At 36.2% G+C, this 144,179-nt stretch overlaps 3 protein-coding genes across 4 annotated transcripts; 2 read left to right on the top strand and 1 right to left on the bottom strand.

The window, feature by feature from the left end:
* Positions 1 to 25,201: 25,201 nt before the first annotated feature.
* LOC131163077 (putative DEAD-box ATP-dependent RNA helicase 29) lies at positions 25,202 to 62,974 on the top strand. Of its 2 annotated transcripts, none has more exons than XM_058119781.1 (11): positions 25,202 to 25,694; positions 27,835 to 28,996; positions 29,085 to 29,142; positions 35,872 to 35,976; positions 37,767 to 37,812; positions 41,061 to 41,137; positions 41,354 to 41,406; positions 43,049 to 43,130; positions 43,237 to 43,293; positions 59,731 to 59,863; positions 62,451 to 62,974. In XM_058119781.1, the coding sequence occupies exons 1-11, from the start codon at positions 25,316 to 25,318 to the stop codon at positions 62,666 to 62,668; spliced, it is 2,370 nt and encodes a 789-aa protein (XP_057975764.1). In that variant the 5' UTR covers positions 25,202 to 25,315; the 3' UTR covers positions 62,669 to 62,974. The 2 variants fall into 2 exon arrangements, with proteins under 2 accessions (XP_057975764.1, XP_057975765.1); XM_058119782.1 differs by having other exon boundaries at positions 41,064 to 41,137.
* An 847-nt stretch (positions 62,975 to 63,821) lies between these two features.
* LOC131161941 (chaperone protein dnaJ 10) lies at positions 63,822 to 69,686 on the top strand. Its single transcript, XM_058117978.1, has 9 exons — positions 63,822 to 64,066; positions 64,986 to 65,045; positions 65,288 to 65,370; positions 66,131 to 66,284; positions 66,647 to 66,776; positions 67,618 to 67,776; positions 67,882 to 68,060; positions 68,210 to 68,290; positions 68,662 to 69,686. Exons 1-9 carry the CDS (start codon positions 63,980 to 63,982, stop codon positions 68,815 to 68,817), a joined length of 1,089 nt encoding a protein of 362 aa, XP_057973961.1. The 5' UTR covers positions 63,822 to 63,979; the 3' UTR covers positions 68,818 to 69,686.
* An 8,097-nt stretch (positions 69,687 to 77,783) lies between these two features.
* On the bottom strand, positions 77,784 to 89,615 carry LOC131161744 (F-box protein SKP2A-like). Its single transcript, XM_058117703.1, has 5 exons — positions 89,430 to 89,615; positions 88,666 to 88,973; positions 85,821 to 86,169; positions 85,600 to 85,741; positions 77,784 to 78,360 (listed from the first exon to the last, which is right to left on the bottom strand). The coding sequence occupies exons 2-5, from the start codon at positions 88,908 to 88,910 to the stop codon at positions 77,990 to 77,992; spliced, it is 1,107 nt and encodes a 368-aa protein (XP_057973686.1). The 5' UTR covers positions 88,911 to 88,973; positions 89,430 to 89,615; the 3' UTR covers positions 77,784 to 77,989.
* Positions 89,616 to 144,179: the final 54,564 nt, after the last annotated feature.

Below are 144,179 nucleotides of genomic sequence, written 5' to 3' on the forward strand. Positions count from 1 at the left end.
CAATGCTTGAAGACATATGATGAAATTCAAGACATGCCAAAGAGTCTATATGCCAATGCAGTGGGGTGCTTGATGTATGCTACGGTTTGTACAAAACCATATTTGGCACAAGCTATCAGTGTGGTGAGCAAGTTTCTATCAAATCCAATATGACAACATTGGGATGCAGTCGAGTGGATTTTCAAATACTTAAGGGGTACTATAGACTATGGCATCATGTTTGGTAGACAACAGGGTGATCCTTCAGTTGTGAGATATGTGGATGCAGACTATGCAGGGTACTTGGATAATAGGAGGTCTACCATAGGTTATGTATTCACTCTTGGGGGGGGGGGGGGGCTGTTTGTTGGAGGTCCATGGTTCAGTATCTAGTTGCACTATCTACTAATGAGTCATAGTATGCGATAGTGGCTAAGGCTGCCAAGGAACCTTTGTGGCTTACATGATTGGTCAAGGAGCTGGGTATTTAGTAAGGTGGAGTTCAGTTGCATTGTGATAGTCAAAGTTCCATTTATTTGGCAAAGAACTAGATGTATCATGCGAGAACCAAACACATAGATGTGAGATTTCACAAGATCGGGGAATTGGTTTCTTCTAATAAACTATTTCTTGATAAAGTTCATACTTCTGAGAATGCAGTAGACATATTGACAAATCTTGTTACCACATATAAGTTCGAGCACTGCTTAGACTTGATTAACATTTCTAGATGCTAGATGTCCCAGGTGGAGTTCCAAGTTATGTTTTCTTTTTTCTCCTAAGAGGTGAATATTCGCCAAGGTGGAGATTGTTGTAGTATGTGACTTATATTGAGTGAAACACGCGTACAGAGAAAGTACGGGCTTGTAATTTTTTGTTTTATTGGCTGGGACAATTAATAGGTTGGGAGTGCAGGAGCAACACCCCCGCAATATGGTACATGGGTATTTGAGAAAATTTTCTAATACCTCTGTACGACTAGGGTTAGTATAAATACATATGATGTGACCCTACTTTGAAATAGTGAAATTCAGCCGTCGCTTGCTCTTGTGGATGTAGGCATATGGTCGAACCACATTAAATCCGTGTATTTTAGTTGCTTTATCTCTATGTTTTTCCATACTATTCATCATAATTGTCACATGTTTCACAACACATGGTATGACTCATAAGTTTAATTTCACGATAGTTATTAATACAATTTTGAATATATCTTTTATGTATATAGGTATTAAAGTGTTTTTCCTCTACATAAACTCATAAGTACTCTTAGTATTGCCTATAACCCCTAAAGTATAAAATAATTAGGAATTCAAAAATAATAATATCTATTGATTTCTGATAGCATAAATGAATAAAAATAAGTCAATAAATTCAATTAAGATAAGCGATTAATTTAATTATTATTAGATATTACAAAATTTAAATTACAAATTTATGGAGAGGTTTTAAAATACTAATAATTTATTAACATGTGAATATATTTTAATCCTTAATTGCACATGTTGAATAAGAAGGTGAATATTGACATTATATTGGAGATAAAATGTAATTGTTATTATTTGATTAGATTTTGATCAGATTAAAAAAGTTTTATGCATATAACTAGTGCTCTTATAATTGAATTCTTATATTATAGGGGGACATGGAGAGTCAATCAATGCTAACTTATATTTATTTTAATTTCAAGTAATCATATGATGTTTATACCATGCTATAGTTATGAAATCTTTTACACACACACACATGTATACTTGCACACCCATACACTTGAGCTTTCTCATGAGTTGCTACTATTCTTATTTATCTAATCCTCCTCATCACAAGTTAAAGCTCAAGGGTTCTTAAATGAATATGCAAATAGGAGATATAGCCTTCGCTTTTTGTGAATATGATCCCTTTGACTCCTTAGAGAGATTGATCTAGTGAATGCAGATAGATGATACAATCATTAATAAGATCATGGTGAAGTATAAATTTTGTTAGTATACTTTAGTATAATTGATCTATAAATATTGGTAAATGTATTTTAAGAAAGTATATGTACCTCGTAACAAGATATGTATCTATATTTAAGTAATTGATTCATGAATTTTATTAATTTATAATATTAATTGAGTGAGTCTACCTTAAACTTAGATATGTATCAATTTATTTTAAATTCATCTTATTTATAAAGTGCACGAATAATGAAAGGTCATGCTTGCCTATATATAAATCTTAATGAATTGGTTCTTCACACCATTCTCTCATTCCAACTCAATCATATGTAATTCAAGTTTAAAGAGTTTGACAACCAAAGAAAGGTATTTATTTGTGCAACTTTGAATGCGTTCATTTGTGCAAATTTGAAAAGTGAAACAGGGAGAGACAAGGAATTTTGTTACATTGGTTTGCGAGTTCAGTCAAAAACTACAAAGAACTTGAATCTCCATAACAAGAACAAGATATTCTTGCATCACTTAATTTGTGAATCTTGTTTGAATTTAATTTTTATTTTATTTATTCATTATATTTGTACTAAATTCTCAACAATGTCCACACTTCGGCTTAAGAACATGATAAATGTGTACCTGACTTTAGTCTCCAATATTGATTTGCATTATTAATACCACTACATCAAAATTATAATAGTCATGCCATTAGACTTTCTAATGCCTTTAGCAACTTTATGAGGATTATCACTAGTATTTCACAGCCATTGTAGGAAAATTACTAATAGTCTATTTGAAGGATTGCTAGTCTATAGTAGGATTAGAGGGAGCAATTATTTCATAGTTATCAAGTTTTTATCCCTTTGAAAAAGAAAAGCAAAAAAAAAAAAAAAAACAAGCTATATGCTAATCTCAAGAAGTATAGCTTCTTCTTCTTCTTTTTTTTCTTTTTTTGCAGAGTACTCCATCTTAGTTTTATGGCTTTTGCGTAAGGTATAACAATCGTAAAGCTAATAGGGAAGTGCCCTAATTTTAAGATATTCATAAGATTTATAACTTTCACAACTTAGTTATTTTCTATATGAAATTCATTAGAATTTTGGTAATATTATGGATTCATCTCTTATTACCACGATAAAGAGGAGCTACAAACGTAACAAACATCATCACTTGCTAGATATTTTAGAGAGGTTAAACAAAAAATACAAATGTAGTTATAGTGCATTGTTGTAGGTATAGGTGGATCTTTGAGTTAAGAGGACACTATGCAATACATTTCTTTAGGAACTTCAAGATGCTACATAGAGACAAGCATGTATGAGAATTTTTTTTTTTATATTGTGGTGAAGAGTTCTCTATTAGTCGAGGTATTGTATTGTATTCATATAGTTTGTACTTTATTTTTTACTACCTTGCTTTTGCAAAATTTAAGTTTGTGAAAAAAGGTAGCGGCTAAAAAAGCTAGTTGAGTTAATAATATAACCTTTCATCTCAAATATCGTCATGATGTTGAGAATAAGGTAGTTAATGGTCTTAATCAAATTGTAGCCATTCTTCATGTCATGAATGTCAGAGTATAGGATTTAAGCTCTTAAAATATGAGTATTTTGCTAATCATAATTTTGGGATAATTTCTTTTTGGAGATTTGTGAGGGTAACCTTGTAGTATCTTGTATTTTTCATCTATGAGCATAACTTACTTGGGGGGGGGGGGGGGGCATTAGATTGTGCATTCACCACACTTCTATTAGGTAATTCCCAACTTAGGAGCTGCATGCTAGTACACTAGTTGGTTATTTAGTTGAGATGAGATTACTGGTTCAATCAAAAATGTGTTTCATTAGACTTGTTTAAAGAGGGATATAGTTTGGATAATTTCTTGGTGTCATACTTGTCAAGCTCAATATAGGAAGCATAAGCACTAGCCTTAATACCCTATTTATTTGTTGCCTATATTGTGGGAGCAATATGGATGTGGTTTTTATTAATTCTTACTCCCTAAAATAGAGAAAAGATATGATCTCATCTTTGTTGTAGTTTATCTGTTTTCCAAAATGACACATTTTCTCTTAGGTAGTAAAACCTTACAAGCATTACACATAACCAAGTATTTCTTCAAGGATGTTGTCAAATTGCATGGTTAATCAAATTTTGTGGTGTCTCATAGAGATATCAAAATTATTTGTTCATTTTGAAAGACATCTTGGAAGATGTCTAACACTAAATATTTTCGTCTAATTTTCTTCAAGAGAAACAATTCATTTGGAATATAGTGCCACCTACTATTTAGTTTGCTTATAGTGAATTCATAAATAAGTCAATGGGTGAAAGTCTTTTGCATTTAGTGACAAACTTCATGCATTCATTGACCTTGCCCTTTTGACACAATATATCAATATCTCTACACCTACAATGTCTTTTATTCATCTCATTTATTGGTCAACGTTGAGACAAAAGATAAACGTGCAGGAGTAATATGGATTATAAACTTGTTGATGATGTGCATTACAAGGCAAAGAATTTAACGTGAGTGATAATGTAATGCTTTGAATTAGACGTAATAACTATTTAAATTTTTTTTTCAAGAAACTCTGTCTTGTGCCCTTGGTTCATTCTCTATCATTAGTAAACTTGTACCTTATACTATTTGCTTTACAATGATATAGTCTCTTAGGCACTGTCTAATATCTTTTAAGCCGCTAGATATAACCTTGCCTACTTTAGATGATGAGTTTACATCTTTCTGTGGTAGTTTTTAGTGATATTTGTTTCAGTGGAGAGCTAGAGTTGCTTCAAAACGCTACATGGCAAAATGGGGATGATGTTTGTCAAATTGTTTCAAAGTTGTCAAAGTGCGGCTTATACTCAAATTTCCTTTTAGTCGAGGGAGTACTATGGTGGATGACTACTTCACCCACCTACTCATGATGTATATTTTAAGCATAGGCTCTAGGAAACTAGAATTAATGTGTTAAATTCATCAATTAAGTTTATTTTATATAATTTTAGTTATTTAGGAGTTAGTGTAATTATTTATTTGATTACCTATCTCTTGATCTTGAGTCACCTTACTGGCAAAGGCATAAACAATGTCTATTAAATATCGCAAGTTTGAATCTTGTACCTACTTTCTAAAGGAGGATCAGAATTAAAGACACCTCTACCTTGCGATTTATTGAAACTCTAGAAGTTAGCTTTTGCAATCAGAATTCAATTAGACAGCTTTCCTTTCTATTTTTCCCCCACTCTTATCATCTTTTTTTTTTCTTCCCCTCTCCTATATTTTCATCTCCTCTTTTTCATTTCCTTATCAACCTACATCGCAAAATATTATATAAATAAAACTTATATAAATTCATATTTTAGTGCAATAACCATTATAATAGAATATAACTTGTAAAATAATAATGACACTAAAGTATATAAGTTATGGAAAAAATATTGACATGGAAATGTATTACATCCTAAATGCTAAATTTTGTTTGGATTGATAATTTTATAAGTAGAAAAGAAAGAAAGGAAAACAAGAAATCAAATTTTTAATGTTCTATTTATATTAAATATGATTAAGACTTATTTAAAAAAAATTAAAAATGCTTAAAATGTTATGAAAAATATGAATGTCACCATATCTTCCATCCCTTCGTTTTTCACCCCAATAAATGCTTAGCTATCCTATTGCCTTATAAAAGGGCACCCTCTTCTTCTTATTTGAACACACACATTGCATGCTTGAAGATACATTGCATGCTTGAAAGAAGTAGATATATAATAAGGATAAGAGTAAAAGAGAGATAAAAAGAAGAGAGATATTTTGTACAAGGCCGAAGATATTTTGTACAAAATCGGTTCCAAATCATCTTATAATTCCTCCCAAGATAGTAAAGTTTTTTTATCCCATCTGCTCATAGAGTAGGCATAGGCGAATCACGTAAATTTCTGTCTCATCTCTATTTATTTTTCTACATATTTTATAATATGTTATCAACACGAGACTCTAACTATCTGAAATATTTATTTAAATCATATTTAATTTATTTCTTATACATTTTATTCCATAAGAGAATATTCTCTAGAAGAGAATATGTCTTTTAAAGTTTAAAGAATATCAATCTGCAGAAGAGATGGTAAAATAGTCTTCTTAAAGAGACTATATATTTAAATCTCTCGTTTATATATTTAATCTCTCGAAGAGATAGACCTCCTAAAGAGGTTATGTATCTAATCTCTAGAAAAGATGGTAAATATTTACCTCTTAAAGAGGGTATATTTTTAATCTTCTGAAAAAATATTAAATTCGACCTCCCGAGGAAGTGAAACGTTTATCCTCCAGATGAGGTAGTATATTTAACCTCCTGAAGATGTGGTAAATTATTACCCAATTTAATATTGTAAATTGGAATCATACTCTTGAAAATTAAAAATTGAGAAAAATAATATAATGTTCCTTAAGAAACATAGTTAAGTACCCCGAAAGGGTGGAAATAATATTATATTATTATCTCAGCTTTACTTTAGTTTTTACATTTTGTTTTCTAAATTGTCTTATTATTGTTAATTTATTCAGATGTCGAACCTAAATAAAGTTGAATTTGTCCCCCTTGATATCAAAGACAAGTATTTATCATGGATTCTTGATGTTGATGTCCATTTAAATATAATGAGCTTAGGAAAACACTATTTTAGATGGAAATACCGCATTACTGCAAGATCGCGCAAAAGTTATGATCTTCCTCCGTCATCATTTAGATGAAGAATTAAAGACTGAATACTCATTGTTAAAGACCCACTTATTCTATAGAAAAATCTAAAGGATATATTTGACTACCAAAAAACTATGATTTTACCAAAAGCTTGATATGAATGATTGTATCTAAGGTTGCAATACTTTAAAACAATCTATGAATATAACTCAACTCTGCATAAGATTAGCTCGAAGCTAAAATTATGTGGCGAAAATATTACTGATGAAGATATGTTAGAAAAAAAACTTTTACTATTTTCCATCCCATTAATGTGCTCCTGTAGTACCAATATAAGGAGAGGAAATTCACTAAATTTTCTAAACTTATATCATGTCTTCTTGTCGCTGAGTAAAATAACAAGATTTTGATGAAAAATCATCAAACTTGTCCAACTGGTTCGACCCCATTCCCTGAAGTGAATATGAATACATCTCGTGGTCGAGGATGAGACTGTAGACATGGTCGTAAGTATGATCGTGGCTGTGGTTGAAATAATCACTGGCATCAATGTGAGACTGCAATCCCCCAGAATAGGGATAACCCCTGGAAGAGGGATGACCCCTAAAAGCGGGTTAATGATCAAAATCAGCAACCCAGGCAGCATGAAACTGAATGTTACAAATGCAAAGAAAATGGTCATTGGCCGTGTACCTGTCGTACGCCCAGACACTTAGTAAATCTATATCAAACCTCTATAAAAGAAAAGGAAAATAGTAAAGAAGTTGGAACAAATTTTACTAATAATGTTGTTCCAATAGATCTTAATGTTAGACCATCCAACTTTATTTATCTTGATGTTGTTGATTTCCCTGTAAATCAATATAAAAATAATGATGTAATATTTTAAGATATAAAGTAAGCAATATTGTATTTTGATTTTAATAAATTATTGTATTGTTGCTATGATCAATTATAATAATGGGTTTTTAAAATATGTGTTGTAGTGTGAATTTTTTTAAAGCTTTGATAGATTCTAAGATGTCTTTGGAAGAAGTTTGTTTAGCTGACAGTGGTACAACACACACAATTCTTCGAGATAGGAAATATTTCCATTACTTGAATATATTTTCAAGAAATGTTAATACAATATCTAGTTCTACAGATTTAATTGAAAGTTCCGAAAGAGCTAATATAAAGTTATCCAAAGGTACTTTATTACAAATTGATGAAACTTTATATTCCAGGAGATCCAGAAGAAATCTGTTAAGTTTAAAAGATTTAAGGCAGTAAAGAATTCTTTTATATTACTTCTATTGTTTCTGGGAAGAAACAAATTTTAGAAAAATTGCCAACTTTATCTTGTAGATTGTATTATACAAAGATTAAAACAGTTGGACCATATAATGTCTTACACCAGAAGTGCAATGATCCAAAGTCATTTACACTTTGGCATGACCGTCTTGGACATCTTGGAGATGTAATGATGCGATAAATCATTGAGAATTCACATGGTCATCCACTAAAGAACCAGAAAATTCTTTTAACAAATGATTTCATGTGTACTGCTTTCTCTCAAGAGATATTAATTGTCAAATCATCTGTTTCAAAAGTAAGTCTTGAATCTACCAGTTTCTTACAGATAATTTATATGGTGATATATGCAGACCAATTCATCCGCCATCTGGACCATTTAGATATTTCATGGTCTTAATTGATGCATCTACTAGATGGTCACATGTATTTCTACTTTCTACTCATAACATTGCATTTGCTAAACTTTTTTCTCAACTGACTAGATTACGAGCTCATTTTCTCGTTTATCCAATTAAATCAATTCGTTTGGATAATGCTAGTGAATTTACATCTCAAACTTTTGATAACTATTGCATGTCATATGGAATAGATGTTGAACATCTCATTGCTCATACTCATACACAAAATAGTTTAGCTGAATCTTTTATAAAGAGACTTCAACTCATTGCTAGACCTATGATTATGAGAACCAAATTGTCTTTGTCTATTTGGGGACATGCTATTCTTGATGCTATATGTTTAGTTCGTATAAGACCAACTGCTTACAATAAACATTCACCTATGCAATTGGTTTCTGGGCAACAACCTTATATTTCTTATTTAAGAAGTTTTAGTTGTGCGTTATATGTTGTTGGCCTAAAATGACTTTTCAATCTTATTTTGATGATAACAAATAAAGGATGATTCAATATGTGTTGGTTGAGTGATAATGTCTCAGGACTGCTTATAGACAAAGTTCAAAAGAAAAGGAATGGAAAGCTCAAGGACTCAAAAGCCACATTTATTTGTAAAGTGATCCAAAGAAGCTTAAGCAATACCAAAAAGATCAGAGAACGTGGAAACTTAAAAGCTGACTCAAAGCTCAAGTCAAAGAGGACACAAAGCAAATATATCATGGAAGACTTGAAGACTGAAGACTAGAGTTTTAGGCTTTAAGAACATTGATGTAAGTACTTCATGTTTAAATATTTCATGAAATATGTTGAAGCTCTTTAGGGGTAATTATAGACTTAGATACCTTATTTAAAAATCTGAAAAATGTTTTATAAGAAATCAAAGCAAGAGAGCAAAAAGAATTTTTTGAAAACTAAAATGAAAAACCAGAAAATGGTCTGTCGAGATGACTAAGGTACTGCCAGAAGACTGAAAGTTGCCTCAGAAGACTGAAGTTTTACTTCAGTCTACTGAAGAATTAGTTCACTCTGTTGAAGATTTTTCTTTTGGAATACAGAACAGGTAGTATACCCTCAGAAGACTGAACTGAGCCTGTGTCCAGACTAAAATTTTTTAGTGTTTTAAGGTACTTCAAAAGACTAAACTCGACAGTATAGTCTACTGAACATTGTTAACGGCTAATTTTTTTTTTTTTTTGTTTTAAAATTCAAAGAATGGTTTCTTGTGCCCAAAAATTTATGAAAACTTGGGAAATACTCCAAGAAATCTTGGGCAACACGAAATTATTTTTCAAAGCCTATAAATACATGGTTTTAGCAAATTAAATTCACCAAGCAATTGAAAAATCTGTGTCAAAGCTAAAAGCATACTTGCTCTCTTAAAGTTCTCTCTTGCTCAACTTCTTGCGATACTGATTTGCTGAAAATATGAAGTGCTGAAACATCCTACACTGAGTTCTATTGTTGATTCTCATCTAAAAAAGAAAATTGGTGAATTCATTCTTGAGCTTCAATCTTATTTCCTTTGATGTTTAATATTGAAGTATATAGTGCTTGAAATAGTACTAATATGCTCTTGTAAGAGTGTTATTGTACGCAGAGATTATTTCTTGTATTCTTGTAGTCTATTGACGATTCCAGGTTGTTGGATCGTTGTACCGAGGGTGAGGTATCGCTTGGAGAGGTGTTGCTCTAGCCTATTGAAGGAGTGTCTAAGCGTGGGGTATCGCTTGTAACAGTTTGTTCCGCCCGAAAAGGAACGATATAGTGGAATCCTTAGGTGGTATTGACCGAAGGCGAGGACGTAGGTTAGGGATAATCCAAACCTCGTAAAAAACGTGGTTTCTCTCTCTTTCCTTATTCTTTTTACTTTTCAGCATATATAAATTGTGTGGTGAATGCTAAGTGCAGGTTGCTGAAAGTTGAAAACTGAGATTAAAGAAGACTCTTAATATAAGAAAGTACGTTTTGATTAAACTTCTGTGGAAACCCACAAGGGAGTACGTTGTTTAATCGTTTGCGAAAATCTTAGTTAAGAGAGTGCAAACAATTTTCATTCAATACAAAGCTTGAAACAATTATATATATAAGGCTACAAACAAAGCTAAAATTGACTAAGAATTGTATACTATATCTTGGTTTGGTATTTTGTGATTGATTACTTTAAGTTGTTGATTGGTTGGATGCTTGTTTAAGTTTTGTTTACTTGTTGTGGGTTAGGTATTGGGTTGTGGATTGCTTAAGTAATTAAGTCCTTGCTGTGTATTTGATAAAGTAACAAGTGGTTAAAGAATTCATAAAAAGAATTAAAATTTTTAATAACCCAATTCACCCCCCCCCCCCCTCTTGGGCTAACTCCTTAACTTTCATATGTTCCTATTGCCCCTTCTCAAAGAACTAAAATGTGACCTCAACATAGGCTTGGTATTTATGTTGGTTTTGATTCCTCTTCTATTATTAAATATTTTGAACCTTTAACATGTGATTTGTTTAAAACACAATTTTAAGATTGTCATTTTGATGAAGTAGTATTCCCTACATTCGAGAGAGCAAAATCAGTGCCTGAAGCACAACATGAAATCACATGGAATGTCATGAGTTTATCTCATTTAGATTCTCGCACAAATCAAAGTGAACTTGAAGTTCAAAAGATTATGCATGTGCAAGGGATTGCAAATCAGTTACCAGATTCTTTTGTAGATACCAAGGTCATATTAAAATCTCATATACCTACTGCAAATATTCCAGCATGTATTGATGTCCTTGAAGGACAACAACCGACTAATGAACCTAAACAACGAGTTAAGCATGGAAGACATGTTGGTGCAAAATATAAAACTCCCAAAAAGAGAAAATTGAAATTTGTAAACACTCTAGAAGAGGTTATATAGGTGGATAATCCATTCGACATTCACAAACTCGTTTCTCTTTAAAATGAAATCCCTATTATGAAACCTCCTGAAGAGGAATCTCCTGAAGAGAAAACTCTTAAAGAGACATCCCTTGAAAAAGGGACAAGTACCTAAAAATAATAATGAGATCTCAATTCATTACACAGGAGAAATATGGTATATAAATAAAGTTTTTGTCAACAACATATTTGCATCTGCAATAACTACTGATATTACCAAAAGTAATAAGGATGTTAAGCCAAAATCTATTAATGAATGTCAATATAAAAGTGATTGGTCAAAATTGAAAGAGACTATCACATCAGAATTAAAACTTTCTATCAAAAAGAGAAGTTTTTAGACTTGTAGTTCAGACACTAGAAGATGTCCAACTCGTTGGATACAAATGGGTATTTATGCGCAAGCGAAATGAAAATAATGAAATTACTCGATATAAAGCAAGACTTGTGGCACAAGATTTCTCGCAAAATCTCAAAATTGATTATGAGGAGACATATTCTCCCGTAATGGATGGAATCACTTTCAGATTCTTAATTGGACTAACAATCGCTGAACGACTGAGCATGCGTCTCATGGACGTAGTAACAACATACCTATATGGATCGTTTGATAATGAAATTTATATGAAAATACCTAAAAGATTTAAATTTCCTGAAACAAAACCCATAAATTTATATTCAAATAAACTCTAATGTTCTTTATATGGATTAAAGCAATTTAGACGCATGTAATACAATCGATTCAGTGAGTACCTTGTGAAAGAGGGATTCATAAATGATCTAATTTGTCCATTTGTTTTTATTAAAAGATCAAAATCCGGATTTGCTATAATTGCTATTTATGTTGATGATTTGAATTTAGTTGGGACCCTTGAAGAGTTCACTAAAGCTGCCAATTATTTAATGACGGAATTTGAGATGAAAGATTTAGGAGAGAAAAAATATTGTCTTGACCTACAGATTGAACATGTAAATGGCAAAATTCTTGTTCATCAATCTAAATATACCTAAAGATATTAAGGTAATTCTATACGGATAAAGTTCATCCTTTGGGATCTCCAATGATGGTGCGATTACTTGATGTTAAGAAGGATCCATTTTGACTTATGATGAGGGGGAGGAATTACTTGGTCCTGAAGAACCATATTTAAGTGCTAGCGGCTCTCTAATGTATCTAACCAATTGTACAAGACCCGACATTGCATTTGCTATAAATCTACTAGCAAGATATAACTCTACTCCTACTCGACAACACTAGAATTGAATTAAGCACATTCTGATATCTTGGAAATCAGTAAGCAGACGATCACAACAATATCATCTAATCATTCTGAAATACTAGCTATCCACGAAGATAGTAGAGAATGCATGTGACTTAGATCAATGATTTCTCATATCCAAGCAAATTATGGTCTTCAATTAATCAAGAATATTCCAACAGTTTTATATGAAGATAATGCTATATGTATAACTTAACTAAGAAGATGATACATAAAGGGTGATAGAACAAAGCATATCTCTCCAAAATTCTTCTATACACATGAACTCCAAAAGAATGGTGATATAGATGTTCAGCAGATCCAATCAAGTGATTATCTAACAGATTTGTTCATCAAAATTTTATCTACTACAACATTCAAGAATTGGTTCATTTCATCGGAATGAGACATCTTAAAGATCTTAACAGGAAGAGTTAATGTACGGGTGACATCCAAGGGGAAGTGTTATGAAAAGTATGAATGTCATCTCATCTTTCACCCCTTCGTTTTTTATCCCAATAAATGCTTAGCTATCCTTATTACCCTATAAAAGGGCACCCTCCCCTTCTTATTTGAACACATACATTGCATGCTTGAAGATATATTGCATGCTTGAATGAAGTAGATATATAGTAAGGATAAGAGTAGAAGAGAGATAAAAAGAATATAAATATTTTGTATAAGGCCAAAGATATTTTGTACAAGGCCGGTTCCAAATCATCTTATAATTCCTGTCAAACTAGTGAAATTTTTTATCTCACCGGCCCATGGAATAGGCATAACCAAACTACGTAAATTTTTGTCCCATTTCTATTTATTTCTCTACATATTTTATAACACAAAATACATATTTCTTTTATTGATTTGAGATATATTTAATTATTATTTTAATTAGGTAAACAAGAAAATTTTTTGAGTTTTTTCCCGTTTTATTATTAAATATAAATAAAATATAAAATAACACTCTGATTGGGAAAAATTTTTCCAAAGTAATGCTCACGTAATCTCGTAGCTTCATGCTGCGAGATTTAAACTCATGGGCCGCTCTGCCTTTGACGCGTGGCAATGAGAGAAACAGCGGGCAGGTGACACGTGGCGAGGCTGGAGCAAATCTCGCAACTTGGAGCTGCGAGATTTCAAGAGAGCATCCAGCTAGAATGTGATGCGTGGCGGAAATCTCGCAGGACTAAGCTGCAAGATTTGCCCATGAAATCCATTCGCGTTGTGACAAGTGGTAAATCTCGCAGGACCAAGCTGCGAGATTTGCTCCGTCCGCTCATAATAAAAAATAAAGGCTAAAGTAATATATATAAAAACTCAACCCAAGTTTTGTCAGTAATAATGATACAATTTTTTTAAGGAATACTAATATATATATATATATATATATATATATTAATTTCTCAATATAATATATGAATTAATTTAAGGTATTCTTAAAAAATTAATGGGTGCTTAATCAATTTAAGATTAGGAGTTTAAGTTATTAGACTCTTTTCCTGTTTAAAGTGTAGCAGTCAAATCATTTTTCTTGTTTATTATTTCTATTTAAAATTTTTCAATTTTCAAGGGCATAAAACTTGTGTCATGTGTGAAATGAATAAGCAAGCTCTTCTAGACTATGTTCAAATGGAACAACATTGTACCACTGTTGTACTGATTTATAATTAATTAAAAAATGTTACCTAATTAAGTCAAGTTCAAAAATTATTTTATTAGGGAATTATACTGGGGTTGATAAAAAATAATCAATTATTATATGCATGTGGACTATTGCGTAAAAACAATTTTAATAGAAATTCAATTTACAACCCCCAAGTCATCAAGGATGGGACTGTTAAAAAAAATTTGAAAATCGATTTTAAATATAATTAAAGCGTGATTTAATAATTTTTTGAATGTAGTGGTAAATCAAGTTAGAAATTTTTGAACGATGGAGGGGAAGAGAATATTATTATGAGACCCAACAAAACAAAGTACTAATCTATTGGAATTTAACTGAGAAATGATTAAAATTATACGAAAATTACCTTAGGATACTATCATATGGGTAGGTAGATTATTCTTATTTAATTTATTATTTTGAGATAAGGTATAAAATTGTTTTATTAAAAAGTTATTTATTAAAACTCGATTACAGTTAAATACAATAAATAGTCTTAAACACCTATGACACTACTTTCCATGCACACTTAAATGTCTAATTTGTTTTCATAGTCTTGGAAAATTATACGAAAATTAGCTTAAAAAAAATTAAAGCTTTTTTTTTTTAATACACAAGTAATCTTGCTTTGACTGCCCACGACACTAAATACACCGCGGAGAGTAAAATCCATTAACCAAATACCATACAAATTTTAGCGATACGAATTTTGCAGTAAAAAAGAATTCAATTTAAAGAATTAACTTAACTAGGCATGCAAATTTTAGCGATACGAATTATGTGTCATTTTTTATATTTGGCAGTATTGAATTCTTTAGAGATACGAATTATTAAATGATATATACAAAAGAATAAAAAAAATAATCAATTATATACAAATGAAATCAAAACAATCAATGATATACATACAAATAAAATGCAATTAAAATAATGTTAAACTACTTCGTGCCGCAGCGAGGTCGTCTCCGGGGTCGTGGTGGCTTCCGTCTACGTCTACCCTCTCCTTGCTGGTCAGCATCATCAGGCATCCTGTCCCGTCGTCCTAGATGTGGATCCTCTCCCCCAAGAGGTGCTGCATAATCATCATCATCCATGCGGAGCGCACGTAGTGAGAATTGATACGATGTCTCGAGACGAGAACGATGCGGCATAGGGAGTGCATCGACCTCCATCCCATCAAAAAGATCGTCCAATAAAAATGACATCGATGGGGTAGCAGCAGAGTCGGATGGGGCATCCCTCGGTTTGCTCGACGGTCCGGCAATATCAGTTGCAGTGGAAGGCGCATAAGGCGCTGACATGCCGAACAAGTACTCTGCCTGTACGACCGGTGGGGAGGACATGGGAGTCCCTGGACAACTAGAGGAGGCATGTCGTCCTCCTCGTACTGGAGCTACTCGACCTCCTTGTGCTGGTACATCAGGTCGACCTCCTCGTTCTAGGATCCGTCAACCGTCCTCGTGGACGAGGTCCAGTGCAACACTCATCAATCGATGGATCGCAGGATCCGACGAGATCTGGTCTGCCTCAATGACTATGTCAGCCTGTAGGATATGAACATATTTTATTAACGCATTCAAATCGGAACATATATATCATAAAATGAGTTGTGGCATTAGTCTTCTTACGAGGCTCAAATATACAGCAACGGTCCTGTAACGTCCCTCAATTTCTTAACATAAAATATCACATAATAAAATAAAATGGTCAACCCGAACCCATGGGTAGCGGGGATACCTATCAAACACAGCGGAAAACCTAGCAGTAGTAAACATAAAATCTCAAACATCCAATCATAAAACATAATACCAGAGCATTCTCTACATCCTCACATACATCAAAATATCTCTAGTGTCAAACACAAAATAACTCAACGGCGGCCCTGACCTGCCGGTCTCTTAGGGGCTCCTGAAAAATTAATTATGTTTGGGGGTGAGACACTTCTCAGTAAGGGAAAATAAACTAAATACAGTTGTGTGGCAACATGAATATTTAATGCATTTGTACGTATACAGTACATTTCATAATTCTATAAACATCATCATATCATACTGGGTAAACATATATTTTCACATCTATTAATAAATCATAACATATATATAATCATCTATTATAACTGTAGTACTAAAAACAAACCCAAGATGACTAGCTAGTTGGTGTCATGTATTACCCCCCATGACAGGTTGTGCAGCTCGAAGGCGGGACCCGACAATGGCTAGCCGACCACTGCCGAATCAAATATGTTTGTAAGTACGATGAGGCCGCCACACCCTGGTCTGGACTGTCAGGTGGATGTCCACACTCTACTGAAAGCCACATCGACTATCCATCTCCTATCCCCTCGTGGGATGGTTAGCACTAATCTAACGTAGATATTTGATCTACACATATAGCTACGGTATCGAACCCCTAAACTGAACTAAACTAACATCCTGGTGGTAATAACATATAATACATGATCATATATATAACATCATACGACCTCGTGCCAAAAATATAGTAATTACGGCCTCGTGCCGAAAACAAAAATACATGGCCTCGCACCAATAACATAAATACGGTCTCATGCCGATAACATAAATACCGCCTCGTGCCGATAACATAAATACATAGTCTTGCGCCAATAACATAAATACGGCCTCGTGCCAATAACATAAATATATGGCCTCGCGCCAATAACATAAATACATAGCCTCGCGCCAATAACATAAATACATAGCCTCACGCCAATAACATAAATACGGCCTCGTGCCGATAATATAAATATATGGCCTCGCGCCAAAATTGTTTCAAGTATATATATTTAGAAAATACATCATTTATCACATAATCATCAAAACCATCACAACATAACTCATATTTTCATAATACCTGAAATCATGCTTTGTTGGTAAAATCTTTCACATCATAATACATTTCACATAAAATAATATTCATGCCATACATATGCTGTTAAAAGTCATACTTCATATTCTAAAATCGTGAATTACTTACATCTCATACATACATATACATTTTAATCATCATAGCAGTATTTTCCCAATTGTACATTTCATTCGTAATACACAATATAACATATGTTTTTCTGAAAATAAATTTACTCATAATCAATAATAATTTGTATGGAAAATTACTGCTTTAGTTTATTCCCTTACCTGGCTATTGAGAAATTCCTTAGGACCCAAAATTTCACGCCCTTGGCGCCCGAAATTTAACTCCTGAAATTTACATTTTTTCCTAGATTAATTAATCTATTTCTCCAAAATAATACTCATCTAGCCTTCCTTAGGCTCCATATATCTCAAATTAACATTTAAACTATTATTTAACATCCCCACTTAATTTTCCAAATTTTGCCTGCGGGTCCCAAAATTACACCCGCGGCGCTCACCCGGGGCATAAATTCCAGAAATCCTACTTCAGTCCCAAATGTTTCATATTTTAGCATTTTTAAATTAATACTAATTAATTAAAAATAAGCCCCTTAATAATCGCCGCATCCCAAATTTGGGGTTGGGTTTTGGCCCGACACCCCCACGAGAATTCCGTCCCACTAGACTTGTAGAGAATCATCCCTAGATTCTCGTGGTGGTGTCTGTTCGTCAATTGGGCTTATATTTTGCGAGAAATTAAAGAAAAATGAGAAAATGGCTTACCTTAGGAAATACGCCTACGCCGCTCCTACCACCGATCCGCTCCGGTAGAAATGACGACAGTGGTGAATGGAATCCAGTGGTATTTTCGGATTTTTGATCGGGCGAAAATCCGTCATGAAATCGAGGAGAGAGGGAGAGAGAATGAGAGGAGAGAGAGAGAGAGAGTGTTCAGAGGCCGCACAGGAAAAGTGAAAGAAAAAGAAAAGAAAAGAAAAGAAGATAAAGAAGAAGAAGAAGAAAGCTGGAGAGGGGGCTGAAAGCACCTGAAGCTTCAGGTGAGTGTATATATATATATATATATATATATATATATATAAAATAATAATAATAATAATAATAATATTTAATTAATATTAATAATAATATATTTTATTAATAAAAATAAATAAATTTAATTAATTAATTTTTTTCTTTTTCTTTTTCTTTTTCTTTTAAATCCAATTAATTAATTAGTTAATTAATTAATTAATTAATTATTATTTTTTTTGGAAATCAATCCACTAATCTTTTATATATCTTTTTAGGGTTTTTACAGGTCCTGTCGACAAAGCAGCGTGTGATAGACCTATACCAAGTGAAGTACGCATCGGACCGTGCTCCCCCACTCCTCATACGATGTAGTCTCGCCGATGCTCCTACGCAGTGACAAATATCGCATGCGTACTCGACCAGTCAGTGACCCCTCCACCGCGCCCATCCATGCCGTGGAGATCATCCCCAACAATATCTACCCCCGAAGTCATAAATGGGGCGGGAATGACCTGTCGAAACCCGAATTGTCGCATGACTCGATCAGGGAGATACCACTCAATAATATGAAAGCATATGAGTGGCACTCGAGCTACCCATAGGTCCCTCTCGTCTGCATAGTCAGGTGGCAGGTCGGCTAAAATCTCTTCCGTGTAGGGCATCCATAAAAACTGCACTTAGACAAAACCAAAAGATAAGAAGACTATAAACAACTGAAAGAAAGAAAGAATATCATGTACTATACTTTAACTGATTTATACCTCATGCTCCCGGTGCATGTCCAACTCGAACCTGTACCAGGGCAATGTATGAAGCGCAACCATCGATGCCCTCAAGTCGTCCCTCCATCTGTATAAGATAAAACGTAAGTTCCCAAATGCAAGAGTACTACGTATTACGAATTAGTATTCGTAATTGTTATAGAGTTAATGAGGAGGGATAGATAAAAGTTGTACTAACTGGTATGCGAGTGGGAGAGGATCAACAGGACGACTGTCCTGACCCCTTTTAATCTACAGGAAACCTCGCCGCATAGGCGCGAATGAAGGAAATCTCTCCCAACCCCAAACTTGGAGTAAGCGAAGGGGGCCCGCTATCTGTGTCTTCGAGTGGTGCGCGGCGCGACACATCTCCCTGTACAACCACGCCAAAGTGGCAGACCCCCAACTGTACGAGTGAGACGCTCCGAAGTCCTCAAGGAGTGGAAGGAACATCAGATGCGCATAACTGCTGCAAACATCAGAGAAGATCACCCCACAAATCAAACGGAACAAGTGGGCTCGTGTGTGGCATGATATCGTCTGAAAATTCGCATCTGCCGAGAGCTCACGAAACGCATCCCCCTCGAGGAACCGCATACGGATGCGTGCACCAACCAACTCGCTGTCAGGCGGAACGACGCCTAACAAATGCTCGCACATAGTACGCAGGGCGAGTCGACCCTGACGGTCTGTAGGTCCCTCCAGTGGTCCGGCCGTGCGACCAGTGATGGCTCGCCCATCAATCGGCAACCCGAACAAAAAAGCTACGTCCTATAATGTGACGGTGGCCTCGCCATGAGGTAGCTGGAACGTGTGCGCCTCGGGTCTCCATCGCTCCACCAATGCTGTGACGAGATGTCAATCAAGCTGGAGATGAAAAATCCGATAAATGCCATAAAACCCCACATCGTGTATCAGTTGGACGATGCGGGGGTCTGTCTCTAACCAACGCTCCGCAAACTGTGTGCCCCCTCGGCAGAACAGGGGCTTCGCATGCCCATCAGCCCACACTCAGCTGGCCCTGTGATGATCGTCCATCGTCAAGACGCTTGGATCAGACGGCCCTGGATCAATCCTGTAAAATGCATCGTCGCATCAGAATAGTTATATACAAAAAAAGAAGGGTGTGAATGAGTCTCAAACTGCATACGACATCAACGCGAGGGTCCAGCTGCATCGCCCGAGTGGGTCCTTCTCGGACACCTTGTGCGATTATGTCCTTCTTGATGACATATACTGCACGTGCTCCTCTTCCTACCTTCCCTAGCATCCATCTCATTGTGTATACGGGAGCTCCTAGGACGACCTTTATGTCGAGCATACGCTGGATTTGCCTGTATAGTCGGCAACGACGATGCTGGCTAGTTAGCCTTGTGCATAATCGGCTGAAAATCTGCTGCATATGTCGCATAATGTTCGGCGGTGCTCCAACAAGGCTCAACGTATTGCATGGCGTTCAGTCGTGTCTCCGCACATGCAGCGAGAAGGTGGGAGCATGGAAAGTGCAACGCTTGCCACTTCCCACACGAGCAGACGTGCAAATCCTGAATGCCCAGGGTTTGCACGTTATTTCCTTTATGAGGTCCCAACTGCGCAGTCGTGATGCTAAAAGTACCTCTAGACCGGTTGAACGTCGTCACGCGATGTTCGGTCGCCTTCAACTTCCTTCTTTCCATTGCAAGCAATATATGAGGAGTTAATACATTTCCTCCTAATATTGCATGATGAGCAGCCTCCCGTCGGCTGTTGAAATAATGTACAACGCGATAAAATGTCAGTTGCACAAGGGTAGTGATTAGGAGGCTACGAGCGCCCTTAAGGACGGCGTTGAAACATTCGATGAGATTTGTTGTCATGTTCCCATACCTTTTGCCACCGTCGTGGCACTGAGTCCACATATGAGGAGGGATCTGATCAAAGAATGTCTTCGCGGGTTCCCCACCCTCATCGAAGATCCTCTCCATCCACATGTTAAACTTTCTGACCTGATGCTCCTTTCTCGCTCACTCAGCCATTCGCTTAAGATTGACACTGTGCACTTTCATGCTGAAGTTGTTTACCACGTGTCGAAGGCAGAATCGGTGGTGCGCACGCGGTGGCTGCCAATCGGGATTGTGAGACACTGCAGCGATGATCCCTGGATGCCTATCTGATATAAGGCAAATGTCATCCCTATCGGTAATGAAACGAAGACAACACATAAACCAATTCCATGTGTCCAAACTTTCCTCTTGCATAATAGCGAATGCAAGGGGAAATATTTGCCTGTTCGCATCCGGGCACGTCACAATAAGGAGTTTTCCCTTGTACTTACCGTACAAGTGTGTTCCATCTATACATATCACAGGAGGACAGTGGGGAAAACCCTGAATAGATGCTGCGAATGCCCAAAAGATTGATACAAATGTTACGGTCTGATCGCCGTCTGGTATAGGGTTCAACTTCCACTTGACGACAGTACTAGGATTATAAGCGCACATTGCTTCCATCCACCTAGGCAAAGTCTGATAAGACTTCTCCCAATCGTTGAATACTTGGGCAATTGCCTTCTGTTTGCCCAACCAAATCTTCTTATATGAGATGGAATAGTCGAAACGACGATCTATGAATTCTTTCAATGTAGCAATTGAGGTCGATGCATCACCCCTTATCATATTCACAATCTCCCTAGCAATAAGGGACAACGTGATTTGGCTATGGTCTTGCGAGAGGAGTTCATTCAAGCATGTGTGCAGACCACCATATTGAGTGATTTTGAAAAATCGGTGTTTCTGACTATACATCGCACGTAGTCTTCAACAGCATTCAGAGTTCTTACACCTAACAACCCATAATAATGGAGTCGACTGCAGGACGTGGAAGTCATGGTGCGTTCGAGCGTGGTATATTCGCACAGCAGCTATCAATTGATCTTTCGACCCGAATAGCATCCATTTACTCAGTTCGGATGATTCATCCCAACGAGTTACCCGTATAGGAAGCTTGTCACCATGGGACAAATCTGCAGCATCTACGTCAATTACACTATACATAGGAGGTTCGTCCATGAAATCTGTCGTATATGTTGCATCGTTCGATTCACGGGGGCGTGGGTCGATATCATCAGGGAACTCGTTCGTCCCTTCACCAATTTCCTCCTCGTATGTGTCATCTTGTAAATGAACATCGTTCGTTATGTTCATCCCCTCGTCTAGCGCGTTGTTCACTATTGCGAACAACGATCCTGGTTGTTCTGCTGAAACTTCTTCGCAAACACCGTGATAATTCATATCAATAGTAGGTCTTTCGTACGTCTGCGGCTCGAATGACGATCATGGACATTCATTCATATCCACAATAGGCATCCCACCAACATCTGGATCTTCTTCCTCCGCTTCAACCACGTGCTCAATAGACGTTCCCGGATGCCCATCTGTGGTGACACCCATCTGAGGAATGTTTTCGACATACAGTTGCACAGTCAAATATGTCGTCCCTACGCAATGTGCATCCAACACCATGCGCAAACCGCAATCACTAGTTACGGGAACAACCTCATAGAAGATTGTATCATGATGCCCCTTAATCGGGTATCTTGCAGTTACCCCAATGCATATTGATTTGGATCAATATGATATCTTCGTATACAATTTAGTTAATTTACACCTATGACCAATTCTAATAGGTTGAATTGGCGGAATACTATAACTAACATCGGTTTGTCCGGTTATAATGTTACCCCCCATGTACAACAATACCGAAACCAGGATACTGCTTGAACTTCCTACCATCTAGATTGACACCCGGGAAATATAAAAGACCTACGCAAAACAACAATTTTATGTATAAGTGATATGCTAAGTGAATAGTAAACAATAATTATTTTCACTACGTTCATGTGCATGCAATATTCTCTAAATGTTTCACTTGTCACTTTGAAAATATTTTTGCATGCAATTATGACGTTTCTATGAAAAGTCGTATCGAAATTTCGGCAGCATGCCGGGTGTAATTTGAACATTCACCCATTTTTACAATGACCCTTAAACGTTTGCAGACAATATAATAATATAGTTTAAGCATGTGAGAACTTATGATATCTACCAGCATGCAATTCACATCACTGCATCAGCCATGCAGGAGGCATTTAAATTCGCACTTAGAAAAAAAAAAAAGACTTCCTAGATATAATATATAATATCCAAAATTACTAAAGAAATTATTCATAATTCTTGAGAGTTGCAAAAGATGTGTATTTGTATTCCCCGTTCATGCACAATTTTATTTTGTACTTCAAAATGTAAAAAATATTGAATTTTTAGATAAATATTTGAAAAGTTGAAAGTGAAAATATGTTCTTACAGTGATTTTCTCTAAAACAGTTCTATTTATTTTTTTCTAATCTTGTGTTCGGGAGATTCTTTGAACTTGAATTTAGAATTATACAGATATAATAAATATTATTCAAATTTACATAAATTTAAATTTAATACTTAAAATTTGTGCTTCAAGTGCAAGATAAGAACGAAATCAATCAAATAAAAATATCAATAAATAATGAAAAAGTTGACTTTGTACTCTTTTGTAATCCTAATTATGCACGATACACTTACTATTACATTGACCCTACTATCAAAATGACAAAAAATGATATCATTGGTCATATAATTTTTTCATTTATTTCACTATGAAATCATCCTATTTTCACATTGGAAATAAACCGGGTAAATGATAATATTAAGTGTAAAAGACATTCAACTCATTGAAGATTCAATAAAAAATAAAAATAAAATTTCCTAGATATTTCAAAAGTTTCATCAACCTCTTCTAAAATTTCAAAGATCATCCTAAAATTTGTCAAAAAAAAAAAAAAACACACAATTTTTTTTATTTATATTTTATCAAATTTCAAGGGAGATTTATGATTTAAAAACTCAAGCACATTTCTAAAATTTTTGAAATTTCAAGAAAAATCAATACCTTTTTTACCAAATCTAGACATCAGTGCCCTTTGCCCTAATATTAAATAGTTAAAATAAATGTTATTTTATGTAATTTGCTGCAACATCAAAATTAAACAATTAAATTCAACAAGTAAATATAAATATATTACTTTATTTTATGTATTCATCAGTTTCAGAAGAAGCAAATGAGGATCCCGCACAAACATACAATTAAACAGCAATATCTGCACAAATTATTCAACACATTTAGTTCAGCACCGCCCAGAATTAAATGGAACTTGGGAAATAGAAGACCAACAAAACAGAACTATCCATTTTGTAAAATTACACCGGAACTTTGAGAAGAAGTAAGAACCTGTTCTGTTCCGGAAAATAGTTTTTATTTTTCATTTCTAGTTTTCTAAAAATGGAATCACTAAAATGTCATATTGTTTTCCAGTTTTCCAAAATTTGTAAAGAAAGTTGGAAAACATCTTTTTGTTGTTTTTCCAGCTTTCCTATTAGAGAATTGGAAAACAAGGTGCCATTTCTGTAATTATTTAGAAACCTGGAAATGGAAAAAAAATTTATTTTCAAGAACTAAACAGCCCTAAGTGTACGGCAATACAAAGTTCTACGGTTCATTATGCACACAAAGTATATACACATACTAACAGAGACACAAACATACATAGCATGGGTAACAGATTTGTGAAGAAAACTTAGGTTTATAAATACAGATATATTCATGGATCTTATGATACTTCATTGCTTTCACTAAAACTGCACGTTAATGAAATTGTTAATTAAAAAAACTAACCTTCCTCTAGATGCAGCAACGAACCCAAATAATCGGAACGAAAATATGAAACGAATCCAACTCAAAACATAAAATTTCTCAGTAAGTAAAATAATAAATTCACGTTTTTGATAAATAAATAAAAACCTACCCCTTCTTCTCCCTTAAATAGCCTCGCCTTTGCCCGAACGGTCACTTGCCACCTCGAACGAGAACCTGCCACCTCGAACGGTCCTCTCTGCAACCTTTTCTCCTCTGCGATAGTCTTCTGAGAGCTCGGGAAGGTTTTGAGCAGACGAAGCAAATCTCGCAGGATAGTTCTGCGAGATTTACCACGTGTCACAACGCAAATGGATTTCAGGTGCAAATCTCGCAGCTTCGTCCTGCGAGATTAACCACGTGTCACCTTCCCGCTGGCTGCTCCCTTCAAATCTCGCAGCTCCAAGCTGCGAGATTTGGTCCAGCGTCGCCACGTGTCACTTTCCCGCTGGTTCTCTCGGTGCCATGCGTCGAAGGCAGAGCGACCCATGAGTTTAAATCTTACAGCATGAAGTTGCGAGATTACGTGAGCATTACTTTAGAAAAATTTTTTCCAATGAGAGTATTATTTTATATTTTATTTATATTTAATAATAAAACTGGGAAAAACTAAAAAGTTTTCCTTTTGTATGAAATTTTTTTTTTAACTTTTTCTTTTCGTTTACATAAATTGCAGCCCTTCGTCAACCAGACTACAACCCTTTCAAAGCCCTACCTCGCCTAGTCTCTCTGCAGCTCCAGAACCCTCTCCCATGGCGGACGGGGGAACCACTCTGCAAGTGAGCTCCAAAGCGGAGCTCAAACGAAGAGAGAAGCAGAAGAAGAAGGCCAAGTCTGGAGGGTTTGAGTCCATGGACTTGAGCCCTAATGTCTACAGAGGTATCAAGCGTAAGGGCTACAGAGTGCCCACCCCTATCCAGCGTAAGACCATACCCCTCATACTCAGAGGAAGCGACGTCGTCGCCATGGCCCGTACGGGCTCCGGGAAGACTGCCGCCTTCATTTTGCCAATGCTCCACCGGCTTCAGCAGCACGTGCCCCAAGTCGGAGTTAGGGCTCTCATTTTGTCTCCTACTAGAGACTTGGCTTTGCAGACCTTAAAATTCACCGAAGAGCTCGGGAAATTCACCGGTTAGTCTTAGTGTTTTTTATTTTTCTCTTCACTTCGTTTGGTCGCTGTCTTGAGTCTAATTCAACCAAATTAAGCTTAGCTTGGGTTGATTGTTTTGGGTTTTTGGAGATCAATTAACCGTAAGCGTAAAGGTTTTAATTTACCGTTATTGGGGGTTTAATTACGACTGTTCAGGTTTGTTTACATTATGGTGCTCTTAATTCATTTTTATAGGAAACCGAAAATTAAAGCGCTTATTGTAGCAAAAAATTGTTGTTTATGCGTGTCAGTTTGTTATATATATATATATCTTTGATGTTTACTCATACAATGTGATAATTGAGGCATAAGAAGTGTCCTCAAAACTTGTTTATATAGTTCAAATTTGAGGTGCTGGATTCTTTTGGATTATAGTTCTAGCATCATTTTCCATACTCATGAGAAAATTTGATTTATGATTGAGTTAGATGTGAAACTAAGGGATCCTTTGGTTTCACTGTCAGATATCCTGAAAGCAAATATCAGAAACAAAGATTTAAAATAGGAAACAAGAACTTAAAATTGAAAATGGCCACATCTTTAGTTAATATTTCCAAAACTGAAGCAAATTAAAAACCTAGTTGGACTCATGTTTTTTTTTGTCCATTGATCAAATAACAATAATAAATATGATTAAATAATGAAAATGCAGAAGACCACAGCTCTATGTTAGAATGTGGAACTTTCTGTTTGGAAATAGGATCGCAGTAGGGCACGTGCTCTAAAATGTGGAACATTAGGGGCATACTTAAATAGATACATTGATGAAAAAAGTGTAGAGGCACTTGGATATTTTGGAGTGGAGATTGAGGTATTCCTAATTTTAGAAGTGATTTTGTGCTCTGAAATAGATTAATAATGACAGAGAATAGAAATAAAATGTGATGATTCCCACTTTTAACTAATTGAAAAATATGTTATGCAAAAAACATTGAATTAAAACTTTAGATCGTTAGATTTAGCATTCTGGAACGAAAATGTACCACATTTTGGAACATTCATACTACTACATTGTTTGCCAGGGTTTTAGTGTTTTGTAGTAACCATGCTACAAATTAAAAGATATAACAATAAAAAATAAAGATAAAAATAATTGTTTTACTTACAACAAAAAACAATGGCAAACCAAACCTTAAGTCCTACTAGGTGGGGTTAGCTACATGAATATTTTTCTGCCAGTTATCGAGGAATTATTTTACTTGATTATTGTATTTTTAAATTCACCCTTTATAATATGAAGGTTGAAAGTGGTGACGGTATTTCTCGGATTATTTTTGTTATTTTTTCCAAAATCTAATAAAGTTTAGGTATATTATTATTTAATTAAATTTAAAATTCGTACGGCCATTTATTTTAATTTTTACATAGTGATTTAATTGACAGAGGGAATTCTATATATTAAGGTGATTTGGCAACCTTGTGGTTTGGCAATAGTTTGCGAAAATGGTTTTCATCTTTTTCTACAAAATTGAAAATTGACATGATAAACCAAAAAAACCAGCAACAGAGACAAACCTATTGTGACAAACTGCTTCTTCACTGTAGTGCAACGACAACATAAAACAGAAGGCGAAAATGATAACCAAAACCCTAACTCTTACATCACTTGACACTTCTTTGTGCGATTTCTTTCATGAAGGCAACTAAGGGATACAATCATTGTCACAGAAATAACATAGTTAAATACATCTAAATGACTTGAAACTTGAAGTGTTTGATATACATAAATAGATCAGTAAACCCAACAGCTGGTTTCATGTAATATTAATCTCACAAAAAATTATTGTGTAAATGGTTAATCATGTGATGTAAATGCTCTCTCTCTCTCTCTCTCTCTTTCTCTCTCTCTCTCTGTAGTGCAAAATTGTGTTGACAGAAAGCATTAACTTGTGGGGTTTTCCATGCGTTTTCTGGATATGCTTTTCACAACTATCAAATGCAGTTGTAATTAACTTAAGGTCATCAGTATCCTTTCCAAAGGTAACTGATTAATCACAATTAGTTATCCTCTTGAATCTTGCAAAATAGTAAAAATTTTAGTCTTGATTCCATTGGAATTAAATTAATGAGATAGCTTTCTTGTTAATCCACTGAGAATATTGAAATCTTATTTTTGTGCAGATCTTCGCACCAGTTTGCTAGTTGGAGGTGATAGCATGGAAAGCCAGTTTGAAGAATTAGCGCAGAATCCTGATATTATAATTGCAACCCCTGGTAGACTCATGCATCATTTGTCTGAGGTCGACGACATGTCATTGCGTTCAGTTGAATATGTTGTTTTTGATGAAGCTGATAGCCTATTTGGCATGGGTTTTGCGGATCAGTTGCGTAAAATTCTTTCTCAACTAAGCGAAAACCGTCAAACATTACTTTGTAGTGCAACTTTACCTAGTGCCCTTGCTGAGTTCACCAAGGCTGGATTACGGGATCCCATGGTTGTGCGGCTTGATTTAGAGACAAAGATTAGTCCTGATTTGAAGGTTTCCTTTTTCACCTTGCGTGAAGAAGAGAAACACGCAGCATTGCTATATTTGGTAAGGGAGCATATCAGTTCCGATCAACAGACATTGATATTTGTTTCCACAAAACATCATGTGGAGTTCTTACATATTCTTTTTAGAAAAGAGGGTATAGAACCTTCTGTCTGTTATGGTGATATGGATCAAGATGCTCGTAAGATTCATATATCAAGGTTTAGGGCAAGGAAAACTATGTTGCTGATTGTGACTGATGTTGCAGCTAGAGGCATTGACATTCCGTTGCTTGATAATGTTGTCAATTGGGACTTCCCCCCCAAACCAAAAATTTTTGTCCATCGAGTAGGACGAGCTGCAAGGGCTGGTCGTACAGGCACTGCATTTTCTTTTGTGACTTCTAAGGATATGCCATACCTTCTAGACCTTCATCTTTTTCTCTCCAAGCCAATTAGAGCTGCTCCCACTGAGGAGGTGGTCTTGAAAGATATGGATGGAGTAATGTCCAAAATTGATCAAGCAGTTGCAAATGGAGAAACTGTTTATGGACGTTTTCCCCAGACAGTTATTGATCTTGTTTCAGATAGAGTTCGGGAAATTGTTGATTCATCTACAGAACTGACTTGTTTACGGAAAACCTGTATAAATGCATTTCACTTGTATTCAAAAACAAAACCCTCACCTTCACGGGCATCCATGTGCAGAGCAAAAGATTTACCCCGCGAAGGGTTGCATCCATTTTTTAAAAATGTACTGGGTGGCAGTGAATTAACGGCATTAGCTTTTTCTGAACAATTGAAAGCTTTCAGGTGAGTTCTGAAGCAAGAAGTTTTGCACCTTCTTTGTACAATGTTTGAGTTGCAAATCTTTAACTCTTCATTGACTAATGCATACTAGACCCAAGCAGACCATATTGGAAGCCGAAGGTGATGCTGCTAAATCAAAGCATCTGCAAGTGAGTCTTCATTCTCATGACTTTGTGTTTATAGATATTGTTTAGGATATGTTTTTTTTTTTTAGCTGTTGATGATCAAGATTCAGGGATCTTGGCTTTGGCCTTTTTGTAATGATTTCATCATTATAGTTGGAGCTTCTTTTGTGATGCTAGAACATCTGTTCTCACCTTGTTCAAGTTGAAACATTTGAACTATGTAAATTAGACTTCATACAAATTTTATTTTGGTACTGTATCGATAAAGTGTGCTTGGGAGATAAACCACAGACTCTATACATTTATTAAGAAGATCAATGAAAAAGTTTAGGGAAAAGAAGAGGGCATTGCACATGGTTTTTGTTGACCTAAAGTAAGTGATGCAGGGGCAGTATCAGGATTCTGCAGCCATGGAGAAATTAGAAGAGAGGAAGGAAGAGGAAGGGAGGGGAGAAGAGATACCAGGGGGGAACTTACGTTCGCTCCCAATTCAAATTCATTAACAACTGCCTATAACATGACTTTCACGCACTATTTATAAGAAAGCCTCTTCACATGAAATTACGTAAAAACCCCTAAAACTACAGTACATTACAATCATACCCATACTTTACACAAATATTACAAACAAGCCCTCAAAATACACATAATATTATACTAATTAAACTAAATACATAATAAACTACTAATTAAACACAACAATTATCAATCCAATTCTTCTTAAGTAGTCTCCAACTTGGATCTTCCCAAGGTCTTACTTCTTGTCCTACATCAACTCTTCCCTTGTTAGAAAAAAATTGGCCTCGAATTTTGAAGTGTTGGAGAATCAAAAGGAAGCAGCAAACTTGGACTCTTCAAAAGCCAACGTTTGAATGAGGCAAGAATTCACATTCCATTGGCAGCACAGAATTGACCTGAGAATTAGCATCAATGAACTCATCAGGGATGACAAACTCTATAATAGGAGTGTTTGAAGGACTTTGGATGTCTTCAAGCACTTCCATTGCCTTGCTCGTGTTGTCTTCAATTTGAGTAACTTTGACACGATCACTAACCTTAGATTCTTTGTCCTGGCTGGTTTGTAGAGTAGGCTTCAAAAAGATTTTCCTCCCATTGTAGTGGAAGACATGTGTTCCCATGTCCTTGTGCTGCACCCAAGTCGTCCAACCAAGGAGAACAAGGTAGTACATGGCCAATCTTCATAGGTAGGATATCATGTCAAAAATTATCCAAATATTCACCCTTTTGTATGGGAACCAAACATTTTTCATAAACATGTACAATAGAGTTATCAAACCAAGACATCTCATAAGGCTCTGGGTGAGGTTCTGGATGAAGCTGCATTCGACTGACTCCATTTATGGAAACCACATTCATTGGACATCTTCCATCAATAATGATTTTGCGAACCTTTTGTCCGCATTTGAGAAAGGTGTTGAAAAGCTGATATTGTGCCCAAGGTATGATAAATGGCATTCCTTTGTCCTATAATTTGTCACCATGTTGCTGAATTTATGCATATATGTGTGTGTGTGTGTATGCTGCAGCTTTATATCACTAACAGCCTTTTAACACAATTTCCCACAAGCCTTACTCCCAATTTCTCAAAAACTATTTTCAATTCACCTTGATATTGGTTGTTCTGCTGAAATGAAATGAATTCACAAAGAAAACTCACAAATTCAAGCAGCAAAACCTGATTTTTGATGCTGGCAGCGACAGTTTCTAGGGTTTCGTGCCAAACCATCGCACTTGCTTACAATATATTGTCTGCGATCAAAATATCAAGCTGCAGATCAAATAATCGAGATACTCAAAATATCGTTGCTGCAGGCAAAATCTCATGTGACAGGAAATTACAAAAGACTCTGGGAGGCCTCCTCATGCGCCTTCGCCAGCATGTGGGGCGCGTGAGTCGCCGGTGGTGAGATTCCAGCTATGAAACTTCAGGCGACTGCAGATCAGTGAGTGGGGAGCACAGTGGTGGTGGTGGTGTGATGAGAAAAACACTAGACACTAGGGGTTCTTGAAGGCCGGCAGCTGGTATGTTTGGCCAGCGCGTGGGGGCTCCTCTGGAGGTCGGATTTTGATGAAATTTGAGGATGACGGTTTCGGGGGCTTCTGTTTTCAATGAGATGGGTGGTGTTACAATGTATTTCACCTTGCCCCTGCTTTATGCAGAGAGGCTGTTTCCTTGGACTCAAACCCATAACCAACTAAACAAAAAGGAACAACCTTACCGTTGACCCAAGGCACGCCGTCATGGATGAGCTTACTAGGAGTATGCAAAATGGGGTGCATGTTTGCAAATGATACTGTCTTGATTGATGAACTAGAGATTTAGTGGGGTAAAATTATGGTGAGAAAATTTAGGATTTCGTGTTTTTAAGATAGTAGAAATGAGATAGAATATATCAAATGTAAGTCACTTATGGTAGGAGGAATATGGAGAAAAGATTGAACTTGATGAGCAGTAAGTTAATAGCAGTCGTAGATTTTAATACCTCAACCTCAGATCAATTATGCAAGCTGAGGAAAAAAATGAAGAAGATGTAGTATATAGAGTTCAAATTGGTTGGGTAAAATGGAAGTGCTTTGGGCGTCTTGTGTGGTTGTAGAAACACACTTAAAATTAGAAAGATAGATCTATTGGACAGGTACTAGACCAGCTATACTATATGGGTTGGGGCTTCAAGAAGTAAAAGTTGATGATATGAAAATGCTAAGGTGGCTGGATGATATAATTTTAAAAGATAAATTGAGGAAAGAAAAAAATTTGTGGTAAATTAGGCATAGCACTTGTAAAAGATAAGATAAGCTAGGGGCAACTGAGATAGTATGGGAACTTGCAATGTAGGTAGTGAGGAGGAGTGAGCTAGTTAGTGTTTGTGGCAATTGGCAGGGACAGGGTAGACTTAAAATGACTTGGAATGAGATTGTGAGCATGGATTTAATGGCCCTCCAGAGGATATTGCCAAATATCATGTAGGTTGGTAGAAAAGGATTATGTAGCAACCCTACCTAGTGGGGTTTGAAGGCTTGGTTGTTGCTGTTGTCACTTTTGTTGTATTGTTTTGAAAAAGTGTAAAACGCTGCCATCTTAGAAATAATATGAATTCCATCTTCTCCAAAATCCTTCAATTTACATTTGGCAGACTATTTTGAGATATATAGCCGTGCAGTCAACATGGGATGAATTTCCCTTATATTAGTCTCCATATTATTTTGGATGAGTAATTACTTTTATATCATTATGCAGATGGATTAACAAAACTTAATGATTATTGACCATGCCATGTGTTGGTACTTGTGCTGAATTTTGTTTGAGTTAGCTTTGGACCTTTGAAATTTTCCTTTTAAATTTTGTTGAGCATTTCTAGAAATGGTTCGACACACACCCACGTTTTCTCTGTGCTCTCTCAAAGCGCATGCATATATTTTCTTCGTTAAGCACCTGTTAAAAGCCTAGTTTTTGTCTCCTGATCTTTTTACTTTAATTTTTAAATTTTTTTTATTTGGGGTTTAATATTTTTGTTTATTTAAGGTTTTGCCTTAATTTTTAGTATTTTTATAAGAAACCCAATTTTTGTCTTACTTTAAAGGGGCACAAAAAGCCTAACTGCACATTTGGTACCTTGGAATGGAATTGAATGGAATGAAATCAAATTTTATCAATTGATTTCTTCATTTTCTCCATTCAAATTTTCATTCCCTTTTATTCTTACCCATTCTATTCCGCAAACCAAATGTGACTTAATTTCCATTTGTCTTTTTATTTATTTATTTATTTTGGTTTTTCTCCTTTTGACAAAATATGCGTCAAAAATCCCCAGGTCAGATCCTAATGGTGATAATGATCAAACTTGTATTAGATTGACAAATTTCCTTCCCTTGGTTTTATTTAAGCTCTGCACTTAGGAAAGGATCAAATGACATCATTTCGGTAGGAGGACCAAATGACTTCTTTTTGGGGTAAAATTAAAAATGGAGAATAGGTATGCCCTCAAAATCAGGTTGCCACAGCTTTGAGCTCCTTCGCACTGCATTTCCTGGGAGAGAGTCACAGGCTGAGCCATATTTGCCCCTCTGCACTTCTGCTCCTCCCCACCCCCATGTTCCCACTCCCTTGCTGTGAAAAGATCACTCTCATTCTCTCTCCCCTTGAGGAGCCCAAGAGAGCAATTCTATGCAGGTATTAGCACTGTTCCTCTTCTTTTCATCACTGCATGTGTTTTAATGCATAAACAATGCTTGAATGTCAACATGCTGTTGCACACAGAGATCACCTGCACTCCAGTGCCTGTGCAGATGCAGTGCACACAAAATTTCCTTCAACCACAACTATCATCCACACAAATACACAGATTTGTGACGCAAATGCATCCATGTAAACAATCCACAACATCAAAAACACAAAAACTGAAAGTTCCTTGCCGTCAGGGGGTTTGGAGAGGGCATGGTATATGCTGTCTTACCTTTATTCTTAGAGAGGTTTGAACTTTTTGGATTGAACGCTCTTATCATTGAGTTAAAAATAAGAAGAATTTAATAAAAATATAAGGAAAAAAAAAAAGAAATGGAGAGAAAGATTGTTCATGCCACCCAACTGAACAAACAAGAAACATAAAAAAAAAAAAACCCAAAAAGATCTAACCACCTTATTACTGATATCAGATATTCTGTTTGTTGCCAACCTGTTATGGCGGCGGTGTCCAGGCCCACCTTACTCGCTATAACTTCTTTCACCATCACACATCACCAAACCCCCAGCCACCGCTAAGAGAGCTGAGGAGGGACAATATAGATTTGAGAGAGCTTTGAGTGCTCAAAAACAGATTGCCACCCCAAAACCAAATCACTGCACACACGCCATTGGAATATCTTTTATGCTAAACTGCTATCACCGGTTACAATCTTGGAATGAAGAAACTTTTGCAGACATCGCATAAGTTGCTACAAATTGAGGACCACAAGTGATGATTAAGAGGAATATCCTATGTGGTTTGCTTGAGAAAGAGGGAATATAACTCATTTTCAATTGATCATTTCCTCTAAGGACGGTGATGAAGGTTTGCATGGCTAAGTTGATCAGTGGTGAAAATGTGGGAGTCTGCGAAGTGAAGAAAGAAACTTTAGGTGCCATTGTAAAGCAGACTTTTTGAGGCGGGGCTTGGAAACTACGTGCTGAAATTTTTTTGTGGGGGAAAACTTAATGAGACCAAGCTGTAATGGTTCAGTGTAGTTTAAAGGAACTTTTAGACTTTGATCTAAAAAGAAAACTTAGGTTTTGTTTAGTATCACTATGGAAGTGAAAACCAGAAACAAAGATCAAAAACAAGAAACAAAAACTACAAATTGAAATTAGAAACCTCTTTTGTTAATTTTCCTTAAAAAAAAAAAAACTTGACTGAACAAGAACTCATTTTTGTTGTTGAATCTAATAACAATTAAGAAAATAAAAGTACACAATAATACATATTAAAAATACTATTATAAAAATAAATATTATTATAATTATTTTACTTAATTATTATATTTCAAAATTCACTTTATCTTGGTATACATGCCAATTTAAAAATAGTAAACATCTTTTATAAATGGATTTTATTATTTTCTTAAAATTCTTTTGAAAATTTTAAAATGGATTGTATTATTTTTTAGAACTTATTTTTTTTGAAATTTTACGGAATTATTATTTTAATTTTTAAAAAATTCGTATGATCATTTAATTTTAATTTTAATTAAAAGGTATGTATAATATGAGTGATTTAGTCCAAAAAAATGTTAATTCTGGATATTTAAATATTTTGGCAACATGTTTCCAAAATAATTAAAAACCATAAGATTTAGTTTTTAGTTTTATCGCAAACAATGGAAAATTGATTACATAAATAGAAAACTACCAACGTGAACAACACATTTTGATTATCTGTTTTTGCACTGTATAGGAACAAAATTAGAAAAGTGAAAATAGAAACAATACCAAACAGACCCATAACTTATGACTGGGAACCTTTTTGTTTTTAATATATAAAGGAATTTGTTAAACTGAACTAGAGATACAGAAAATGAGAACAAGAAAATAGCATTCTTGTCCGGGATAATTACATTTTCATCTGCACCCCCTTTGGTCCAAAAAAAGTTGTGATATTCTTTAGGATTGCATTTTGATGAAACACTTTCACTCATTTGTTGAGGCAATACCCTCTTTGTGAACTTTTTTATGGCCACAAGTTCCTACCTTCCCAAAATAGCTGGATGTGCTCTAGTCGCATTGTTTCTTTGTCTGAGTGCCTTTTTTAAAAAATAAAAAAAAAATTATTTGTTGCTGATTATACACACACACACACACACACACAGATATGGTTGTGCCCCCAAATCTGCTTCCTTCTTGTGGAAGTGCATATAGTGGCAATGGCAGTGCATGAGGCAAATGTAAAAATGTTATTAATAAAAACCCAAAGCTTGACAGGTGCATAGTTTACATTAGCTAATTCCTTGTGTGATTTATCCTTATGATTATTATTACTAATATTTTTTCCATTTTCATGCATCCTTTGCAAATATATGCTGTTAGAGATATAGTTTTTCTTGAGATCCTAAGATTTCTAACAGGAAAGGATGGTGATTGTTTTTTTTTTAAAGAGCTCAGGAAAGGATGATGTTTATGTGTATTCTTTAGGAATTTTTTCCCTAAAGGAAAAGAATTCCTCTTTCCATGTAATTTTTATAAATATTGTGGATTGAATGTAGGGTCCTTCTAGTCAGTGGGCTGATGTGATGAAGAAGAAAAGAGCCATCCATGAGGAGATTATCAATTTAGTCCATCATCAACGCTGTAACAATCATGTGGCAGAGGTAAAACTCTCTACGAAGTGTGTGTTTTTATGATATTTGACCCTAGGGTAAGTTCTTTGGCACACCTTACCCACCTAGTCGCAGGATATTGCAACAACTGGAGTTGAGTTTCTTATGTTGCAATTTAGTTTGTGCTCTCTTGGTGCCTTTGTTGTTTGATTAATTGATTTTCTTATATTCATAATCAACTATATTTGATATCATTGATGTCTTTTGCAAATTTTCATTTATATTTTTAGTTTTACTCTGTACCTATCATAAAATGCATGGCTATTCACATGAACTACTGCTGAAGAATTTCTATGATGGGGATGAGTTCTGAAATCTGCATATTAACTTTGGGTTCATTGGGATTCTAAGTGTGAGGTTGGAAGGATGGGTTTATGTTGTTTTGATTGCAATGATATCATGTGACACTGAGAAGGCTTTTGGCTCTGGTCAAATTTTTGGGAATGTGGTCTCTAAATTATTGTATGCTTATGTTTGGGAACTCATGGGGATCCTATGTGTTAGGAATGTTGAATTCCCAGGGAATGCATGCTCCAAAACATGGGTATTGAACACCCACCTGCCTCTTAGCTGATCTTGGAATTCCCATGGGAATCCAAATCTTTGCAACAAAAAATATCCTTATCATTTTTCCTATTATAATTAAATACAAGGCTAGATCCAGCAGAAGAACAAAAAGACATTTAAGCCTTAAGGCATTGGGCGTAAGCCTTTTGAGATTTTTTTTTAGATAAAAATAAATAAATTACATATATTTCAAAAATAAATAAAAAATGAAAAAAATCACAAATATAATGGGGAAAAAAAATCAAATATGTGTTGCAAACTACTTTTTGGCTGTTTCAAAAATTGCTAACTTGAATTCATTTTCGCGAATCATAGCAAGAGATAGTTATACCATAACTAAGTTCAAATTATTTTCAAGATCTAAGATACAACTCTCAACTATTTTGGAATGGTTGAGGTTCAAGAGTATTAAAAGTTAACTCATATGATGACATCCCTTTTTATATAAACATGGAGTTAAAATTTTCTAGCCAAATCTAACTTGAGAATCACACCCAAAATGTGTAAGCCTTAATGGAAAAGGTGCAAAAGGCATGCTTTTTGTATAACTGCGCAAGCCTCACCGCGTAATGCTTTAAACTTTTTGGAATTTGGTATTCTAGATTGAACCTCAAGGTGTTTTAGGCATGCCTGGCCTTGAGGCGAGCCTCAATTGAGCCTTTTAGAAAGTTAGTTGAAATAGCTAAACCATGAGAACTACAAGTGCCTTTAGCTGTAATTTGATTAAGGTTTGAAGTTCGTGAAGTGATTTACTATTTATTTTATCGTGCAGACCTAGCCCTCAATAATGTTAATGTGGCATTTTGGTTTTAATTTGCTTTCTTTATTTAACTCAATGGATGCATAAACATAGAGAAGTTGAGGATATTTTCCTTATTTTATTTCTGATATATATATATATATATATATATTAAGGCTGTTGGCCACTGCTACCTCAAGTAGGAAGCATAGAAATTTATATATATATATTTTTTTCGGTTCCTATATGTGGTATGAGTGGCCAACTGTCCTATATTGGTGGTTTGGGCATCCTCAATTATCACTTTGGACCCTGGATGTTATCTTGTTGTATGACATGATCCATTTTGATGTGATTGACATGAATTGATAGATATCATATATAATCTACAAGGTCTCCTTTCAGTTTTTTTGCCTTTTTTGTTCTTTTAAAAAAGTATTGCAAACTTAATGAATCTCTTGGTTCTTTGTTGCAGGAAGCCAATTCTGAAAAGACATCTTCAGAGGAAAAGGAAAGAAAAGGTTCCATTCTGTTCTCTCAGAGGCACACATATCAACCCCCCCTCCCCCACCTCCCAATAAAAAAAAAAAGAAAAAAGATTGTCACTTGGTCTTCTATTTTATGCCACTTTTAAATATATCACATATGTTAATGATAGTGTTGAATAATATATTTAGATAATTTCTAATATAGTTCGATGTTTATTTTAAAAACAAATTGACAATTTGTCGTCACAATTAAGTTTAAGTATGGATATTTCTTATAGAAAAAGTTAAAAGTAGAATATTTAGAGTTATTTATTCAAATCCCTATGCCTGTGCCCCAAGCCTTTGTTTGTAGCACCAGTGAAACTCTAATGCCATAAAACAAATAACCCACATGCAGAAGAGTTAACAGAACACAATCCAAGTCCCACTCTCCTCCCTTTCATGCAGAGTGAACACATTGGAAATACAAAGTGAAGGAGAAGAAGAGAGAGGGTTTAAAGGTCTTGAGGGCTAAAAAACTGATTGTGCTACAAATGCACAGTGAATGAGGCTCATGCTTGAGAGGGAGTGAGAGAGAAATCAATAGCCCCTTCATTATCCATATCAATCTCCAAAACCCAACTGACAACATTTGGAAGAAAAGCACTAAACAAGTGGGTATTTTCTACTGTCTTTTTGTGTAGAATGGGAACACTTCACCATTGTGTGCACACCTTCTACACCCTTCACTGTCATTAACTCACAACTCATGCTCGCGCAATAGAACTGAACCCAAATAATCGACAACAATAGGAATTTTAAAGAACAATAATAAAGAAGGTGAAGGAAAATGGAAAGTGGAGTTATATACAGAAATCAGGGAGAAAAATCAAAGAATCCAGAACAGTACCTCAAACCTCTCGTTGATCGTTATCTTAGTCATTTAGCATTGTTAGTGTGTGAGTGTTGTGTTAACAAGTGAGAGTTAATAAAGGTATGGTCATTGGTTTGTACTTTGACATATATTATAAATAGAGGGAGAGACCCATCATTGTGATTAGGTATTCCATTTACCCAATTATTCAACACCTCTCATTGCTGCAACTTATTGGCCAACTTTATGAATCTGTAATCATTATGAATGCTACAAGCCCATCGATGATTCTCATCCATCTTTGCCACTTTTTTGTGGTTAAACCCTCCATACCCAGAACCAGTTGTCATTGTCACCATCAAATCAGGTTAAAGAAAAGGACAACAAATCCCTCATCCCTTAAACATCCTTAACAGGATTTCACATTTGCACTGGAACCGGAAAAAAAAAAAAAAACATAAAGAAATCGAGACCTCACTTGAAACTATAGCCTTCACCACTTGAAATTGCTCCGACGAAAACCAATGACTGAAGTCCCAGGTCACAGGTAGCGCTGTAGACCCTTATCCTTGGCCACCAAAACCACTGTATTTTCTAGAAATTGAAGCCCAGTGAACACCATGATCTGAGCCCTAAATCTGTAGATCTGTGAAGCAGTGAGGAAGACGCATGTCATTGATAATGAAAAGTTCATTGTGTGAAGCAGCAAGGTGTTGGATATATATATATATAGGGAGAGAGAGAGAGAGGCCAGGAAGCTTCTTGGGTCACAGAAAAATAATTAGAAAAAGAAAATTGAATAGGAAAATAAAATAACAATGAGAAGGTTGTGCCATGGCTGATTGAGATGGTCCTAGGCTATTTGCGATCTTTCGTTCCTGGGCTTTTGAGATGGGCCCCACACGGTTCAGTCTCATTTGCAGAGAGCCCCCCAAAACAACACTGAGGATGGAATGGGGGCCAAAAATTCTGCCCTGCGCCTTATATTCATTTTAAGAAAATCTCAAATATAAAACATTAAAAAATACAGCACCTAGTGCACAAAGCTCTAATGTTATGTTAGGTATTGGCAGGCGCAAATTAGATAATAAGAACAGAACATTCAGAAAAAAAATGGTAAAATTGTAATCTAATTCTATAATATTTTAATTGGTAGGGGGCGGTGATAGAATTTCAGGATGTTAGACAACCATTTTACCTAAAAGCTTAAGCTATTAGGTTTTGGGCTGACAATGTATATCAAGCCTTAATGTAGGAAAACTAAAGTCTAGAATTAAAAAAAAAAAAATTGATTGTGAAGGCCTTCAGGAAAGTTTTAGATAAGTGATGGAAAAGGAAATTTTAAATAAAAACATTCAAAAATTTGTAAAATATAATTCAGGAAATTAGGAAAAATAAAAGTAAAAAAAACCATAAATTGAAGAGGCAAAAAAAAAAAAAAAACAAAAACAGAAAGAAACCATTCAGGAAAGGTAAATGTTACAGGAAGGGAAAAGATTTAGAATAAAAATATCCTAGAAATGCAAAGGAAAGTAGAATTAAATGAATAAATAAATGAATGAATGAATGTCCTTGCACACTTTTTTCAACCATAATTCTGGACTTTAACATGAGGTTTAAATATATTTTCATTCTTATAGCTTCAATTTTCACTCAAAGTTTGCTCGAAAACCCTGGGTCATCCCTGATATTCAATTTGGCCAATGATGGAAGAGTTGGAAAGTTATTTTTCAAGAAATCTTTGTTTTAAACCTGATAGAGAAGTTTTAGCCCTGCCTAGTATGGGAAATGAGATTCTTCCTTGAATAGGGTTTTACGTTTTTTCATAAACTTAAGGTTTTGCAGTTATCCATGTACTGGATAGTGAAGGGGAAGTGAGGACCATGCTTTTATGGTTGAATCGGCTTAATATCCAATAATAATTATCATTGGTCACTCACATGGTTCCTGTAAGCACACTTATATCAAAGTTGCTGTGTGAACCTCAACAAAATTTCCTTTATTTTTTTGTCTCCCACCCCCTATTTGTCGTCAATTCATTACTCCTAAAAGAAAATTTTCTTTTAAAAATCCTCCTTTTTTTCTAAAGAACCCCAATTTAAAAAGCAACCATGTTTTCAAAATTTGACTAAACATACAACTCCATGGTAACTATTTTAATGTTTGACATCAAGAGTGCCAATTACTAGACTACCTTCCCTGTGCGCACAAAGAACTTGAGTACTTATTTATCCTAATTTTCAAACCATATCTTTTAAGAGGTTTGGTATCTAGTTTTCCTTCTGAAGTAGGTTGGCCACTCCATTTTTGTTGTTTTCCCCACTTTTTGATGAATTGCATTTAAGCATGGCGCACGTCTCAACACGTCATTGAGTTATTTGATTATGTTCATTCAATAGCATTATTGATGTTTCTGTATCCATGTTAGAAGTTGGTGGGTCTAAACGAAGGGCTAATAGCTTCAAGGATGAGGAGTACTTCATAAGTTCGGTGCCAACAAATCAAGTACGCTATTACTTTATAGTTCCTAATTAATGTTAAATTAAATCTTGCCTCTGTTTTATTGTATGATGCTCCTTCTCCTGGTTATACATTGCACTTTATATTCTTTTATTTGATAAGAAATTAACTTTTGTGGCACTCTGTTCCAATGTGCATTGTGGGTTTGTTGGTATTATGCCTGCCATGGCTATTTGGGCTGCATTTGGACATACATTTCAGCATTTGGAGGCTGGACTCTCAGTTAGAGCTAACGAAGGCTTTGGTTCAAACAGGTATGTCTTGAACTATATCTATATGATGCCAAAAAATAACTATATTTAGGCATTTAATGGTTGATTGTCGGCATAAACTTTCTTTGTATGTATATGTGTATGTGCTTATGGATATTAAAGATCTAAACTCTGTGTGTGTGTGTGTGTGTTCACATCCACATGGAACGGTGGGGGCTGGGAGGGACTGAAAAGTGAAAGAAGAATAAAACATTGCCCAAGGTCACCATGAAGAATTCTTTTAGTTCACGTCTAAGAACTTTTATATTGAAAATGTCTATTAAACCTTTGTATTTCCCCCTTGATACTATTAATTTGATAAGTGCTTGTATGGATGGGAATATTCTCTGTTTTCAGGTATATTTAAAATATCTGTTAGAAAGGAAATTTTTTCGACAAATGCATGAAAATTCTGCAAGCCGCTTGAAATTTTTTCTTCTGTATGGCTACCTGCTATTGGACACTAGCAGACAGGCTGTTGCATTAGCCAAACCTAAGATATCTGATATTGAGTCAGAACTGAGAAGTTACTTTCTGATTGTCAAGTTATTGCCAATAAGTTTTATGTGTTATCTGATATTGGCATTCTGCTATTTATGTTTTGACCTTTTCTTGGGGGTGGGGGTTTGGTTTGAATCAATGACGTAATTTAAATACGTTAAAGTTGCAGAATTTATCAAACTAGAATTATCTATGTTGCACTATAAATTATTGTCCAAGATCTGACTGGAGAATTTTGAGGTGGAAAAACTGTCAACAACCTTTTTAGCTATCTTTGATTTTCAAATTTTAATTGTTTTCTCTTGTTTCTATTTGCTTGATATGTGCCTGCTTAGATGTGGACTGAGGTTTCTCCGTTTTTGGGTATTAGTTAAAAACATTAAAATGAAATATTTGTAAAAAATGCATGAAAACTTTGTGGAAGACTATCTGCTGCATTCAGCTACGGGACAGCAGAATGGACTATGGATTTCCACACTTATATTGCATGTTGTGGCTCAGAAGATGCAGGTTATCTTAAAGCTGTGAAATCTATTTTTTGGTCAGAAATTATTTTATGATTGTGAAGTTATTGCCAACAGGTTCAGTCATTATATTAGACATCTTACATATATTTTGAAACCTTTGCCTTTGTCAACAATTTATATAAAGACGTCAATATGATAGATACAGAATGGAATATATGACGGTCATGTTGGATTTTGTCAGAGTATTTAAACTATGGAATAGCAAAATGCTTGCATATTATCTGGAGAAGCTTCTAGGGAAAATCTTTTCAGGTAGAGGCAGATAGATTTTTTAGCAGTTGGAATACTGTTGTCCTGCCAATTCATTTTTCATGTTACACAGTTATTGTTTTGTTTTCTGGAGATTTTACATTGTGCATGCTCCATCAAACATGGTTGGTTGGTTGGTTGGTTTGTGCTGTTTAGCACAGTTGTTGTATTTCACTCTTGTTTATCTGTAGAATTTTTTGGTTGCTTTGTGCTTATAATGTTTATACATGTGATATAAAGTACAAGTAAATTTCCTTTACTGTTAAAAAAAAATAGAAAATGTAAGATTTAGAATCATGCAGCCTATGTTTTCAATTTTTTTTTTTTTTTGTTTCAAAACTAGATGTGTATTTATTAAAATTTTATAGGTTGGAAGCTGCTGTTCTGGATCTGGTTGCAGATGATAGTGAGGGCCTGCAGAAACAAAAGTCCATGCATCATTGGGATAAGGTAGTTTAAACAACAGAGTGCTATTTAATTTTATTATCATTTTAAAAATTAAATGTTTATTTTTTCATAAGAAGTATATTTACATTTTTAATCTGTTTGGTGGCAGCGGAGTAAAAAGTTCATCAAGTTGAACAGCGGTGAACGTGTAACTGCAACTGGAAAGGTATTTCTTATTTTTTGTCATTTTTGACTTCTGTAGGAAGCCTTACTAATTTTCCATTATTAATTTAATTCTTATGTTTTGACATTTATGGAAATCTTGTGTAAGCATCTTTACTAACATTCAGTATATTGTCAAAGATTATAAATTATTTGTCTTATGCTAAATTGTCATCTATTTTCTCTTCTTTCTTCTCCTGTTCTTCTCTGCGTCTCTCTCCACTGTCTTCAATTTCTGTCTAATCTGTTGCTGCCTCTCTTTCCTTCTCCCGTGTTCTTTCTGTATTCTTCTTCTCATCTTCTTTCTCTTTCTCTCCCTTACTTCTTTCTCTCTCTATTTCTGATTTATGGCAACATCCAGCCCCTAATTCTCCATCTGCAGTATTCAAATTTCTGCAGAATCCTCAAAACAATTTCTCTTATCCATCTCTGATCTTGTGCCCCCCCCCCCCCCCCTCTTCCCTGTTCTGCTTCTATTTTCTCATGAATCTGATCTTCTGATCTCCTCTCTCTGTTTCGTACTTGTCTTCTTTCTCTTATTCTTATCCTATTCACATCTTCTTCCTAATTTTCTCCCTTAATTCTTCTCTATCTTTTCTTCCCTGTTTTCTCTCTTTATTCTCTTCTACTACTCTTTATGTTTCTGATGTTCTGCATTTCTAGAGTTCTGCAATTCTCTCTTTTTCTTACGTCTCTCTCTCTCTCTCTCTCTCTCAAATCTCCCATCTTGAAGCCATCCATGGGTTTAAATACTAATCCCAGATTTCAGCCTCTTCAGTCACCCTCTGCTCTGAAATTTCAGTCGGAAACGAAAAAAAAATAATGCAATTCTCCAAAAATTATTGTCATTGTACTTCCCTCACCATTAAAAATGGAAACTGTGGATTAGCTTCACCCTAAAAATTCATCACTGTCTGGCCACGTCTGGCCATGCACCAGCAGAAGACTACCCAGCCGTTGGCCTTCTAGAATATTTAACTTCCTTTTTTTTTTTCATCACAACACCATTGAACTTGCGACCCTCTGATCTACCTTTGTGCCAAATAGCATCGCTGGAAAGTCGCATCTGGCAACTCATGTGCTGCACGCGTAGGGCAGCAACTGAACCAAGCCACTCATAAGCAGCTTGGAATCTCGGCTAGTTAAGAGCTTGTTCATGCTTGTTCATTATATAATTGAGCAATTCCCAAGCCCAATTTTGCGGCTCATTTAGTAAGCGAGCCAAGCTTGAACATGAATGGGCTCAGTTTGTTTCGGCTCAATTATAGCCTTGGTTTGGGTTTGTTCAATAGGCTTGAATTAGAATCATTTATAGAATAGTTTAATAATTAGGTTGAATTAGCCTTGGTAGATTGTAGTGAGCTTTGAAGTAGGGACTGTTTGTGTATAAGATTATTTAACTCAGACTCTGCAACAAGAATTTAGTGATAAGGCTAATGTTCAAGGCCACTAGGTTAGCTTGATGGGGCAAAAAAACTTTAAGGGAGTATTAGTAAGAGCTTCTTTTCACCTTTTTGGCTAACAAAACTTCTCCTCTCACAAAATAAGAGATTTCAAAAGAATTAAACCGTTAGTAAGCATCTTGGTAGCTTAGCTCAGTAGGATCTCGTGAACTTGTTCATTTGCATAATAAACAAACTTTTAGAAACTATATTAGAGCTTGGTCTGAGCTCAGCTTGAGCTCAAACTCATTTAAAAAATTTAATGAACAATCTTGAGCATGGCAAAGCTCAGCTCGTTTGCTACCCATTCACGCACTGGCAACTCCCCCTGGAAAAAATTTCCCCTGTTCTGCAACTTCTCATACTGTAAAATATCTTCTTGCAGCCACTTTATTTTGATTTTTCCAGCCAAAAAAAAACTGGAAATTTTTGAAGAACTTCAAGAGAAATTTGATTATGAAGTTTGGTAACATTTTGATGGGTCCATCATTGCTGCCAACATCAGATTCAAAACAAATTGCCGCCATTTGTACAAGGTTTGTTAAGTGTATCAGGCGCCGTCATTTGAAGAGTCCAAGTTCATTGCTTCTTACTTATGATCCTCCAATGTTTCAAAAGTTGAGGCCGAATTTTTCAATTGGGGGAGATCTGATGTAGAAAAAAGTGGCTGGACCATTGGTGGACCCTTGTTGGAGTTGTGATAATTGAGGTCAAGAGATTGTTGGTTTTATTTAATAGTTTATTGTTGGTTTAGTTTAATTAGTATATGGTTATGTGTACTTGGGGACTTGTTTGTAATTTCATGCATCCTTATGGCTATATGTGTAATTTTTTGTATTTTAGGCTTTCTTATACACAATGTGTGTAAGCCATGTAGGATGTTGGTTATTGATGAATTTGCATTGAAGTCAACGTGCGTTCGGCCCCCCCCCCCTTTCTATCCACTTCTCTTGTTTCTTGTCACGCCCCGAACCCGCAGATGGGTCCCTGGGGTGACTATAGTAACCTAACTTGTCTCTGTATCAATTAAAACATATATGATACAATACAATAAGAGGGTCCAACCCCGTGGGGTACACGGATGCCCGATACACATACACAAATATATCCATACTCATCAGTTACGTAGCGGAAAATGTTTCATCTATCTATATAACATACCATACCAGAGTCTGTACAAAGTTAGGATACACGAACCCATACAATACTAAGGAATACAATCCCATAAATACCGTACATACTTCGGGTGTCTACAAAAACCTTCACGACAACCCGGCTACAAAACTCATACCTAAATAGGCACTAATAGCAGCTAACGACACCCCCGCTTCCGATTGCTAGGATGCTAAATACGGCTACCTGATGGACCTAAAAAACATTTGTACGTACATTCCGGGTGAGATACCTTTCAGTAAGGAAGAAAGCAGGTTGTATTAGTGTGTGGCATACTAGTGTTATTTTACGCAAAACATAACACTATACAATACGATACAGTTCGAAAACATTTCCATACAGCTCCATATAGTTCCAGTATTTTCACAAATGCATTCTAGTACATACGATACCCAAAACATACGGTCAGTGTCGTCACACTAATACACAACTACGCCATGAGCCCGAAGTTTCACAGCAATTACATTGCCAACATGCAACTACATGAAACCCGAAACTTCATAGTGATTACATTACCAATACAGTGTAGCTCACACCCCTCGGTAACCAATCGGGATACGTAGTGATATTTCATACCCTCGGATATAGAGCCGAACACTCTCGTCCACGGTTTTCACACTGGTACATGGCGCAGCGTACGGTAATTAGCCGCTACATAGCTATTTCGGCGTATCGTAATTAGCCGCCCCTAGCCGATTTCACAAAACCTGAAATCATTTTAGAGTTCACACTCCTATACATATCATCGTACGGTAATTAGCCGCCACTAGCTGTTTTACAAATACCTGGAACAATTACATACAACCATACATTCCTAATACATTCCACACGTATTAGGTTTACGGCAAATCATATCGTTTTCCCATTCAAGTATACAGTTTATACAAATATGGATAACAGTCATTTCAATAATACAGTTTAAACAAAACAAACAATTTTCCAAATAAAGTAGAGATGATACCCGAAATCCCCAAATTTTTTCAAAAATTGTAACCCGAAAAACCCGTATTTTTACCCAATAGATTTCTCCAAATAAGTTACCAAAACATACATATGATCATAGCCTACAAGCTTACTGATCTTGATTTCGAAAAGTAACTGATATAAATTGAATCCCCTTACCTTAACCCGAATTCCAACTGCGAACTCTACGGTCCCCAAAACTACAAACTGAGACTCCAAAACCTACAAACCACAGTACAATACATGCTTACAATTCGTATTACTACCCATATTCTGAATCAGAAATGAAAACCAAGTCTTATCTCGATTTAGCTCGAAACTCAAAAACGCTCAAAACGAGATTCTGATCCGCTAGAAGCGTAGAGAATCCTTCCCTGATCCTCGCAGTAATGTTGGATTTACGAATCAGGCGACAAACGGCGAAGAAAACTAGAGAGAGAGAATTCTTCAAGTTCTAGAGAGAGAGGGAGAGGATATTTTGATATTACTTAGCTTAGAAGCAATAGAAACTAATATTTATAGCCCTTGACTCGGCTGTCCTCGTCGACGAGTTGGCATCCTCGTCGACGAGTCTTCCATTACCTTCGACGAGTCTTCCATTACCTTCGTCGACGAGACCGTGGCCTCATCGACGAGCCAAGGTTCTAGATTTTTCCTAAAATCCCTTGGGATCTCCTCGTCGACGAGACACTGAATTTCGTCGTCAAGAACAAAAGGGACTTCGTCGACGAAGCTTGCCCAAATTACCACTTTACCCTTCTTTCGAATATTTAATCCATATACTACGGTTCGGGGGAGGTTTCAATTTCATCCTCGAAATTTGCAATCTCTCATTACAAACACATTCATACTACTACATACATACACACTCTGAGGTGAAACGGCGGCCATTTATATGCAGCCCCTCTACGATACATACATACTCTAAAGAAAACGGTGGTCATTTATACGCAGCCCCGTTATGATACATACATATATACTCTAGAGAAAATGGCGGCCATTTATACGCAGCCCCGCCATGATACATACATACATACTCTAGAGAAAACGACGGCTATTTATACGCAACCCCGATACAATACATATATACATACATTCATTTCCTCACTTATGGCGGAGGAATACCGTGTTTACATACATACGTGGCCCTGGGAACTTACAATACAACAGGACTCTCCCAGAGACTAACCACCCAATACTGATACGATAACAGAGTATTACATACATACCCATACCAACCTTGCTATCCAAGTACTACTCAGAACAACTGCGGATACTTCCGGCGTATTTTTGCCTCCAATTCCCAAGAAACTTCCTCAACTGCGTGATTCCGTCACAATACCTTTACTAACAGTATTTCCTTGGTACGCAATTTCTGAACTTTACGGTCCAGAACCTGAACAGATATTTCCTCATACGCTAAAGTATCCTCAATTTCCAACTCATCATAACTGATAACATGTGAAAGATCCAACACGTACCTTCTCAACATGGATACGTGAAAAACATCATGGACCCTCGAGAGTGCTAGGGGTAGTGCAACTCTGTAGGCTACCGGACCCACTTGCTCAATAACCTCGAATGGTCCGATGTACCTCGAGCTTAACTTGCCATTCCTACCAAATCTCATCACTCCCTTCATCGGAGCGATTTTAAAGAATACCTTACCCCCTACCTCGAACTCCAACTCGCGACGGGGAACATCCGCGTAACTCTTCTGTCGACTCTGAGCTGATCTAACCCTCTATCGGATCAAACCTACCTTCTCAGATGCCTGTCGCCTGCTGCACGAGTTCAGGTCCTAAAACCTGACGTTTACCGACCTCATCCCAATACAAAGGAGATCGACACCTCTGACCATACAAAGCCTTGAACAGTGCCATCCCTATAGTAGCTTGGAAGCTATTGTTATAGGCAAACTCCACTAGTGGCAGAAACTGAATCCAACTACTACCGAAGTCTAATACACAAGCTCGTAACATATCCTCCCAAGATCTGTATCGTCCTCTTCGACTGTCCATCAGTCTGGGGGTGGAACGCTGTACTGAAAGTAAGCTTCGTCCCCAGTGCTTCCTGCAAGCTCTTCTAGAATCAAGAAGTAAACCTCGGATCCCGATCTGAAACAATGGATACCGGTACTCCGTGCATTCTCACTATCTTATGCACATACATGTCCGCTAGCCTACTCAAAGGGTAGCTAACCTTCATCGGTATAAAGTGAGCAGATTTCGTCAATCTGTCCATAATTACCCAAATAACATTTTGCCCGTGAAGCGCTGGCGGCAATCCGGTAACAAAGTCCATAGAAATGTGCTCCCATTTCCACACCGGAATAGGTAAAGGTTGCAACGGCCGTGCCAGTCTCTGATGTTCAGCTTTCACCTGCTGACATGTCAGACACTGTTCCACGTACCGGGCAATATCCCTCTTCATACCACTACACCAGAAGGACTCACGTAAATCCTGATACATTTTCGTACTACCCGGATGTACCGTATACAAAAAACGATGCGCTTCCTCCAGAATCGTCCTTCTTATCTCATCATCGTTTGGAACATACAACTTGGTCCTAAACCTCAACACACCTTTGTCAGAGATGTTAAAATCCATAGCCAAACCTTGCTGCACTTTCTCCACAATCTCAGCTAACTCCGCATCACTAGCCTGCGCGGCTTTAATACGCTCAAACAAGGTCGGCTGGATCACTAAGCTAGCAATGAGAGCCTGATGATCACCAGACACCAACTCCACGTCAAGGCTTTTTAGATCCCATCAGACATGATGCTAAGCTACAACTGCAGATACTGCTGCATGTTCTGACTTCCGACTCAGCGCATCTGCTACCATATTAGCTTTTTCCGGGTGATAACTGATCGTGCAATCGTAGTCCTTGATCAACTCTAGTCACAGCCTCTGCCTCATATTCAGCTCCTTCTGCATGAAAAAGTACCTGAGGCTTTTGCGGTCAGTGAAAATCTTACACTGAACACCGTACAGGTAGTGTCGCCAGATCTTTAGGGCATAAACTATAGCAGCCAATTCCAGATCATGCGTAGGGTAATTCTTCCCATACTCCTTAAGTTGCCGAGAAGCATACGCTACTACCTTACCCTATTGCATAAGTACACATCCCAAACTCTTCTGGTACGCGTTGCTATAGATCACAAAACTCCCATCCCCCAAAGGAATGGTCAATACTATAGCAGTAACCAGCCGGTGCTTTAACTCCTGAAAGCACTGCTCGCAATCACTGGTCCACTCAAACTGCACTCTTTTCCTGGTCAATTGTGTCAGAGTTCCAGACAACTTAGAGAAACCCTCTACGAACCGACGATAGTATCCCGCCGGTCTCAAAAAACTCTGAATCTCCTGCACACTCTTTGGTCTCGCCCAGTCGACTACAACTTCAACCTTGTTAGGATCAACTGAGATATCGCCCTTAGACACCACATGACCTAAGAATGAGACCTGATTTAACCAGAACTCACACTTCTTTAGCTTAGCATACAACTTCCTCTCTCACAGAATCTATAGCACCAACCTCAGATGATTCTCATGCTCTTCCGGACTCCTTGAGTATACTAGAATGTCATTTATGAACACTACTACGAACTGGTCCAGGTACTCATGAAACACCCTGTTCATCAGATCTATGAACACTGCCGGTGCATTGGTCAACCTAAACAGCATAACCAAGAACTCATAGTGACCGTATTTGGTTCGAAAAGACCTGGGTTCCTTGCAACTGGTCAAAGAAATCATCTATACGAGGCAAAGGGTAACAGTTCTTCACTGTCACTTTGTTGATCTCATGGTAATCAATGCACATGCACATCGCCCCCTCTTTCTTCTTCACAAACAAAACTGGAGCTCCCCAGGGCGAAACACTCGGTCGAATAAAACCCTGGTTCAACAATTCCTGCAACTGTTCCTTCAACTCTCGAAGTTCTACTAGAGCCATTCGGTACGGAGCTTTAGAGATCGGTGTCTTACCAGACAGCAACTCTATCGCAAACTCCACCTCACGGTCCGGAGGTAAACCGGGTAAATCATCAGGAAACACATTTGGAAACTCGTTGACTACCCAAATATCCTCGAGTCTCAACTCATCCCACGGTGGTTCCTTCACACAAGTTAGGTACTTCTGATACCCGTCCAAGAGCAGCCTCCTTACCTGTAACGCTGATAGAACCTGTGGCGTCTACCGCACACACGATCCTACAAACTCGTATTCCTGCTCTCCAGGAGGTCTGAACACTAGTACCTTCCTACGACAATCAATCACTGCAAAACTGGAGAATAGTCAATCCATCCCCAGTATGACGTCAAAACCATACATGTCGTATACTACTAGGTTCGCTGGTAGTAGTCTCCCCTAGATTTCCATTGGGCAGTTCCCTGACATCTTACTACAGATCATTACACTCCCAGTCAGCGTAGTCACAGACAACATCTCATTCATCACATAGGTTTCAGCCCCACACAACTTTACAAAACTAGCAAAATATGAATGAATGGGTTGCCCCCGAATCAAATAAAACAATAGCTCTATTTGAGAGTAATAACATGGTACCTGTCACCATGTTCCCAGCGTGTTCCGCATTTACTGGAGTTAGTGAATATACCCTCGCCAGAGCCGTGGTTGCCTGGTAGTTCCCCCTGAGGCATCTGATTACTCCCACGGTTCTGACTCTGTGCAGGCGTATCTCTCCTCGGTGCCTGGCAACTCCGTGACATGTGGCCTAGTTTGCCACAGTTGTAGCAGTTTCCTCAGAACGATTGACATTCGCCATCATGCCTTTTACGACACCTGGTGCACGTTGCGGGGAATGGATCCCCCTGATAACTTTGCCGCTCGGTGTTTTTCCGATAACCGGAACTGTAGCTCTTCTTCTTCTTCCACTGTCCCTGCTGAGGACCACCTCGAGGACCAGAAGATACTGGCCTCTTCCCCTAATCCTGCACTACCTCTTCTATGGTGGCTTTATCCACCAGGATAGAGAACTCACGGATTTGCAGCATCCCCACAAGACGGCGGATGTCTTTTCTCAGACCCCTCTCAAACCTCCGAGCCTTCTCGTGCTCATTCGGAACCAAGTACGGCGCAAATCGAGACAACTTGATAAACCTGGCAGCATACCTCTGCACCGTCAGAGTTCCCTGCGTTAGGCCCGAGAACTCATCGGCCTTCGCATCCCAAGTGGAGACCGAAAAGTATCTCTCGAAAAATACCTCTTTAAAGCGGTCCCACGTCATCCCAGATAGACCAGCTCTCTGCCTCTCAAGCAGACTCACCGCCGTTCACCAATGCCCTGCCTCCCCAGTCAGCTGGAAGGTAGCGTACAAGACCTTCTGCTTCTCAATGTAGTGGAGGACTTCCAAAATCCTCTCGGTCTTCTCGACTCAGTCCTCCACCACTATCGGATCAGGTCCTCCCGTAAATGTCGGAGGGTGCATGCGTGTGAACCTCTCGATGGTACACCTTGCATCAGTAGGAGAGCTCTCGCGTCTCCTAACACTCCGCCTAATTTCTCAGATCACCTGTCTCGCCAAACCACGAGACATAGAAGGAGACTCATCGCTTGCCGTCTCCTCGTAGCCACTCTCCAAGTTATTATCCTTGAGCTCCATTCTGAAAACAGAATAGGAATCGGTTAGAATTTCTATATCGTACACACCACAATCATAGACCTAATCATGTCAACTATTACTCTCACAGGTCTAAGCCTGCCCCGTCACACCAACACAAATCCATCAATGGTTTGCCTTGCCTTTACTGGAATCGTCATCCTAGGAAAAACATGGAATACCGCCGACAAATCCCGGTCTAGCAACAGAACAATCCTCGACCAACACTACCCATTTCCTACATTCTATACTCTAGTATGTACACATCAATACTCCTAACCAAGTCAACAAGACCTAGTAACCTGGTTAGCTCTGATACCAAGCTGTCACGCCCCGAACCCGCAGATGGGTCCCAGGGGTGAATATAGTAACCTAACCTGTTTCTATCAATTAAAACATACATGATACAATACAAAAAGAGGGTCCGACCCCGTGGGGTACACGGATGCCCTATACACATACACAAATATATCCATACTCATCAGTTACGCAGCGGAAAATGTTTCATCTATCTATATAACATACCATACCAGAGTCTGTATAAAGTTAGGATACACGAACCCATACAATACTAAGGAATACAATCCCAAAAATACCGTACATACTCCGGGTCTCTACAAAAACCTTCACGACGACCCGGTTACAAAACTTGTACCTAAACAGGCACTAACAGCAGCTAACGACACCCCCGCTTCCAATTGCTAGGATGCTAAATACAGCTACCTGATGGACTTGAAAAACATTTGTACATACATTCGGGGTGAGATACCTCTCAGTAAGGAAGAAAGCAGGTTATATCAGTGTGTGGCATACCAGTGTTATTTTACGCAAAACATAATACTATACAATACGATACAGTTCGAAAACATTTTCATACAGTTCCAGTATTTTCACAAATGCATTCCAGTACGTACGATACCCAAAACATACGGTCAGTGTCCTCACACTAATACGCAACTACGCCATGAGCCCGAAGTTTCACAGCGATTATATTGCCAACACGCAACTACTCCATGAAATCCGAAACTTCACAGTGATTACATTGTCAATACAGTATAACTCACACCCCTCGGTGACCAGCCGGGATACGTAGTGATATTTCACACCCTCGGATATAGAGTCGGACACTCTCACCCATGGTTTTCACACCGGTACATGGCGTAGCGTACGGTAATTAGCCGCCACATAGCTGTTTTGGCGTACGGTAATTAGCCACCCCTAGCCGATTTCACAAAACTTGAAATCATTTTGGAGTTCACACTCCTATACATATCAGCATACGGTAATTAGTCGCCACTAGCTGTTTTACAAATACCTGGAACAATTTCATACAACCATACATTCCACAATTATTTGGTTTACGGCAAATCATATCGTTTTCCAATTCAAGTATACAATTTATACAAATATGGATAACAGTCATCTCAATAATATAGTTTAAACAAAACAAACGGTTTTTCAAACAAAGTAGAGATGATACCCGAAATTCCCAAATTTTTTCGAAAATTGTAACCCGAAAAACCCGTTTTTTTACCCAATAGATTTCCCCAAATAAGTTACCAAAACATACATACGATCGTAGCCTATAAGCTTACCGATCCTGATTTCGAAAAGTAACTGATATAAACTGAATCCCCTTACCTTAACTCGAATTCCAACTACGAAATCTACGGTCCCCAAAACTACGAACTGAGACTCCAAAACCTACAAACCACAATACAATACATGCTTATGATTCGTACTACTACCCATATTCTGAATCAGAAACAAAAATCAAGCCTTACCTCGATATAGCCCGAAACTCGAAAATGCTCAAAATGAGATTCCGATCCGCTAGAAATGTAGAGAATCCTTCCCTGATCCTTGTAGTAACGTTGGATTTATGAATCAGGTGACCAACAACGAAGAAAACTAGAGAGAGAATTCTTCAAGTTCTAGAGAGAGAGGGAGAGGATATTTTGAGATTACTTAACTTAGAAGCAATAGAAACTGATATTTATAGCCCTTGACTCGGCCGCACTCGTCGACGAGTCCGCCATTACCTTCGTCGACGAGACGGTGGCCTCGTCGACGAGATAGGTTCCAGATTTTTCCCAAAATCCCTCGCGATCTTCTCGTCGACAAGACACTGAATTTCGTCGCCGAGAACTTACATTTCTTCTCCCCACATTCGCTCATGGCTGATCCGTGATACTGTCCTGCATCAGCCATGGCATGAGTAAACTGAGTGGTGTGACGACTAAAAGGGTGGCACATGAAGCAATGAATCCCAGTCAGAGCCTTAGTACCCGTATTAGTTGGATCTTTACCTTTGAAAGGAGTAGACGAAATGCCAATGCACGACTGATTAATTGGTTTGTCATGCATAAGAACGCTCTTAGACAAGATGGAGCTTTAGGGAAATGAGCTCGTCGATTGAATCTTACATGCTTTGGACTTGACCTTGAAGAAAGTCCACTTCTCACCACCTTTTTCTTTGTTTTTGTTTTTTGTTTTGTTTCGTTTTTTTTTTTGAGATACTCCTTTCTTTTTTTGCTTTTTTACCCCTTTTATTTGTTTATTTGTTTTTGTTTTTTGGCTGCTGAATTTTTTAGTGGGAATTGGTAATAAAATTAGAACAGGAAAAAAATAAATTAATGGAAAAAACCTGTTGAGCCACAGGGACCATTCTGGTTTGCTTGATTTTGATTCAGTTGGTTCAGGCTGATGTGCACTGGATGAGGTTGAAGATCTAGCTTGATCTGGGCCCCAAAGGCCTGGCTGGGCTCGCTTTTCAAATGAAAACAATGGGGGAGGGGTGGGTAGGCTTACAGTGAGAGTGGTGATGTTGATTGATGATGTCAACAGAAACCTTGAGGTAATTTGGGGCAGATGATTGGTGGCTGGTGGTGAAATCAGCAACCTTTAGCTGTAGGCGACTGAGATTCAATTGAGTACAGCAGTGAACTGATGGTGGACTGATCAGCAGCAAATGAACGGCGGGGCAGTCTGGAAGTGGAGGCAACTGGCAGAGTTGCTGGAAGAGAAGGCAACAAGAAGGGGCAGTAATGGGTGACTACTGGCCTACAGATCTGCAGTTGCTGATTTCTTTTTTTTGGGGTGCACAAATTGATATACATATTCATTAATAGTCTAAATCATGATATAGACTTATCCATCTAGGTGTGCACAAATTGATATACATATTCATTAATACTCTAAATCATGATACATACTTATCCATCTAGGTATACTTCCATATCTATTTTGGTTTATAGATGGGGAAGGGTATATAAAGGAAAGAGTATATATACAACAACAACAAAACCAAGCCTTGAGTCCCACTAGGCGGGTTCGGCTATATGAATCCTTTTCCGCCAATTTATACGATCATGGAGCATTTCTTTTGACAGATTCAGGGATATTAAATCTTTACTATATCTTTTCAAATTATTTTAGGTCTACCCCTACTCCTTCTACTGCCCCCACAATAACTAACTCACTCTTTCTCACTGGCGCACTATGTGGCCTACGTTGCAAGCGTCCATACCATCTGAGTCAACCCTCCCTTATCTTATCTTCTATAGGAGCTACACCTAACTTACCGCGAATATGTTCATTTCTTAATTGATCTCTTAGTGTTATACCACTCATCCATCTAATCATTCTCATCTCGGCAACTTTTACTTTTTGGATATTCTGTTTCTTTGTTGCCCAACATTATGATCCATATAGCATAGTTGGTCTTATAGATGTCATATAAAACTTCCCTTATAATTTTAAGGGTATTCTACAATCAAAAGGCTCACTTGAAGCACTTTTCCGTTTAACCCAACCTGCTTTAACTCTATGCATTACATCATTTTCAATTTCTCTTTCAACTTGCGTAATAGATCCAAGTTGTTGAAATTTTCGAGTGCTATTTATTTCTTCATCATCAAGTTTAACTTTGTCTCCAATACTCCTCTTACCATTATTGAAATTACATATGATATATTGTGTCTTATTTCTACTTATCCTAAAGCCTCTAGATTCCAAAGTTGCTCTCCATAGTTTTAACTCAGCCTCTACTTCATCCCTAGTTTCATCAATTAATACAATATCATCTGCAAACAACATACACTGTGAAACCTCCTTTTGAATACTCTTAGTCAGTTGGTTCATCACTAAAGAAAAAAGATAAGGGCTCAAAGCAGATCCTTGATGTACGCCTATGGTGATTGGAAATTCTCTAGTTTCTCCATCCATAGTCCTTACACTAGTCATTACTCCATCGTACATATCCTTATGACATCAGTATACTAACTACATACACCATTTTTTTCTAAACCCACCATAGAACTTCCCTAGTTATACTATCATATGCTTTCTCTAAGTCAATAAATACCATATACAAGTCCCTCTTCTTTTCCCTAAACTTTTTCCATTAAACTTTTTAAAAGATATATAGCTTTCGTGGTAGATCTCCTAGGCATAAAACCAAATTAATTTTCTGAGACCTTCGTTTTTAACCTTAATCTTTCTTCAACTACCCTTTCCCATAGGTTCATTGTATGACTTATTAGTTTAATTTCACGATAGTTATTACAATTTTGAATATCTCCTTTATTTTATGTATATAGGTATTAAAGTGTTTTTCCTCCATTCATCAAACATTTACATAGTTTTTATAATTGTATTAAATAAATTAGTTAACTAAATAATTCTGTTATCACCTAAGCATTCCAAACTTCATTGGACTATTATCCGGTCCTATAGCTTTCCCATTTTTCATCTTTTTTGGTGCAAACTTAACTTCGTTAACTCTAATTTTGCGAATAAATCTCATATTTTTAGTCTTTTCCTCATTTGTCAAATCTAAGTTTAAGCCTTCTATTTGGTTTTCATTAAACAACTTACTAAGTAACTTCGTCATCTTTCTTTAATGTCTTCGTCCTTAACCAAGACAATATCATCATCACTTTTTATACATTTTACTTTTCCCAAGTCCTTACTCTTCCTTTATCTAACTTTAACAAGTTTAAATATATCTCGTTCCTCTTCTTTTGTATCTAATCTATCATACAAACTATTAATTGATTTGTATTTAGCTTCATTAACGACCTTTTTTGCATTTTTCTCGCCTCCTTATATTTTTCAAAGTTATCCCAGTTTCTACATTTTTGGCACATTTTATACCAAATTCTTTGTCTTTATGACTTTTTAGACATCTTTGTCCCACCACCAACTTTCTTTGCTATTCGAGAATCTTCCCATTTATTCACCCAAAATCTCTTTTGCTATCTTTTTAATAGAGTTAACTAATCTACTCCAAAGAGTATTTGTATCTATTTCATCCTCTATAGTCCAATCCCTATCTTTAATCATTTTATTTTTAAATTTTATTATATTTTCTCCCATTAGGTTCCACCGTCTAGTTCTCTTACACTGGTTTATTTTATCCTTTTTCTTCCATTTTTTTATACATATATCTAACACTAAAACTCTATGTTGTGTGGTTAGGCTTTCACGTGGAATAACTTTTCAATCCTTGCATGATAAATGATCTACCCTCTTAGTTAAAAGAAAAAAAAAATTTATTTGACTTCTATTTTGTCCACTTTTAAAGGTTATTAAGTGATCTCTCTTCTTAAAGTAAGTATTCATTATACTAAAATCATATGACATAGCAAAGTTTTCTCCCCAGGCTCATTTTTGTCTCCAAATCCATATCCTCTACTTATCCTCTCATAAATTTTATTATCCTTTCCAACGTGTCCATTCAAATCTCCTTCTATAAATATTTTCTCAGTCCTTGGTATGACTTGTATAATGCTATCCATATCTTTCCAACGTGTCCATTCAAATCTCCTCCTATAAATATTTTCTCAGTCCCTAGTATGGCTTGTATAGTGCTATCCATATCTTCACAACGTGTCCATTCAAATCTCCTCCTATAAATATTTTCTCAGTCTTTGGTATGGCTTGTATAATGCTATCCATGTTTTCTCAGTCCCTTGAGGAGCATAATCCCTAATGATATTTATTATCTCTTGTCCTAATACCATATTAATTTTTATAATTCTATCCCCTACTCTGTTTACGTCAACAACGCTATCTTTTAAGTTTTTTTCTATAATAATTCCTACTCTGTTTTTATGTTTTTCTTTTCCAGTGTACCAAAGTTTAAATCCTGATTTATCCATTTCTCTAACTTTCTCCCCCACCCACTTAGTTTTTTAAAGGCTAATTATATTAATTCTTCTTCTAATCATTGTATTCACAATTTCCATGCTTTTACCCATAAGTGTCCCTATATTCCAAGTTACTAATCTAATCCTCGTTTCCTAAATTAACTTCTTTACCTGCCCACGTCCAGAATGATGCAGGAACCCTCGCATATTTGACACCATACCCGAGCGCCGAAGGAGGGAATAGAAGGGGAAGGAGGGAATAGAAGGATGAGGAAAAGAGAAACTCAATTCATATTCATTAATCACAAACCTCTCCGACACCTTGTAGATCTTGATTATTTATAGGAAATAGAAATTTTGAAAATTACATCTGGAACCATCCGAAATCATGACATTAAAATCCCTAGGACTATATATTTAAAAATATCCCTAAAAGATAATTAATTATTAAATTTACTAAGGTGAACTTAATTGTACCTCTTGTCATGGGATGGGGCTTCAACTAGTCTCAAACATATCTAACCAAGTTGTGGTCATCCATCCTATATGACTTCATCAATTTATTCAATATTTCTTGAAAATTTGTAGAAAATTATCCAGGGTTGATTATATGTTAATATTTTTTTTTTTATTTAAATAAAAAATGAATAAATTTTCTTTCCATGCCTGATAATATCTTCTTGAAGGTGTATGGATCAGAGTGAAAAATGAGACAAAACACTTCCTGGCTTACTAAAATTAGCCCTAGACTTACTTTCAACATTCACGTGGAAACCTTCTAAAATTAGCCCGAGACACTACTCCCAACATTTATGTGCAAACCTTTTTTCTTTTTTTAGGTTGCTAGTTAAAATTTCCTAGGCCTATGGCAGGCTCTTCCTATAGATTATCATAATAAAGGTGGACTTGTCAGATGATTTGTTGGATTGTATATCCTCTAGTTTAATTTGTTAGTGTGTCTTTTCGCTTTCTTTTGCTTAACTCTGAATGGTGAGCTGGATGTTGGTCTGTGGGTGCTGTTTCACTTGCTGAATATCTTAAGAGTGTCAGAACTTCTAATTCTATGTTTCTTCTGGTGCACAGATAAAGACGGAGAGTGGCTCCAAAGTAAAAGCTAACAAAACTGGAATATACAAGAAATGGAAGGAGAGGTCACACAACAAAATCTCTCTCAAAGGAACAGTTAATGATCAAAATGGTGAAAACCCTACACAAGGTAATGCTTTCAAATTGGAAGCTCCTGTTTGCTATTTTTAATTTTATTTTCTATAATTTGATTTATTGTCATTTTGTTTCCTTATGATAAGTCATGGTTTTCCCACCTAGTTGGACTTTAAGCTTAATGGTGGTGTGTTGATGGTGGTTGCTATGATACATTTTCATATTTTTCATCTTTTAACTTATGCTGCTTTTTTATTGTCTTCTTGGCATTTCAATAAGCATGATTGTTTCACTTTTGCCTACTGGAAAGGTTTAATTGTACATGGGTTTCATCATTCTTTGTTTAGTTTTTTCTCCTTTAGTCCTTTTACTACAGCTTAAGAAAAATAGATGAGTTATGAGGATGCCAGTGCATTATGTTATCCCAAAGGCAGTCCAAGAATAGAAGTGAAGGGTGGTGGGGGTGGGTTTGTATTAGATCCATTTAAAACTAAGGAGCTTAATGCTTACACATTAATAAAATTAAGGTGCTTGATGCTTGCACATTAATTTATCATCCGTGCTGTTTTTTTTCCCCATGAAAGCTTCTTGGGATGTACATTTTTTATTGTCTTGCTGATGGTTTCTTCAGTCTCCCCACCTGTGTCAACAGAATCAGGATTGCTGCTGTCTAATTTGTCTTGACGTAAAATCAACTGAAATTTCATGTGATGGATTTGCTGATTTGTGATGTCTAATTTTTGGTTTCTTATCCCCCTCTAGCTGCATTTTAACTTGTTCCTGGAACATAAATTATATTTGCTCCATCCTAATAACTTGAGGTTTGCTTTGTGCATGTTTGTTTGTCTACCAATCACCATTAATCTTTGTTGAAGGGTGATTGCCTTTTCTAAGTCATCTGATGTATATATTTTCTTGGTGCCTCAACATTGGAGTTCTTCTATATCCAAGATGATCTTTGCACATAAAAGCAGCTTCTCACCTAGTTATCACTTCAAAATCTTCAATATATCTAATATTAATAGAAAGCTTGATTAAATATTGAGTGGTGGCTGCCAACTTGAGGCAACCCTTTGGACCAGTGAATGGCTATTTGATAAGGCCTACAAATAACACAGCAGAGTGTAGTGGAAGTGCATGGGCACTACATGATCCTAGTATTTATTTATTTATTTTTATTTTTATTTGTATTTTTATTTTTAAAAAGAGGGCGGCACCTCCTAGCTTTATTAGAAAACCTCTCACTTATGGCGGAGGAATACCGTGGTTCCAATCTTGAGATTTTGGGACATCAAAAATAAGCTCCCAGACCCTAAAACTAACTTAACCAACATAATCAAAACCAATAATCAATGACCAGCAACCAATCAAAAACTAAAAAACTAAACAACTATAAAGTGGAAAACAAACAAAACTCCGAAAGATAAACACAAAACATTACGAGCGCAAAGAAGGAAATCCCAACAAATCCAATTGAATCATCCCCCTGACTTGTTGTGGAAGATCATCCTGACAACTATATGATCGAAAAATACTAGATTCACCCTGTTTGACAAAAAAATCTATACTTTTATTCGCCTCCCTGTAAACATGATCCACTTTAAACTGTATGCCTCTCAATGTTAGCATAAGCTCTTCCCACAAATCCCATAATTTCCAAACCGAGCACTTCCCAGAATTTATCCACTGAACCAGCAAAGTAGAGTCACATGCAATCTCCACTTGATCAAATCCGAGTTCTTTACATAAATTAATTCCTAAAATAATCGCCTTCAATTCAGCCATGTTATTTGTTCCATAACCCAATAATGAGAAAAAAGCTGCTTTAACTAAACCTTTTTCTCTCTTATTATGTCTCCACCGCCACAATTACCTGGGTTACCTTTACAGCTCCCATCCACATTCAACTTAACCCAACCTATCCCAGGTTTACACCATCTGACTATACGAGGAAGACGAACCCCCACATTTTTCACTTGAATATCCAAAGCACGAAGGACTGTAATATCCGTGCAAGAAGCAGGTGCGCATTTATTTAACTTATCTGAAATGGATCTCAACCAATATTTAATATCAAACCGCACAGTTCTCACCGAATCATGAATTGATTCCATCCTGGCTTTACATTGACGAGTCCAGAGTCTCCAAATGATGAGACTAGGTATGAGACCTACCAAAATGCCTACTGTGAGGCCCGTTTTGCACAACTAAACCAGACATTAACTCTACCTTTCCAAGTACTCGTTGCCATACAACTAACACCCAACGCCACTGCTACTTGTTTCCATACCTCCTGGGCAAAAGATCCAGTGCAAAACACATGGTCTAGGGATTCAATCTTGGCATTTGAACAACAATCACATCGAGAGGCAATCTGAACACCTACTTCTTTAATACGAGTATCAACCGGAAGACAAACGAACCAAGACTTCCACATACAAATTGACATCCTAGTATTTAATTAATAATGCTGTAAAATATATATGAATATATGTTATAGAAGGGCATTAAATGCAGTTTTTTTTTTATATTCCAAGGGTTAAGCTTTAATGCTACTGCTTCTTTTCCTAATTTTGTTTTTGAATTTTCAACTTAATTAGAATTAGTTGCTCAAAAAAAAAAAAAAAAATGCTTGTTTGCAGGTGATCGTCAATTATATGGAGGTGGCAGAAAGTTCAGAGGAAACAAGAAGCATTGCTCCATTCCGAATGCCAATGTGCGTTCTGAAATTAGAGATCTTGACCAAGTTCGCAAGGAAAGGCAGAAGAAGGCAAGCAGAATCTCCTACATGAAGAAGAACAACTCTAAGAAGGGAAAAAAGTTTTCTAAAAATAGGAAACAAGGAAAACAAAGTAGGTGATCTGGCCAGATTCAACTGCGTACAGGGTTAATTTGAGGTCCTGAAATGACCTTTGAGGAATCAATACAATGTAACCGGCTTCAGAAGTTTTGAATGCTTCTACAAGTGGTACTGCAATTTTAGTGAACTCTTGGTGCTGTAGAAAATTTTCTTTCATTTTATTTCTTTTTACTCAGACATGATGTTAGCCCAGTTTGAGAAATTTTGTTCCTTGCCCTGCTGAGGCAGAAATTGTAGCTCTACAGACTGGAAATGATGTCATCACTGCTGTGTTTCCTGCTTTATTGATTCATATTGAACGTGCAATTTGTTGGAGCTCCTTTCACCTAGAAAAGGCCTTTGTTTTTCTATGGCTCTTCAAACCATGGATGGGAGTTTTCCGGCTGCCTTTTGGACAAAATGCAGACTGCTGTAAAAGTGAGAGTAATTTTTCAGTTCTCTGAACAAAACAGAGGTGGTGGTGATTTTGTCTAGGCCGTATCCTGCCAGCAGCCTCGCCCTCGAAAAAACTTCGATTTAAACAATTTTGAGCTTGAAATTGATGGATTTGAACTCAAGCTGGGCCTTCTGATTGCTAGTTTTAAAATCTATGACAAAATTACACAATATATTATATCAATTTTTTGTATAAAATGTGTATGATACCATTTATATAACATAAAAACTAATAAAGGTAATATGCAAAAGGCTTTGCAAGAGTAATTTTGAAATTTACAATGGGCTGACTCTGAACTGCAAAGCTTTGAGCTTAGCTTAATTCATCCAACTTAAGAAGAAGGAACCTCACTAGCCGCCAGGACCCCTTTTAACTGCAAAGTTGTACAAAATTGCATGCTTTGCATTGCAGCTTGGTGGCCCATTTCAACAAAGAAGCCCACAGGAGGTTAGGTCCACCTCACCCGGGGATTACTTTTGGTGGGCTGACGAAGAAACCCACTATAAAGAAAAGTGGGCTCCAAAGGCGAGCCCAACACCAGCTCCATTATGGGCCCCAAGCATAAGGGTAGGCTCATACCGGGCCCAACCCAGTCCTCTGACATCCCAAAAAGGGAGTGTCAAAAATTTTATCATAACGGCCATAGGGGTGACAGTTTTATACTGTTTCTTTCCCGCGGAAAAGCGTGCATGTAATAGTTTATTCGGGGAGGGGGGAAGAACTGGAAAGGCAGAAGATGCTTGTGGGGCTCAGGCTCAGCTCAAAGTCTATCATCTCTCACCCTCATCCTTTCCTTCCTCTTCTTCTTCTTCTTCTTCTTCTTCTGTTTATGTTGAATTGAAGAAACACAGAGGCTCTGTGATTGTTAAGAGATCATGGCGAAGGAAACAGAGTATTATGATGTTCTGGGTGTTAGTCCTTCTGCTTCAGAGGAGGATATTCGCAGGGCTTACTATCTTAAGGTTTGATTTTGGATCTTGAAACCATAGATTGTGTTGCCTCTTTGATGTATAATTATTGTTATTATTGGAAATTTTGAGGTTGTTTTCAGCAAGTAGATACAATTGTTGAGGATCTAATTTTGATTTGGGTGTTCATATTCTATTCGACTGCATGCAAGTTTATACCATGGTTTGATGTTTGGTGATGCAGAGTTCTGTTGTTGATAATAAATTTCTATTTCAATTGGTTTCGGAGGAGAATGAATGAATTTGATTCAATCATCTCTCTCTCTCTCTCTCTCTCTCTCTCTCTCTCTCTCTCTCTCTCTCTCTCTCTCTCACGCACACACACACACAAACACACAGGGTTTAGGCTTTATTTCCTAAGTTTATGATGAAATGGGATTCAGGGATGTGCAGTGGATTTTAATTTGAGGCGTGAATCAATATTGCAGACTGCATCACTGGATCTGACTGAGAGCCCCTTCTTCCAAATAAATAACCATAGCCCAGGCTATCTTTCAGACAAATCTTTAAATGAAATTTTATTCCCTATTTCAATTTTTTCCATTGAGAATAATAAAAGAGAATATGGGTTTGCTCAAGAAATATATACTATTCGGGATGGAGAAATTCAGAATTGAACTTAGATTCAGGTACCCAAATGCAAAATATAATGAATAATTGGTTATTTTTATGAATTTTCTTTTTCCTTTTTGCTTGTCAGTACTTGAAACTAGGTTTTAACGGATCCTTAGAATGCACTGCATAGAAATTTGTTACATTCAGGATTGTTAATGAGAGTGAATCAGGAGTTCAGTTCAACTTCAGCATGACTTGAATATTCACATTTTAAAAATTTTCATCATCCTTTCCTGTTTGTGGAACTTTTTCTTAATCATAATCAAGAATATCATAGGAGCTGTTCATATCCCTACAGGCAAGACAAGTTCATCCAGATAAAAATCCAAATGACCCTCAGGCTGCTGAAAGATTTCAGGTAAGTTCACTGCATCTAATTCTTTCTTTCCTTCTTTCCCAGGCAAGTGAACATCTCTTAAGCGAACATTTCAGTTTGAAACTAGAGTTTTTTGTTCTTGGTATGAGCAACATATTTCAATTTATAGAGGGTCTGTATTGTAATTTAGACGCTCAAGATAAACATTCTCAGCATTAATTAATTTGTTCTATCAGACTTCCACTTTATACAGTTCTTTGTTTTCTGAATCAGTTATTCTGCAGGTATTAGGTGAAGCTTATCAGGTTTTGAGTGATCCAGTGCAAAGAGATGCATATGATCGAAACGGGAAGTACTGCATATCTAGGTAAGGTTTCTGCATTTGTTTATGTACACATGGGGATTATCAATTCAGTTGTTATCTTGAACTGACTATCTTGAAAATAAGATTGGGTCGAATTTCGGTAAGTTTGTTTTCTGAATATGGAACTACACAGCAGAAGCCTGCCTTTGTTATAACTTTCAAATGATCCAATGCATCCTGAAAGTGAACTACACAGCAATTTTATGTTTACTTTCACAGGTGAGATATTTTCCTGTTCTAGTGTGTAGCTAGTTATAGAAATGAGATAGCTTTCTTTCCTTGACGGCAGATATAACAGAGGGAAAGAATTAATTATAACAATCAAATGGCCATATATTGACAATCCTAGAAAGGGTGCCCCCGGGCCATTAGGCTCCCAGCTCCGCAAGCATAAGAGGAGGGTCATCGCAGTCTTAGCCCTACTTTTATGTAGAGAGACTGTTTCCCTAGACTCGAACCCATGACCAGTCACAAAGGAGCAACATTACCATTGGGAATCCTACTGTTTTGAAATTATTTACAATTTCACATTTGATGTAAACGTAAAATTTGAATTTCATCTCTGCTCTCCCACATCAATTAGTCTTGCTTATGGGTCTTCTTAACAGCATAATTTCACTATCATCATTAAGAATTTCTTTTATTTACTTGTGTTTTCAGCATTCAACTTTCTACCATAATCCCAATGACTTCTTCTTGTGCTTGCTTTCTTCCTAACATGCCCCTTGAGGGCCTCAACTAACAATCTTATGGCACTTTTCAGGGAGTCCATGCTTGATCCCACAGCTGTCTTTGCTCTTCTTTTTGGAAGTGAACTTTTTGAGGACTATATAGGACATTTAGCTGTGGCATCGATGGCTTCCTCTGAATTAGCAATGGAAAGTGATACTCCTGAAAAGCTACATGACAAGTTGAAGGCAAGTATTTCCATAATTACTCTCAATATATTTGTATCCATAGTTCATGATGTTCTTAAATTTCGTTCTTGGACAATATTCTCTGGGTACCTCATCAAATGTCTACACTAACTGAGATGATGTGCACCCACCTGAATTTACTTTAGTTAACTCTAGCTGTTGTAGGCTGCTAGAATAACCTCTGATGCCATGATCATAGTCAACTGTGATGGAAAAATGACTCAGAAGTGTAATGCGTCTTCAACTTAAGTTTACCCTTACCTTTTATATCATCTTCCTGTGGAACAGTTTTCTTTTTTCTAATGCTTTTTCCCACAAAATTTCCTCTAACCTGTCAATTTTCATGCAAATGTTTAATGAAGGCTGTCCAGAAAGAGAGGGAAGAAAAGCTTGCTAGAGTACTCAAAAACTTTCTTCATCAATATGTTCAAGGGGATCAAGAAGGATTTGTAATTCGTGCAGAATCTGAGGCACAACGACTTTCCGATGCAGGTTAATTGACCAGCGTGCTGCCCATTCTTGTTTTTGGTTATAGTGATTTTTGATATAAATGTAGAGAATTAATAGACTCAGTTCTTTCTATTTTCTGTTTGTGTTTGTTTGAACTGTAGTATAGCCTTTCTATAATTCTATGCCCCAAATGCAATGGTGATAATCCATTGACATAGTCGGTGCTTGCCAATTCTATGAACTGCATTATATAAACTTACCTTGACTAGATGTAGAAATGAATTTTCTCTGTACCTTTTGGGAAAGCCCTGCCGAATATCTCAGATATTTTTGTTCTAAACATCATACATTATATGAAGTACCTTCTCTTTTCTTTCTTTATTTTGTTTTCATGGGTGATTTTGTTCCATTTTTTTCCTTGTAGGTGGGACCTCGGGGTGATGCTATCTAGATCTCTTTGCAGAGTTTTTGTTTCATTAAATAGTGTTTATGCCATAGGCACATTCACTTTTCCTTCTGCAAATTTACTAGAAATTTTCTTCCAGCCAGAACTTGCTTTTGTGTCAGTCTGAAATTTTTGGCAAAATTATTCATGCGACCCAGTTCGCTCAATCAAAAGAAGAAAAAAAAAACATTTGATTAATATTGTGCTTCCTTCTCTTGAATACTTTGAATTTTACGGCAATAATTAGTCATTGTATTGCCACTTTTGAGGCTCCTAGCCACTTTTCTACCACAAGTAGTTAAAATGTGGGTGCTAACTGCTAATACATGTATTGAAAAAGTATAACTTTGCTAACAGCATTGACAGAATATAATCCATAAGCCTACCACTACTCTTGCTTATGAAGAAGCTAAAGGATTTCTCATGTTGCAAATACAGCTTTTGGAGTTGATATTTTGAACACTATTGGCTACATATATGCAAGACAAGCAGCACAGCAACTAGGAAAGAAAGCCATTTATCTTGGGGTACCTTTTTTGGCAGAGTGGGTTCGCAATAAGGGACATTTCTGGAAGTCACAGATGACTGCGGCAAGAGGTAAGCTACAAATAATGTCATTAGCCACTTTGGCCGCCCCCAAGAAAAAAAAATTCAGTGGTTTTTTTCCTTTTGTTTTCAAATGTATTGAGAAAATAAATTCAGGCGCTTTTCAGTTACTTCAACTTCAAGAAAATATTCGCCGACAATTCAAAGTGAATGGTGGCAGCCCTGAAAATGATGTTGAACCGAATATTAGACTGAATAAGGAAACAGCTATGAACTCCTTGTGGAAACTGAATGTAGTTGACATTGAAGTCACACTGTTACATGTATGTCAAATGGTGAGTCTTTTTTATTTTATACTTAGGAAGATTTATTCATAAAAACATTTTTGGCTCCTTATCTCGACAGACATCCGTCATTTTGTGATCGAAAAATTATTTGACTGAATAAAGTGAGAATGTTCTCTTGATTGGTAAATTGTCTGCAGGTACTACAAGAAAATAATGTTAAGAAGGAAGAACTTAAAGCTCGTGCCATGGCTTTGAAAATCCTTGGGAAAATATTTCAGGTACAATACTTGCCTAATTTAGTGTGGATACATTTTTCTATTTTGAAGAAAACAGTCTTGTGCTTTGATCATCAGCATATTAAAATAATGAACCTTGATTCTCTAGCTTAAATAATCTTCAGCGTTGGGGAACATGCCACAATAATTTTGTTCCCATTTTTTTTTTTCTATAACGTTTTGTTGATAAAAGAAGAGTTTGGAGCCAGCCTTGCCCTTAAGTTATTTTGCCTAGGCCCTTAATATACACTTTGTAAATTAACAGTTGCTGTTATCCAATCTATAAAACAATATATATAGTGTAGTAAGCAGGTGGTGGTGATGTTGAAAAATTGTGTTTCTGTATTTGAATGTGTTCTCCAACTTTCTTCTAGAGCGAAATGCTGGCACAAAATGGTGGAACATCAAAGGGGAAAAATGCCACAGACGTAAATGCAGATGACAGCAGTTCTGATAGCAGTGATGAAGAGGATTCACCACGAGCACTTAGTTATCGAACTCCTCTAATTACTCAGGCACGTACATGTTAGAAGATTTACAATTTTCCTGTTCTTTACAAAAATGCCTCAGCTCACAAATATGAATGAAGAAAATTGATATTTGGTCAATCTAAACTGAAGTAGTTGGATATAAGCCTGCATTTGATTTGGTTGAGCAATGGATCAAGATTCATTTGAAGCAAGTGCTTCTTCCCTCTTTCTTGTGTAAATTATAAAATATTTTTCTCTTTGAAAATGGATGGAGGTAGAATATTACCTGTTTTTTTTTTATCATAACTACCATGCCATTAACCTCCAGCAAGTCTACAAAGGCATGAACAATGCCTGTTGTTGATCGAAGTTTGAATCGTCTCTACTTGTTTTGATGAGGATTGGAATTAAGGGAAGGTCCTTCTGCACAATGGATTAGTCGAGCTCCAAAAGGGACCCAAATACTATTGGTACAGAAAAAAAAAAAAAATATTTGATATGTACCTAAGTGAAAATTTATTGTTTGTGTTATTGGCTTCTGGTTTGCTATTTTTAGGTTGCTTTACCCTGTGCCTGACGCATAGTATGCCTATTTATATATTGTAGCAGTTGTTCATGATGTCTGCTAATGATATATAGTTTAGCAAATGCAATAACCCCATCCCAAGCTAAAGAGCTGCAGCACTTCTTGTGGGCATGCAGGGCATTGGTCGACTCTTCAGATGTCTTTGCAATCCAGCATTTGACGTTGCTGATGAAGAGATTGTCTACAAAAGTAAGTGAGGCATGGATGTAAGGGAAGTGACTAGTGTTCCCTCTGATGGTTCTTCTGAGATTTGTGGGCATATATACTAAAAGGCATCTTGTTTTAAAGAAGATGCTATGTCTGTTATTCTGGAGAAACTTATCATTACAACCAATTTACTGAAGAACATTGTTTGATCACCCCAGGGTGCATTAATACACAAGTCAATTAACCATGCATTAAATAAATGTATTGCAATTAAAGCTCTTTCGGCTGGCATGGTGTGACGGAGTACTAACTAGAACACTCTTGTTTAATTTGTCAATCAAAGATTACCGTGGTTTACTAATAGAACACATTCGCAGCAGTTGAATGTTTTGAGCAGAAGCAGTAAGCAGGTCATGAAAACAAATGACAAGCAAGTAGTAACATTGAAGCAATGTAAATTCATTAACAAACACCTCTGTAAGCAACGTGTATTTAGTGAGGAAAGAAAGTAGGCTAAACACGTTTAATAATGCTAATGAGTTTTATAAGATTGATGAACACTCATCCTTTCTTGAAAAGCTTTATATGCCATTTTAGTTACGACACTAGGAAACATCAAAGTGTTAAGAGGAGTCATACTCCAATTTTACACCAAGATATAAATATAAACATACTCAAAGCTTACAACTTATACTATTTGTTACATGATGGTAATTTATCTCATGCACATATGGTAAGTGGACACAAGCAAGTATAATGCCCTGAACAAGTTTGACTCGTGATACATGGCTACGATTAATTTTGCTAATTTTGTTTTTAAGATCAATTCTCTTGTGATTGTATATGCATTAGTTGAGACTTCTTTTCATCTCATGTGTGATTGACCTTTGTTGCGTAATTGTATTTTTCCTTAATTAAAGACTTCTTATATGTGACAATGTGCATGGCTACACTTTCCAGGTATGCAAGTACATCTTTTTAATTAAAGTCATATCTTAATTAACTTTGCTAACAAATATGAAAGCATTGATGCATGATTATTCAATGCATGGTTGGTCAATATTTATGAATGTTAAGTTCACAAAAAAAGTGATGCCTCTCGGGGCCATGCAAGAAAAAGAAGTTAGAATAGAAATTAATGGGTTTAGCAGAGTGTAAGTTCCAGTCAAAGATTGGGGAGTTCATAAGAGATTCACTTTAAATTCTTCCTTCTACTTAATTCTTTTCTCATTGAATTAAAAGAAGATTTGTGTGCTTGCAAATTGTGAGGTGAGTAGTGTAAAACTCTATTAGGGAGCATAGATTATGGACTTGAATTTGGACAAACTAATACAATTTTATATTACATTCTATCCAAATCCAATACAGATTCAAATTCAAAATCTTTACAAACATTGGGTTATTATATTTTCTTAATAGCATCTAAAATTTTGTAGCATTGCCAGTAAATTGTTTAGGGCTCTTTGATATCATTTTATTTTCTTATTTTTGCTACTAATTTTATATTTCTGTTATTAGTTTTTGTAATATTTCTTTTTAATTGTTGTAACATACAAAATTGACTTTTGTATATTAAATCATTCTAAGTAAAATATTTAATTATTAAAATTAAAATAAGATGACCACGTGACTCTAAAATATAGCTAGAACAAATATATGCATAATTTTTTTAAAAAAATTTAAAAATAAGAAAAGCCATCAAAAAATTACTTTTACCTTCTTTTTTTTTTTTTTTTTTTTTCATTTTTCATGCATAATATGATTGTTCTTGAAGCAATAAATTGTGATTATAAAAGTAAAATAAAATTTTAAACCTATAATTAATTTTTAATTTTATTGCAGCATTTTCTAATTTATATTATTTTAAGTTTCTATTCTTTTAATCATATTTAGTGATTTTTATTCAATTCAAGAACAAAAATATATATGAATTCAATAACATTTTTAATTATTTTAATTTTAAAAATATGAACAAAATAAGTTGCCTATTTTTAGCTTTCAATTATTACATCATGTTTCTAATATATGTATTTTTAAAATTTTTTACAGTGATACAAAACAACTTAATTTTTTCATTTTATAAAATTTTATCTTGTACCTTCACCTATAACAGTATGGGTGAGTGTGATCCAACAAACTCTAATCAACAAGATGAAAGAACAAAGGAAGAAGTTTAGAACAAAGGGAGAAGTTTCCTTTTAGGGTTTTCATTTTTCTCTTGTTTGCTAGTTTTGGATTGATTTAATGTACATCCTTGTGTGATTCTTATACTTGGTAGAGTTCATAAACAAAGGACGAAAAACATATAGGTGAAGTCTTTGTGCTGTGCAGCAGGACATTCGTCGACAAATGGGCCTCATTCGTCGACGAATGAACATACCGAGAGCAAAAAAAGTTCAGACATATGAGATACTGAGAGCAGATAATATTCAGAAGTTTAGAAGTCGTCGACGAAAAGGCATCATTCGTCGATGACTAAACCAACAACCGTGGGCGAATTGACCCTTTTCATTGACAACTGCTCTCAGGGCTGCGAGAAAGAATTCAAATTTTGAATGCGGACGTTGGGACGGTTGGGTATTTGGAGGGAAGCCTCCGAGGGTTTGTTAAATATGTCTTTCTGGGCATATTGTGATAGAGAGAAGATCATTGTAACCATTGTATTGTGTACTTTGATTTTTCATTGTGAAACCTTTGCCGTTGCTCCTGTGGATGTAGGCCTTGTCGAGCCAAGGATTATTGTTGTTTTCAGATATACTAAGTGTGTGAATTATATTTTTGGTGCTTCATTGTTTGCTGCATTTATATATTTCGCTGTGCAATCCCATACTCTTTTCATAACAATTGGTATTAGAGCGTTGTTGTCATGGCATCGGGTTCTTCTTCTGCAAGGTTTGATGTTGTCAAATTTGATGGAATCGAAAATTTCGGTTTGTGGAAGAGGAGAGTGAAGGATCTGCTTGTGTAGCAGTGGATGGTGAAAGCATTGTATAGTGTTCAACCGGAAGGTATGGATGAGGCAACTTGGAAAGAATTGGAGGCAAAGATTGTTTCTACAATACGTTTGTGTTTGGGCGACGAAGTGCTTTATCATGTGATAGAGGAGGATTCTCCAGCGGCTATGTGGCAAAAGCTTGAAAGCCGGTATATGTCCAAATCACTTTCTAATAATCTATTCCTTAAGAAGCGTCTTTATTAACTTAAGATGGATGAAGGTTTGAACTTAAATCAACACATCAATGCATTTAATCAAATCATAAGTGATGTAATGTATGTTGATGTTAAGTTTGATGAAGATGATAAGGTTTTGATGTTACTAAATTCCTTGCCAATAACTTATACTTTTTTTTTTTTGTGGTAAAAGAGGGCGGAACCTCCTAACTTTATTAGAAAACCCCTCACTTATGGTGGAGGAATGCCGTGGTTTTAATCTTGAGACTTTGGGACAAAAAAAGCAAACTCCAAGACCCTAAAACTAACTTAACCAACATAAATCAAACCAAAAAACCAAACACCAGCAACTTATACTTATGAAAATTTAGTTATCACTCTTACATGGGGAAAAGAGACTCTTAATTTAGAAGATGTGACAAGTGTCTTGTTGGGTTTTCATCAAAGGCTAAAAATTTGCGATAATAACTCACACAGAGAAGGACTTGTGGTGAAAGGTAACTAAGAGCGTGGGAAAAGAATATTCAAAAGTGGATCGAGTCAAAAGTCTCGTACTCAATCCAAGGAGAAAAAGGATATCTGGTGTTGTAAGTGCGGTAAAACGGGGAATGTGAAACCGGAGTGTTCGGATTGGAAGAAAGGAAATGCTGAAAAGCATGTAAGGACTTCAAAATTAGTGAACATAGTTCAAGAAGAAAATTCAGTTTGCAGTGATGGTGATGTACTTTCAGTTTCGTCGGGGTCGAATCACCTAACAGACTTATGAATTTTAGACTCGACATGCTCTTACCATATGACTCCAAACAAACTTATGAATTTTAGACTCGACATGCTCTTACCATATGACTCCAAACAAGGAGTGGTTCAGCAATTACAGGTTAGTAAATTCAGGTTCAGTTCCCATGGGCAATGATGTTTCTTGTAAGATCATTGACATTGGAAATGTTAAAATTAAAATGTTTGATGGTGCTGTGAGAACCTTGAGTAATGTAAGAGACATACCGGAGTTACGAAAGAGTCTGATTTCACTTGGCATCTTGGATTATAATGGTTTCATTTGTCCGAATGTGGGGTTATGAAAGTATGGAAAGGTAGTCTAATAGTGATGAAAGGGAAAAAACTAGATGGGAATATTTACATACTGTAGGGAGCTACTATTGTAGGTGGAGCTGCAGCCGTGGATTCTGAATCTGATGAAATCGTCTTGTGGCATATGCTTTTTGGGCATATGGGGGAACATGGCATGAAGGAACTTCACAAGAAGAAACTCTTAAAAGGTATGAAAACATGTAAGCTGGATTTTGGCAAGATTTGTGTTATTGGAAAACAAGACACGACAAAGTTCAAATCAACTATTCACAGGACGAAAGATATTCTTGATTATGTACATTCTGATGTTTGGGGCCCGGTTAGAGTAGCATTAAAAGGTGGACATGTGAATTATGTATGTTTTGTTGACGATTACTCACAGAAAGTCTAGGTATACTTCATGCGGCACAAGTCTGATACATTTTCCAGGTTCAAATTGTGGAAAATTGAAGTGGAAAACCAAACGAAGAAAAGAATCAAATGTCTAAGGTCAGACAATGAGACCGAATACGTTGATTCTAGGTTCATGAATTTTTGTGAGCAGCAAGGCATTAAGAGACACTTTACAATTCATCAGACACCTCAACAAAATGGTGTGACTGAAAGGATGAACTGAACTCTAGATGAAAGAGCTCGATGTCTCAGGCTTAATGCAGGGCTATCGAAGAACTTCTGTGTCGAGGCAGTTAGTATGACTAGTTTCTTGATAAATCAATCACCAAGGGCATCACTAGAAAGAAAAGTGAAAGAAGAGGTATAAATGGGAAATGCAGTAGACTATTTCGAATTGAAGGTATTCGATTGTCCAGCCTATATTCACGTGTCTAGTGAGGAGAGATCGAAGCTTGACGCAAAGTCAAGACATTGCATCTTTTTGGGATATCAAAAGGGTGTGAAGAGGTTCAAGTTGTGGGATCCAGTGGCAAACAAGGTGATGATCAGTAGAGATGTAGTTTTTGATGAGAAGGCTATGGTGAAGCGTACTCAAGATTGTGTAAACAGAAAAAAGAGCCAGAAAACTGGGGTAGAGATGAACATGTTGTGCAGGTGGAGTTAGAAGCTCATAGCAACAACAATGATCATGGTCCTTTGGTAGCAGGGAGTTCTAACTCAGGAAACCAGCAAGTCGACAATCTTCCTATACAGATATCCAGACGCACTATTAGGCCACCACCAAGGCATGGATTTGAAGAGTTAGTGTCTTATGTTTTCCTTACCAATTACAATAATCCAACTACATTTCAAAAGGCAGTGCACAACGAGGAGAAAGGTAGGCGGATGAGTGCAATGATTGAAGAAATGGAATCACTATATAAGAATCAAACTTGAGAGTTGGTAGAGCTTCCAGATAAGAAGAGGGCTATAAGCTACAAATGGATATATAGGAAGAAGGAAGCAATTTCATAAAATGAATGAGAAAAATTCAAGGCACGGTTAGTAGCAAAATGGTACTCATAGAAAAAGGGAATAGATTATGATGAATACTTTTCACCTGTAGTCCAACATACTTCTATCAAGATAGTGTTGTGGTTGGTAGCCCATTATAATCTACATTTGGAACAAATGTATGTGAAGACGGCGTTTCTTCATGGTGACTTAGAGGAACAAATTTATATGGTATAGTCGGAGGGATTCAGTGAACCGGGGAAAGAAAACTTAGTTTGCAAGTTGAAGAAATCTCTTTACAGGTTGAAACACTCTCCAAGACAATGGTACAGAAGATTTGATTCATATATGATCAAGATTGACTGCAAAAGATGTGAGTATGAAAGATCTTGGTTCAGTCAAGAAAATACTTGGGATGGAGATTCATCGGGACAAAACTACAAGGAGGTTATGGTTATCACAAGGCAGTTATATGGAGAAGGTGTTGGAGATGTTTACCATGGCTGATGCAAAACCGGTATGCACACCTTTAGCGAGTCATTTTAAGTTGTTTACTACAAATTACCCAAGTATGGATAATGATATTTGAGACATGTCAAAGGTCCCCTATGCTAGAGCTATAGGGAGTTTAATGTATGTCATAGTGTGTACAAGGCCAGACTTAGCACATGCTTTGAGTGTGGTAGTTTCTTTCTAATCCAGGTAGACAACATTGGGAAGTCATCAAATGAATCTTTAAATACTTATGGAGTACATTGGGTTATGACATCATGTTCAGCAAGCAACAGAATAGTCCTTCAGTTGTGGGGTTTGTAGATACTGATTATGTAGGGGATATGGATGACAAAAGGTCTACAACAAGTTATGTCTTTACCCTTGTAGGAGGACCTATATGTTGGAAATCCATGGTACAATCTCTAGTGACATTGTCCACAACTGTAGCTGAATATATGGCAGTTGCTGAAACTGCAAAGGAAACCTTATGACTTATCGGTTTGGTCAAAGAGCTGGGTATGCAGCAAGATGGTGTTGTGCTGCATTGTGATAATCCGAGTGCTATTTACTTAGTAAAGAAACAAATGTACCATGTTAGAACCAAGAATAATGATGTGAGGTTGCACAGGGTTCGGGAGTTAATTACTTCAGGTGAACTTGTATTGGAGAAGGTTTACACATCTGAAAATGCAACGGATATTTTGACAAAACTGATCACTACTAAAGAGTTCAAGCATTGCTTGAACTTACTCCATGTCTCCAAGTGCTAGAAGGGAGACAAACTCAACCAAAGATTCTAAGGTCAAGGTGGAGCAATTAGATATGTTTTTCAGGTTCTCCTAAGGGGCATATAATCGCTAAGGTGGAAATTGTTATGTTTATGTGACTATTATATTTGGTGGAGTTCATAAACAAATGACAAAAAACATATGGGTTAAGTCTTTGTGTTGTGTAGCAGGGCATTTGTCGACGAGTGGACCTCCTCATCAACGAATGGAGATATTGAGAGCAAGAAAAGTTCAGACATCTGAAATACCAAGAGCAGATAATATTCAGAAGTTCAGAAGTCGTTGACGAAAAGGCATCATTCGTCGACAACTAGACTAGCAATCGTCGATGAATTGACCCTTTTCATCAATGACTGCTTTCGGGGTTGCAAGAAAGAATTCAAATTTTTAATGTGGACATTAAAACAGTTGGGTATTTGGAGAGAAGTTTCCGAGGGGTTGTTAAATATGTCTTTCTGGGCATATTATGATAGAGAGAAGATCATTGTAACCATTATATCGTGTACTTCGATTTTTCATAGTAAAACCTTTGCCGATTGCTCCCATAAATGTAAGTTTTGCCGAACCACGTATATTTATATGTTGATTATTGCTGTTTCCAAATATTATAAGTGTGTAAATTATATTTTTGATGTTTCATTGTTTGCTACATTTATATATTCCCCTATGCAATCCCATACTCTTTTCACAATAGAACCTATAAAGTGTTGAAGATAAATCTCATACCGGATCCTAAAACACATTCCTATCAAACCACAAAATTTAGATTAGAGCAAAAACAGTGCACTTTCATAACATCATTTATTTCTTCAACCAAAATCACAAAAACCCACCATGGGGAAAGCTTGGAGGCAAAAACTTTGCATTAAAACGGTTAAAAAAAGAAAAACCAAAAAAACAAAATAAAACAAAAACAGGTGCGATCAGTGTACAAAATGAGACCACATACCATGGCTCAAGAATCAGTAATCAAGCAGTCATTTAGGCTTTTTCCTGGTACACATTTTCTGCCATAACCCTTTTGCTAATTGTAGCTAAGTGTCAAAAATTAACAATGCTTTTTGGGATCCTTCAACCATTCCTGTAAATGCCCAGTGGCCTATGATTATCATTTTTAATTGGAATCCAGGCGCTGTGCACTGCACAACATATTCTAATGGCAGTATCTTCATATCTCAATAATCTAGCAACATTTTTAATTTGAACCAAACATGGGTATCTTAAGATTCCAGGCAGAGTCTGCATTAACATTTACAAAAATCTAGAAGTGGATGTTGTCATAATTATTCATTGACAACTAGTAAACTTAAAATAGCATACTCAGCCTTCCCAAAATCCAGAGATTATTGTAACAAAAAGAAATAAAAAATACTGCCCATTCATAAAACATCACGCTACTTTAAAGCTTGTAAACAAGGGTGGTTGACAACTTAAATCCAAGGAGTTCATACATTTGTAGGTTCCAACAGTAAAATGACTAGCTAACCAGACAAAGATAGGCAGTTTTTAACAACCATTTGTACAGTGGCATGGTTCCTTACTTTCCCCAGTCTCACTTTATGTGCTTTGTTCAATGAGCAGGGTGGGGAAGACTGCTGGGCATACGATGTGCTTGGATGGCACAGGCACAATGCACAGATGCTAAGTTCAAACAGCCACTCTTGATGAGGGAATATCGCTCTGGGCAGGTGTGAAGCGCAGGGAACGAATCACACACAGCCTGAACAGCAGTAGCAGTGAGAGCTGTACACTGGCTGATGTTGAGATTTTTGAGTCCTTCCTCATCATACTTGCTTTTCACAGACTTCCACACTCCGTGCTTGTTTTTCACCCGGCTGTGAGCCAAGGAATACATCGCTGTGTCTGTAATGTTCTGACAGTAGTATAGCCCAAGAGATCTCAGATGAAGGCACCTGTTCGCCAAAGCAATCACACTAATATCTGCAAGAAATGTCATAAAGAGATTCAACCATCAAGTTAAAGAATTGCAATTTTTTTTATTAAATTCTGACAAAGTAAAACGTCAGTCACGGACGGAAATAAACTGAGCTGCAGATGAGATGTACTTGAAACCATTGATGAAGCCCCAACAAACTTAAAGATCACACTCCAAACTAATAAAAACAAATAATAAAACATTAATTTGATCCATTTTTACTTTTCCTTCTGTCATTATATACTATAGAACAGACAGACAGCAAAAAAGCAAAAGTTGAGTTCTATAATGAATCACAATCCTATCCTTTTGTATGTGGGAGGGATAAATTAGGGACCGACCCCCCTCATTGCTCTGAGAATATGCAATTAAAGGTGGATGGATTTGAGAACAGAGAGAGTGGTGGAATAGCTTTCAAACTGAGGACCATGCACCCATGCTAGCTACATAGTTGCAAATAAAATGAAATGTCTAAAGCTGCAGATCAGAAAGTGGAATAAACTTCACAATGTTTATATGGAGGTGTTGCTTATGGAGGAAATAAACTATGGATGCAAAGGAGACAGAGAGAGGGTTGTCTAAGAAAATGAAAAAATGAATAACGAAGGAAAGCTGTCTAATAGGGCTGGGATGGAAGAGGCCTCTTGGAACCAAAATGTAAGGCTCCTTAGCTTAAAGAAAGTGATTAAAACACGACTCTTTCTTTCACAAGTTGCAGATGCTCACAGGAAATCTAACTTCTTCATTAGAGCAGGAGAAAGATGAGGTTATCTTCAAAGATTAAAAGGCAATGAAAGATGTCATATGCAGCTTTTACAAGGGAACCATTGGTTCAGCAATTGCACACACAAGCCAAAAATGCCGCACAAGCATACACAAGAGAAGCAGACTCTGGGTACCAAACCCTAACGACAAACCAAATTTTCAATTCTATATTCAACACTTCCTCCAAAGGCTTACAACCCAATAGCCAATGTGTGTGTGCATAAATATAAGCATTTCGTTTCCAAATTTTTGGTTCCCTAATTTCTAAAGAGATGTTTTATAGAAATATTGCCATACCAAAATAAATCAAAATCAAATAAAAAATCTTAAAATCAGGATCTTTTCTTAAATGATGCGTAAGGCCTCTGGGTAGGTCCAAACCTCCATGATGAGCACTCTCTCTTGCCATCATTCTCCCCAATCATGAAAAAGTTGAGTTTGACCCTGAACGTAAATAAATACTCGGGACTGGGAATGGGACCAAGACAACCAATGCCTTCATACATCTTCAACATCTGGGACAATGGTTTGAGATCGAAATTCAAAATGGGTCGTACCAACCTTGACACTAATAGCATTTGCAAGACCATTGTTGACCATCTGATAAATTCCAAACATTATCTCAACAGCAAGGAATCGCAAATGTAACATCACAACTTGAAAAACTCATAACCAGTATGATATCCTTACGAGAGGACACAATATCCCTGAAGCTTGCTTGAAATTTAAAAAAACAGAATTGCGTGGACTGCACTACAGAATATGCAATCCCAGTTGGCTAACGACGCATGTGGATATCAGGTTAATCTCTGCTTCAATGTCGACAATGACGGCATACTACTCCCTCGTGCTTGACAACACCTACATGCTTAAAAAGCTCGTTGGGAGCTGGAGTTTCCGATCATTAGTGAACTTGAGGCAGCCCTCCTTACATATGTACCTTTAGTGAGGAGGAAATTTAGAAAGCTCTCAAGGAATGTAATGGAGATCAAGCATCAGTCAGTATTGATTCGCTTCTGTTTTTTGGTAAGTAAATTGGAGAGGTGCAAGGAATGATTTGATGAGCATATTAGAGGAATTGTACAACTTGACGGAATTCGTGCACAATCTACCACAGCTTTGGTTGCTTTGATTACTAAATAGAATGGGGCAGTAAACAGAAAAGATTAAGGTCCTATCAAGCTTAGTTGGGAGTGTTTACAAAATCATTTGGAAAGTGCTAGCAATGAGGCTTAAAAAGGTGATGAGCACAGTTACAGGGCCCTTTTTGAAATATTTTTTGTTGAAGGGAGACAAGATTCTTGATGAAGCTCTTAAGGTTAAAGGGATGGTAGACTTCAAGATAGAAGGGGAGTAATTTGAAAGGTTGACATGGACAAACCTCATGGCCATGTAAGCAGGGATTTCATCCTTAATGTTGGGGAAGATGGATTTCAGTGAGAAATGGTGTTCTTGAAGTCAGAAATACTTCTCAGCCTCAAGTTTCCTCATTCTCATCAGTGCTAGCCTGACAGGATTCTTCAAATTGTTGGGAGACTTGGGCAAGGATGCGTCTAGAAGGCCAAATTCTAACAAGGGCTCTGAAGGATGGTCTCTTTCAAGCTTTCAACATTGAAGGAGGGGTTAAGAAGTGTTCCATTTGTAATTTGTTGTTCATAGATGATGAAATCATTTTTTTTTTCAACGGAGCAAATGTTGTGAAAATCTAAGTTTGAGATGTGTCCTTTTGTGCTTTGAAGCGATTTCAAGCCTTAAGGTGACTTTAAGAAACGGTGAGATAATCCCAGTTGGTGAAATGGTGGATGGTTGTTTCTTGATCAAGATTTGGTTGTGCAAGGCAGGGGAATTTCCATTGATGCACATGGGGTTACCATTGGGAGCCAAAATTAAGGGAAAAAACCTTGTTGAGTCCCATCATTAAGAAGATTGGAAGGAAGAGCGAATTTAAGTTTCAAAGTGAATTGTGCGAGATCTGATTCCAGTAGGTGAAGGAGTGGAAGGTTGTTTTCTGGCTCCCAGTATCATACCTGTGGTTGCCATTGGGATCCAATTTAAGGAGAAAACTTTGTGAAGTCCCTTCAGTGAGAAGTTTGAAGGGAAATTTGCAGATTGGAAGAACAGGTACGTGTCAACATGGGGAAAGCCCACCTTTTGTCAAACTTCCTAATGTACTTCACCTCTCTTTCTCCTTCTCTGTTCAGTAACAAAGAGGCTGGCAACAAATATAGAGAAGACTCCAATGATCAGTGTGGGAGGCGATGACAAAAAGTATTTGTTAAGGCCTAATATATATTGTTGGCCCACAATCTTACAATTTAAGCTTTTAGGTAAATTGGTAATCTAACTTGATATCAGAGCCAGGTTGCCAAGAGGTCCTAGTCTTGTTGCCTGCATTTGTTGTTTGTTTGTTGAGGATTATATTATTCCCTATGATGAGTGTTGTGTTTATCTCTCCACGTGCTGTCAGGCTGCATGTGCAGGGGAGTGTTAAGGCCTAATATAAACTGTTGGCCTACAATATAACAGCTTAAGCTTTTAGGTAAAGTGGTAATCTAACAGTATTAATAACTAACAAAAAAGGCTACAATAGGGAGAGGGCAAGAAGTCCTCCAAATTAGGAGTAGTCAAAAACCCAAAAGAGAGCATAAAAATACAAGGAAGAGTTACATTAATGCTGTCTTCCAATCCCTAACCAAGTCCAGCAGTGGCACTCCCTGGGGGAAAAAATCAAAAAGGAAAAAAACAGAGTGGGCCAAAACGAGGCAAACAGATAGTTAAGTCTCTCACTTCCTTCAGCAGAGATCTTCTCAGAAAGTGGGATCAGCAATTCATGCTGGCATCACAAGAAGCTGGAAAGTGAAATCCATTGGAATGTGAATGTAGAAAGCACAGACGTGGGTGGGAGCTGCAGCTTTAATCAAACTCCTTTTTGAGTTCCTTTATGGATATGATTTTAAAAATCATGGGGAATACAGTAAGCTGGAGGCTTTAGCGAAGACAGATTCACAGTTAAATATTAATTGAAAGAGATTTTCAAGATGAAGGGGTGGGGAGACAGCAGCATTCCTCCAGGAAATGACACGGGGGAAAAAAAATGGCCCAAGCTAGGTGGTTTTCCTGGCATGGAAAGCAACAAGATGGAACAGAATTGGGTTTCAGGCAGAGACAGTTTCTAAAGAGCTTTGGGCCTAACAGGAATAAATGCCAACAAAGATAGGTCTTCAAAGAGATAGGAAGGTGGTTTTATTTTGATTGTTTTTTAGTTTATTTTGGTTGCTTCTATTTTAAGTGCCGACAGTATTGACCATGTTGAGGGCATTACCGATTTTTGTTGATTTTTTTGTCTTCTAAATAATTTGATGTACATGGGCTAGCCCTCCCTTGGTGGATGACCATACATCACGTTACTCATGGAAAATTAAGAGAAAAAAAAAAAAAAGAGACCCGACAACCAATTTTAAATACACCACAGCGCAATACAAAATAGATGATGGTCTCTCCACCACAGAAGCGCATTCCACAGTAAAGCCTTGTTAGGTTTTCTAACTTGCAACATATGGTGTTACCATTTGCTAAGGGCTGCTATCCAAACAAAGGCCCAAGGATTTGATGGAAATTTTGCTTCCCAGGAGACAAAAGGAAAAGGAGGCATGGCTAGGTAATCGTGTCAAAACCTTGGAACCATTACATGCTTCAGAATTGACTAGAAGGGATGAGAAATTTGAGAAACAACCCTTCACTCGTGTGGATCACATTAGTATCAATCCTAGCATTCCACTCATGATCATAAAGACTGAACCTACTCATTATTACCTTGTATCAGAAGAAGTCTCTTTCCAAAGGAAATCACCATAACCAAATAGGGTTGCCAGCACAACTTGGCATCAGTTGACAGCAGGTAGGGACATCATGGTCACACTTCTTTTTTTCTTTTTTTTTTCTTGTGTGTGTGTTTCACCCGGGGAGGGGGGGTGGGTTGCGGATAGACAATAGCTCAAATAGCTACTGAACTAGAGAACATGACTCCCTGAAGGAGAAAACACCATTTAAATCAGGCATTTAGAAAATTTAGCAACCATGGAATCCCAAAGAGCTACAGAACTAGGATTAACCCCAACAGAACCCCCAAGTGGCCAAGCTATGATCACAAACCTAGCCAAAGAAGAAAACTAACAACACCTTTTTGAGCTAAAAAACGGCAGATGAATACTCTAGAAGCCATGGACTAAGCCGTAGACTCCTCATTAACAATAAGAAAGTTGCAAACAACCTCTAATCCACACCCTCCATCTAATACCAATATCCTTTCTACCCAATCCCCTTCTCAAGAATCAAGAAAGCCCCAATTAGCTCAATCATAAGCTTTTTTAATGTTCAATTTGAACAAAACAGCTATCTAAATCCTTATCCTAACATTCTCAATGATCTCGTCCATCCAAAACTGCAACCAAAACTTGCCTTCCATCAAAGCACCCTTCGAAATGGTATCACTCAAACTCAGTCATTCAATCAACAATAACTGAAGAGAGAATCTTATGAGCACTAGTAACCAAACTAATCAGCCTAAAATACTTCAGTTCATAAACTGATATTTCTTAGGAATTAAAGCATTCCAAGTCATGCTCTTGCCAACCAGTGAAAATCTCCTGAGAAATTTCCAACAGATCACACTTCAAAATATCTCAACAGTCCTTAAAAAATAAGTAAAACTATCCAACCTCAGAGCCTTTTAACTCAATCCATATAAAAAACAGAAACGTCAACCTCAACCTCAACCTCCTCAAAAGCCACCACCCAGCTAGCTTAATCTAATGAAATAGGACTCCAACCCACATATTCAACCATGGTTCTGCAATGAACTTCCCCAGAGAAAGTTTTTGATAAAAAACCAGCAATTTCATTATCCATAAAATCAAAGTCACAGACAGCCCTCCTTGTATTATTCTCCAATTCCTTAATCCAATACTCAATATTCTCCTGGAAACCTATAGTGCACTTTCCGTTTGCAACATAAACATATCTGCTAATGTAGAACTGGGAGTGCCAGAGATTATGATACAGGCCCTGTTCTATGATTCAAACAAAGTCTGGCCTAAAAGAATCAGAAGAAACAAACTTGGGAAGAGATTAAAGTGTGGAAGGGACAACTTTCAATTGTGCTTCACTAATGCAGCATATCTATGCAGAAATTATATGGAGGGCAATGGGACAGGTATCTTGGTAAACTGTTTTCAAGTTAGGATGGAAACAGGTTTCAGACAACACAATCCCAGTCAATGAGGTTAAACTGTATTCTATTTTAAATCAGTAAATTTCCTAAAAGTTCTCAATTTGAACCACCCACCCAGAATACCATATTCCAGTTGAGTTTTAATAACTAATTTGGAAATAAGGGTGGGAATACATTACATAGAACATTAAATTTCCAAAGATATGGTGTGACTTGCACTGACAGTGATGGGACAAATTAAAACAGTACAATGTTACGAGAAAAATTATGTTTTAAAATGACATTCTCAAAGAAATATGGAGAATACCCATGAAACTTAACCTCAGCCACCAGTTTTTGGCCAATTGTAACTCCCACAACTCTTCTACCTCTAAACACATCCTTTTTATTTTTTCTTTTTTCCATTTCTTTTCAAATATTGACTCAAACATGATGACATCTGTGGTGACATATGCCAGGGCCTACAATTCAGCACAACAATATGCGTAAAAAAAAAATGGTATAGCAAGGTCTTTTAGATGTTAATGATACCCGGTACTCCACTCACCACAAAAACTATTTATGACTTCATCCCAGTCCAGGATTGAGTCAGGTTTCGGGTAGAGACTTCCTTTGGTAGATAGGGTTGAAGTAGAGCAGTTTTCTGCCTGACATTTCTAGTTGCCATCTGTGCACAAGCATCAAGCTACATATGTGATCAAGTGTTCGGGAAACTATCACAAACAAGAAAGACCATCATAGGCTAAGCATGTCTACCTGCAGTTGGACCAATAATGGAGACAATGAACAGACTAGACAGGGATCTGGTTCAGTGTTACTATGTCTGAGAACCAAATCAAATTACTGGAGTGACTATTTCAGACAATTCCCACGTGTCCCCCCCACCCCCCCCCCCCTCTTTCACACACACACACACACACACACACACACACATATAGAGAGAGAGCATTTGATGAAAACCCACGTGTCATAGCAAGGCTATCACAAGATATTACAAATACCCACCACAGGGATGGACTTCAGAAAGAATAACAGCAAATTAGGTGAGTTCGTATCACTCATATCTGGTGACATACAAGAAATACCAAACCTCAGAGGACTCAAACCCAGCTTCAGCAGAAACACAAGCAGGGAGAGCAATTGCTATACAATTATAGCATCTGTATCTTAAGGTTTGAATTTCAGTGAAATGGCAGCACCAGAATCAACTAAAAAATCAAATAAATCATCTCAATTAAAAATGAAATACCTGTTATAAGGACACAGCCACATAGGTCAAGGGCTCTAAGGTCAGGACATCCTTTGGCTAAACTCATTACTCCATCATCACTTACACGCTCACACCATCCCAAATTCAAACTCTGCAATTGGCTGCAGTTCCTTCCAATAGCCTGCAAAATAACAATAGAATTGAAGGAATAGTTTCACATACAAGGACATGGGAAGTCATAAGCTTAAACTCTTCTGTACCTGCAATGCCTCATTAGATACAGCTTTTACACATCCACAAAGATTCAGATACTTCAATTTTCTGCAAAATTCAGTGAGATATTGAAGAGCATCATCACTGAATGCTGAACATCCACTAATATTCAGCTTAATAAGATTAGGGCAACCATGAGCCAAAACACGGAGGGAGCAATCAGTAAGCTTGAAACTCTTGCTGAGATCAAGTTCCTGAAGATCATGGCAGTAATTTGCAATAGTCTCAACAGCAATATCCTCAAGCTGGGGTTTATCTTGCCGCAGATTTAGACCCTGCAATTTCGTCCATTTGGGAGCAAGAGAAAGAACCAAGTTGTTCATGTTGTTCTTGCACCTAAAGAGATCATTAATGCTGCACGTGAGTAAAAAACAGGATATGCAGGATGCTTCACAAAAGCACAAAGAAAATTAAGAAGCACATCCTAAAGCACACTCACAAGTTATGAATTTGTGCATGAAACTTATTAATGTTCAAAATCCATAACAAAACAAATAGGCAACTGACTTTTGTAAAACAATCATTACCAAATATTCAATTGTTTATATTAGACATGCAGTTACTCAGGGCCAATAATATAGCACCTCACTTAATTTATACTGCTCATTAATTTTCCAATGAGTCCTAATATAGTTTGAGCGCTATTTTTTCAACATAGGCGCAGAGATAGATTGCTTGCTCCAGCATTTGATATTTAAAGACACACTACAAGTTCAGAATTAATATCTTTTCCCCAAATATCAAAAGCTGTGCCTTGCACAAGCATGCATAACTAATCATCCACATGGGAGCAGTAAGAAAATAACTCAAATTTCTGGTTTGCCAACAAAATTAATGAAACTCTAGTCAAGAACATGAAGATACTGGAACTTCCGATGCAATGCACTAAATATCCAGCCAGAGTTTAAAAAACATGAACTTTGTCATCATAGTTCATACATAACAGAAAAGTTTTGAAATAAATAACAACGCATTGTACAAATCATATGGCAATGAAAATTGAATGATAACTGAACTATTAATTTGTTAAAAGTAATTCAATGATGTTTTAACCACCCAGAACCTGCAACGTAATTCAAGAGACTCAAGAACGGTACTACCCAAGTAGGCATGTTGCTAAACTAGGCATTTGACTGCTTAGACCATTGCACACAAGTTCTTTATATCAGTAAGGTAATGAAGATGGATTTAGCCAAATCTTACAATTTGAAGCAATCCTTATAATTTGCAAAGAAAGACTGTAATGATTGTCAAAACATGGAGAACAAGGTCAAAAGAGTGAAGAAAGTTCTCAAGGTACACGAGATTACAAAAAGGAGAAAGAGGCGGTAATGGTGTGATGACACAGAGTCACCTACATAGTTTTAGGATTTCCAAGAAGAATAATCCTCAAAGCAAACTCAAATTTATTGGTTCCAAGACTCTACTCACATGTATGCGATTCCAATGCTATACACATCTTACTTTAATTTAAAATATCATTGCATCCATGTAGCTAAACCTAAAATAACAATTTATCCCAGACATTAGGTGGAAGTAGTTTGAACCCTCAAGCACCCTTCTGATTAGCTGCTACAGTAATTTGGTAGGTACCACAACGTAATAATTGACCAATAACTGTAGCATGACCAATAACAACTACTGTAACTCAGCAATAAAGCTGCAGAAAGCATTTCCAAAAATTCAACCAATTAGATGACTAACAATACTGACAACCTACTTCATGGCTCCTCACTAAAAAAACAAAATACCCATATGACACATATGGATTAAAATCATTGATCCATTACAATACAAAACATATCTCAATTAAACCCAATTTTCCTTTCTTGCTGATGTGCACTGCATTACTAAGCTGAGACCAACTACACTTGGTAGTAAAAATGAGCTCACTCCAATGAGCAGCTAAAGATCGGTTGGAGCCTTGGAGGTACATTAGTCAGGAACTCTCCAAGTACTGACGAACGCCTCTTCAAAAATAAACCTACATGCTGTCTCTTTTGAGTATAACAATATTCCAGATTTAACAAAAAAAAAAAAAAAAACACCACTTTAGTAATCTAACTTGATCTTATTCCCCTCCATCTTAGGACCACTGGTACATGTTAACGAAAGTACTGCAATAAATATGGAATGCAAATTAAAAAGCAGCATGCTTCAAAGCACAAAGATTCCAAGTGAGGAATCAAGATGCAAAAGAATATAATGAACTTGTTTTTATGATACAAGAACAATAACCCTAAGGAACATAATGAGACATAAACACCAATAGTTGAAGATTAAAAAAAGAATAAACATGCCAGTTTAAGAGCCTGATAAAACATTGCTTTGACAAAATAAAATAAACCCAACCCCTCCCTTCCCCCCACCCCCAAACACCTACACCCATACAGACCAAACCAAAAAAAAAATCCCTTTAATGTCTTGAAGGGAGTTAACTTACTGGCAGAACAAGATACCTTGACAAATTAATGTTTATTCCTGTCATCCCATCATAAGAAACATGCTCTACAAGTACATCAAATATTCCAAATTCAGCATGTTGATTATATGAAGCAAAACGTAAAATATAAATAAAATAAAAACAGATTATGACTTCAATAATTAAAAAAAAAAAAAATGGCTGCTTATTCTTATCGTCAAAGAGAGCATAATAATTTTAAAAACAATATTAATAAAAGGATTATGGCTTTAATCTTGTAGTAAACATAAGAACTCCTAATTATTCTTATGATCAAAGAGAGAGCATATAAACAAGAGCCACAACAAAATTAGTACACCAAAGCTTTATCGTATACATAATGGAGGCAAATATTAAACAAGAAAATTTACCAAGAGAGAGACAGATGGGTAAGGCCTAAGCATATAGCATCCCTCCACCCACTGCACACGCCGGACACGCTGACCACTGAACGATCATCGATCATCGAAACGATCCGCAACAACAGCTCCATGGGAATATCTTTCCACTCAGTGATGGCCCCACCTTGCATCTTCCCCACTCCACTGCCACTATCACCACCACTACCACTAAATACCATCAGCTTCCGAAAGCAAGAGTCCAAGTCCCCAACCATTTCACTCCCCAAAACCTCTCTTAAACCTTCTTCCTCCCTTTATTTCTAGAATCTCCCCAGCTCCTGCCCTCACACAGAAACAAAATCAGAGAGAAAGAAACAGAGAATACCAAATTCCAGATTCCAAATTCCAATACGAAGAATTTTTAAAAAATAAAATTACAATCAAGCGAAACTGCTGAAATAAATCCCCAAAAAGGAGACTTCCCAGTTTTTTTTTTTTTGTCTTTCTTTTTCCTTCTCAATCAAGAACTCGACGCACACGTGAGTATCCAACATAGCAAGAAACGATGAACACAAGTAACACAGCCAAAGATAATATAGCTCACTTATCAACTTACCCAATTAAAGAGGTACCCATTTGAAAATTTGAAGAAAAAAAACATTAATCACATACTAAACTTCAAAAAATTGACCTCACAAGCATTAAATTAACTTTTTTTTCCCCAAAAAAACAGAGGCGGAATAGAAAAAAAAATACCAAAAATAGATAATTAAACCAATACTTCCGATCGATACCCGCTAAAGGCGTCGCTTTGTTAGTGTTCTCGTGTGCTCACAGCTGGAACGGCAGACGCAAAAATCCCACAAGACGCTAGCCGAGAGGAGAGGGCGGAGGAAGGAAATGAGCAGAGCGGGTAAAATAGGAAAGAAGAAACGTAGGGCCAGAGGAGAAGGGAAGGGGGACGTTGGGACTGGGGGAGAGAGACGACACGTGTACGGCTGTGATGAGTGTAATGATGGGGAAAATCCCGGGGCCCACTCGCACGTAAATGGTCATGATTTGAGGAAAAGATGACTGTCAGCGGAAGCGACTGAAAAGACAACGCATCGTAAGAGTAAGCAGAGAAAAAGTAACGTGGGTTACGTTCCAACGAAATTAGCAATTTGTTTTTCCTTTTTTTGCTTTTATTTTTTTGTTTTTTGCTTTTTGTTTTTTGTTTTCCTATGATAGAATATTAGGTGCGATTGAAAAAAATATTAAGTTGTATACTAATTAATTATCTTTTATTGTTTATTTTATTTTCACTTATTAATTTTGATGCCTAAATATTAAAAAAAATTTAAATAATTCTGATAATACTAAACGATTCTTATTTTTATATGTATATACACGAAATTTTATTCATCCATGTGACTAAAAATATCAATTAAGAAAAAATAAATAAATAATTTAGAATTGCTATGTTATTAACACGAGTAAGGGTGGCAAAACAAGCCAAAATCTGACAAGTGACCTATGATCCGTGAGCACACAAGGGACTTGACCTATTTATTAAATGGATTAGGCAGGTTCGGGTTAGGTCACCCGCTTGTTTAAAAAAAATGAAATAGTGTTTTTTGTTATAAAAATATCACTTTATATGAAATATTAAAAAAATTTTAAAATAAATAAATTATATTTTTTAAACGGTTGACCCGTTTATGACTCGTTTATTAAATGAGCGGGTTTGAATTTACATAATAGTCACTCGATAATAAATAGGTCAACCCGAACCAAAACTCATTTAACCCTAACCTATTTATGGCCAACCCAAACCTGACCCATTAACTTGTTTTGCCACCCCCAAACACGAGTGGTAATTTTGAACTAGACATATTTAAAAATGAGGTCAATATTTTTTAGTTATTGATAATTACAATATAATAAAAAAAATAGGTGTGACATTTTTAAAAGTCGAAATATGCAAAACCACCTAAATTATTTTTTTACCGCAATGATCTAACTTTTTATTTTTAGTTTTTTTGCAAAGGACTCTTACCATATTTGGAGTTTTCAAAAATGACTTGATTTCTCCCCAAGTTTCAAAACTCACACAAACCCTCTTTTAGATTTGATCTTTCTCATCATTTGACTTTCTTTTACATTTTTTTTTTTTTTTTGTATTTGGGAATGCAAAATATGTTTCACATTTGAGTTTGTTTGAATTTTAGACAAAACAATATTTTTTTTTACTGAGAAACTTCATACCACCACCAAGCCACATTGGGTCTCATGATGCGGCACCAAATCCGAGAAGCGTTTAGCAAACCCCACCACCAACATCCCACCAAATTCTTGAGTCGAATATTAGGGATAGCGAATTTGAACCCTCGACCATTTGGTAGATAAGACTCTCATCTTACCACCTGAGCAACCCCAACGGAGTTTTTTGAACAAAACATATCACAAAATTATATTAAACTTTCTTTCAAACCCACACATATTGAAATCTAAATCCAAAAATCCATAATCTCAAACACTACCTTAATTTTTAGAACACTTGCTTTACACTTAAGAGTAAAATTTAGACCTAAGATTTTAATTTGTAAAGACTTGACTAATTTACAGTATAAAATTATATTAAACTTCTTTTAAATTATGACAAATCCAAATTCAACCTCCAAAATTCATACTCCCCGATTAAGTGTCATCTTACACATCAAGTTATTTTTTATCAAAGACAAAAAAGATTACGTCTTTTTACTAATGAAAAGCTTGTAAAATTTTTAAATTTTAAGAAAAACTTGTAAATTTTATTAATTTTCAATAAAAAAAATAGTCTATAAAACTTCTAAAATATTGAATATTTTTTTGGGGGTCAAATCCAGAGAGAGAGAGAGAGAGAGAGATTCCATTTGTTTAAAATCGAAGCCGTTTTAAAAAGGCAGTGGGGCATTAGGAAGTGGGCTTTGGTACAATGTTTTGATTTTTGGGTTCTCTTGACCACACACTCCTTTTGAATTATTGAGGACACCGCATTTATTTTCACTTTATAAAAAATATTTTTTTATTATTATTAATATTCCAAATTTTATTTTAAAGTTCAAACGCATAGTCTTATGAGTTTCATTTTGTTTAAAGGACTTTAATTTTAAAATAGTAACACCCCATGTTGGAGTATTGTATTAGATAATAAAAATTCTAATGAATAATCATATATGATGTTATTTAAAATAATTTCCTAATAATATTTATTATTCGTTTAAGAGATATTTTGAGTTTGAAATTTTTGAATTTCATATTTCAACAAAATGTAACTTAAAACTATATTAAATTTCGTTGATACATGTACAAAATTAAAATTCAAGATTTGAAATTTAATGTGTTTGTTTTGTGGAATGTCTATTTCCAATAATAATTTAGTTTTAGTAGATTAATTATGATAAGTTGCACAAAAAAATATGTTATTACTATAAAAGAAATAACAAAATGAAATATTGTATGACTCCATTATTTTTTTTAACAAAAATCTCAACTTTATTAATAGTTCTCACTTATAACGGAGAAAATTTATGGTTAAAAACATGCCACAAGAGATTTACAAAACCCCAACTCTATGTTTCGTTTCGCTCAATTTTTAGATTTTCCTAGTTATTGTTCGAATGAAGCAATGTGAGGTAAAGTGTGGGTAATGTGAAATGAACATTATGATTTTGAAATAGTGAGCATGTCGAATCAAATGATCGCGAGATGAGTGGTCTTAAATGGGACAAAAGTGCTTGTCGCCTTTGTTTATGTGAAATGCTCCTTGTATGAGCGTAGGGGTCTTTGGAAAAATTTAAAAGCTCTACAAGTAGGGCTGAATTGTTAGCTTATTGTGAGGGACTTTAACATTATTCGAGAGGATGGGGAATGAATTGGGGGGCAGCCTAGACCTTTGGCTGCTATGGAGGAGTTTAATAATTGTTTAAATGATTGTGGTGTTATTGATTTAAAATTCCATGGTGGGCATATATCTTGGTTTAATGGACATGTTGGTCCGACTAGGAGATGAGCGAAGCTTGATCGAGCTCTTGTGAATGTGCCGTTTATTAATCATTTTCAAACTGCTAGGCTGGAATACTTGACGAGGAAGACGTCGAATCACAAACCTATGTTGATACACTTCTCAAATCACTCAACAAGATATGAGCCTCCTCCTTTTAGGTATCAAAATATGTGGAGTTCCTATGAAAATTTTTTTCCTTTTATACGTCACATTTGGATGGAGCCAGTTTACGTTTCAGGCATGTGTAAGTTGACTGCTAAGTTCAAAAAGGCTAAAGTTGCTTTAAAAAAGTGAAATGTAGAGGTCTTTGGCCGGGCGGACCTTAATATCAAGGATTTAGAAAATCAAATGATAAACCTGAAGGAGTAGTTACAAATGGGATATAGTCGAGAGGTGGATATAGACTTCCTGGTTACAAAATGTGAACTGGATTATAGGGAAAAAATAGAGGAAACTTGTGTTGCTCAGCTTGCGAAGAAGCGGTGACTGGTGGAAGGTGATCAAAATTCCAAGTTTTTTCATGCAGTTATTAATCAAAAAAAGGAATTCTTCGATAATTAATTCTATGTTCTTAGAGGATGGTACGGTTCTGGCGTCCCCCGAGGAGATTCATGAAGGTACGATTAAGTATTTTCAAAATTTTCTCTCAGAACAATCTAATAGAGTATTACTTGATTTGAGTCAGCTTATCTCTAGGGTGATTTTTGATGAAGAAAATGAGTACTTGGTCAAAGATCCTTCAGAAATGGAGCTGAAAACAGTCTAAATTCTATCCCAAAAGATAGTAGTCCAGGACTTGATGGTTTTGGATTAGGATTTTACAAATCATGTTGGGACTTTGTTAAAGAGGATTTGCTAGAAGCTACCAAGGAATTTTTTCAGTGGAGAGCCTCTTCTCACATTTTTCACATCTTCATATTTTGTTCTTATCCCTAATATGTGGGATCCAGGAAGCTTTGAAAAGTTCATACCAATTAGCTTGTGTTCTGTCATATACAACATTTTTTTTAAAATTATTGTAGGTTGATTAACACATTACCTAAATAGAATTATCTCTCCGGAGCAAAGGACTTTTCTCCCGGGTAGAAGTATTTTTGAAAATATTATTCTGGCACAGGAAATGGTTCACTCAATTAACAGAAATAGTAAAAGGGGAAATGTAGTTTTAAAAGTGGATATGACAAAGGCTCATGATAGGGTTAACTGGAGATTTTTCATTTGGGTCTTGGAGGATTTTGACTTCTCTAGTCATGTTTGCAAATAAATAGCAGTGTTAAGACCCCATAATTTTCTATCATAATGAATGGTACATATAGGGGTTTCTTTAAGTCTTAGCGGGGCCTTCGGCAAGGTGATCCACTATCTCCATATTTTTTAATTTGATGGAAGAAATTCTTTCTAGATTATTAAAAAAAAAATTGAGGAAGGCAGGATTGAAAATTTTTATCTTCTGAAAGTAGCTCCTTTAATCTCTCATCTATTATATGCGGATGACTTGCTTGTTTTTGCTAACGGGTAAATGAGATCTTTGAAGATGCTTTTGAAGACGTTGGATTTATATGAAAGTTCGTCTGACCAATTAATCAACGAGGAGAAATTAGCTCTTTTTTTTGTCCAACAAGATCAACATTTCAAGAAGAAGGGGGCTATTATGCTTGACGGGTTTTGCAGAAGGAAATTTTCCAACGAAATACCTTGGGGCTCCTTTGATTTCTGGTCGCCACGCTGCTGGAATGTTTGATCCGTTGGTCTTAAAAATTTGAAATAAGATAGCAAGTTGGAAGGTAAGGTTGCTATCTCAGGAAGGTCACTTCATCCTTATTCGGCATATTTTATCATGCATGATGACACATACTCTAGCGAATCTCTCAGTTCCTTATCCTCATTCGGCATATTTTATCATGCATGATAGACACATACTCTAGCGAATCTCTCAGTTCCTTTGGTTATGGTTAGAAATATTAATTCTATTCTTTCCTCTTTTCTCTAGGGAGAGAGTAATGGTAAGGCAAAAATGAAATGGTGTGCTTAGTCAAAGGTTTGCAAACCCCTACATGAAGGGGGGATTGGCATAAGGGACCTAAATGATATTCAAAAATCTTTTCACATGAAGTTTGCTTAGAGGCTGATGACGTTAGATAATCTTTGGACCCATTTCTTTAAGGCTAAATACGTTAAATCAGGTCACATGACTTCTGTAACATCCCAGAAAATGATATGCTTGGGAATATAAAAATAATAATAATAATAATAATAATAATAAATAAATAAATAAAATAAAAATAATGAAATAACAAAATAATTAATTAATTAAAAATATATAATAAAATATTATTATTATGAATTAATTAATTAATTAAGTATTATTAAATTAAATTAATTAAATGAATAAAATGAAAGATATATATATAAGGATAACTGATATGTAAATATATATATATATATATATATATATAAGTATATAATATAATATTATTATAATATATAATAAAGTAAAAAAAAAAAATGAATAACATTAGGAAGCTTCTCAACTTCCTAATTTCAATTAAATTGAATCAAGCAGAACGTCGCCCCTGAACGTGATTTCTCTCTCTCTACTTTCTCATTCCTCCGTTCTTCCTTCCCTCTCTCCTTAATTTCTCCTTCAATATTCGGCCGATTGAAAAATGAAAGGTACCGTTGGATTCCTAACTCCGCCACCAACATTTCTATCAAAACGAATTTGTCGTGGGAGCGACGTAGGCACCACTCTTAGGAAAAGGTAAACCCTTCCTTTTTACTCAATTTCTCCTTAGATCTTCAATTAAATCGACGATCGGGCACCACCACGGGGTCTTAGTATCAATCGTCGTCGTTTTGGCCAGAGTAAAATTTCAATTTGGGTATCCTAGGCATCACTCCAAAGCGAGAGTGAGATTTAGGAAATTAAGTAAATTAGTTATATTTGGAAGTTTAAGTGTTTATTGAGAATTTATGGGCCTAGAAAATATTAAAATAGTATTTTATTTATGATTGATTTAATTAAATTAGAATTATTGAATTCAAGGTTCAAGTGAGCATCGCAGGTATAATTTTGGGATCCCTGCAGACATAGTTTAGGAAATTAGGTAAGGGTGTTATTTGGGTATTTTTGGATTGATTATTAATTTATTGAAGGTATAAGCTTAGATATGAATGTATTTCTGAGATTAAATTGAGAAATTGAGATTTTATACAATTCAGGGTTAGTATATACACAACAGGCAGGCTAGGTTTTTAGTGGGTGTTCCTAGGAATCTAGGTAAGATAATGAATAGTTTATAATTCGGGAAATGTGAGTATGAGATTATTCTGGGAATTCAGTAATTTGATAGGAAAATATATATATATATATATATATATGTATGATATTTTCAGGGAAATGGAATTATGAACATCGTGGGTGTAAGTGAATCAGTAGATGAGTTCAGTTAGCTAAGGTAAGGGAAATATGCTATGCTAAGAATTTTAGAAATTTCATTAGTAGTATATATACGTTTCGAGGTGGATTCTACAAGGTATAAATTACTTTTATTATCAATAAATACAGATTTTATTACAGGGGTTTTTGTTTCTTTAATTGTGTGGCATGAGTTAATATTAGATCAGTTCAGGACTTATACAATTTTTTAGAATATCATAATTTACAGTGTTTTTGCATTGAAACATGTTTTACTAGATTTTACAGAATTATGAATTACAGAGTATATATAAACAGATATATTTTACAGACTGATATTATACAAATAGATATATTTTGTAGACAAATATTATATAGACAGATATTATACAGACATATATTTATCAGACATATTTTTTACAGATATTATACAAACAGATATTTTACAGTATTTATAGAACATCATGATTTCCAAAACCTTAACACTCAGACATTACAGATTATTCAGTCAGATATTACAGTTATTTTAGTAAGATAATACAGTATTTCAGATCAGATTTATAGTGTTATGGTTATTTTGGAATCATGATGAAATAGAAAGATAATTATATATATTAGTATTATACAGTATCAAATCCCTGATGAATTATTTCAGACAGATTCAGTCAGGAGAGCACGATACCATTGCTATTTTCATATCAGAGTGCAATCACATATCTCAGATAGTGTGTGGATTCCGTCAACCGTGCCTATGGAGAGATTGCGGTCTCCCTAGTATTCTGGGTTGAGGAGGCGGTTCGATGAGATAGATACCAGTACCGTGGCTTTGAGAGATTGCAATAAAGGTTGGACTGAAGATTGGTAGAGTATTCAGGTGACTTATCTTGATAGGCCAACCAGAGTTAAGTAGCTTACGGGTCGCACAATCCTGTCATGAGAGGTTAAATCATGACATACAGATTTCCAGGGATATTTCTCAGTTATATATATATATATATATATATATATATATATATATATATATATATATATACACATTTATAGAAGAACAACAGATATATTATATTATTATCAGTATGGATAAATAAAAAACTCAGATAATACAATTGTATTTTAAGCCATGTAGGTGTGAGTTGCACAGTATTTACATGATATCTCAATTCAGTTATTTATTAGTAAATTATTTATGTAAACTCACTTGCCACACATGTTCTAGTAATAACATATTTTTTCTTACTAAGCGTTGTCTCATCCCAGTAAATTAATATTTTTCAGGTGATCCAACTAGACGAGCGGATCAGGCTCCTAGTTAGAGAGGTTGTCTACACTATCCTGTCTGAAGGGTAAGTGTTATCAGGGGATTGTATTTTTTAGTAGTATTCAAGAGTGTTAGGTAGAAGGTGCTGGGATGATGTATAATTATGTATGTATGTTATGGGTTAATACTGGATTCTAGTATTGTAATTATGGATGTATGACTTTAAGCTTTCCGCTACATAGGTGATTTCAACGATATCAGAGTAAAATGATTATTAGTATATTTTATATATTATTTGAAAAAAAAATGGTATGAAATTTCAGGTCGTTACAACATCAATCAATTACACTCCTACGAGCTCTCATTTTGGAAGACAATCTTAAAGATCTTTCCAAAATTATATGAGAATGTTTATGTGAAAGTTAAAGAAGGAAAAACTTCTTTTTGGTTTGATAAGTGGTTGAGCAGTGGTCCTCTTGCGGAGTGTTCTCACGTGGTCTAGTATCCTGAGTTTAAGATTCAAGATTGCTGGGAGTCAGAGAATTGGGATACTGATATGTTGAAAGATTTGGTAAGGGTTGTAGCGACCTGAAAAATTTCGCTTAAATTTCTCTAATACCACTTGTAATAACCTGAATATTTCATATTATAATAATCACTGATAAAGATAACGGAAGTCCTTAAATACTAATTGTCAAATTACTAAACTATCCCAATATAACAATAATATCATTTCTAATATCATAGTTTACATATCCCTAAAAGAATAGTCTGAATACATAAAAAATATGACTTAATTAAATATTTATTTAAAATAAAACCTTTTATCCCACCCACGCTTCCACTGCGCTACTCTGATTACTGTTATGCTCCTTATGGCATCTGAAAAATAATGGATAATCATGGGGTGAGACACCTCTCAGTAAGACGGAATAGATTATCATCAGTGTGTGAAAAATGAGTTTTTTAGTGTGAACATAATACTCTCGTTTATTTAACTGTACATGAAATGATATTTGAAAACTGTACTCACTTGTATAACTAAAAATACCTGAGTTTCTGGATGACATACTTTCGGCTTATTATAGCCCATTTTTCATAAATCACGTATAATTGACATAGTAAAAATAGTAACATGATCTCGTTTTCGTAATTCAGTATAAAACCATCATATTCATAATTATGTATAGAATCTGTCACATTCATAAATCAGTATAAAATCGTCCTGTCATATCATATTAAACAAGATCGCGGCTCAACAGAGCAACATGTACGTATTCAAGATCGTGGCTCAATAGAGTACCATGTACGTATTCAAGATCGTGGCTCAACAAAGCACCATGTACGTATTCAAGATTGCAGTTCAACAGAGTACCATGTACGTATTCAAGATCGCGACTCAACAGAGTACCATGTACGTATTTAAAATCGCGGCTCAACAGAGCACCATGTACATAAATTAAGATCGCGGTTCAATAGAGCACCATGTACGTATTCATGATTGCGGCTCAATAGAGCACCATGTACAATTTATGCATTCTCTTTAACAATTCCATAAAATAGTATAATACCATAACATTTCCAGTACAACATCATAATAATCTCAACAAGTTTAATAACAGAAATTATTCTCATGCCACAAAATTTGATTGATAAATCATAATATATTAATTGTCAGATTTGACTGATAAATCATAATATAATAACTACCTGGAAAAATATTTTTTTGCTGAAGACAAAGATATGATTAATTTCATCTATTTAATTTAATTCCATTATATTCCAAGAAAACTCGATATACTCTAATCCCCGTCGTTTAATTTAATTCCAAATTATTCCCAATAATCTGATATAATTCAATCCCTGCAGTTTAATTTAATTCCAAAATATTCCCCAAAAATATGATATAATCACCAAAAACCATCGTTTCCATATGCCTGAATAATTCGGAAAATCATATTTATTATTTCTATATCCATATTCTTAATTTAATCAATTCAATTTCGAAAATAAACTGACATAATATTTTACTTAAAATACCTGATTTTTCCCAAATACACGTATATATAATATACCAAATTATCATTTTCCTATGCCTGATTATTCAAAAAATCATATATAACAATTCTATAATCATAGACTTCATTTTAATAGGTTGAATTTCCAAAAATATCTGACATAATTTATTCCCCTTACCTTAGCCCTGGAGTGGTACCTACGACGTCCCAACGACGAATCCATTTCGATTAAAACGTTCAGGAGTAGAGCTGAGACTCGGATATGATGTTTGTTTTCGATTTGACTTAGAGACGGAGAGAAATTGAAGAGAGAGGGAGGGAGAGAGCTTGAGGAGAGAGAAAGAGAGAAATGGATGAGATTTTGTTGTCATCTATAAAGTACAAATCGGGCCTAATGTGTTCATTTGGAAGCCTTCTATAGATGGAAAATTTTCAACTGCCTCGACTTGGGAGGTGATAAGAATTAAAAGGGAGCAGTACTCATGGATGGTGTGGGTTTAGCATAAACTTCTTCATAAGAAAGTATCGATATGTATGTGGAAAACCATGTTCCAATGTCTTCCTATTGGTGAGAGAGTGCAGAAACTGGGAATTAATATGGTCTCATATTGCAACTGCTGCATGGCTAAAAAGGAGGAGTCTCTCAATTATGTTCTGAGTAAGGGTTCCATTGCAAGTATGGTCTGAAAGAGAGCAGCGCTTGTCTTGGGAATTCTAAACTTTGATGATGAATCTTGGAGGGTGAAATTAGTAGATGGTTCAGATGTGCCAAAAAATCGACCCAAAAAGGTACGATCATTGGTTTGTTACCTACTATAATTACTTGGAGACTTTGGTTCAAACGTTGTAAAGCATGCATGGAAGATAAGTATGAGTCGGGGAATGCAGTTTGGTTATTGGTGAGGTTTTGGCTCACAAAAATTACAGAAGGAGTGGATGGTTCTCTGCTTTCTATTTTGGAAGAGTTCTAAGTGAAATCGATAACACCAAAGGTTAGAACTCCTCAAAAAGTTGTGTGGGAAAAACCTCTTGTAGGTTGATTGAAGCTAAATATTGATGGCTCTTATAGAGGAAATTCGGGTTCTTGTGGTGGTGGTAGTATCATCTGCGACTCATCAAGTAATATTAAGGCCGCTTTCTCTGAAAAAATTGAGACAGGTACTAATAATGGAGCAGAGTTGCATAATAAAGAATAGATCAGCAATAACTATTTACAAATTTCATCACGAGAATTTTATTTTTTCCCTTATTATATGTTTAATAAAAAAAAGTAGGAATAAATAAGAAATGAATATTCTCTCGATTTCCAAAATTTAAATTATATTCTATCTTATTTCAGTGAATAGATATTGTGCCAAACCAAACATAAGGGTTTTTAAAAAAAATTATGTAATTATTTTTACCCCACTTCTTGTATTTTTTTAAAAAATTTTATTTTTCTAGTTGTAGAAAATCTTCAAATTTTTGATTAAACCATTTTTTTAGTTTTTCAAGATTTATATAGGGCTTTTAGAAAATAATCTAAAAGTTATTTTCTAACTTGCTTATTCAAAATTGAAAATCTCAAAAATCGTGTAGAATTTTTGTTATTATTTGTAAAATTATATATATATATATATATATATATATATATATTTATGAATGAACAATACCTTAATGATTAATGCCTGCAAAACAATGAACTAGTTTATAATTTGATGCATGTATGAATTGCTTTCAATATGGTTCCTTATTTAATACCAACAAGTAAGCAATTAATGGATATTTGCTTTAGGTAATGTTGGATGTTATTGCAATACTATTTTGAGAATTTTATGCAAAGAAAGAAGAGGCCTAAATGTTTTTTTTTTTCATTGTTTGGTATCAAATTTTAGATGTGATGTGAAAATGTCACTTTTTTTCATTTTTGGTTGGGATGGCAAAACGAGTTGAAACCCGATGGGTGATTCGTGACCTGCCCGCTTAAACTGAGTTTGGATTTAATACAAACTAACCCCTTACAAACAAGTCAAATCGGATCGGACCCATTTATTAAGCAAGTTAGGCGGATTCGGGTCGGTTCACTCGTCGGGTGACCCCGTTTAAAAATAAAATGAAGGAGTATTTTTTAAAAAAATAAAAAATAAAAAAGTCATTTTATATGAAATGTTTAAAATTTTTTAAAATAAATAAATTTTATTTTTTAAATGGGTGGATTTGGGTTTACATAGTAGTCACCCGTTAATAAACGGGTCAATCCGAATCCGAACCTGTTTAATACCGACCCGTTTATAACTCGCCCAAACCCGAATTGTTAACCTGTTTTGCCACCCCTAATTTTGGGTTTATGTCTATCACAATTACTTGGTTGAATTATGAGTTAAAATAGAATGTTGGTTAACTCAATATAAAAGATTTGATCATAGCAATTGTTAAAGTTATGGTCTATTTCACTATAGGATCACTTTGTTTGTGTGAGTATGGTAAGATAAATACAAAAATAAAACCCTAGTCACGATCAATGGTAAGTTGGACTTAAAGCTAACAAAATGTGTTGTTATCGACAGGTGACTCATAACCCTACATTTAAATCGGGTTTGAATTTAGATAATAATGACCCGTGAAAAAAAAATGTAATAGTGTGGGACAAAAGGTTTGTTTTCTTTTAAAATAAAATATATACTGAAATTGTATTTTTCTTTTTTAGGGAATTCTTTTTGTTTAAGACATAGATTATGAGTTAGAATTTAGAAAGAAAATTTGTAGGCTAAGATGGTAGCTTTAATATTATTATACAATTAAACTCAAAGGTGTTGAAATATTAAAGATATTATATAAAGATAAGTTTATTAAATATATTGTTGTTTATTAATAGATACTAGCTTATGACCCCTTAATTAATTGAAGTGGAACAGATGTATTTTAATCATCTGTTCATAAATAGGTCAACCTAAACCAACGCATTAAAGCATCGTCCATTACCCACACGCAACTTTTTTGCCATTCTCACTTAGTCTTTGATTGGGGCATAGCTCTGACCTATAAAAATTAAAAAAAGAAAATAGATTTCTGTTTTTTAAAAATAAAAAATGAAAAAGACAGTACTAACCCCATGTTCCCATAAAAAGGAGATGAATTTCTAACTGCATTTTTCTCATCTTCCAACAAAAAATATCCAAGTTTTCTTTGTCATACTATAACTACAAATTTTTACCTTAAAATGATACAGTAAAATTTGTGTAAATACTCAATTTTTATCTTAAACGAGAAAAGAGTAAGTACAATTTGCATGTGTTCTTTACAATTAAAAAAAAAAAAATTTCCTCTCATTCAATCTCCTTGAAATGATCTGTCAATTGAGGTTTTAAAGAGTGTGTTCCTAAGTGGCACAGTGATAAATTTAGACAATAGATTTAATGATTTTCTAAATGATGAATTTTTATTTGATCTCATGGATACAAGTTTAATCACGAAGAGCAAATGTCTAAACAAAGGACAAATTACAGAATAATGATTGAATATTTAAAATTATTTTGATTTCTAATTAATTTTCATGGTGTAACAACGTAAGCAAGTCTAGTTGCAAAAAAATGTGTGAGGTTATAATTTTCTTCAGGTTGTGTCAAGATTGGAATCCCCAAGAACTCAAATGAGACTATTTATACTGTGGTGATAAGATTTTGTGAAATCCTAATCATGACATAGGCTTATGGATAAGCTAATATATATTTAATTGGTTAAGCTAAAAGGTGCTTTTCTTAAAGAAGCTCAATCATGTGCCTTTTGAAAAAAACAAAAATGATTCATTATAAAATTTTATTTTCACTAATCAAATTAATTTTAAGCATAAAAAAATGTTGCAAGTATCCTTCTTTCAAAACTAGGCTGCATACAGGCTTGCCATGTGGTAAAGGCTTAACTTGAAGTATTTGGACACTCTTGATAGTAGCTATTGTGTAGAATTAAATTCATGTATTTTCTACCCTTTTTAGGAAGTCCATACTCCTCGAAACGTTACGGAACTCTATGAATCCTATGTAAAACAATCTATGAATTTTCATGATTTTAGAGGGTCAAGTGTTGTAAATTGAGCCATATGATGCCTTGCAAAATAGTCCATAGTCCTTTATGAATTTGGAGGCTTGGATTTTGTAGGGTGAATTATGACACTAATGCAAAATAGTTTATGGATCTTCATGATTTTGGAGGCTTTAGTTATTTAAGTTAAGCCAAGCTCATGCTTACATTGCTAGTTTGACCTATTTATTTTTTACACTATTGGGATTTTAGGGCAAGTGCGTGTGTTTGTGGGCCACCCAAATATTGTCTTCCTTGACATTGGAATTGTGCATGTCATTGCAATGACTTTGCCCAACCAATACAATACTATTATAGAAATATTTTCACATAGATTGCACTTCTGTATAGTTGTCGTTGTAGTTTAGTTGTTAAACAAAGGTTTATTGGTTTTGCAACATAAAGGGTTTTCTTTTTTATCCTTCTCCCCCCTCATGATCAAGTCTAGATTTTCCTTCTCCTCTCTCTCTCTCTCTCTCTCTCTCTCTCTCTCTTCTTGCTTTTCCTATTCTTATGCATGATTTAGCTTAGGTAAGAGACGAAGTAGGTCCTAAGAATTGAAGTTGTTGTTTTTGGTCATCCTTCATGTTGGATTCAATTGATGGTTTTCTAGAGTCTATTTGTGCCTAATGTCTAATTATCCAATCTTGATGGTGATGGTGGTAGGGTCCCTCCCAGGCTAAAAGGTGGGTATTGAGGCATTAGAGAACCCCATGTATGTGGCTTTGATGATGTTGGTGTTGTTGCTTCTAGTTGTTGTGTTCATGTCTTTCTTGGTTTTGGCCACTTATAATTGTGTAACCTCTACCCAACTAGACACTTTTTTGCCGATGCCTTATTTTTGTATCTCACATCTATTGGCATTGTATATATATACCACTATAGCTAGTGGTAGGAGGTATGTACTTGTAAAAGGGTTCACGGAGTTTAACCAAGTACTATGTGTAGCCCTTGGCAACAAGACGAGCTTTAAGACACTTGATAGATCCATCGAGTAAGTATTTGTTCCAAAACACCCATTTGGAACCCACAATGTTGGTGTTGCTGGGGAGGAACAAAAATCTAGGTGCGATTATTTTTTAGGATTTGAACTTCTTCATCCATGGTAGCAAGCCAAGCAGGATTCTTAGCAGCAGATTTGAAGCCTTTTGGCTCAGTGGATGCAAGAAGAGTAAAAAGAAGTCTAGAGGATTTCACAAGGCTAAGATGTGCCGGGTGACGAGTTTTAAAAATACCGGCATTTGCTTGCGTGAGCATTGGTTGGGAGCCTAATGGGGCCGCTGTAATAGGAGTGAGAGTAATGATAGGCAACTCAATGTTGGGCTCAAGAGAAGCCAGTCAGAGGTCCAAGTGCAACAAAGATGGACCTGCATAAGAATTAGCTGCTTGCAAAAACTCATCCACTTAATTAGAACAAATAATACATGGGGTGGATCTGGATTGAGGAATATGTCAGGAAGGTGGTGCAGGAGAAGGTAGGAGCATGTCTGTATGGAGAAAACTGGGTTCTAGAAATTTGTAGATGTGGATGGAGGATATGGATTGAGCCTGGGAAGTATGTTGGAAAGGGAAGTGGTTCTCATCAAATTGGGCATGTCAAGTGATATAAAGTCTAGAGGTGGTGGGGTCAAGACAACGAAATCCTTTGTAAAAGGAACTGTAACCTATAAAAATGCAAGGAATACTATGAGGGGAATATTTTTTAGTCATGTAATCATGTAAGCAAGGATAAACATGACAACTAAAGGGATGAAAGTTTTCATAATTAGGAGAGGAACCATACAGAAACTCAAAAGGGGACTTTCCTACGAGATGCGGTATGGGCAAACGGTTTTTTTTTTTGTTTTGTTTTGGAAAAAGAGGGCGGCACCTCCTAAACTTTATTAGAAAACCCCTCACTTATGGCGGAGGAAAATCGTGATTACAATTTTGAGACTCTAGGACAATAAAAACAAAATTCCAAGACCCTAAAACTAACTTAACCAACATAAACCAAACCAAAAAACCAAACACCAACAACCAAAAAAACTAAGAAACTAAACCACTAAAAGTGAATTAACACAAAACATCATGAGCGCAAAGAAGGAAAACCCAACAAGTCCAATCGAATCATTCCCCTGACTTGCTGAGGAAGATCATCTTGGCAACTATATGATCAAGAAATACCAGATTCATCCTATTTGGCAAAGAAATCTGCACTTTTATTTGCCTCCCTATAAACATGTTCCACTTTGAGCTGTATGCCTCTTAATGCTAGCATAAATTCTTCCCACAAATCCCATAAGTTCCAAATCGAGCACTTCCCAGAATTTATCCACTGAACCAACAAAGCAGAGTCACATGCAATCTCCACTTGATTAAATCCGAGATCTTTGCACAGATTAATCCCTAAAATAATCGCCTTCAATTCAGCCATGTTATTTGTTCCATAACCCAATAATGAGGAAAAAGCTGCTTTAAATAAACCTTTTTCATCTCTTATCATGCCTCCACCACCACAATTCCTTGGGTTACCTCTACAGCTCCCATCCACATTCAGCTTAACCCAACTTATCCTAGGTTTACACCATCTGACTACACGAGGAAGACGAACCCCAACATTTTTTACTTGAATATCCAAAGCATGAAGGACTGCAATATTCGTGCAAGAAGCAAGTCCACATTTATTTAACTTGTTTGAAATGGATCTCAGCCAATATTTAATATCAAGCCACACAGTTCTCACCGAATCATGAATTGATTCCATCATGGCTCTACATCGACGAGTCCAGAGTCTCCAAATGATGAGACTAGGTATAAGACCTACAAAAATGCCTAACTGTGAGGCCCGTCTTGCACAACTAAACCAGACATTAACTCTGCCTTTCCAAGTACTTGTTGTCATACAACTAACACCCAACACCACTGCTGCTTTTTTTCATTCCTCCTGAGTAAAAGATCCAGTGCAAAACACATGGTCTAGAGATTCAATCTTGGCATTTGAACAACAATCACATCAAGAGGCCATCTGGACACCTACTTCTTTAATACGAGTATCAACCGGAAGACAAGCGAACCAAAACTTCCATATACAAATTGACACCCTTTTTGGCAACATAGGATGCCAGATCCATTTTGCAACTGAGAATTCCTCTTTATGCTCCCTTATAATTTCCCAAGCACTTGTCGTGGTGAATTTTCCATCTGTTGAAGGTTCCCAAATTACTGTATCAGGACCCTCCTTGCAAGAAATAGTAGAGTTCATTACTTCTCCAGCCTGATCTTCACCCGACAGTTCCACTAATAAATCAACATTCCACCCATCTCTATCCTAACAATCTCGAGTTTGAAGCTTATGGTTACTGATTTCTTGAACCTTAGCACAAAGGGGTTCGGAGGCTAACCAACGATCAAACCAAAAAGAAGCCGACCCTTCTTTAATTCGAACACGGACATGCTCTAAAACTTCAGGAACCACACGAACAATCGATCTCCAAAATCTGGTTCCTTTCTCTAGTTTCATTTCTCTAAAATGGTGTTTCTTATACAAATACTTGGCTTTAAAGAATTGAGTTCACAGATTATCCATAGTTAACAATCTCCACACAAACTTCATATGCAATGATTTTTTTACCTCCTCCAAATCTCTAACACCCAAACCACCCTCACAAACAAGCTTACAAATATTAGACCAAGAACGCCAATTCCTTTTCCTTTTATCATTTACTCCACTCCAAAAAAATTTTGATAACATAGAATTTATCTTTTTGAAGACATTAGTAGGAATGTCCAATACCGCCAATTGATGAACCGTCATTGATGATAATACATGCTTAATTAAAATTAGGCGGCTCCCTTGAGATAAAAGCTTAAATTTCCAACCCGCTATTTTTTTGCTCAATTTATCAATTAGGGGTCCTAAAATACGGGCTGTAAGCCGACCCGATACCAAAGGAACACCCAAATATATAGCAGGAAAACCTCCTTTCGCAAAGCCAGTCGTCCTTAACAGAGATCTCTTTCGAACAAAAGTAATTCTCTTTGACAAAAAAATACTTGACTTTTCTTTATTTATCAATTGACTAGACCAATCCTCATACTTCTTCAAAGTCTTAATAAGCATTCGAATGAAACTTCTCTTGCCATTAGCAAAAATAAGAATGTCATCAGCATAGAGAAGGTGAGATACCAAAGGCGCCCGACGAGGATGATAGTAAGCCCCTATCTTATTCTCTATAAAATTTTTCTTTAGAAGTCGAGAGAGAACTTCCTGTAAAATAATAAAAAGATAAGGAGATAAAGGATCTCCTTGGCGAAGCCCTCGAGAAGGTTTAAAGAACCCTTTATAAGTGCCATTCATCATAATGGAGAACCAAGGAGAGAAAACACATTCCGCCACTAAACCACAAAATCTTCGAGAGAAACCAAAGCTTTCCAGAACCAAGTTTAAAAAATCCCAATTGACTCTATCATATGCCTTAGCCATGTCCACTTTGATCATTACATTTCCACCATTAGACTTCTTATGCAGAGAATGAACCATTTCTTGAGCCAAAGAAATATTTTCAAATATACTTCTACCAGGAATGAAAGATCCCTGTTCTGGAGAAATCAAAGCAGACAATAAACCTGTCATCCTTGCAACAATAATTTTTGAAAAAATTTTATAGATAATACTACAAAGACTAATAGGCCTAAACTTGTCAAAACTCTGAGGATTCTGAACTTTTGGGATTAGAACAATGTAAGATGTAGAATAAAATCTAGGAAGAGGGGACCCATAAAAAAAAATCTCTAACTGCATCGATCATGTCTTCTTTTACAATAACCTAGCAATCTTGGAAAAAAGTAGAGCCAAAACCATCCGGACCTGGGCTATTATTTCTTGTGATAGAAAGAATAGCATACCTTGTCTCCACCTCAGACGGTTCACGACACAGATCAATATTCTCCTCTTCAGAAACCATAGGAGATATTATATCAACAAGGTAGTAGTACTAAAAGCATCAACCCAGAAATGAGTAGGAGTGTTAGAATGGAAAAGGAGAGCCAAACCTGTCTCAATCACATGACGGTGTTTCCTTTCGGCCCGACTGTTTTGGGCGGTGTATATGGGCAAAAAAGTTGATGATGAATGCCAGAAGTACGAAGGTGTGCTTTAAAGCTGTTGCTAGCGAATTTTGCACCACCATCACTTTGAAAAATTTTTATATGGATAGAATGACGATTTTCTACAAATTTTTGAAATTGAAGAAAAGTATTATAGAAGTCAAATTTTAATTTCAATGGGTAAAGCCAAGTGAAACGAGAAAATCCATCAACACATAAAACATAGTATGCAAAACCCAAATTTGAAAAGCAACTTAAGATGACTTTTTGGTTACTTATGAGTGCAATGTTCATAGGCGGGGTCAATTTTGTAAATATAAGAATACACTAGAAGATAATTATATATTATTTTATTATGTATTATAACATATTAATTATCAATGTAACAAAATTTAATTTTGGAATGAAGAATAAGAAGCATCGATTAATTTAAATTAATATTAAAATTTAAAAATACTAATTTAATTAATAATACTATTTTAAAAGTGTTTATATATAGTAGTTATCACTTAACATAAGTACTTTTACAAAAAAATGGCGTTTGCCTTGCACTACAATAAAACTTATTGTGATAAGTGTTTTTCTGGAATTTCTTTTCTAAGAACTAAAATTTTGAAAAGCAGCTTAAGATGACTTTTTGGTTACTTAAAAGTAACACCGTGCATAGGTATGGTCAATTTTGTAATTACAAGAATACATTAAAAGATAATTATATATTATTTTATTATTTGTTATAACATATTAATTATTAATGTAATGAAATTCAAATTTTGGAATGAAGAATAAGAAGCAACTATTAATTTAAATTAATATTAAAAATTTAAAATACTAATTTAATTAATAATATTATTTTAACACAAATTAATATGATAATCATATGTTATAAATATAAATTAAGAACAATATTATTGTTAATAAAAAATAATATTAAAAATATTTAAATATGAATTAAAATAACATTGAACATTAATATTAATTAAATTATTAATTAAAAATTAATCTTATATTATATTATTATGCATTATAACCTATTAATTGTTAATAAAATATAATAAAATTATGGAATGAATAAAAAGAATCATCTATAAATTAAAATTAAAATTAAATAAACTAAAAATTTTAATTTGGCTATTACATACTATTTTTAACACATAAATTAATGTGATAGTCATGTGTTATAAATATAAATTAATAACAAGATTATAGTTAACTAATAAATAATATTATACTATTTTAGTTAATATTTGAATTTTAATCATAAAGTTAACATAGTTATCATTTAAAATTTTAATAATATAAATATCAATGTTTTTATTTAAAATGTATTTAAAAAATACATATTAATTATTATAATTCAATTTTGAATTGAACAAGAACTTTATTAGTTTAATTTATACTAAATAAATAAAAAATTTTAAATTATTTTTATCATAATATGTTAATAATAATCTTATATTATTTTTAACAGTAAATATTTAAATTTTAATTATAAATAATTAAAATAATTATTAATAAATTTTTTTAATTAAAAATATTAACATATATAATTTTAAAATAATAAAATAAGTATCTAGATACCATTTATTTTAAACACAGCCTAACACTCTTTATAACTTTCAATATTTTTTTTTTTTCAATTCAACCCTTATTTTTAGCATCTACTAAATTTAATATTTTTTAAAAAAAAAATACTTTTACATAAATAATTCTAAAAAAATCCTCAACCCATCATGCCATCTATGTCTGAAACTATACATCATTTAAGGAAATCTAATATTTTAATTAAAAATTTATGTGAGGATTAATGGTTTAAAAACAAAAATAGTACATCTGATCATGGTGGGCAACTCAACATCTTCTGCACTTCCTTCTATTTGGGATTATCATGTTAGGTTGCTCACCATAATATATAAAAGTGGAAACCACTTTGCCTATTTTTAAATTATTTATTTGGGGTATAGCTAAGAATGCAATCCTGTCAGTCATGGCATCTTGTGCCAACTGCTGTGTGATGAATTATGTGCAGCTTCTCGTCCTCATCCATTCTATTCCTCCTCAAAAGAACCTCCATGATTTGATGGAACCCAAAGCTCTCTCTCTCTCTCTCTCTCTCTCTCTCTCTCTCACCATCTCTGTCTTCGAGATAAAATCCTCCACTGTTAACCCTTTGGGCTTTAAGTCTCTTTTTCTCATTTTCAAATGAGATAAATGAATTGGCTGCTCTACTTTTACTACTTAAATATTAAGATATTATGAAATCAAAAAAAATTATAATCTTTTAGAGCTAGATTTGTGTTATTAAAATTGTAATATAATTTTTTTTGTTCTCTTTATTTAACTATTTTCAAAGCCAATTATTGAATTCAATTTAAGTAGCTTAAATACATATTTTAAGTAAATTATGTAGATGGGTTTTACCTCCATGCAGTATTGCTTTATCAAGTTTTTGTCCATTGTAAAGTGCTTAATAGCTTCCTGATGGAGTGCTCTCACGTCGGTTCAAGAGATGAGGAAATTAAGAATATTCATAAGAAAGACTAATCCAATCATTGTAATAAATATCTAATAATACATATTTTAAATTGTATGTACCATTATAATAAATATTTATTTTTAATTATCTTTTATAATTTTATTTTATTTTTCAAAATAAAAAAAAATTATGATTGACACTTATGAAAGCCAAAGAAAACCCTTTGTTATGTTTTTATATTCAATGTATACAATAAAAATAATTAAAGTCTAAGCAGGCTTAAGACTCTCCATACTAAGTTCTTATGGTGTGAAATTTTAAAAAGCTATTATAAAATTATGAACTAATATAAATGATTAATGCGTTTATTAAGGAATTTTTTTTATATTTTTAAAAAAATATTAAATAATAGGATAAGAAATATACATGTTTAGAATTTTAAATTATCATCATATGGTGAAAAAAAATATCTACATATTTATGAAAAACTTAGACAACTTTTAATCATTCTATTTTTAAAGAAATCTTTGGATTTAAAAATTATAATTGTAATAATATTTTAAAAATATGGATGTCGCGACATCTCGGGCGCGCGTGTGCCTTGGGGTGGCGAAATTAAAATTGTTTTATATTTTTGGGAAAAATGGTGTAATGAAGTTGCTACTAATCTTTTTGTGTGGTTAGAACACTTAATTACTACCCAGTTAAGGGTAGAATTGGTTTGCGTTACCAAAGTCGGGATCGAGAGTTCAGTTACGCAAGGAGAAGGTACGAGCACCCCCTACGGGCTCGTTGTTACGAACGGTACCTAATTAATTAAGAATTATCCCAAATTTAATTTAATAGATCTTTAAAATTACTCCCTTTTAGTGAATTTTTGAAATACACTCAAAATATATATATATATATATATATATAATCTATATTCCCTCAAAACCGGGGTACGTGAAGTTCGAAAGCTCACACTCCCTTTTTGAAATCATAGAGACCAAAATCGAAAATAATTAATAACGAAAATATCATAATAACAAAATGACAATAAATTAATACAAATTAAAAAAATAATACAATTAAAAATACGTATAATAATAATAATAATAATAATAATAAAAAAAAATGATAATGGTAATAATGATAATAATAATGACGATAATAATAATAATAATAATAATTATTATTATTATATAGCAATAATAAATGATAAATAATAATAATAATAGTAATAAATATAAAAATAATAATAAATAATAAATAATGATAATAGTAATAATACACTCATTTACATATCAATAATATCATAATAGTATCATAATAATTCAACACATGATAATAATAATAATACATACTACCTAATACACACATTATAATAGTAATAATAACAAGTAAAAATCATAATGATACACACATCTAATATCCCATAAATACAACTATACTAATATGGAAATAACTAAACACTCACGTAAATCATATAACATACACACATGGAAAGAAAAAAAATGAAGTTATGGCAACCCTAAAATTTAACATACATTATATGGAAACTCTAAAGAAGACCAATATACGATAACATGGACTTCCTAAAACTTAATTCACAAGATATACATATGGAAGTAATTAAATCCTAACCATGCAAACCAACCAATGCCCTGCACATAATACACATAAATATAGGCATGAAACCATTACAACATGCCAACAATGAGGTGCAAACCATGATTTAAGCAATACCACAAAAATGTTGAACATAATAAAATACAATAACCGAAATTTGAACTATCAAACATTAAAAATCCTACTACAATAATTTTAACATGCATAATAGACACGACAAGAATTCAAACTTTAAATATAAACACAGACTCCAAAAAATTCCACAATAATAATAATACTTTAATAAATACAAATCAAAAAAATAAAACGTGAACATCCTCTGAACAAATATTATAACATTGAAAAATCCCAAAACAATATCAAGAACTCAACTTTTAAAAATTAACACAAGCTCAAAAAATTCCACAATAATAACAATAATCATTCTATAATAAATACTAAAAAAAAATACAAACTTGAATACTAAATATAGATGACAAGATGAATGTTAATTATTTAATATACCTATTATGAAAACAACCTAAGTAAGGAAATTAGACCTACCCTACATAATGAAGACCCAAGCATTAGAATAAATCAACACAAACAAAAAAAAATGAAAATAAAAATAAACAAAGTAGAAACAAGAAAGAAAAAAAAGAAAAAGAAAAAAGAATGATACGTGCACGCGTGTGTGGGGAGGAATAAGTGGCTGGCATGCAAAAGGAGCTCACCCCCGGGGGGGGGGGGGGTGTGGGGTGGTGGCTGCGGAGAACGGAGCAGGGAGCGACGACACTGGGAGGTTTTGCCGTCGGGGCTCGTGGTGGTGGCTGTGTTGCCGACCGTAGCCGTGGAGGTCTGAAGCAGTTGTGGCTTCGGGGAACCGTTGCTGGCAGCAGAGGAGAGTTGCAGTAGAGGTGGTGGCGCACGGCAGCAGTAAAGGTTGTCTCGACTGGCTGGCTGGTGCGTGGCTGTGCAGCACAACAGATTGGTGCTTGGGGTTTCTTGCAGCAGTCTGTGGCCGGACTGAGGTGGCTGGAGAGTTGCGGCAAGGGGCTTCAGTGATGGTGGCTGGCAGCAGCGACTGGAATGGTGACTGCGTGAAGGATGCAGCAGGAATTCTTGAGCAGAGAGAGAAAGAGCTGGAAGGAGGGGGAGAGAAGGGAGAGTTAGGGAGCGACGACACTGGGAACTTGCGGGGGTGCCTGTGTGTGGGTGGTCTGTGCGAGAGGGCAGAGAGAGAAATAAGATGAGAGCTAGGTTTTTTTTTTATATTTTATTTTGTGTTTTCTACCCCGGCCCCCCGGCTGTGTGTATCCTGCTATATATATAAAAAAAATTCAAAACCCTAAAGAGCCCCCTTTTTTGTGTTTTTTTTATCTTTTTGTAATAATAATAATAATAATAATGGATACCTTTTGTTATATTTGGCTCAGAAAAGAATATGGTGTCTACAATGGATATATTTATAAGTAATAAATATATAAATATCCCTACATATATGTTCTCTAATCTATAATGAAAGTATAAATACTTTCATTTTATTTTTTTATCTACATTTGTTCATTTATCTTTAATTGCATAGATTTGTTTATATTTTGTGTTCACGACAAGTTTATGTTATGAATTCTCAATTTATTTTTAAATTTTTAATTTTTTTCTTCACTTTTGCTTGTGATTTATATAACTTCTCTCTCAATTTTTGCAAATCTTTGCACACATAACATATGTTATCACCAATAATCTCTCGACAAATAATTTAATTGAAGTGTAAACTAGTCTAATTTGTTGTTTTTACCTTCAATTTTAATTTTCTTATCTTCAATTACATAATTTTTTTTCTCTAGGACATATTTATGCTATAAATTATCAAAAATTTCTTAAAGTCCTGTATTTTTTCATTATCAGAGGCGATTCATAAAGATGATTCTATCTGTCTTCAAGCCCTTTATCATTTCTTGATTAGTTCTTTTTATCTAAAGTGTGAACTGGTTTGATTATTTTTTCCTTACCTTTAATGTTTGTTCTCTTATCTTTAATTGCACAATTTTATTTTTGGGTCTAGGATGACTATGGTATGAACTCTCAATTTCTTTTGGAATTATTTTTTTCTAAACTTTTGTAGGTGATTTTGTTTATTTAACTATCAATTTTTTTTAGCTCATCTATACAAACAATATCGGTCGTTACATTTGTTAAGTTGAAATGGAAACAGAGAAAATATAGAAACGAAGAAAATGGAAACGCCTTGAAGAGGATGAGCCGCAGCGGAGGAGAATGAGCATGCCAAATTCATTCCATCAAAAAACACAATTATCACGTGCTCAAATAATCCATTAAAAACCATGTGCTCATTATCCATTAGAATGTAATAATTCCTTTCCTTCTATATCTATCCTATGTATCTATAAATAAGAATATTTGTATTGTGTGAAGAGTGTGAGTGAAGTGAGTGAGCGAGGAGTGTGAGAGTGCTAAAGGTGAGAGAGAAAAAAGTGTGAGAAGAGTTGAGTTGAGTGTGTGTCTCCTCCTCTTATTTTTCTCCTATATTATAGTATATTCGATGTGCTCTGTGGATGTAGGTCAGATTAGACCGAACCACGTAAATCTGGTGTTCTTATTTTGTGTGATTACTTTGCTTGTTTGTGTGATTATTGTTCTTAGATCCCTAACAAGTGGTATCAGAGTCAGGTTGGAGCAAAGTCACCAAATCAAAGCAAAATTTCCAGATCGGAGCAGATTGGAGGTCCCAGGAGCTATATTGTGCTAATTAAGTGTCTAAGGAAAATTCTGTCTAGAAAAGTGGGATTTAAGCAGTCCATTGTGACCCCCCACTTCTCTGAAAATTTACCTGGTGTAATTTAACACAATCATCATTGGGCTCCACTACCACATTAGCAAACATGTCAGCACTAGGCTCCACTACCACGTCAGTAGACACATCAGCACTAGGCTCCATTGCCACATCAGCAGGCACGACAAAACTAGGTCCCACTACCACGTCATCATTGGGCCCTACTTGCCACGTCAGCGCCACTTGCCACGTTAGCTCCATGTCATCACCGAGTCCCACCTATCACGTTAGTAATTTGTTAACAACGTTAATTAACATCGTCAGTAATGACATCAGAATATTCTGTTAAATGGGAGTATATTTCGTTAAGTTTAACGGAAAGTCGACCAATTTTGACCATAAGGTTTGACTAGATTTTCTTTAAATGACTTGAACCATTTCTAAGGTTTTTAGCCGTTCCGAATCCAACCGTGCTGTCCATTTGAGTTGATTCCATCTCTAAATTGACAAATCGAGATGTTGAACGAAAATAGCTCAAAGATCGAGATGTTTAATGACACCAACTTCGATTTCTAAAAGATGCAGATCGAAGACTACTTGTTTGGTAATGAGTTGCACTTACCATTGAAGGAAAAGCCAGATTCCATGAAGGAGGAAAAGTGGGAGTTGCTTGATTGAAAAGCTCTCGGAGCTATCAGGATGACGCTGGCAAAGTCTGTTGCCTTTAATATCAAGCACATGACAACCACCAAGTCTCTTATGGATGCACTCTCCAACCTGTATGAGCAGCCATCAGCCGCCAATAAGGTACACTTAATAAAGAAGTTATTTACCATGAACATGTTCGAAGGTTAAAGTTTTAGTAGACATCTAAATAATTTCAACGAGTTATTAGACCAGCTCGCCTCAGTTGAAATCAAGTTTGATAGTGAGATCCGTGCCTTACTGATTCTTAGTCAGTTGTTTGAGAGTTAGAAAGGTATTGTTACTGCGATTAGTAGTTCCGCAAGAAAATCAAAGCTGAATTTTGATGAAGTCGTCAGCATGATATTGACGAAAGAGATCAGGATGTCAATCACTACTTCCACTTCAAGTTCAGCATTGAATGTGGAAAGTTGAGAGAGAGAGATTCATGGAAAGGAAGCGGGCATGGCCGATCAAAAAATCGTGGTAGATCTAGGTCCAAGTGATCCAAATCCAGAAATCCCAAAGGTTCCTAGAGCACAAAGAACATTGAGTGCTGGAAATGTGGAAAGTTCGATCATTTCAGAAACCAGTGCAAATGTCCAAGAAAGGAATATAAGGTGAAGATAGAAGCAAATGTTGTTTCAGAAGAAGGTGATATGTTGATATGCTCTTTGGAGAGCAAGAAGGAGTCTTGGGTCTTAGAACTTGATCTTAGTTGGTCAACTGGCAGATGAGGGATACATCACAACATTCATTGGCGATGAATGGAAGATTTCAAAGGGTGCATTGACGATTGCACGAGGTTAGAAAAGTGGAACGCTTTATGTGACTTCTAATGCATGTATGTCTATTTTAGTTGCTACAGAAAATGTCAATAGCAACATTTGACATCAACGACTTGGTCACATCAGTGAGAAGGGACTCAAGGTGATGCACTCAAAGGGAAAGTTGAGTGATCTACGGTAAGTAGAGATTGATATGTGCGAGGATTGTATACTCGGGAAATAGAAGAGGGTTAATTTCTAGACATTCACTAATACCCTAAAGAAGGAGACACTTGAACTAGTCCACTCAGATGTATGGGGACCGACGACTATCTCATCCCCCAGTGGAAGGAATTACTTCGTGACGTTTATTGACGATCATTCTTGGAAGGTATGAGTTTACTTCCTGAAATACAAATCTGATGTCTTTGATGCTTTTAAAATTTGGAAAGCAATGGTTGAAAATGAAATTGGTTTGAAAATCAAGAAGATGACAACCGATCAAGAAACTGAGAACCGATAATGGTGGTGAGTATGGTAACACAGAGTTTAAGAAATTATGCTATGAGCATGGTATCAGGATGGAAAGAACTATGTCAGGTACGCCTTAGCACAACGACATAGCCGAGCGGATGAACTGAATATTGACTGAAAGAGCCAGAAGCATGCGTATGCACTCAAGCTTATCAAAGCAGTTCTGGGCAAAAGCAGTCAATACAGCAGCATACTTGATTAACAGGAGTCCATCAGTACTATTGGGCAACAATCTATCAGAAGAGGTATGGAGCGGAAAAAAGGTGATACTTTCACATTTGAAAGTTTTTGTTTGTGTAGCATATGTGCATGTTAATGATCATGTCAGAAACAAGCTTGATCCAAAGTCTCGAAAATGCACCTTCGTCGGTTATGGTGAAGATGAGTATGGGTATTGCATTTGGGATGATGAAAACAAGAAAGTGATTAGAAGTAGAGATGTGATATTTAATGAAAAGGTGATGTACAAAGACAGACACACAATAGAACCAACAGAACCCACATAACCAGTTCAAAATGAAACAATCGATGTAGACTTGGATCCTAAAAGGTTTCAGGACATAATAGTGAAACACCGAGAATCTTCAGGCAGATGAGACACAACAGCAAAATACCAAGATTCCTTAGGCAGAGGAACCTGTGGAGCAGATTGTCGCACCACCGTCTCCTGCTCTAGCTCTGGAGCTTAGGAGATCTTCTCGGTAGCATGTACCAAATAAGAGGTATATGAATTATTTACTTTTTACAGATAGAGGAGAACCTGAATGCTATGATGAAGCATGTTAGGCGGGAGATTCGAGCAAGTGGGAGCTTGCAATGAAGGATGAGATGAAATCCCTCAACTCCAATAAAACGTGGGAACTAGCTAAGTTGCCCAAAGGTAAGAAGACTCTTCACAACAAGTGGGTATACAAGATAAAAGAGGAGCATGGCGGATCCAAGAGATACAAAGCCCGATTGGTAGTCAAAGGCTTCAAGCAGAAGGAAGGAATTGACTACACTAACATTTTTGCACCGGTTGTTAAGTTAACAACCATCAGATCAGTCTTCAGCATTGTTGCCTTAGAGGATCTACATCTCGAGCAGTTGGATGTGAAGACAACATTTATTCATGGTGATCTTGATGAAGAGATTTACATGCACCAACCATAAGGATTCTCAGTAAAAGGTATAGAAGATCTTGTGTGCGGATTGAAGAAGAACTTGTATGGTCTCAAACAACCTCCCAGGTAATGGTACAGAAAATTTGACAGCTTTATGCATGTAAAAGATTTTCAAAAGTGCAATGCCAACCACTGTTACTACTTCAAGAGGTATCATTCTGGTTATGTCATACTATTGCTATATGTCGATGACATGTTAGTTGCAGGACCAGATATAGGAGAAATCAGGAAATTGAAGCAGCAAATGTCAGAGGAGTTTGACATGAAGGACTTGGGTTCAGCCAAACAGATACTTGGGATGCAGATCTCTAGAGATAAGCAACAGGGAACGTTGCGGTTATCTCAGTCGGAGTATATTAGCCGTGTTTTACATAGATTCAACATGAGCAGCGCCAATGCAGTAAATACGCCATTGGGTGGTCACTTTCGTCTCTCCAAGGATCAGGCTCCTCAGACAGATGAAAAGAAGGACTTCATGGCTAAGGTACCTTACGCCTCAGCCATTGGAAGTCTCATAAACGTCATGGTTGGTACTAGACCAGACATTAATCAAGCAGTGAGAGCTATCATCAGGTTTATGTCAAATCCAGGGAAGACTCACTGAAATTAGTGAAGTGGATTTTGAGATATCTACGTGACACTATTGATAAGTGTCTATGTTTTGACAAAGGAGATTTGAAAATTTGAGGATATGTTGATGCTGATTTTGCAGGTGAAATTGATCATCCCAGAAGCACCACCAGATATGTGTTCACTGTTGGCACAATAGTTGTTAGTTGGATGTCAAAGATACAAAAGATTGTTGTTTTATCCACTACAGAAGTTGAGTATGTAGCAGTAACAGAAGCCAGTAAAGAGATGATTTGGCTTCAAGGTTTGTTAACAGAGTTCGGAATAAATCAAGAAAGAAATGTTTTGCACAACGATAGTTAGAGTGCGATACATCTGGCAAAGAACTCTGCATTTCATTCCAGAACCAAACACATTGAATTACGTTATCATTTCTTCAGATCTCTATTAGAAGATGGAGTGTTGACACTGGAAAAAATCCAAGGTAGTAGGAATTTGAAAAATATGTTGACAAAGGTGGTGACTATAGAGAAGATGAAGTTGTGCTCAACTTCAGTTGGTCTTTATACTTGACGACAGATTTGAGCACATCATTATCTATATACTGGTTAAGATAGTATCTCCGTATCCAAGTGGAAGATTGTTAAGTTAAAATGGAAACGGAGAAAATATGGAAACGATGAAAATGGAAACGCCTTGAAGAGGATGAGCTGCAGTGGAGGAAAATGAGCGTGCCAAATTCATTCCATCAAAAAACACAATTATCATGTGCTCAAATAATCCATTAAAAACCATGTGCTCATTATCCATTAGAATGCAATAACTTTTTTCCTTCTATATCTATCCTATGTATTTATAAATAAGAACATCTGTATTGTGTGAAGAGTGCAAGTGAAGTGAGTGAGCGAGGAGTGTGAGAGTGTTGAAGGTGAGAGAGAGAAAAGTGTGAGAAGAGTTGAGTTGAATGGGTGTCTCATCCTTTTGTTTTTCTCCCATATTATAGTATATTCGGTGTACTCCATGGACGTAGGTCAAATTAGACCGAACCACGTAAATCTGGTGTTCTTATTTTATGTGATTATTTTGTTTATTTGTGTGATTATTGTTCCTAGATCCCTAACAACATTGACTATACTAATTTGATAGATGGTAATCACCACATTTTTTTGTTAGCATTCCAATTAGCATTAGTATGTGAAGAGGAAAACCCTAGAACCTTGCACATACACTTAGAATAAGTACCCACTTTCAAATATGCAATTAGGGGAACATATACTACTTAGGTCCTAAAATAGTAAGGTTTCGGGGGACCGAACCTTGGCATTGAAAACGCCTTGGTCGACCAAACATAGGAAGTCAAAGTGTTGACTTGATTTCGGGCGAACGAACTTGTGCGTTGAAAACGGCTCGGTCAACCGAACAGGTGAAAAGTCAAAATATTGATTATGGCTTAGGTGACCGAACTTTTTTGAACTAAACGTCCACAGTCGACCGAACACGAGACCTGACTTTTTCCAACAACTCGAACGCCTGAACTTCACGTTCAAAATACTCTCGGGCAACCGAATGTGCAAGTTTGGCAGACCAAACTTGAGACCAGACTACCGAACCTTGGACAGATTAGAAAATTGCCTTGGTTAGCAAACCAAATCCTCATTTAGGTACCTGAACTTCAAAAATCACTTTTTTTGTATGTGTTTGTTCAGGTGACTGAAGCTATGGCTCAGTCAACCGAAACTCTCGGGTTGGCCTAATTTTTACCGAGGTTAAATGGGGTTAAACAGGGTTAATTTTATTAAAGTCATTTAAAACAAATTTAATAATTCCCTATGTATCCCCAACGGTTATAAAATTGGTCAAGTCTATAAATACAAGTTCATTTGCTCAGATTAAGGTGTGATTAACATTTTGATTAGTAGAAAAATCCTTTGAAATTTTTTAAAGCCTATTTTTTATACAAAACCTATACTCTCTCATACAATCATTCCTTTTCTAAATCTATCTTTGTGAGAGTTCTTTGAGTGATTATACATTGTTCTATTTTGCTAAAAACTCTCATTGTATTTGTTGTTGTTTGATTTTCATATTGAGAGTTGAGTAAAGATTTTTCCCCCAATTTTATTTAATAAATATGTGTGTGGGAAAAATCTTATAGCTAATGAGTCTTTACATCTTCATTGCAAGACTCATTGCGCTTGTATTTTTGAGTATGCAAAAATCTTTTCACAAGCTCATTTTTCAAATATCTTTTGTGCTTGAATATTGAGAAAATATTTTAGAGATATTTAGAATACTCTTGGTAGAAATCTTTGAAACCCTAAACTGTGATTGAGATTTACATCTATACTTAGTTTCAAAGATTAGCTTGTTAATACGCTCTTATGCTTGATTGAATATAGACATTACCTTGAATGTTGATTGCACACATATAACACCGAGCAAATAGTTCTTATATTATTAATGTGCATTGATTATACTGTGCTAAATTGCTGTACAAATCTGCTTGTGTTTGAAGCACTTTTCATTGTACAAAAAAGTTTATCTGATTGTATTCTAGGCATGGCCTGAGGGGGCGTTGATCCAGCCCATAAGGATTGATAAAGCTTTCTCTGCCCCGTAAGGAGAATGTGTAAAGGTTGAGGTCAGCCCTGGTAATTTGACCTAGTTATAAATGGTATCGCTCCACTCGTTAAGTGAGTAATAGTGGTAATTCTCGGGCTTACGGGCTGAGGCAGGGACATAGGCAGAATTGGCCGAACCCCAATAACATATCGTGGGTCTACTTTAATTTTCAGTATTTTATATTCCTGCACATGTATGTTATATTTAATATATTGTGAATGTTGCACATGATTTAATTTCCATATATCATTATCTGCGCAATTGGTATATGATTAGAAAGACCCTAGGTTGTGTATTACTAATATTTGGTTAAACCTAAGAAGAAGTTTTTAAAATTTCAATTCACCCCCCTCTTGGGAATACATCAAAGTTAACATCCTTTCTCTCAGCCCGTGTCTGTACTCCCTCTCTCCTTTGCCAATTGTCTTTGCTCTGTGTGATACTCCTCTATTTATAGGATTGGTCCTAAGTCAACTTGGCAAGGTCAAGTCCGTCTTTTCTTCCTTCTTTCCTTCCAAACAACAGTTAAATTGCTAGCTTTCCTTCCTACAGTGATTCGTTCCCCAATTCTTGCGATTAGGCCAATTCTCTAATCAATGAAGATTCTGGGCGCGAGTCTGAGGAGGGAACATTTCAAAATTTTGTTTGATTTTTGCAATATTCCTTTGAAAATTGTTTCCAAATTTGCTTACAGTTGAGGTATGGCGCATATGTTTGATTATTTTTTTTTTGATTATTTTCATTAAACAATTTTTGATTTACTTACCTTTCTTTTCCAAATTAGCGGACAGGGATCCTGGGGATGCTTTAGAATATTCCACTACAAGGGCGCCAATTGAAGATTTTGATTTTTCTGTATTTCCCCATGTTGTATTTCCTTGTATTGTATTTCCCTATATTTTTTGTATTTCCTTGTATTTTCTATATTTTATGACTCGGGCACGTATCCCTTAATAGAATGTCTACTTTGTTATGCATACCTGAGATTTTATTCACATATGAAAACAAACAGGAGTTAAGACTGAGAGTTCACTTAAAAAATTTTCAATTTATCCACCATTTGACAAAAATAATTTTACGAAAAAAAATCTCTTACACCAATTAAATTCCCGTAACATGGTTTTGAATTAACTAGTCAACATGACTAGGTGATCCAATCAACAGTGGCCCTATTGAGATGAATATTAATTCGGGAATGATCATTAAGAATTAAAGCTTTAATCTGAATGACCTATCCTTCCTTTAGATCATGAATTGAATTGATTTGATTAGGATCTTCGCTTGTTCACAATGGATGACTAGATCCACAGCTAAGACGACTTGTTAAAAAATAGGGTGTTTTTTTTTTTTTTTAAAAAAAGAAGGACGGCACCTCCATTTATTTATTAATATACCTTCACTTTTGGCGGAGGAATACCATGGTTACAAGATAAGCAATGTGAGATAACATATAGAAAAAAAATTAAAAGCCTCCCAAAAATAACACCAACATGCAACTAAAACACGACTACAAATCTAAACAAATCAAAACAAGGACCTACTAACCAACAAAACATCCCACGCATCAAACCAAACAAAAGAAAAAAAAAACATATATAAAAAAAAAAGAAAGGAAACCAGCTAAATATACCTCATATAAGTCGTCCCTATCTTATCTAGTTTATACAACCATTGATAACTCTAAAAAGTTGGCTACTATTTGTAAATAAACTATTCCTCCCCATAGCACCTTATCGAGTCAATGCATCTGTTACTTTATTCCCTTCTTTATACAAATGATTTATAGAAAAATCTACTTCCTCCAATAAACCAATAAGTTGCTTCCAAAAATCGCACAAATACCACAAATAGCACTTATTGGAGTTTAATATCAAGTTTGCTCTGAACCCATTTTACTTCAACTAATTCAAATTCCATGAGTACCCTAGGAGAGGGTATTTTCATCTCTATTGGAACTACTACATCTATTCCATATACCGATGAATAGGGAGTTGCCCCTATTGAAGTTTTGATAGCTGTGTGATAGGCATGTAATGCAAATAGTAATATTTTATGCTAATCTTTGTAGGTGATTGTCATTTTTCCAAAATTTTCTTTGCATTCTTGTTTTTAATTTCAATAGCTGCACTCATCTTGTGATGGTAAGTGGATAAGTTGTGATGTTGGATCTTATTGATTGCATAGCTCCTTCATCATCTTGTTGTTTATATTCTTAGCATTATCTGAGATAATATGTTTTAAAAGGTCATATTTGTAAATTATTTTCTTTTTTGGTGAATTTGACTACCATTCCTAAATTTTTTTGCACTATTTAAAACTTTAAAATAAAAATTATAGTTTATTGATTTTAAAAAAGTAACACAATTAAAATCACCGAAATGTTCAAAAATTTTGAAAATTTCACGTTTTTTCTTCTGAAAAATATATATATATATATATATATTGTTTTAAATAATATAAAATTTGTAGTTTTAATTGTAATTTTCAAATATTTTTAAGCACAATTAATAAAATTTTGATTTTGAAGATTTAATATTGTCAATTTTCTAATTAAAAAATTGCAATTAGAACCAATTTTTTGCTATGTGATTCCACACATTCAATTCTATGAGATAATATTTGAGAGTATGAATTTTGGGCCTTGAATTTAAATTTGGGTGGACTTGGATAAATTTCAATACATTTTTACACACCATCTTATTCAAATCCGATATAACTCCAAATCTAAGGTCTCTTCAAACATAAAATAGTAATTTCTGAATGCACCGATTTTTGTAAATTATTTACACACGACTCTTAATTTGGTCAAAATTATTACAATATGGTTGTGCGATTATGCTAATGCATGACAACAGTTGAATTAGGAAATTCTTTTATTTTTAAAATTTTTATTTTAATAGTAAAAAAAAAAATAAAGTACAAAAATAAGTAAGTAGCTTAATGAAAAAGTTTGGTTTTGGTTCAAATATTTTAAACTCTTTTAGAAGAGTAGAGATAATATATGCTTGTATTAACAACTAACAAGCGAGTTTAAGTTCTTTTTACAATTATTAACTTAAATATATTAGTAAAAAATGAAAAATTTTGACAAAGATATTTTGAAAAATGAAACTAACTTAGGATATTATGAAATTATATATAAATCAAGTGGCACGATGACTACAAAAAGCAAAATTAAAAATAAGAAAAAATGTATGTTTCTCAAGATATTAATTTCATTATGGTAATTTTTCATTTTCTTAGGATTTGTACATATATTTTTATGACTTTAAAAAAAATATTATGCTATTTTCCCTTTACCAAATGGTAAAACCTATGCATAATTTTGTAGTAGTATATATATATATATATGATTTAGTATTATTCCTCTTTCAATTCTCAAATCAACTACATCGTCAACATGTGTGGAGAATTAACGGTTAGAACGTAAGAAGGATCATTGGGGTTCAATTCCAGGTAGATACATTCAAGGAGCTAGCGGTACCTGTGGATGGTAAGAGGTCGCTTTGTGAGCCAACGGGGACCGTGGATGGTAATGGAGATGTGTCCCGGGAGTCGGGTTGGCCGAACGTCCAACTGATGTACGGAAGTCGTGTCCGCATCCAGACTTTATCTTGATCAGCGAGACCTGGGGGTGGAGGACGTTGATCCGTAGGTTTGGTACCACACTAGAGGGTTAAAAGGGCTCGTTGGTGGCCAGAGTTCCTATGCTATTAAAAAAAATGATTAAATTCACAAAATGAAAGCCTAGTAATATTATAATAAGATGTGACAATAATTAAAATTTATAAAATTTAACTTTTAATTTTTTCCATAATAGACAAACATATTTTGAGAAACTAAAAATTAATATTCCAGTTAAATACATTGTCGCCACATTTTTTTTTTTTCCAAAGAGGGGCGGCACCTCCATTTATTTATTGATAAATCCTCACTTTTGGCAGAGGAATACCGTGATTACGAGACAATCAAAGAGAGAAATAAAATGCCAACATCTAGCCAAAACAGGATTACAAAACGAAGCAAAACAAAACAAAATAAGGACCTACAAAACAAATCTCACGCAACAAAACAAAAAAAAGATAAACAAACATAAAACATAAACCAAAACCAACAAGAAATCAGCTAAACATACCTCATATAAGTCGTACACATCTTCTCTAGTTTATACAACTCATTGATAACTCTAGAGAGTTGACTACTATTTGTAAACAAACTATTCCTCCCTATAGCACTTTGACGAGCCAAGACATCTGCCATTTTGTTCCCTTCTCTATACCAATGCTTTATCGAAAAGTCTACTCCTTCCAATAAACCAATCAGCTACTTCCAAAAATCCCACAAATATCACAAGGAGCACCTACTAGATCTTATCCAATTTACAACAATATTCGAATCACATTCAATATCAATACTAGTATGGCCCAAATGTTTGCAAATCTTTATTCCCTCCAACACAGCTCTCAATTCAGCTTCATTATTTGAACAATAACCAAAATATTTTGAAAAACCAAAAACAAAAGAACATATATGGTCTCTAAGGATGCCACCACCACTCGCCGGCACTGGGTTCCCCAAGCTGCTCCCGTTCAAATTTAGTTTCAACCTCCCTTACCTCAGTTTTAGCCATCTCACACATTGCATTATTTTAATTCTTTTATTCACAATTTGCACTTCCAGATTTTGCAATATCCAAAAATCAACATCCTTTAACTGAGTCATTCCTGTCATGTTCTTTCTCAAAACCCCCACCCAATACTTAATGGACAGCCACACATCTGTACTACTCTCCAATTTCCCCTCCATTCTAGCTACACATCTCCTTTTCCACAGCCTCCAAACAACTAAACAAGGAATCAAACCCATTAAAGATCCCAATTGAGAAAATCTGGAAACCCTATTAAACCACATTTGGATTCTTTCTTTCCAACTTTGTTATCTAAGGAAAGGAACACCTACCTCCACCAAAACCTTCCTCCAAACCTTAGTAGCAAAGTCTCCCTTATTAAACACATGCTCCATATCTTCTGACTGTCTCATCTCACAACAATTACATGTCGAAGCAAGTGAAACCCCCACCCTTCTCACCTTTTCATCAACACTTAAGCACTCTTAAGAGACCTCATGCAGATAGACATTTTCTTCGATAACCATTTATTCCAAACCCACTTTGCTCAATCAAACTTTGAAGCTCTAACTCTGATAACATCTCATGCGGACTTTGTATTAAAGCAACCATCATTTCCCTGGAGCCATAGCAGAATGTCCGAAGAGTTTCTAGGATTTCCCACCTTTTCCATCACTTCTTCTGCTTTATTATACCCCAAAATCCTCTGCAAATTTTCCACATCCCACGCATTATTGATAACCAAATCTTTTAATCTGATATGTGAATGTGCACCATCTAAACACTCTACAAACAAAGGTCCTGCATCTAAATACTTATCATACCACAACTTTACATCTCCTTCTCTAACCTTCCACTTAGATTTACTTAACAGTTCAGACATACCCTGCAGAACTTTCCTCCAAAAGGAAGAATCTGATCCAAGAGGTCTGCAGAGAGCAATATGTTCTCTTTTCACATATTTAGCTTTAAAAAATCTAACCCATAAAGAATTTTGAGTTAAGAAATGCCAACCAAACTTCATGAACAAAGACCGTTGCACTTCTGAAATGTCCTTTACTCTTATGCCCCCCCTCCTCTACAGTAACACACAATTTCTTCCAAGCCCTCAATTTCATTTTTTCTTTTCCAACCTTAAAACCCCAGAAAAAAGAAGCAAACATACCTTGTATCTTTTTTATCACCAATTTCGGGACATTTAGAACAGCTAACAGATGCAATGACATACTCAAAAACGCATGCCTCAACAAAACTAGACGACCTCCATGAGACAATAGTCTATTTTTCCAGCCCTCAACTCTCTTACGTATTTTTTGAATTAAAGGGTTAAAATGACAGCCCTTCAATTTACCATCCACTATCGGCACACCCAAATACGTTAAAGAAAATTTACCTTCACTATAACCAGTATCTTGAAGAATTTCTCTCTTCCTCTGAACACCCAACTTCTTTAAGAAAAAAATAGCTGATTTATCTTTATTCACCCTTTGTCCAGTCCAATTTTCATACTCCTTAATCACCACCATTATCTGTTTAACAGATTTTTTTCCCAGCATTAGCAAATATAACAACATCATCCGTGTACATTAAATGTGATATAATAGGTGCACCACACGGATGTGCAAACGGTAAAATCCGCTTCTTAGAGAGCTTTTTTTGAATTAATTTAGAAAGAACTTCTTCCATGATGATGAAAATATACAGCGACAACGAATTCCCTTGCCTCAAGCTCCTTTTTTACTTGAAAAAACCTCTATAAGTGTCATGCATCATGACAAAAAAATCATGGGGTAGAAATACAATTCTGAATCAACTTTCAAAACCAATCTGGAAAACCAAGAGCATGGAAAATCTGGTCTACCACCTGCCACTCCACTTGATCATACACTTTGCTCATATCAAGTTTTAGCATTATATTACCTCCGCTCACCCGCCTATGTAATAATTTTGTCATCTCTTGAGCAAGCGTTATATTTTCAAAAATTCTCCTCCCTTTCACAAAAGCACCTTGTTCTAAAGATATTAAATCACTCATCACCAATGAAAGCTTACCAACAAAGATTTTGGAGAAAATTTTATAGATTACATTACAAAAGCTTATCGGCTGAAATTTCTCAAAAGATTGAGGATCCTTTATTTTAGGAATAAGCACTATGTAAGAGGAACAAAAAAATCGAGGCAACATATCACCTTTGAAGAATTTTCTTACCGCATCCATCACATTATTTTTAATAATCTTCCAATAGGTAATATAGAAAGAAGACTCAAACCCATCCAGTCTCGGGCTAATATTCACAGAAATAGAAGAAATAACTTCATAAACCTCCTTCTCTGTCAGTTCTTCCCTTAATCGACCTATAGACTCCTAAAAAACCATCGAATGGATAATACCGTCCAGAGTTGACTTTTGCACTGAACTATTTTGCCTCAAGAATTGCTCAAAATAATTCATAGCCTCATCATGAACCATTTGCATATTTTCCAACACCGAACCATCAAGAAGCACCATTGAATGTACACAAGAGTTACGCCTTTTTTGCGTAATCACAACATGAAAAAACTTTGAATTCTGATCACCATCACTCAACCATTTCATTTTCACTTGCTGTGCTAACTTAGCCCCTTCCCTTCTATACTATACCTCCAATTCAGCCTTAGAAACAAGAAACTCTTCTTCAACTGATCTCGAGTACTCTGTCTATAGTAAATTCTCATATTTTTCCACAATTTCCTCCAACTCTTGAATAAAACCACCAACGCGACCAAAAGTCTGTTTATTCCATACCCTAAGTCTTTGTTTTTGCCTTTTCAATTTACCCATCAATTTACACAATCCCGAATCCGCCACAATGTGTTCTCTCTCCAAGATGATTCAACCATCTCCAAAAAATCCCCATGCGACTTCCACATGTTCTGAAACCTAAAAGGCGCTGACCCATACCTCTCCATACTCGCACACAGTTGTAAAATGATAGGAGAATGATCTGAAGTATTTCTTTTCAATAAAGAAGTCTTAGCTTCACCATATTTTAGAGAGAAAACATTATTAATCAACACCCTGTCCAATTTCGCCCAACTTCTCATCAAACCTTGTTAGTCGTTACACCATGAAAATTGACTTCCTTCAAATTTGAGGTCCAATAATCCACATCTATTAATACAACCATTGAATTCAGCCATAGACGAAACCAAGCGAGGTCTACCTCCTACCCTTTCCTCATCTGACCGAATTACATTAAAATCCCCTATAACAACCCAAGCCACATCAAAACTCGACAGCACCTGAAGTTGTTCCCATAAATCTCTTCTCTCAATATGATAACATTTAGCATATACAAAAGTAAGAAGCAAAAAGCCTCTATCATCTGTAAATAAAACTATCACACATTGATTTGAGGCACCCACCCAATCCACTTGGACATCATCTTTCCAGAACAGCAAAATCTTCCCACCTTCCTCTAAATTAGAGCAAAAGTTAGTAAATTGCAAATACACCGCCCACCTTCTTATCTTTTCTATATCTTGAAAAGGTTCTGAAACTGCCAAAATCGAAACTTTCTGATCTTTCACATTTGTTTCAATCTTCTCTTCGACGTGCCCAACCCTCTTATATTCCAAAACATAATTTTGTCCATCATAAGTTCAACTTTTGAGGCACTGCCTTAGCCCTCTTAGACTTTCTCACTTGACCATCATCTGTATTTCTTCCTTCCGACTCACCCACTGTCACATTACCTAGATCAGAGTGATATTCTTTTTGAGTGTCAATGCAAACCTCCATATCTTCCACAAACAACACATCATAATTATCCCTACACATGACACCCTCCACATCCCCCTCTCTCTCATCCACCTCTTCCACCAAAATCACCTCCCCATCATTGTCCTTTTCAACTTTTTCCCTCCCCCTTTCATACACAACTCCGATTTCTTGGGCAGACCTAGAACAACCTCCCAGTTCTACCTGCACCCCTACTGTGATGACTTGATTAATTTCCACATATTTTTTTATAAAATCAATATCAAAAATCCTAGCTTAACATATCATAATCCACCTGGACTCGTGGGTACTAGGGATACATCAGAACACATAATGGAAGCCTAAGCAGTAGGAAACATATAACCACAATATAATAAATACAAATCATCCATCATATTACTATAAATACTAGAGTCACTACATCCATTGTATTTCAGTATATACATCCCAAAAGAAACAAAATCTAGGGAAACTTCCCAAAAATATCCAGCTGTCCCTACTAAAACTTACCCTTCAAAAGGGCAGACAACAGTTCTAGATCAGCGAGACATTTCCCGCTCTCCTATCAGGGGCTCCTTAAAAGTTTATAAAATTTAGGGGTAAGACACCTCTCAGTAAGGGAAATAAACTAATACCAGTGTGTGGCAATGTGAGTATATCGTGTTATACATATACCATACATAACATATCCAGTAACTATTTTGTCAATCTGGGAAGAACATATATATATATATATATATATATATATATTATCAAAACATGACAGAACATACTACATTTTCATAAATATATCTCATCTCATATAATAATAATAACACAAAAACATTCCTGGTAGGTTAGCTGGCTGTTGTCATGTATTACCCCCACATGACTGGGTTGTGTGGCCTGAAGGCGGGACCTAGCAATGGTTGGCCGACCACTGCCAAGTCAAAAGTACAGTCTGTAAGTTTGATGGGTCTGCCTGACCTGGTCCGTACACTAGAGGAGATCACACACACTTCTTAAAAACCACATCGACCATCCAATCTCACACCACTTCGTATAACGGCATTAACATAAATATCATGATCACGAAGACCATGGACACATAGCAACGGAACCGTGCAAATGCTAGCCTAAACCAAGCTAACTAGGTTCTGATACCATATAACATATGTTGAAACTGTGATACATGGATATTTCATATCAATAATTTTCACATCAATCATATCATTTCACATATATACGTATATCATGAAAATCATCGGCTCGTACGCCGGTATTACACTTTTTATCATAGCTCGGCCTGTACGCCGGCAAATCATAGCACAGCCCGTACGCTGGCAAATCACATCATGGCACGACTCATACACCGGCAAACATATCATAGCATAACCCGCACGCTGGAAAATCACATCATAGCACAGCCCGTACGCTGGCAAATCACATCATAGCATGGCCTGTACGCCAGCAAACATATATAAAATCTCGGCCCGTACGCTGTTAAACATATATAAAAATCTCGGCCTGTACACCGATTTTCCCATTATAAAAATCCGTATCATAATCCCATTCCAGAAAACAGTATTTCATAACATTTTATACTCATACCACACTGAACAGATTTTCCGCATATTTAACATACCATCATTTTAACTGTATTTTTCCAAATACAAATCATATATAAATATATTCATTTCCTTGAAATCGAATTCTATAATAATGTACATACATTTCTCATAACATACTAACTTAATTTATCCCTTTACCTGGCTACTGAGAAAGCCCCCAAAATAATCTAGTATAAGACACGTAAGATTTCCTGACCAATACCCTGAAAATGAAAACTTCCAGTATTAAACTTTAATATTTCCACGTGTATATCATTTCCTATAACTATTGCAAGACCAAATTTGGCTTAAAAAGTCTTACCTCAACTTAATGATGATTTCCAACTTGCTTTCACCAACGATCCGCTCTGGCGGATTTGGAGAGAACTTCCACAGGAGCGTTGTGGTGGCTTCAAACTGTCGATCCAGCGTAAATCTAGCCCAAAATCGGAGAGAGGGAGAGAGAGAGAGAGAGAGAGAGAGAGAGAGGAAAAAGATTTCTTAATAGAGAAGTTAAAAATCGGATTTTTGTATATATATATATATATAATTGGATTCGTTAACGAGTCACGTCCTTCGTCGACGAATTCTTCATTAATTTCGTCGACAAAATTCAGTCGGCTCACACCTCTCTCGGTATTTCTTCATCGACGAAATTCAGTCTTCATCGATGAATTCTCTTAAACCTTCGTCGACGAATCCCCTATATTCGCCGACGAGGCCCTGCTGATTCCCCTTCTATTTCCGGTTTCCATTTTCCTTTCTTTTATTATTTAAATACCATTATTCTTCAGGTCGTTACATTCTCCCCTCCTTATAAAATTTCGTCCTTGAAATTTACTATTCATGTAACTTATCATTCCTTGACAAGAGAAAGATCTACTTATTTTATTACTTACCCTCACTTATGGCGGAAGAATACCGTGGTTACATTCCGAGTCCTAGGAGATTACATATATAAAAGAAAAAATTTCTCCCATAACTAAAATGCTACACTAACTAAACCATTACATGTACCTACAAAACAAACTACCTAACTACTTACATTTTACCCAATCAGACCTCTTGGAACAAATGCGGATACCTTTACTTCATCTGCTCCTCGGATTCCCAAGAAGCCTCTTCAATTGCATGATTCTTCCACAAAACTTTTATCTGAGGAATCTTTTTGTTACGTAGCTCCTGTACTTTCCTATCCAGAATCTGTACTGGTACCTCCTCATACCCCAGTGAATCACTAAGCTCCAACTCATCATAACTGATGATATGAGAAGGATCTGTGATGTATTTCCTCAACATAGCAACATGGAATACATCGTGGATCCTGGATAGCACAGGTGGTAAAGCTAGCTTGTAGGCTACCGGTCCCACTTTATCAAGAATCTCAAATGGACCGATAAACCTAGGACTAAGTTTACCCTTTTCCCCAAATCGCATAACCCCTTTCATCGGAGCTATCTTCAAAAACACATGATTACCCACATCAAATTCCAGATTCCTACGACGATTATCAACATAACTTTTCTGTCGGCTTTGAGCCGCACTGATCCTGTCTCTGATAAGCTGAACCTTATCACGGGTTTGCTGTACAAGCTCCGGTCCCACTACTCGCCGCTCACCCACTTCATCCCAAAACAAAGGAGATCAAAATCTCCTATCATATAGAGCCTCAAATGGTGTCATGCCAATGCTGGACTGATAACTATTATTATACGCAAATTCTACCAATGGTATGAACTGAGTCCAATTACCCCCAAAATCCAATATGCACGCACAGAGTATATCCTCTAATGTTTGTATCGTCCTCTCAATCTGCTCGTCTGACTGAGGATGGAATGTCGTGCTAAACGATAACTGAGACCCTAGTGCCTCCTGTAGACTCTTCCAAAATCGTAACGTAAAATGCGGGTCTCGATTTGACACAATTGATACAAACACCCCATGAGAACGAACTATCTCTTGAATGTAGATCTCCGCTAAATGGTTGAGGGAGTAGCTGATCTTGATAGGTATAAAGTGGGCGGTTTTAGTCAAACGGTCAATGATCACCCAAATGGCATTCTGGCCATGTAATGCCGTCTGCAGTCTTGACACAAAGTCCATAGATATATGATCTCATTTCCACTCTGGGATAAATAACGGCTGCAACTGCCCTACTGGCCTCTAGTGCTCAGCCTTTACCTGTTGGCACGTCAAACACTAGGATACATACTCAGCGATCTCTCTCTTCATACCACTCCACTAGTATGATTCTCGCAGATCCCTGTACATTTTCGTACTACCGGGATGAACTGTATACAAAGATCTGTGAGCCTCTTCTAAAATAGTCTTCCTGATCTCAGTATCGGTAGGAACGCATAATCTGGAACGGAACCACAAAGCTTCGTCATCTGCAATACTGAATTCTTCCCCCTGACCACTCTGTACTCTATTAATCACCTTTACTAATTTTGGGTTTTCCTTTTGGGCAGTTTTAATTCTTTCTTGTAAAGTAGGCTGTACTACCAGGCTGTCAATACACACAGGTAGATCACTCTTTACCAACTCTATGCCGAGTTTCTTCGGATCCATCACGATTGGAAACTTGATCTCTATAGTCGCCAACATTGGTTCCCTGGATTTTCTGATTAAAGCATCAGCTACCACATTTGCTTTCCTCGGGTGATAATTGATGGTACAATCAAAATCCTTAATCAGCTCCAACCACCTTCTCTGCTTCATATTCAGTTCCTTCTACGTGAAGAAATACTTTAAGCTCTTGTGGTTGGAGAAAATCTCACACTGCTCACCGTACAGGTAATGCCTCCAAATTTTCAACGCATGTACCACTGCAGCCAATTCAAGATCATGTGTAGGGTAGTTTTTTTCATATTCTTTCAACTGCCTGGACGCATACGCCACTACCCTACCATGTTGCATCAATACACAGTCAAGTCCCTTCAAGGACGCATCACTATAAATGACATACACTTCACCCTCTGATGGAATAACTAATATTGGAGTTGTGACTAGCTGTCACGAGCTAAGCTTGTTCAGGGCATTATGCTTGCCTGTGACCGCTTATCTCGTGTGCTTATGATGGGTTTTCATCATGTAAATACTAGTGTAGGGTTATTTTCTACTAGTAGAGTCTTTGTAAGTCAAATATGGTAGTATGACTCCTCGGTCACTTTGATGTTTCCTAGTACCAGGACGATAATTACATAAAAACCTCTTTAGGGGAGGGTGAGTGTTCATCAATCATTGTAAAACTCACTAGCAACATGCTTAGCCTACTTGCCTCCCTCGCTAAGTACAACATGTTAACAGAGGATTTGTTAATGAATTACGTTTGCTTCAATGTTTACTGCTTGCTTGTCACGACTTTCATGAATTGATTATTGTTTCTGCTGCTATCTGAATGAATGTTAATGAAAGTGCTTCTTGGATGAATGTTGGTAAACGATAGACTGGCTAGTTAAGCAAGAGTGCTTTAGCTATCGCCGCACGGCCCTTCACAACGGTGTGAAAATAGTCGGACCGTGACATTTGGTATTAGAGCCAAGTCGGTGACACTTGGTGAGAGCCCAAGGTTGAGTTGCTACGTGAATTCGATTGCCTTCGTTGTTGGATTTGGGAAGCTTTGGTAAGTAACCATGGCACCAAACACTGCTGAGAGGATCAGCAAGCTGGAAGCACAGGTTGAGACAACAACCAACACTATGGCCGTGGAGGTGGCCCAGATGAGAGAACTTGTTGATGAGGTGATGGAATCACAAAAACGTCAAGTAGGTTTGATAGGCGACATGTCAGAGGACTTTTGCCACACAGTTGAAACTTTGCAAGCCGGGATGGCAGATCTGGATGCAAAGATGAATGTGATGGTTCTTGCTATGGGAACTCCAACACTCTGGGAGTTAGCAAGACCAAGGTGCCAGAACACATGACGTATGGGGGTGCCCGAGATTCCAAGGAGTTAGAGAACTTCTTGTTTGATGTGGAGTAGTACTTTCGTGTTGTGAGGATGGCCTCAGAATAGGCAAAGGTGGATACTGCGACCATGTACTTGATTGGTAATGCCAAACTGTGGTGGCGTACCAAGTACAGAGAAATTGAAAATGGAAGTTGTGTAACTGATAGTTAGGCAGACTTGAGGAGAGAGCTCAAGGCCCAATTCTTTCCTAAGAATGTTGAGTATAATGCAAGGACAAAACTGAGAGATCTTAAGCATACAGGGTCGATCAGCGAATATGTGAAACAATTTTCTGCTTTAATGTTGGATATTCGGGATATGTCAGAGAATGACAAGTTGTTCTATTTTATTGAGGGGATGAAACCATGGGCAAGAACTGAACTTCATAGGCAAAGGGTTCAAGACTTGTCAACTGCACAAGCGGCTGTAGAACGCTTGACTGACTACGCTGGTGATGATACAGCTTCTTCCAAACGGTTTGGTGGAGAGGGAAACAGTGGAAATCAAGAATGGCAAACCCAAGAGTGGGGGAGCCGACTCTAAATCATCAACCTCACAGGAAGCTTCGTCGTCTCAAGGGTTCAACACACCCAATGGAAGGGAAAGGGTAAAATTAAGTGTTTCTTGTGTCGAGGTCCTCATAGAGTTTTTAAGTGCCCTCACAAAGCATCAATCAATGGTTTACAGGCTTCCATTGTAGATCAGGCAGTGGAAGACGATGGGGAAGAAGGTGAGACCTCGAGGATGGGTGCAATATGGCAGGTGAGCACATTGGAAAAGCAGGCGAAAGCCCCAAAGGTTACACAAGCCAGAGGGCTAATGTTTGTGGACTTGAGAATCAATGGGAAGAGCACCCGCTCTATGGTGGATATCGGGGCTACCCATAACTTTGTTTCGCATCCAGAAGCTTGGAGACTCAACTTATCCTTAGAGAAGGATACAGGACGCATGAAAGCAGTTAACTCTGTAGCCCAGCCTACTCTGGGAGTAGCCAAGCAAGTGGTTATAAAGCTTGGACAATGGGAAGGTTATGTGAATTTCACAGCGGTGCCATTGGATGACTTTCCAATCATTCTAGGAATGGAGTTCCTTAGGGGGACGAGGGCAGTGTTGATGCCTTCGGCTGATTCCCTATGTCTGATGGGAGATCACTTGTGCATGGTGCAAGTCGTTGCAATGAAAGGAGACGACGAGAAGTCCCTTTCAGCCATACAACTCAATGAAGGATTGGGTTAGGGTGAGCAGACACGTCTAGCCATGGTGGTGGTTGACAAAGAAGTAGGCTAAGAGTTGGAGCCTACGACCATCAAAGCGGTGTTGGATGAGTATAAGGAGGTGTTGCTGGATAAGCTGCCTCACAATTTGCCTTCACGACGGACTGTGGAGCATGAGATCGAGTTGTTATCAAGAGTGAAACCACTTGCTAAAGGGCCATGTCGGATTGCGCCTCGAGAGATAGTAGAGTTGGGGAAGCAACTTGATGAAGTGGAAACGGGATGTGTTCGCCCTTCCAAAACACCGTTGGGAGCATCGGTGTTGTTTCAGAGGAAATATGAAGAGCATCTATGGAAGGTGTTCGACAGGCTGAAGGGAAACAGTCTGGATGTGAAGAAGGAGAATTTCTCTTTCGCTTGGCGGAGCAACAAATTCCTTGGTCAAGTGGTTGAACAAGGTCGTATCCGGAGGGGTATGGAGAAGGTAAGGAGGATTCAAGAACGGAAGATCCCCACGACAGTGAAGGAGTTGCATTCCTTTCTTGGCCTTACTAAATACTGCAGGAAGTTCGTTGAGGGGTATTCACGGAGAATGACTCCAATGACAGGACTACTGGGGAGGTATTATTAGCCGCACACACGGAATGATGTGGTTGATTATACCAAAACTTGTCTCACTTGCCAACAAGACAAGGGGGAGCAAAAGAAGTATGATACTTTCATAGCCACACCAAAGTACTGTTCGGCAGAGGAGATGACACAATTGTTCCTTGTGACTGTTGTGAAACATTGGGGTGTTCCCCAAGTTATTATTTGTGACCAAGATTTAATGTTCACTGACAACTTCTTGACAGAGTTTTTCAGGATATTCAGGTCACATATTGACATCTCTTCGAGTTCTCACCGACAGATAGACGAACAGATGAAGAGATTCAGAGAGCTACTAGATGAGTACTTGTGCTATTATGTCAACGACAACCGAAAAAATGGTGTGCAACTATTTGATGTGGCTCCATTCTGTGGCAACGCCCAAAAGTGCTTAACAACCAACAAGAGCCCTTTTAAGCTTGTTACAGGCCAGCTGCCTCTATTACCTTACACAGTGGGCGAGCCGTACAGACGAAAGAGTCCCAGGGCGTATATCTTCACCAGTGAAAAGAGACAGAATGCAGAGTTTGCCCAAGCCTATCTGGAGAAAGCTTCTAAGCAGATGAAGAAGTGGGTGGATCAGGAGAGAAGACTGCGGTTTCATGTCAAACGCCTCAAGCCATTCAACGGTAACACCAACAGCCTGAGCAGAAGTCAGTCAAACAGCGCAGATTTGAAGATAGTGCAACTTGACAGACATGAAGTTGAAGAGATCCTTGCAGAAAGAAAGTTCATATCCTCAAGGAAGAAGCGGCAGAAGTTCCTAGTGAAATGGAAGTGCCTTGATGACAAAGAAATCAACTGGATTTCTGCGGAAGATTTGAAGCCATTCGTGGACAAAGTTGAAGTGTTCCTACCGCCAAAAGTCTACGAGGCTGTCGACCGCATAAGTGGGGGAGAATGTCACAAGCTAAGCTTGTTCAAGGCATTATGCTTGCCTGTGACCGCTTATCTCGTGTGCTTAGGATGAGTTTCCATAATGTAAATACTAGTGTAGGGTTATTTTCTACTGGTAGAGTCTTTGTAAGTCAAATATGACAGTATGACTCCTCGGTCACTTTGATGTTTCCTAGTGCTAGGATGATAATTACATAAAAACCTCTTTAGGGGAGGGTGAGTGTTCATCAATCATTGTAAAACTCACTAGAATTTGTCAATGTGCTTAGCCTACTTGCCTCCTTCGCTAAGTACAACATGTTAACGAAGGATTTGTTAATGAATTACGTTTGCTTCAATGTTTACTGCTTGCTTGCCACGGCTTTCATGAATTGATTATTGTTTCCACTGCTATCTGAATGAATGCTAATGAAAGTGCTTCGTGGATGAATGTTGGTAAACGATAGGCTGGCTAGTTAAGCAAGAATGCTTTAGCTAGCACCGCACGGCCTTCACAACGGTGTGAAAATAGTCAGACTGTGACACTAGCCTTTACTTCAATTCCTGAAAACTCTGCTCACAGTTGTCGTCCCATTCAAATCTAACATTCTTTCTCGTCAATCGTGTCAAAGGTCCTGACAAAGCTGAGAATCCTTCAATGAAACGACGATAATAGCCAGCTAACCCCAAGAAACTCCTAATCTCCTGAACATTTCTCGGTCTAGCCCAATTCACTACTGCCTCAATCTTGCTAGGATCCACAGAAATACCGTCTCCATGTATAACATACCCCAAGAACACGACCTTCTCAAGCCAAAATTCACATTTACTGAACTTGGCGTACGACTTCTTTTCCTGAAGTGTCTGCAAAACCTGCCTCAGGTGCGTCTCATGCTCCTCATAGCTCCTCAAATAAACTAGTACATTATCAATAAATACAAAAACAAATTGGACTAGGTATTGGTGAAATACTCTGTTCGTCAAGTCAATAAATACCGCAGGAGCATTCATCAAATCAAACGGCATAATAAGAAACTCGTAATGCCCATACCTAGTCCTGAAGGCCGTCTTCGAGACGTCTTCTGCTTTCACTTTTACCTGATGGTAGCCGGATTTGAGGTCAATCTTCGAATACACCCGTGTACCATGGAGCTAGTCAAATAAATCGTCAATACGGGGTACAGGATACTTGTTCTTAATTATCACTTTATTAATCTCCCTATAGTCTATACACATCCGCATAGTCCCGTATTTCTTCTTCAAAAATAAAACTAGAGCTCCCCACGGAGATACACTAGGTCGTATGAAGCCCTTATCAAGCAGATCTTGTAACTGATTATTCAATTCTACCAACTCTACTAGTGCCATTCGGTAAGGTAGTTTAGAAATCGGTGTTGTACCTAGAAGTAGATTAATAGGGAAATCTATCTCACGATCAGGTGGCAAGCCTGGTAACTCATCCGGGAAGACATCTATAAATTCCTTTACTACAGGTGTGCTGGCAAGTTTCAATTCACTTTGTGACATCTCCTTCACAATAGCCACAAACCCCTGACAACCACTCAATAGTAGTCTTCTGGCCTGAATAGCTGAAACTAGTTGAGGCGGGGATTGCACTAGCGACCATATGAACTTGAATTTTGCTTTTCCCGGAGGTCTAAATATCACTTCTCGTGCTCGACAATCTATGCTGGCAAAATTGGCTGCTAGCCAATCCATGCCAAAAATAACATCAAACCTGTGCATGTCCAACACTATCAAATCAGCAGACAAAGTCTTTCCTTGAATATCAACTAGACAACCTCGGAATACCCTATTACACCTCACTGCTAATCAAGTCGGTGTAGATACCAACAATTCAACTTCTAATAGTTGTGTTTCAGCCCCACATAATTTAACACACCCGAAGACATGAACGAGTGTGTAGCTCCTGAATCAAACAATGCAATAACTTTAAAAGAAAACATAATAACCATACCTGTCACCACGTCACCTGTCGTCTCAGCCTCACCTAGCGTCAAAGTAAACACCATAGCTAAAGCCGTATTCCTCTTCTGCCCCCCCCGTGGTGCCTGGTAACCTCCTCGGTATGGTCTGGGAGCTAGAACTACATCTGGTGGGGTAGGGCAGTCTCGCATCATGTGCCTCGATCTACCGCAGCGATAGCATACCACACCACTAGCTCGACACTCTCCTTAGTGCCTCCTACCACAAGTCTGACAGACTGGAGGACCCTGCCTTGCCTGCACCTCGCGTCCTCCAGTCTCATGTCTCTGCCCTCTGCCAAGATTTCCTCTCCTCCACTGACCTGGCCTATGACCCTGTTGGTAGCCCATAGATGCAGATCTCTTCCTCTGTCCCTGCTCCTCTGCATCAAGACGCTCACCAATCTTTGCCAAGGGCGTCCTGTCGACCAACTTAGAAAAATCCTGGATCCGCAGCATGACCACCTGCTTGAATATACTCCGCCTCAAACCTCTCTCAAACTGCCTCGCCTTCTTTACTTCATCAGGAACAATATACAGGGTGAAACGAGAGAACTCGATAAAAAGCGCTGCGTATTGCAGAATGGATAGCTGTCCCTGTTTCAAACTCATGAACTCTTCTACTTTAGCCTCCCTGACAGTAGCTGGAAAATACCTATCAAAGAACAATTCTTTAAACCGGTCCCATGTCATGGCTATAGGAGTCACCCTCTACTGCTCCAGCAGTCTCACTGCAGTCCACCACCTCTCGGCCTCTCCTGTCAATCTATAGGTGGCAAAGAGGACCTTTTGTTCCTCAGTACATTGCAATACATCCAAGACCTTCTCAGTCTCCTGCATCTAGTTCTCGGCGGCTGTAGGATCAACTCCACCTGAGAATGTTAGAGGATTCATCTTCGTAAACTTCTCTATAGTGCACCCATGGCCTGCAGATGGACCACTCTGCTCCCTCGAGCTTCTAGCGATCTCAGCCATAACTTGCTGAGCCATGCTATGTAATACCATGTCAGAGTCGATCCTAGCTGCACCTGATGGTCCTGCTCCATCACTGCCACTCACATGGGCACTATTTCCTTCTGGATCCATCTTGAAAAATAACAGTTGCAACTCAATAATCCTATCCTCATAATTTACCCACCTATCCTCACCATTTATCTCAACATTTCTAACTCATTTCTAATCCCTAGTCCTACATTCTAGGAACACAATCCGACAATAGCTTACTATGATTTTCCTGAAATCGTCACCCCAGGAAAAACACAGAAACTATCATGGAAGTCCTGCCTCTAGACTATAGAACAAAACCTCAAATCATTTCCTAAACTCTGGTATTCTTTTCGTTGTATTCTAAAGTCTACAGAACCTAACAACTTAGGTTCTGATACCAAACTGTGACGACCTGTTTAATTTTCACATTTTTTTTTAATAAAATCAATATCACAAATCCCAGCTCAGCAGATCATAATCCACTTGGACCCGTGAATACCAGGGATACATCAGAACACATAACGGAAGCCTAAACAGCAGGAAACATATAATCACAATATAATAAATACAAATCATCCATCATATTACTATAAATACTAGCATCACTACAACCACTATATTTCAGTATATACATCCCAAAAGAAACAAAATCTAGGGACACTTCCCATAAAAATCCAACTGTCCCTACTAAAACTTACCCTTCAAAAAGGGCAGACAACAACTCTAGATCAGCGGGGCTTTTTCCGCTCTCCTATCAGGAGGTCCTTCAAAGTATATAAAATTTAGGGGTGAGACACCTCTCAGTAAGGGAAATAAACTAATACCAGTGTGTGGCAATGTGAGTATATCGTGTTATACATATACCATACATAACATATCCAGTAACTATTTTGTCAATCTGGGAAGAACATATATATATATATATATATATATATTATCAAAACATGGCAGAACATATTACATTTTTATAAATGTATCTCATCTCATATAATAATAATAACATAAAAACATTCTTGGTAGGTTAGCTGACTGTTGTCATGTATTACCCCCACATGACTGGGTTGTGTGGCCCGAAGGCGGGACCTAGCAATGGTTGGTCGACCATTGCCAAGTCAAAAGTATAGTCTGTAAGTTTGATGGGTCTGCTTGACCTGGTCTGTACACCAGAGGCAATCACACACACTTCTTAAAAACCACATCGACCATCCAATCTCACACCACTCCATACAACGGTGTTAACACAAATATAATGATCACGAAGACCATGGACACATAGCAGCGGTACTGCGTAAGTGCTAGCCTAAACAAGCCAACCAGGTTCTGATACCATATAACATATGTTGAAACTGTGATACATGGAAATTTCATATCAATAAATTTCACATCAATTATATCATTTCGCATATATACGTATATCATGAAAATCATCGGCCTGTACGTCGGTATTACACATTTTATCATAACTCTGCCCGTACGCCGGCAAATCATAGCACAGCCCGTACGCTAGCAAATCACATCATAGCATAACTCGTACGCCGGCAAACATATCATAGCACAACCCATACGTTGAAAAATCACATCATAGTTCAGCCCGTACGCTAGAAAATCACATCATAGCACGGCCCGTACGCCGGCAAACATATATAAAATCTCGGCCCGTACGTTGGCAAACATATATAAAAATCTTGGCCTGTATACCGATTTTCCCATTATAAAAATTCGTATCATAATCTCATTCTAGAAAACAATATTTCATAATATTTTATACTCATGCCACACTGAACAGATTTTCCGTATATTTAACATACCATCATTTTAACCATATTTTCCCAAATACAAATCATATATAAATATATTCATTTCCCTGAAATCGAATTCTATAATAATATACATACATTTTTCATAAAATATTAGCTTAATTTATCCCCTTACCTGACTACTGAGAAAGCCCTCAAAATAATCTAGCTTAACACCCGTAAGATTTCCTGACCAATACCCTGAAAATGAAAACTTCTAGTACTAAACTTCAATATTTCCACGTGTATATCATTTCCTATAACTATCGCAAGACCAAATTTGGCTTAAAAAGCCTTACCTTAACTTTGGGATGATTTCCAACTTACTTTCACCAACGATCCGCTCCGGCAGATTTGGAAAGAACTTCCCCAAGAGTGTTGTGGTGGCTTCAAACTATCGATCTGGCTTAAATCTAGCCTGAAATCAAAGAGAGAGAGAGAGAGAGAGAGAGAGAGAGAGAGAGAGAGAGAGAGAGAGAGAGAATTGAAGGGGAGAGAGAGAGGAAAAAGATTTCTTAATAGAGAAGTTAAAAATCGAATTTTTGTATATATATATAACTGGATTCGTCGACGAACCACGTCCTTCGTCGACGAATTCTTTATTAATTTCGTCGACAAAATTCATTCCTCGTCGATGAAATTCAGTCGGCTCACACCTCTCTCGGTATTTCTTCGTCAACGAAATTTAGTCTTTGTCGACGAATTCTCTTAAACCTTCGTTGACGAATCCCCTGTATTCATCGATGAAGCCCTGCTATTCCCCTTCTGTTTTCGGTTTTCATTTTCCTTTCTTTTATTATTTAAATACCATTATTCTTCGGGTCGTTACACCTACCACCCCTGACTTCTGGTCTTGATAATGATCGGCTTTCTCTCCACTATTTTTCTCTGCCAAATTAACTTCATCCACTTTTTGAGAGCTCCCATTATTAACCTCATTTACAATTTTTTTATTTTTCTCAATCCCATTCGATGGGCCACTCACGTTTCCATCCTTTTTTTCCTCCACCCTCTGATACTAAATCTTCAAAACATGATCTTTCTCTTC

The sequence above is a fragment of the Malania oleifera genome, chromosome 8 (assembly GCF_029873635.1).
Source record: "Malania oleifera isolate guangnan ecotype guangnan chromosome 8, ASM2987363v1, whole genome shotgun sequence".
In the NCBI taxonomy this organism is placed as follows: domain Eukaryota; kingdom Viridiplantae; phylum Streptophyta; class Magnoliopsida; order Santalales; family Ximeniaceae; genus Malania; species Malania oleifera.

What these genes read in the sequence shown, in the direction of transcription:
- LOC131163077 (XM_058119781.1), top strand. Translation starts at nt 25,316, where the DNA reads ATGGCGGACGGGGGAACCACTCTGCAAGTGAGCTCCAAAGCGGAGCTC. An exon ending in GAACAATTGAAAGCTTTCAG is followed by an intron (nt 28,997 to 29,084) that starts GTGAGTTCTGAA and finishes AATGCATACTAG; the next exon opens with ACCCAAGCAGACCATATTGG. An exon ending in CTAAATCAAAGCATCTGCAA is followed by an intron (nt 29,143 to 35,871) that starts GTGAGTCTTCAT and finishes GATTGAATGTAG; the next exon opens with GGTCCTTCTAGTCAGTGGGC.
- LOC131161941 (XM_058117978.1), top strand. Translation starts at nt 63,980, where the DNA reads ATGGCGAAGGAAACAGAGTATTATGATGTTCTGGGTGTTAGTCCTTCT. An exon ending in AGGCTGCTGAAAGATTTCAG is followed by an intron (nt 65,046 to 65,287) that starts GTAAGTTCACTG and finishes GTTATTCTGCAG; the next exon opens with GTATTAGGTGAAGCTTATCA. An exon ending in ACAGATGACTGCGGCAAGAG is followed by an intron (nt 67,777 to 67,881) that starts GTAAGCTACAAA and finishes AAATAAATTCAG; the next exon opens with GCGCTTTTCAGTTACTTCAA.
- LOC131161744 (XM_058117703.1), bottom strand. Translation starts at nt 88,910, where the DNA reads ATGGTTGGGGACTTGGACTCTTGCTTTCGGAAGCTGATGGTATTTAGT. An exon ending in ACCCATCTGTCTCTCTCTTG is followed by an intron (nt 86,170 to 88,665) that starts GTAAATTTTCTT and finishes TGATCTCTTTAG; the next exon opens with GTGCAAGAACAACATGAACA. An exon ending in TATCTAATGAGGCATTGCAG is followed by an intron (nt 85,742 to 85,820) that starts GTACAGAAGAGT and finishes GTTATTTTGCAG; the next exon opens with GCTATTGGAAGGAACTGCAG.